Source organism: Artemia sp. Qi Xiang Cuo, chromosome 15, assembly GCF_049724085.1.
Source record: "Artemia sp. Qi Xiang Cuo chromosome 15, ASM4972408v1, whole genome shotgun sequence".
Taxonomy (NCBI): domain Eukaryota; kingdom Metazoa; phylum Arthropoda; class Branchiopoda; order Anostraca; family Artemiidae; genus Artemia; species Artemia sp. Qi Xiang Cuo.
Window position 1 is genome coordinate 57,198,879 of NC_142808.1, and position 144,179 is coordinate 57,343,057.

The 144,179-nt window shown below is 35.2% G+C and overlaps 2 protein-coding genes across 2 annotated transcripts in view; one reads left to right on the plus strand and one right to left on the minus strand.

The window, feature by feature from the left end:
• Window positions 1-23,798: 23,798 nt before the first annotated feature.
• LOC148943899 (proclotting enzyme-like) lies at window positions 23,799-99,279 on the minus strand. The gene is made up of 6 exons (XM_089101275.1): window positions 99,229-99,279; window positions 67,924-68,097; window positions 59,021-59,124; window positions 50,206-50,330; window positions 34,848-34,928; window positions 23,799-23,977 (listed from the first exon to the last, which is right to left on the minus strand). Exons 1-6 carry the CDS (start codon window positions 99,277-99,279, stop codon window positions 23,799-23,801), a joined length of 714 nt encoding a protein of 237 aa, XP_088957401.1.
• Window positions 99,280-140,116: 40,837 nt separating this feature from the next.
• The window catches only part of LOC148943900 (protein trapped in endoderm-1-like), a 118,133-nt gene continuing 114,070 nt past the window's right edge, over window positions 140,117-144,179 (plus strand). Inside the window, exon 1 of the mRNA XM_089101847.1 lies at window positions 140,117-140,246. The gene's annotated coding sequence lies outside the window, so the exon portion shown is untranslated. The remainder of the gene's footprint in view (window positions 140,247-144,179) is intronic.

The window sequence follows — 144,179 nt, forward strand, 5'->3', positions numbered from 1 at the left end:
ATCACGTATCTAGCATGCATAGTGTTCCATTCAAGACATAGTCTACAGCCAGCAGTTATTTCCACAGCTACATTAGGTACACGTATATCGTTGCTGCTGCTTCTGTCGTTTCCATTATTAATCTCCAATCGTGTAAATGCACCACTAATTTTTTTTTCTCCAATAATATCCATACATATAAAAACTATTCTCTTTGAATTCAATGCTCTTACTAATATGAATTGTAAAGAAAACTATTCCTTTTATTCAAATCCTAATCACCAATCAAGTTATACTCGTTCCTCTCGGCAAAGGTGTAATGACATGTTTTACCTACCAGAAAAACCTGTTTGGTACGGGGGCCCCTTAGAAATAGTACCTTGGACTATATTCCGTAATCTTTCTTCTGGCAAAAAATGGAAAATTCCACATTTTTGTAGATAGGAGCTTGAAACCTCTACAGTAGGATTCTCTGATACGCTGAATATGATGGTGTGATTTTCATTAAGGTTCTATAGCTTTTAGGGGGTCTTTTCCCCTTATTTTGAAAATCAGCCAAATTTTCTAATTTGCAAATTAAAAAAAAGAAAGTTGTTGAAAAACTCAGCTGAAAACGCAATTTTATTAGAGTTTTGCTGCCAAACTATAAAGAAAGTCATTGAAAAACTCAGCTAACAACGCGTTTTATCAGTGTCGCTGACAAATTAAAAAGAAAGTTGTTGAAAAACTCAGCTAAAAACGCATTTTATCAGAGTGTTGCAGTCAAACTAAAGAAAAACTCGTTGAAAAAAGTCGTTGAAAAACTCATTTAAAAATGCACTTTATCAGAGTGTCGCTGCCAAACTAAAAAGAAAATTGTTGAAAAACCCAGCTGAGAAAGCATTTTATCAGTGTCGCTGCCAAACTAAAAAGAAAGTCATTGAAAAAAGCAGCTAACAACGCGTTTTATCAGTGTCGCTGCCAAATTAAAAAGAGAGTTGTTGAAAAACTCAGCTAAAAACGCATTTTATCAGAGTGTTGCTGTCAAACTAAAAAGAAAGTCTGAAAAACTCAGCTAAAAACTCAATTTCATTAGATTTTCGCTGCCAAACTATAAAGAAAGTCCTTGGAAAATTCAGCTGAAAACGCATTTTATTAGAGTGTCATTACCGAATTAAATAGAAAGTCGTTGTAAAACTCAGCTAAAAACGCATTTTATTAGAGTCTCGCTGCCGAATTAAAAATAAAGTCGTTGAAAAACTCAGCTAAAAACTCATTTTATCAGTGTCGCTGCCAAATTAAAAAGAAAGTTGCTGAAAAACTCCGCTAAAAACGCATTGATTTGAGTGTCGCTGCCAAACTAAAAAGAAAGTCATTTAAAAACTCAGTAATAAACGCATTTTATCAGTGTCGCTGCCAAATTAAAAAGAAAGTTTTGAAAAACTAAGCTAAAAACGTATTTTATCAGAGTGTTGCTGTCAAACTAAAAAGAAAGTCTGAAAAACTCAGCTAAAAACGCAATTTTGTTAGAGTTTCGCAGCCAAACTATAAAGAAAGTCGTTGAAAAACTCAGCTGAAAACGCATTTTATTAGAGTGTCGCTGCCGAATTAAATAGAAAGTCATTGTAAAACTCAGCTAAAAACGCATTTTATTAGAGTCTCGCTGCCGAATTAAAAATAAAGTCGTTGAAAAACTCAGCTAAAAATGCATTTTATCAGTGTCGCTGCCAAATTAAAACGAAAGTTGTTGAAAAACTCAGCTAAACACGCATTTATTAGAGTGTCGTTGCAAAATTAAAAAGAAAGTCGTTGAAAAACTCAGCTAACGCATTTTATCATAAAACTTAAGCTTTCCTTTGAAGATGTAGGTTTTTCTTGAGCCGAATGGCTGTGCGAACACCACTTTTTCACTGGCTGTTTTTTTCTATTAGGTAATGGGCTGATGGAAATAAATGATGTAAAATAAATGGGGAAGAAGATCTGTCTCAGTCTGTAAGAACAAGCTTGTCAATATTCGAATTTTCATTGACAAAAAGTTTTGTGAAATGTAATTATTAGTTTTGCTCAAATATTTTCATGGTTCCGCGTTGAAACCCTGACCAAATTGTGGTACTACCGTAATAATTTCATAATTTTGAAAATGGGTCAAGGGGAAAGAAATATTTTGTATAGTTTTATATCCTCGGTACTTAAGGCCTATTGAAGACACTTTTGGTCTCTACATAGCCTCTATTTGAGTAAAAATAAGTAGAGAAGCCCTAATAACTCCCGTACAAACAAATGTGCTGCCATCTATAATTGAGTCTAACGCTGACGGGACATAATTTATTCAAGGATTATTGATCGAGTCTAATGGGGTCAATGCCCCCTTTTTCAAGGTCGATCTATTTGTTGTTGCTAGGTGTAATGACTCCGGGACGAAGTTTGCACATGCGCATTGACGGGACAATGTATTGACCGACTCGAGGGGAACTAGATTTCTGAGAAATTGATTACATAATTGACTAGGACAAGAGGGGAAGTAGATTTCTGAGAAGTTAGTTACATAATCGACTAGGACAAGAGGGGAAGTAGATTTATGAGAAATTGATTACATAATCGGCGGGGAATTATTGATCCACAAGGGGGACAGATTTCTGAGAACTAGATGTCTGGGAAATTGATTTGCATAATCGGCGGGGAATTATTGATCTAAGAAAGGGGAATTAAGATACATTATGGCTTCTTTGATCTTTAGGTCTAAGATATTTCAGGTCTTTAGTGACAGAGATAAGTTGATATTCTATTTTTAAATATGGCTTCTCAGGTCATTAGACTTAGCGATAAATTAATTTTCTATCGACGCCTTAATAGAGTAACCAATAACACCTTAGAGATGAAGAGATTAATGCGGGAATTTTTTCCTGGGAATTTCAAATGTGACAGCTCAGAGATGCCAAAACAAAAGGAACACGCAGAAATTACGTTTAGGGATTATTTGGGCGAAACCGTTTGATACATTTTAGAAGATGATTTAGGCGAAACAGTTTGAGACATTTTAGAAAATGATTTGGGCGAAACAGTTTGAGACACTTTAGAAGATGATTTTAGAAGATAATGTAGAAGATGATTTGGGTTGAAACTCTGTGGTCGTTATAATACACAAGTTCCATTTGAACAATTTTGTGAGGTCCCCTACCCCAACCCCAAGGACCCCCCTCAGGGCCCCCAAAGTCCCCCGGACCCCCAAAGTCCCCTGGACCCCCAAAGGCCCCCGGGGCCCCCGAAGGCCTCCCCCATTTTTTGCCCCCCATTTTAATACTTTTGTTTGCACACTTGAGACACAGAAGAACCCCTCCCCCCAACTTTTTGGCTCCCCCCGAATATATCTTTTCAGAACAAGTTCTTTACGTAATGTCCCTCCTAAACCCATTTTATAAGTTGAAGTATCCCATCCTTTTCGCACACAACTCAACTTTACAGCTTTTTGAATACCCCAACACCAAGCAATACTTTTCAAAAGGCATTTCAGAACAAGTTCTTTTTCTTAATGTCCCTCCTAAACCCATTTTACAAGTTGAAGTACCCATCCTTTTCACCCACAACTTTACTTTACAGCATTTTGAATACCCCGACACCAAGCAATACTTTTCAAAAGGCACTTCAGAACAAGTTCTTTTCTTAATGTCCCACCTAAACCCATTTTGCAAGTTGAAGTACCCATCACCCACAACTATACTTTACAGCTTTTTGAATACCCCAACACCAAGCAATACTTTCAAAAAACATTTCAGAACAAGTTCTTTTCCTAATGTCCCTCCTAAAAGCATTTTACAAGTTGAAGTACCCATCCTTTTCACCCACAACTTTACTTTACAGCTTTTTGAATACCACAACACCCAGCAATACTTTTCAAAAGACATTTCAGAACAAGTTCTTTTCTTGATGTCCCACCTAAATGCATTTAACAAATTGAAGCACCCATCCTTTTCATCCACAACTTTACTTTACAGCTTTTTGAATACCACAACACCAAGTAATACTTTTCAAAAGACATTTCAGAACAAGTTCTTTTCTGAATGTCCCTCCTAAACCCATTTTACAAGTTGAACTACCCATCCTTTTCACCCACAACTTTACTTTACAGCTTTTTGAATACCACAGCACAAAGGAATACTTTTCAAAAGACATTTCAGAACAAGTTCTTTTCTTAATGTCCGACCTAAACCCATTTTACAAGTTGAGATACCCATCCTTTTCACCCACAACTTTAATTTACAGCTTTTTGAATACCACAACACCAAGCAATACTTTTCAAAAGACATTTCAGAACAAGTTCTTTTCTTAATCTCCCACCTAAACCCATTTTACAAGTTGAAGTACCCATCCTTTTCACCCCCAACTTTACTTTCGAGCTTTTTGAATACCACAACACCAAGCAATACTTTTCAAAAGACATTTCAGAACAAGTTCTTTTCTTAATGTCCCACCTAAACCCATTTTACAAGTTGAAGTACCCATCCTTTTCACCCACAAATTTATTTTACAGCTTTTTGAATTCCACAACACCAAGAATTACATTTAAAAATACAGTTCAGAACAAGTTATTCTCTTAATGTCCCACCTAAACCCATTTTACAAGTTGAACTACCAATCCTTTTCACCCATAACTTTACTTTACAGCTTTTTGAATACCACAACACCAAGCAAAACTTTTAAAAAAACATTTCAGAACAAGTTCCTTTCTTAATATCCCTCTTAAACCCATTTTACAAGTTGAACTACCAATCCTTTTCACCCACAACTTTACTTTACAGCTTTTTGAATACCACAAAACCAAGCAATACTTTTCAAAAGACTTTTCAGAACAAGTTCATTACGTAATGTCCCACATAAACCCATTTTACAAGTTGAAGTACCCATCCTTTTCACCCACAACTTTACTTTACAGCTTTTTGAATACCCCAACACCAAGCAATACTTTTCAAAAGACATTTCAGAACAAGTTCTTTTCTTAATTTCCCACCTAAACCCATTTTACAAGTTGAACTACCCATGCTTTTCACCCACAACTTTACTTTACAGCTTTTTGAATACCACAAAACCAACCAATACTTTTCAAAAGACATTTCAGAACAAGTACTTTTCTTAATGTCACACCTAAACCCATTTTACAAGTTTAAGTACCCATCCTTTTCACTCACAACTTTACTTAATTGCTTTTTGAATACCACAACACCCAGCAATACTTTTCAAAAGACATTCCAGAATAAGATCTTTTCTTAATGTCCCATCTAAACCCATTTTAAAAGTTGAAGTACCCATCCTTTTCACCAACAACTTTACAGCTTTTTGAATACCACAACACCAAGCAATACTTTTCAAAACCCATTTCAGAACAAGTTCTTTTCTTAATGTCCCACCTAAACCCATTTTACAAGTTGAACTACCAATCCTTTTCACCCACAACTTTACTTTACAGCTTTTTGAATACCACAACACGAGGCAATACTTTTCAAAAGACATTTCAGAACAAGTTCTTTTCTTAATGTCGCACCTAAACCCATTTTACAAGTTGAAGTACCCATCCTTTTCACCCACAACTTTACTTTACAGCCTTTTGAATACCACAACACAAAGCAATACCTTTCAAAAGACATTTCAGAACAAGTTCTTTTATTAATGTCCCACCTAAACCCATTTTACAAGTTGAAGTACCCATCCTTTTCACCCACAACTATACTTTACAGCTATTTGAATACAACGTTTCAAAAGAAATTTCAGAACAAGTTCTTTTCTTAATGTCCCACCTAAACCCATTTTACAAGTTGAAGTACCCATCTATTTGACCCACAACTTTACTTTACAGCTTTTTGAATACCACAACACCAAGCAATACTTTTCAAAAGACATTTCAGAACAAGTTCTTTTCTTAATGTCCCACCTAAACCAATTTCACAAGTTGAAGTACCCATCCTTTTCATCCACAACTTTACTCTACAGCTTTTTGAATACCACAACACCAAGCAATACTTTTCAAAAGACATTTCAGAACAAGTTCTTTTCTTAAGGTCCCACCTAAACCCATTTTAGAAGTTGAACTACCAATCCTTTTCACCCAAAACTTTACTTTGCAGCTTTTTCAATACCACAACACCAAGCAATACTTTTAAAAAAAAATTTCAGAACAAGTTCCTTTCTTAATATCCCTCTTAAACCCATTTTACAAGTTGAACTACCAATCCTTTTCAACCAAAACTTTACTTTACAGCTTTTTGAATACCACAAAACCAAGCAATACTTTTCAAAAGACTTTTCAGAACAAGTTCATTACGTAATGTCCCACATAAACCCATTTTACAAGTTGAAGTACCCATCCTTTTCACCCACAACTTTACTTTACAGCTTTTTGAATACCCCAACACCAAGCAATACTTTTCAAAAGACATTTCAGAACAAGTTCTTTTCTTAATGTCCCACCTAAACCGATTTTAAAAGTTGAACTAACCATCCTTTTCACCCACAACCTTACTTTGCAGCTTTTTGAATACCACAACACCAAGCAATACTTTTCAAAAGACATTTCAGAACAAGTTCTTTTCTTAATGTCCCACCTAAACCCATTTTACAATTTGAAGTACCCATTCTTTTCACTCACAACTTTACTTAATAGCTTTTCGAATACCAAAACCCCCAGCAATACTTTTCAAAAGACATTTAAGAACAAGTTCTTTTCCTATTATCCCACCTAAACCCATTTTACAAGTTGAAGTACCCATCCTTTTCACCCACAACTTTACTTTACAGCTTTTTGCATACCACAGCAACAAGCAATACTTTTCAAAAGACATTTCAGAACAAGATCTTTTCTTAATGTCCCACCTAAACCCATTTTAAAAGTTGAAGTACCCATTCTTTTCACCAACAGCTTTACTTTACAGCTTTTTGAATATCACAACACCAAGTAATACTTTTCAAAAGACATTTCAGAACAAGTTCCTTTCTTAATATCCCTCTTAAACCCATTTTACAAGTTGAACTACCAATCCTTTTCAACCACAACTTTACTTTACAGCTTTTTGAATACCACAAAACCAAGCAATACTTTTCAAAAGACTTTTCAGAACAAGTTCATCACGTAATGTCCCACATAAACCCATTTTACAAGTTGAAGTACCCATTCTTTTCACCCACAACTTTATTATACAGCTTTTTGAATACAACAACACCAAGCAATACTTTTCAAAAGACATTTCAGAAAATATTCCTTTCTTAATGTCCCACCTAAACCAATTTTACAAGTTGAAGTACCCATCCTTTTCACCCACAACTTTACTTTACAGCTTTTTGAATACCACAACACCAAGCATCTTAGCATCTTTGAATACCAAGCATCTTAATGTCGCACCTAAACCCATTTTACAAGTTGAAGTACCCATCCTTTTCACCCACAACTTTACTTTACAGCTTTTTGAATACAACAACACCAAGCAAAACTTTTCAAAAGACATTTCAGAAGAAGTTCTTTTCTTAATATCTCACCTAAACCCATTTTACAAGTTGAAGTACCCATTTTTTTCACCCACAATTATACTTTACAGCTTTTTGAATACAACAACACCAAGCAAAACTTTTCAAAAGACATTTCAGAACAACTTCTTTTCTTAATGTCCCACCTAAACCCATTTTAAAAGTTGAAGTACCCATCCATTTGACCCAGAACTTTACTTTACAGCTTTTTGAATACCATAAGACCAAGCAATACTTTTCTAAAGACATTTCAGAACAAGTTCTTTTCCTAATATCCCACCTAAACCCACTTTACAAGTTGAAGTACCCATCCTTTTCACCCACAACTTTACTTCGCAGCTTTTTGAATACCACAACACCAAGCAATACTTTACAAACGACATTTCAGGACAAGTTCTTTTCTTAATATCCCTCCTAAACCCATTTTACAAGTTGAACTACCCATCCTTTTCACCCACAACTTTACTTTACAGCTTTTTGAATACCACAACACCAAGCAATACTTTTCAAAAGACATTTCAGAACAAGTTCTTTTCTTAATGTCCAACCTAAACCCATTTTACAAGTTGAAGTACCCATCCCTTTCACCCACAACTTTACTTTACAGCTTTTTGAATACCACAGCACCAAGCAATACTTTTAAAAAGACATTTCAGAACAAGTTCTTTTCTTAATGTCCCACCTAACGCATTTTACAAGTTGAAGTACCCATCCTTTTCACCCACAACTTTACTTTACAGCTTTTTGACTACCACAACACCAAGCAATTCTTTTCAAAAGACATTTCAGAACAAGTTCTTTTCTTAATGTCCCACCTAAACCCATTTTACAAGTTGAAGTACCCATCCTTTTCACCCCCAACTTTACTTTACAGCTTTTTACATACCACAGCACCAAGCAATACTTTTCAAAAGACATTTCAGAACAAGTTTTTTTCTTAATGTCCCACCTAAGCCCATTTTACAAGTTGAAGTACCCCTCCTTTTCACCCACAACTTTACTTTACAGCTGCTTGAATCCCACAACACCAAGCAATAATTTTCAAAAGACAATTCAGAACAAGTTCTTTTCTTAATGTCCCACCTAAACCCATTTGACAAGTTGAACTACCAATCCTTTTCACCCATAACTTTACTTTACAGCTTTTTGATTACCACAACACCAAGCAATACTTTTCAAAAGACATTTCAAAACAAGTTCCTTTCTTAATATCCCTCTTAAACCCATTTTACAAGTTGAACTACCAATCCTTTTCACCCACAACTTTACTTTACAGCTTTTTGAATACCACAACACCAAGCAATACTTTTCAAAAGACATTTCAGAACAAGATCTTTTCTTAATGTCCCACCTAAACCCATTTTACAAGTTGAACTACCCATCCTTTTCACCCACAACTTTACTCTACAGCTTTTTGAATACCACAACACCAAGCAATACTTTTCAAAAGACATTTCAGAACAAGTTCTTTTCTTAATGTCCCACCTAAACCCATTTTACAAGTTGAACTACCAATCCTTTTCACCCACAACTTTACTTTGCAGCTTTTTCAATACCACAACACCAAGCAATACTTTTCAAAAGACATTTCAAAACAAGTTCCTTTCTTAATATCCCTCTTAAACCCATTTTACAAGTTGAACTACCAATCCTTTTCACCCACAACTTTACTTTACAGCTTTTTGAATACCACAAAACCAAGCAATACTTTTCAAAAGACTTTTCAGATCAAGTTAATTACTTAATGTCCCACCTAAACACATTTTACAACTTGAAGTAGCCATCCTTTTCACCCAAAACTTTACTTTACAGCTTTTTGAATACCCCAACACCAAGCAATACTTTTCAAAAGGCATTTCAGAGCAAGGTCTTTTCTTAATGTCCCTCCTAAACCCATTTTACAAGTTGAACTACCCATCATTTTCACCCACAACCTTACTTTACAGCTTTTTGAATGCCACAACACCAAGCAATACTTTTCAAAAGATATTTCAGAACAAGTTCTTTTCTTAATGTCCCACCTAAACCCATTTTACAATTTGAAGTACCCATCCTTTTTACTCACAACTTTACTTAATAGCTTTTTGAATACCAAAACCCCAAGCAATACTTTTCAAAAGACATTTCAGAACAAGTTCTTTTCCTAATATCCCACCTAAACCCATTTTACAAGTTGAAGTACCCATCCTTTTCACCCACAACTTTACTTTACAGCTTTTTGCATACCACAGCACCAAGCAATACTTTTCAAAAGACATTTCAGAACAAGATCTTTTCTTAATTTCCCACCTAAACCCATTTTAAAAGTTGAAGTACCCATTCTTTTCACCCACAACTTTACTTTACATCTTTTTGAATACCACAACACCAAGCAAAACTTTTAAAAAAACATTTCAGAACAAGTTCCTTTCTTAATATCCCTCTTAAACCCATTTTACAAGTTGAACTACCAATCCTTTTCACCCAGAACTTTACTTTACCGCTTTTTGAATACCACAACACCAAGCAATACTTTTCAAAAGACATTTCAGAACAAGTTCTTTTCTTAATGTCCCACCTAAACCCATTTTACAAGTTGCAGTACCCATCCTTTTCACCCCCAACTTTACTTTACAGCTTTTTGCATACCACAGCACCAAGCAATACTTTTCAAAAGACATTTCAGAAAAAGTTCCTTTCTTAATGTCCCACCTAAACCAATTTTACAAGTTGAAGTACCCATCCTTTTCACCCACAACTTTACTTTACTTTACAGCTTTTTGAATACCACAACACCAAGCATCTTAGCATCTTTGAATACCAAGCATCTTAATGTCGCACCTAAACCCATTTTACAAGTTGAAGTACCCATCCTTTTCACCCACAACTTTACTTTACAGCTTTTTGAATACAACAACACAAAGCAATACCTTTCAAAAGACATTTCAGAAGAAGTTCTTTTCTTAATATCCCACCTAAACCCATTTTAAAAGTTGAAGTACCCATCCTTTTCACCCACAACTATACTTTACAGCTTTTTGAATACAACAACACCAAGCAAAACTTTTCAAAAGACATTTCAGAACAACTTCTTTTCTTAATGTCCCACCTAAACCCATTTTACAAGTTGAAGTACCCATCCATTTGACCCAAAACTTTACTTTACAGCTTTTTGAATACCATAACACCAAGCAATACTTTTCAAAAGACATTTCAGAACAAGTTCTTTTTTTTAATGTCCCACCTAAACCCACTTTACAAGTTGAAGTACCCATCCTTTTCACCCACAACTTTACTTCGCAGCTTTTTGAATACCACAACACCAAGAAATACTTTTCAAACGACATTTCAGGAAAAGTTCTTTTCTTAATGTCCCTCCCAAACCCAGTTTACAAGTTGAACTACCCATCCTTTTCACCCACAACTTTACTTTACAGCTTTTTGAATACCACAGCACCAAGCAATACTTTTCACAATGCATTTCAGAACAGGTTCTTTTCTTAATGTCCGACCTAATCCCATTTTACAAGTTGAAGTACCCATCCTTTTCACCAAAAACTTTACTTTACAGCTTTTTGAATACCATAACACCAAGCAATACTTTTCAAAAGACATTTGAGAACAAGTTCTTTTCTTAATGTCCCACCTAAACCCATTTTACCAGTTGAAGCACCCATCCTTTTCACCCCCAACATTACTTTACAGCGATTTGAACACCCCAGCACCATGCAATACTTTTCAAAAGACATTTCAGAACAAGTTCTTTTCTTAATGTCCCACCTAAACCCATTTTACAAGTTGAAGTACCCATCCTTTTCACCCACAACTTTACTTTACAGCTTTTTGAATCCCCCAACACCAAGCAATACTTTTCAAAAGACATTTCAGAACAAGTTCTTTTCTTAATGTCCCACCTAAACCCATGTGACAAGTTGAAGTACCCATCCTTTTCACCCACAACTTTACTTTACAGCTTTTTGAATACCACAACACCAAGCAATACTTTTCAAAAGACCTTTCAAAACAAGTTCCTTTCTTAATATCCCTCTTAAACACATTTTACAAGTTGAACTACCAATCCTTTTCACCCACAACTTTACTTTACAGCTTTTTGAATATCACAACACCAAGCAATACTTTTCAAAAGACATTTCAAAACAAGTCCTTTTCTTAATGTCCCACCTAAACTCATTTTACAAGTTAAACTACCCATCCTTTTCACCACAACTTTACTTCACAGCTTTTTGAATACCACAACGCCAACCAATACTTTTCAAAAGACATTTCAGAACAAGTTCTTTTCTTAATGTCACACCTAAACCCATTTTACAAGTTGAAGTACCCATCCTTTTCACCCACAACTTTACTTTACAGCTTTTTGAATACCACAAAACCAAGCAATACTTTTCAAAAGACTTTTCAGAACAAGTTCATTACGTAATGTCCCACCTAAACCCATTTTACAAGTTGAAGTACCCATCCTTTTCACCCACAACTATACTTTACAGCTATTTGAATACCACAACACCAAGCAAAACGTTTCAAAAGACATTTCAGAACAACTTCTTTTCTTAATGTCCCACCTAAACCCATTTTACAAGTTGAAGTACCCATCTATTTGACCCACAACTTTACTTTACAGCTTTTTGAATACCACAACACCAAGCAATACTTTTCAAAAGACATTTCAGAACAAGTTCTTTTCTTAATGTCCCACCTAAACCCACTTTACAAGTTGAAGTACCCATCCTTTTCACCCACAACTTTACTTCGCAGCTTTTTGAATACCACAACACCAAGAAATACTTTTCAAACGACATTTCAGGAAAAGTTCTTTTCTTAATGTCCCTCCCAAACCCAGTTTACAAGTTGAACTACCCATCCTTTTCACCCACAACTTTACTTTACAGCTTTTTGAATACCACAGCACCAAGCAATACTTTTCACAATGCATTTCAGAACAGGTTCTTTTCTTAATGTCCGACCTAATCCCATTTTACAAGTTGAAGTACCCATCCTTTTCACCAACAACTTTACTTTACAGCTTTTTGAATACCATAACACCAAGCAATACTTTTCAAAAGACATTTCAGAACAAGTTCTTTTCTTAATGTCCCACCTAAACCCATTTTACAAGTTGAAGTACCCATCCTTTTCACCCCCAACTTTACTTTACAGCTTTTTACATACCACAGCACCAAGCAATACTTTTCAAAAGACATTTCAGAACAAGTTCTTTTCTTAATGTCCCACCTAAACCCATTTTACAAGTTGAAGTACCCATCCTTTTCACCTAAAACTTTACTTTACAGCTTTTTGAATCCCACAACACCAAGCAATACTTTTCAAAAGACATTTCAGAACAAGTTCTTTTCTTAATGTCCCTCCTAAACCCATTTGACAAGTTGAACTACCAATCCTTTTCACCCACAACTTTACTTTACAGCTTTTTGAATACCACAACACCAAGCAATACTTTTAAAAAGACATTTCAGAACAAGTTCCTTTCTTAATATCCCTCATAAACACATTTTACAAGTTGAACTACCAATCCTTTTCACCCACAACTTTACTTTACAGCTTTTTGAATACCACAACACCAAGCAATACTTTTCAAAAGACATTTCATAACAAGTCCTTTTCTTTATGTCCCACCTAAACTCGTTTTACAAGTTAAACTACCCATCCTTTTCACCACAACTTTACTTCACAGCTTTTTGAATACCACAACGCCAACCAATACTTTTCAAAAGACATTTTAGAATAAGTTCTTTTCTTAATGTCACACCTAAACCCATTTTACAAGTTGAAGTACCCACCCTTTTCACCCGCAACTTTACTTTACAGCTTTTTGAATATCACAACACCAAGCAATACTTTTCAAATGACTTTTCAGAACAAGTTCATTACGTAATGTCCCACATAAACCCATTTTACAAGTTGAAGTACCCATCCTTTTTACCCACAACTTTACTTTACAGCTTTTTGCATACCACAGCACCAAGCAATACTTTTCAAAAGACATTTCAGAACAAGATCTTTTCTTAATTTCCCACCTAAACCCATTTTAAAAGTTTAACTACCAATCCTTTTCTCCCACAAATTTACTTTACGGCTTTTTGAATACCACAACACCAAGCAATACTTTTCAAAAGACAATTCAGAACAAGTTCATTACGTAATGTCCCACCTAAATCCATTTTACAAGTTGAACTACCCATCCTTTTCACCCCCAACTTTACTTTACAGCTTTTTGCATACCACAGCACCAAGCAATACTTTTCAAAAGACATTTCAGAACAACTTCCTTTCTTAAAGTCCCACCTAAACCGATTTTACAAGTTGAAGTACCCATCCTTTTCACCCACAACTTTACTTTACAGCTTTTTGAATACTACAACACCAAGCAATACTTTTCAAAAGACATTTCAGAACAAGTTCTTTTATTAATGTTGCACCTAAGCCCATTTTAAGAGTTGAAGTACCCATCCTTTTCACCCACAACTTTACTTTACAGCTTTTTGAATACCACAAAACCAAGCAATACCTTTCAATAGACATTTCAGAACAAGTTCTTTTCTTAATGTCCCACCTAAGCCCATTATATAAGATGAAGTACTCATCCTTTTCACTCACAACTTTACTTAATAGCTTTTTGAATACCACAACACCAAATAATACTTTTCAAAAGACTTTTCAGAACAAGTTCATTACGTAATGTCCCACCTAAACCCATTTTACAAGTTGGAGTACCCATCCTTTTCACCCACAACTTTACTTTACAGCTTTTTGAATACCACAACACCAAACAATACTTTTCAAAAGACATTTCAGAACAAGTTCTTTTCTTAATTTCACACCTAAACCCATTTTACAAGTTGAAGTACCCATCTTTTTCACACACAACTTTACTTTAAATCTTTTTGAATACCACAACACCAAGCAATACCTTTCAAAAGACATTTCAGAACAGGTTCTTTTCTTAATGTCCCACCTAAACCCATTTTACAAGTTGAAGTACCCATCCTTTCCACTCACAACTTTACTTAATAGCTTTTTGAATACCACAACACAAAGCAATACTTTTCATAAGACGCTTAAGAACAAGTTCTTTTCCTAATGTCCCACCTAGACCCATTTTACAAGTTGAAGTACCCATCCTTTTCACCCACAACTATACTTTACAGCTTTTTGAATACAACAACACCAAGCAAAACTTTTCAAAAAACATTTCAGAACAAGTTCTTTTCTTCATGTCCCACCTAAACCCATTTTACAAGTTGAAGTACCCATCCATTTTACCAACAACTTTACTTTACATATTTTTGAACCCAGGGAGCCTAGTGAGAGAGACATGCAAAAAGCTCGGTTCATTTTTTTTTTACTAAAGCAAGGGCTCCCTGGGTTCAAAAAGCTGTAAAGTAAAGTTGTGGGTCAAATGGATGGGTACTTCAACTTGTAAAATGGGTTTAGGTGGGACATTAAGAAAAGAACTTGTTCTGAAATGTTTTTTGAAAAGTTTTGCTTGGTGTTGTTGTATTCAAAAAGCTGTAAAGTATAGTTGTGGGTGAAAAGGATGGGTACTTCAACTTGTAAAATGGGTCTAGGTGGGACATTAGGAAAAGAACTTGTTCTTAAGCGTCTTATGAAAAGTATTGCTTTGTGTTGTGGTATTCAAAAAGCTATTAAGTAAAGTTGTGAGTGGAAAGGATGGGTACTTCAACTTGTAAAATGGGTTTAGGTGGGACATTAAGAAAAGAACATGTTCTGAAATGTCTTTTGAAAGGTATTGCTTGGTGTTGTGGTATTCAAAAAGCTGTAAAGTAAAGTTGTGGGTGAAAAAGATGGGTACTTCAACTTGTAAAATGGGTTTAGGTGTGAAATTAATAAAAGAACTTGTTCTGAAATGTCTTTTGAAGATTATTGCTTGGTGTTGTGGTATTCAAAAAGCTGTAAAGTAAAGTTTTGGGTGAAAAGGATGGGCACTTCAACTTGTAATATGGGTTTAGGAGGGACATTACGTGATGAACTTGTTCTGAAAAGTCTTTTGAAAAGTATTGCTTGGTGTTGTGGTATGCAAAAATCTGTAAAGTAAAGTTATGGGTGAAAAGGATTGGTACTTAAACTTGTAAAATGGGTTTAGGTGGGACATTAAGAAAGGAACTTGTTCTGAAATGTCTTTTTAAAAGTATTGCTTGGTGTTGTTGTATTCAAAAAGCTGTATAGTAAAGTTGTGGGTGAAAAGGATGGGTAATTCAACTTGTAAAATGGGTTTAGGTGGGACATTACGCAATGAACTTGTTCTGCAAAGTCTTTTGAAAAGTATTGCTTGGTGTTGTGGTATGCAAAAAGCTGTAAAGTAAAGTTGTGGGCGAAAAGGATTGGTATTTCAACTTATAAAATGGGTTTAGGTGGGATATTAAGAAAGGAACTTGTTCTGAAATGTCTTTTGAAAAGTATTGCTTGGTGTTGTGGTATTCAAAAAGGTGTAAAGTAAAGTTTTGGGTGAAAAGGATGCGTACTTCATTTTTTAAAATGGGTTTAGGTGGGAAATTAAGAAAAGAATATGTTCTGAAATGTCTTTTTAAAAGTATTGCTTGGTGCTGTGGTATGCAAAAAGCTATAAAGTAAACTAGGGAGTGAAAAGGATGGGTACTTCAACTTGTAAAATGGGTTTAGGTGGGACATTAAGAAAAGAACTTGTTCTCAAATGTCTTTTGATAAGTATTGCTTGGTGTTGTGGTATTCAAAAAGCTGTAAAGTAAAGTTTTGGGTGAAAAGGATGGGTACTTCAACTTGTAAAATGGGTTTAGGTGGGACATTAAGAAAAGAACTTGTTCTGAAATGCCTTTTGAAAAGTATTGCTTGGTGTTGGGGTATTCAAAAAGCTGTAAAGTAAAGTTGTGGGTGAAAAGGATGGGTACTTCAACTTGTAAAATGGGTTTAGGGAGGCATTAAGAAAAGAACTTGTTATGAAATGTCTTTTGAAAAGTATTGTTTGGTGTTGTGGTATTCAAAAAGCTGTAAAGTAAAGTTTTGGTTGAAAAGGATGCGTACTTCAACTTTTAAAATGGGTTTAGGTGGGAAATTAATAAAAGAACTTGTTTTGAAATGTCTTTTTAAAAGTATTGCTTGATGCTGTGGTATGCAAAAAGCTATAAAGTAAAGTTGGGGGTGGAAAGGATGGGTACTTCAACTTGTAAAATGGGTTTAGGTGGGATATTAAGAAAAGAACTTGTTCTGAATGTCTTTTGATAAGTATTGCTTGGTGTTGTGGTATTCAAAAAGCTGAAAAGTAAAGTTGTGGGTGAAAAGGATGGGTACTTCAACTTGTAAAATGCGTTTAGGTGGGACATTAAGAAAAGAACTTGTTCTGAAATGTCTTTTGAAAAGTATTGCTTGATGTGGTGGTATTCAAAAAGCTGTAAAGTAAAGTTGTGGGTGAAAAGGATGGGTACTTCAACTTGTAAAATGGGTTTAGGTGGGACATTAAGAAAAGAACTTGTTCTGAAATGTCTTTTGAAAAGTATTGCTTGGTGTTGGGGTATTCAAAAAGCTTTAAAGTATAGTTTTGGGTGTAAAGGATGGGTACTTCAATTTGTAAAATGGGTTTAGGTGGGATATTAAGAAAAGAAATTGTTCTGAAATGCCTTTTGAAAAGTATTGCTTGGTATTGGGGCATTCAAAAAAGCTGTAAAGTAAAGTTGGGGGTGAAAAGGATGGATACTTCAATTTGTAAAAGGGGTTTAGGAGGGACATTAAGAAAAATAACTTGTTCTGCAATGCCTTTTGAAAAGTATTGCTTGGTGTTGGGGTATTAAAAAAGCTGTGAAGTAAAGTTTTGTGTGAAAAGGATGGGATACTTCAACTTATAAAATGGGTTTAGGAGGGACATTACGTAAAGAACTTGTTCTGAAAAGATATATTCGGGAGGGGGAGCCATAAAGTTGAAGGGGGAGGGGTTCTTCTGTGTCTCAAGTGTGCAAAAAAAAGTATTAAAAAATGGGGGGCAAAAAAGTCGGAGGGGGGGCTTTGGAGGCCCTGGGGGCCTTTGGGGGCCTGGGGGCCTTTGGGGGCCTGGGGGCCTTTGGGGGCCCGGGGGTCCTTTGAGGTTGGGGTAGGGGACCTCACAACATTGTTCAAATGGAACTTGTGTATTATAACGACCACAGAGTTTCACCCAAATCATCTTCTAAATCATCTTCTAAAATCATCTTCTAAAATGTCTCAAACTTTTTCGCCTAAATCATCTTCTAAAATGTCTCAAATTGTTCCGCCTAAATCGTCTTCTATAATGTCTCAAACGGTTTCGCCCAAATAATCCCTAAACGTAATTTCTGCGTGTTCCTTTTGTTGTGGCTTCCCTGCGCTGGCACATTTGAAATTCCTAGGAAACAATTCTCACGTTAATCTCATCATCTCTAAGGTGTTCTTGGTTACTCTATTAAGGCTTCGATAGAATATTAATTTATCGCTAAGTCTAATGACCTGAGAAGCCATATTTAAAAAAAGAATATCAATTTATCTCTGTCACTAAGGACCTGAAATCTCTTAGACCTAAAGATCAAAGAAGCCATAATGTTTCTTAATTCCTCTTTTGTGGATCAATAAGTCCCCACCGATTATGCAAATCAATTTCCCAGAAATCTAGTTCTCAGAAATCTGTCCCCCTTCGTGGATCAATAATTTCTGCCGATTATGTAATCAATTTCTCAGAAATCTACTTCGCCTCTTATCCTAGTTGATTATGTAATCAATTTCTCAGAAATCTACTTCCCCTCTTGTCCTAGTCGATTATGTAATCAATTTGTCAGAAATCCACTTCACCTCTAGTGCATCAATTTATTGTCCCCTTAGTGCGCATGTGCAAACTTCGCCCCGGAGTCATTACACCTAGCAACAACAAATAGATCGACCTTGAAAAAGGGGGCATTGACCCCATTAGACTCGATCAATAATCCTTGAATAAATTATGTCCCGTCAGCGTTAGACTCAATTATAGATGGTAGCACATTTTTTTGTACGGGAGTTATTAGGGCTTCTCTACTAAAATATTAGTTTAATTTAATTTATGACTAAGTATCTTATATTATACAAGGTCAAGGGTCCACATAAGAGGGTAGAATGTCTCGGATGGCTGACTTACTTACCTGCTTCGTATAGCTAAAGGGAATCTTAACCTTGTGTAGATTGATATCAGGGTCTGTTGGAGGTTAAAGGTTGCTTTATTGTGACTGAATTGCTTCGGGACGTTTTCCGGTCCTCGATACTTGATTAAATGGATTTTATCCGGACAAATCGATAAGATCGGTTTGTTGATGCTCAATTTGATTCTCAGATTGGGATATAAAATTATGTTAGCAGCTTGCTTCCTCCAGTACCCAAGAAGATGTGATAAATAGGATTTTAGTATTGACAATTTTTTAAATCGAGTTCTGATATGTTCTGATGCAATCATTTTCCATATTTTTCCTCGGTTGGAGCGAAATCTTTGTAGCACACATAAATGTTATGTTTTATGAAGATATTTCTGGCTCTTAGGAAAAGGGGAAGTTATAAGTTAAACAGTGTTTGTTTCCGGTTTTCTTCAATCTATATTATTGACAGATATTTTCCTAGAAAAAAGTTTTTGCAAGTAACAATTCCATCAGTGTTGATTGTATGTAGGCTACTATCATGTTATCTGCATTACTCTAAAGATTTTCTTGAATACCCAAATTAGCAGCCAGCGCATTCAATTTTAGACACCTTAAGACACTTGGGCTCCGAAAGCAGCAAACTGCTGTCCAGACTTATTAATGGTTCCTAACCTATTTGGAGCCATGTCCCACCTAGGTATTTTTAAAATCCTGATGCCCCCTCGTTATATTTAAATTTTGCTGAATAGCCTGAAAGAAGCTTAAACGGCCATTAACTTCTTATCTCTTTCGGTTGTTCTCTAGGCACATTTTAAACTAATGAATAAACAAACTAATGAAGAAACGAATAAACAAACTAACCTTTTAAGAAAACGAATAAAGAAAACGTTAAAAAAGAAAACGAAAAAGTTTTAACCTTTAAAGAAAACAAATAAACAAACTAACCTTTTAAGAAAACGAATAAAGAAAACGTTAAAAAAGAAAACGAAAAAGTTTTAACCTTTAAAGAAAACAAATAAACAAACTAACCTTTTAAGAAAACGAATAAAGAAAACGTTAAAAAAGAAAACGAAAAAGTTTTAACCTTTAAAGAAAACGAATAAACAAACTAACCTTTTAACGATCCATTAAGTCATTGCAATGCCATCATGTAAATTTTTCGCTCTTTAAATGAATTTTTATGTGACGTCATTTACATGGATCTTATTTTTTTTAACTTAAGGCTCTAAAATATAGTCAGCCGATGGATGCACGTCCTGCCCATGACCCACAAAAATATTGCCATGCCTTACCAGTGGTGCCTACGCCCCACGCTGGGAATCACCGCTTTGTATCCATAAGGACCTGACCGGGGTACCGAATTACCAACTTGGGTTTTATCGCTTAAAGTACATTTAGGCCCAGCTTTTCCATTTAGATCGACTTTTTGGAATTCTACAGAATTTCTAACACATCTACGGGCAAAAAAGATATACCAAAACTATTTTCGGTAAAAACTTATGATGTTTTTAATGTTTAATGTTTAGCTGTAAAAATATAAATGTTTTTACTTTTATAACTTTAATAAATCAAATAATATTAACATTTTGATTACTAAATATCAGTATATCTATGTTAAACTGACAATGCACATTCATTTCTATTTTTTTCAGTAAAGTACAAATTATGTTCTGGCCTTGGGAAGGCATAGGGGTTTTGAGCCCAACTTACGTTAATTTCTGCTCATTTTGAGTTTGACTCGGTTAGTTATTGTAATTTCTGTTCGTTTTGGGTTTCGTTTATTTATCGATGCTGATTTGTGTAAGTTTCACGCTTGGTAGATTATTTGATTTTATTTTTGCTCATTTTTTGTTTAATAGAGTTCTTTGCTTCCCTTTGAAAAACTTATTTTGTGGAATTTTTTTAGTTAATTTCTGTTTGTTTTATATTGACATAGTCTTTTCAGGGAAAAAGAAAATAATAGTTTAAATCTTTTCGTTTTTTAAGAATTTATAGTTTGGCCTGCTATTTGCATGCTGGAGAAAAGTTTTCAGCAATTTTTAACAACATACACCCTTTAAAAAATCTGGACACAAATAGTAGTGTTTAATTTAGTTTCATACCTCCTCTAGTTGAACTGAAATGGAAAACTTGATACGATTCGCAAAAAAATCTGTTTACTTTCTTAGATAGCTTGGATACACTTACGCTATTTTGATTTGGTTAAATTTTAAGAGCGGAAGTAGAACCAAAAGTTTGAACATAATACCCTTAGTCGTTCTTGGGATACTACTGAGATGCCTTATTGGGAATTAGTATTAACACAGTGCATTTTGATTTAATCGTATGGCAAGATTTAGTTTTTAAACATAAAGGCAAAGGGAGGGGGGGGCATGGGAGGGGGATTAGTTTCCCTTCAATCACTTTCGACTATTAAAAAGGGCATCAGCCCTTTGTATTTTTAATCGAATGAGCCCTTTTTGAAGTTCCTACGACAACTCCTTCGATACGAAGTGCCCTGGTCTAAACAACAACAACAACAACAAATAATACATTATACCCACCTTAATCTTTACTATAAAAATGTCAATCCTTCCAATCAATTTTGACTATTAAAAAGGGCACTGGGCCTTTCGATTTCCAATCAAATGAGCCCTTTTTGAGTTTCTAAGACAACACTTTCTGTAAACACCTTATATGCCCCCAAATCAAAAGGCCTAGGAAATCAAAAGGCCTAGTGCCCCTTTTAATGGTCGAAAGCGATTGGAAGGCTTGCTATTTTTATAGTAACGATCGATGTGGGTATAATGTATTATTTGTTGTTGTTGTTGTTTAGACCAGGGCACTTCGTATCGAAGGAGTTTCGGAACTAGGAACTTCGGAACTAGGAACTTCGAAAAGGGCTCATTCGATTGAAAATAGAAAGGGTTGATGCCCTTTTTAATAGTCAAAAGTAATTGGAGGGCAACTAAAACCCCCTCCCACGCCCACTCACCCGTTTGTCCATTATGTCTAAAAACTAAATGTTGCCTTAAGATTAAATCAAAATGCAGAGTGTTAATGTTAATTCCCAATAAGGCATCTCAGCAGTATCCCAAGAACAAATCAACTACGCTGAACAAAATGGCTCTCTCAAAATTTCGATTGGATGTGTTTCGGGAAATGGTGGGCGTGGAAGGGGTGTTAGTTGCCTTCCAATCACTTTCGACTATTAAAAAGGACACAAGCCACCAACTCCCAATGGGACAAGCTCCGACTTCCAATTGAATGAACCCTTTTCAAAGTTTCTACGACAACTTCTTCGATACGAAGTGCCCCGCTCTAAAGGAAGAAAATAATAAATAATAAATTGTGCCAACATCATTCTTATATGCCCTCAGGGCATAACTTAAAACTTTTGTCCTGAGGGTTTGTTGGGAGTGTCCTCCTCAAAAACATATTTTCCATCTGGAAATCAACTACCCTGAACAAAATGGCTATCTCAAAATTTTGATTGGATGCGTTTGGGAGAATGATGGGCATGGGGAGGGGCTAGTTGCCCTCCAATAACTTTTGACTATTAAAAAGGGAACTAACCCTTTGAATTTGCATTCGAATGAGCCATTTTTGAAGTTTCTACGACAACGCCTTCTATAAAAACCTTATATGCACCCAGGGCATAACTTACAACCCTTGCCCTGAAGGCTGTGGGGGAGTGTCCTCCTCAAAAACATAATTTCTATCTGGAAATCAGCTATGCTGAACAAAATGGCTCTCTCAAAATTTTGATTGGCTGTGCCTTAAGATTAGATGCCTTAAGATTAAGGCACATTTGATTGGATGTGCCTTAAGATTAAATCAAAATGCACTGTGTTAATGTTAATTCCCAGCAGTATCCCAAGAACAAATCAACTACGCCGAACAAAATAGCTCTCTTAAAATTTCGATTGGATGTGTTTCGGGAAATGGTGGGCGTGGAAGGGGTGTTAGTTGTCTTCCAATCACTTTTGACTATTAAAAAGGGACAAGCCACTCCAATTTCCAATGGAATGAGCCCTTTTCGAAGTTTCTACGACAACTTCTTCGATAAGAAGTGCCCTACTCTAAAGAAAAAAAAAATACATTGTGCCAACATCGTTCTTATATGCCCTCAAGGCATAACTTAAAACCCTTGCACCGAGGGTTGTGGGGGAGTGTCCTCCTCAAAAACATATTTTCTATCTGGAAATCAACTACGTTGAACAAAATGGCTATCTCAAAATTTTGATTGGATATGTTTGGGGGAATGATGGGAGTTCGGAGGGGGGAGGGGCTAGTTGCCCTCCAAAGACTTTTGACTATTAAAAAGGCCACTAGCCCTTTGAATTTCTAATCGAATGAGCCTTTTTTGAAGTTTATACGACAACTTCTTCGATACAAAGTGCCCTGCTCTAAAGGAAAAAAATAATAAATAATACATTGTGCAGACATCGTTCTTATATGCCCTCAGGGCATAACTTAAACCCTTGCCCCAAGGATTTTGGGGGAGTGTTCTCTTCAAAAATATATTTTCTTTCTGGAAATCAACTATGCTGAACAAAATTACTATCTCAAAATTTTGATTGGATGTGTTTGGGGGAATGATGGGCACGGGGGGGACTAGTTGCCCTAAAATCAATTTCTACTATTCAAAAGGCACTAGGCGTTCCAATTTCCAATCGAATGAGCCCTTTTTGAAGTTTCTACGACAACTCCTTCGATACGAAGTGCCCGGGTATGGAAACACAAAAGAATAACACATTGCGCCAACATCGTTCTTTGCTTAAGCAGCTCTATTGCCCTGCCTATGATATTCAGTCAAAACTTTTAAACAACTTCTCACTGCAGTAATTTACGATGTAAGTACCACTGTTGCTGAACTTGAAAAATTTAAGTTTCAAGTTTATTGTTCTGAAGAAACTTATTTAAACTTTAAAGTCGATTTCCCTAGTGACTTTTGACTATTTTAATTGTCACAGCTAAAACCTTAATCTTTCAGGAAAAGTTACTTCCTTTTTACAAAGTGTTTCATCAAGAAAATAAAGGTTTTCAGCACCAGCCTGGTGCTCCATCATCAGCACCATCTGGCAGCAACATTCAACTACGTGGTAGAAGAACAGGAAGCATGCAACAGCACATATATTTAAGTACTTACCTCATATATTTAAGTACTTTTAAGTACACTATATTTTAAGTATATTTAAGTATATATTAAATATATTTAAGTACATTAAGAACTTACCCCATAATACAGTGTGCAGCAGTAACAGCATATCTGTCATTAAGAAGACTTGCACCGCAAAAGGGTCTTGTTCCAGTTCTAAAAATAAGCGCCGCCATCCATGGATACTTCCCTATTGGAGCTTCACTGCCGCCAACAATCCTTCCTTCTGAGTCATCCAGTGAGTAGCCACATGCTAAAGCAGCAAGAGTTTCTTTATTATTAATGTTAATAGAAGCAGCTCACTCTAGGGAGAGCTGTTGTGGTCCTTGACCTCTTTTTGGAGAATTCTCCAGTTTTGATAGGCTAAATATATCAGTTTTGATTAGGTGCAGTTCGTACTAGCGCTTCAAGCATTACTGCCTAAAATACTGTTTAAGTGCAAAAATGGTGTGCTTGTAAGGAGGCCTTATTTTTGCGTAATTGGGTAACTCAATTTTAGTAAAGCTTGGAATTCCCTTTCTCGTCAATAGATCAGAAACATAGCGACAATTTCAAATTAGCTTGAATTTGAAAAAATTTTCACTTTGCGTAACTAGTCATAAATCTTGTAGTGACACTTCTTTGTCGAAGAATCGAACGAATTTTAAACCCGTGAAAATATTTGAAGACCTAATTTAGACCAGTTTTGGCTATAAAACAAATAGGAATGCAAGGCCTTGAAATACTGGGAAAAAACTACCTTTTAACAAAAAGTTGTTGATTGGCTGAAAGAGCAAGGGAAGGTCACTAAACGAATCAAGTAACAAACGAATAAAACGTACGGGGGAGAGAAAATAGGGGTATTCTTGTCAGGAGAGGGGACTAGAAAGGAACTCTTGGTAAGTAACCTTTTTAACGAATTATGGTAAGTATCTGCCTTGGTTCAATTTCTTTAAACGTATAAGTTAAAATAATAATATTAAAACTTTTCGTCACTTTAGACTATACCGACAAAATCCTATATCCGTGTTGAATTGACTTATCAATTGAATTCTGAATTCCTCTTTGAGAATAAAATTGAGATAAAAAATAAAACTTCTGAAAGATTTCTGTCACCTCGATAAACCAGGCTAAGTAATAAATTTAATACCTATATAAGAGACATAGAAACCAGTGCTGAAGTCAAAGCACGACATTTCACTATAATTTGGTGATTTGGGGTATATTTGATTAGAAAGAATTGGGGACCCTAGGTGAAATACAGCATTTTTTAAGGATTGAAATAGACACACGCAGAGAAATGACACACACACACAGATGACACGCGCACAGTGAAGACATAAACACAGAGATGAAACACATAGAGACAACACAGATGGAAAGACGACACACTTACAGATACGATACAAACCCAGAGACGATACATACACAAACAGATGACACACACACAGAGACGAAACACACACAGAGATGACAAACAAACAGAGACTAGTAAAATTAGTTCGTCTTAGAAACTGGAACTTGGGAATAACCTAAGGTTTAAGTACAATATAAACTCCTTAACGTTAAAGAATAAATTAAAGCGAATTCTCTGACGTTATACGAAAGAGGGACCTATTCCTCTTTTCAGCCACGTTTGCATTTCCCAACCCGTGCTAATATTATATAGAGGCAGTCCTGATGTTTTACAGAAGGGCTCGGGAAGAAAGAGGAATTAAATTGCTAGATTAAAATTTCCAATCTCTTCCGTCCAAAGATCCAATTTTCTCTAGAAAGTTGTAGTTGATCAAAGTCCCAAAGAACACTAACTTCCTTTTCAGGATATAAACCTGAAACTTGGTTTAATTGATACAACTAAGGTGAGACCTAATAAAAAGGTTATTCTTAGGTTCCAAGGAACAATAATTTGATGTAGAGAATTTTAATTACACTGGTAACCAAGGCTGTCTGATTATTCAAGTGTAGCTATTTCAATTAGAAGCATTCGATAGCATAGATTAATGTAATCCTTTTTTTTAGTAAACATTCGTGGATTGAACAAGCAGAACCACACAATATAAAACAATATACCTAGGAGATGCTTAGAAGTATTTAAAATATTTAGGTTTAAAATATTTTCCTTTTATTTCCTTTTATAATAAATATTAGTTGTCACTGGAATCTGAGTACTGTTCTTACCCAAGCCTCAGTTATAACACGCTACCAAATTTTATCCCTGATTAAGTAGGGGCAACCTTACAACTTGTGTCAGCGGTACTCAAGTTCAGTGTAACTGTCGTTTAAGGGGGGATTGAGGAAAATTTTAAATTTTGGTAGAATTTTGTCCTAGGTTCCTCCCAAGAAGGTAGGTGTCTTCGGTTGCCTGGAGGTTGTTTTCTGGTCTAGCAGTGACGGAAAGGTTTTAAACAGTGTTAATTTAAGTAGTAATACTGATAGTGTTTATTAGTATAGATTTTTTTCCTTTTCTTAACGAGTTTTTTCTGTAGCTTAAGGTTTTTAGTGCGCTAGGTATTTTGGGAGCAGGCTCGAAGGCTGTTGCTGAGCAAAAATCGGTCTATTAATCTTGACGAGTTGAAAGTGGAGTAAATAACACTATTGGGGAATAATGTCTCAATTGATTTCTTTGGGATAGATAAAGAAGAGATGAGGAGATTTCAATTAGAAGACCCTGAAATTAGGACGGCAATAAACGAAATAATAGAAGAAAATACACTCTTAAGCTTAAAATCTCCCCAAGATACATATAAAAATAATGAAAAGTTTAAGGAGGGTATAAATAAAGAGTTGAGCCAAACTGGTTCGGCCAGGTCCTATGAGACGTGTAAGTCAGATATTGTTAGCTCAAACATTCTCGGAGCGCTGAAAACATCAAAAGGGAGTGAATTCAATAGTAATACTGAAAAGGAGTTTGCTTCTATGAGAGGGAATAAGCCTGGGTACAGGGATAGATGCTTGACCTCTGGGTCTATCCATGGTAAGCTGAAAGGGGTAAAAGTAAAGGGCAGTACACATGCGTGTGTTACTGACAGCAGGTAAATTTTAGAGGAGAGTGAAATTGAATCCTGTGAAGGGCAAGTTCTGGCGGCGGAACTTGCAAAGACCAGAACTATTGAAGGAGTTGCTGGCACCATGAGTAATCGGGATGGGTCCGAAACGTCCACGGATCCGGACTTGTAGAGGGACGAGCCGCTATGGATACGACAAGCTCGCGCGGTGGAGCTTGCGAAGACTAGGACTATGAATGGAGTCACTAGCACGGAAAAGACTAGGACTATGAAAGGAGTCACTAACACGGATAATTAGGATTTGTATGGAATACCTGCAGACGTAGGCGCCAAGAGGGGTAAGCCACATGAACAATTTCCAAAATTTGACGTTTCGGGCAGAGCTCAAATTAACAACATACCAGAAATTTCAAATTTGGGGGAAGCGAATCCTTTTCTTGTAAAATGGTTGAGAGATCTCCAGTTGGTCCTAGTCGAAGGGTTATTGCACGCAATAGACGATTCAGAAAAAAGGCCTTGCATTCCTTTTTGTTTTATACCCAAAACTGGTCTTAATTAGGTCTTCAAATATTTATTACGGGTTCAAAAGTCGTTCGATTCTTGGAAAAAGAAGTGGCACTACAAGATTTATGACTAGTTATGCAAAGCGAAATTATTTTCAAATTCAAGCTAATTTGAAATTGTCGCTATATTTCCGATCTTTTGAAGAGAAAGGGAATTCCAAGCTTTACTAAAATTGAGTTACCCAATTACACAAAAATAAGGCCTCCTTACAATCTCCCCCACTTAAAATCTTAGTATAGTTTTCTTTTAAAAGGAATAAACGAAAGGAAACACAAATTTACTAAGATCCATTGTAACTCAATTTCTCCTTATACTACTTCTAAATATAACCCCTGAGACTTTTGTTCCCGATAACCTGTATATAAAATTCTCATTTTTCTGAATATCAGTCCTACTGAAAGAAATCATTTTCTTAGGACTTTCTAAGTATTGGCATTTTCTAAGGGTTTTACAGAATTTTCTAAGGATTGAAATAGAAACAAAATTAGTTCGTCTTAGAAAATGGAACTTGGGAATAACCTAAGGTTTAAGTACAATATAAACTCCTTAACCTTAAAGAATAAATTAAAGAGCCTTTTGCCTCCTCCTTCCAGCTTAGTTACCTTTTGTAACTTACATAGCGTTTATTAAAAACTTATATATACATATAAGAAGATTGGAACTAGAGAACAATTCAATATTCCTCCCCTAGCGAATTCTCTGACGTTATACGAAAGGGGGACCTATTCCTCTTTTAGCCCCCTTTGCATTTCTCAACCCGTGCTAATATTATATAGGGACAGTCCTGATGTTTTACAGAAGGGCTCTGGAAGAAAGAGGAATTAAATTGCTAGATTAAGATTTCCAATTTCTTCCGTCCAAAGATCCACTTTTCTCTAGAAAGTTGAAGTTTATCAAAGTTCCAAAGAATACTAACTTCCATTTCAGGATATAAACCTGAAACTTGGTTTAATTTATACAACCAGTGAGACCTGATAAAACAGTTATTCATGGGAACAATAATTTGATGCAAAGAATTTTAATTACACTGGTACCCAAATCTGTCTGATTGTTCAAGTTTAGCTATTTCAATTAAAAATATTCAATAGCCTAGAATTAACTTAATCCTTTTTTCGGTAAACATTTGTGGATTGAACAAGCAGACCCATACAATATTAAACAACACACCTAGAAGAAGTTTAGAAGTCTTCAAAATAATTAGAGTTAGTAACCGGTCCAAATATCAATCATAATTTGCAATGCAGGAATAAGCAAATAAATTTGGGAAGTACATATCAAACGATCACTCTTGCACAACGTGTTTATATATTACTTATATACTTTTATATGCTTAATATAATAGTTTAAACTACTCTATTAAGCAGTTTATGATATTTAATAGTTTCTGGTGATAAACTCATTTCAGTTTGTATGAAAGTGACCTTAAATCACTATATAGAAGTTCTAGGACAAATTTTGAGTAAAAACTAAAACTCTCATTCATTTATTGAATTCAAAACGTACTTGAAGTAGTACTTAAAAAGCTGTTAAAAATTACTTAAATCACTGTAAAGAAGTTCTCATTTATTGACAGATCTTATTCTGGGACAAATTTTTAGTAAAAACTAAAACTCTTATTCATTTATTGAATTCAGAAAGTACTTAAAAGTAGTATTTAAAAAGTACTTAAAAAGTACTTAAATAACTGTATAGAAGTTCCTATTTATTGACAGATCTTATTCTTATTCTGGACAAATTTTTAGTAAAAACTAAAACTCTTATTCATTTATTGAATTCAGAAAGTACTTAACAGTAGTACTTAAAAAGTACGTAAATCACTGTATAGAAGTTCCCATTTATTGACAGATCTTATTCTAGGACAAATTTTTAGTAAAAACTAAAACTCTTATTCATTTATTGAATTCCGAAAGTACTTAAAATAGTACTTAAAAAGCTCTTAAAAAGTACTTAAGTTACTGTATAGATGTTCCTATTTATTGACAGTTCTTATTCTAGGACAAATTTTTAGTAAAAACTATAACTCTTATTCATTTATTGAATTCAGAAAGTACTTAAAGTTGTACTTAAAAAGTACTTAAATTACTGTATAGAAGTTCCCGTTTATTGACAGATCTTATACTGGGATATTTTTTTTGTAAAAACTAAAACTCTTATTCATTTACTGAATTCAGAAAGTACTTAAAAGTAGTACTTAAAAAGTACTTAAATCACTGTATAGAAGTTCCTATATATTGACAGATCTTATTCTAGGATAAATTCTTAGTAAAAACTAAAACTCTTATTCATTTATTAAATTCAGAAAGTACTTAATGTAGTACTTAAAAAGTACTTAAAAAGTACTTTAATCACTGTATAGAAGCTCCCATTTATTGACAGATCTTATTCTAGGACATATTTTTAGTAAAATCTAAAACTCTTATTCATTTAATGAATTCAGAAAGTACTTAAAGTAGTACTTCAAAAGTTCATAAAAAGTACTTAAATCACTGTATAGAAGTTCCAATTTATTGACAGATCTTATTCTAGGACAGATTTTAGTAAAAACTAAAACTCTTATTCATTTATTGAATTCGGAAAGAACTTAAAGTAGTACTTAGAAAGTACTTAAATCACTATATAGAAGTTCCCATTTATTGACAGACCTTATTCTAGGACAAATTTTTAGTAAAACCTAAAACTTTTATTCTTTTATTGAATTCCGAAAGTACTTAAAGTAGTACTTAAAAAGCACATAAAGTACTTAAATTACTGTATAGAAGTTCCTATTTATTGACAGTTCTTATTCTAGGACAAATTTTTAGTAAAAGCTATATCTCTTATTCATTTATTGAATTCAGATAGTACTTAAAATTGTACTTAAAAAGTACTTAAATTACTGTATAGAAGTTCCCAATTATTGACAGATCTTATTCTAGGAAAAATTTTAGTAAAATCTAAAACTCTTCTTCATTTATTGAATTCAGAAAGCACTTAAATAGTACTTAAAAAGTAATTAAATCCCAGTATAGATGTTCCCATTTATTGACAGATCTTATTCTAGGACAAATTTTTGAGTAAAAACTTAATCTCTTACCTTATTGAATTTAGAAATTCCTTGAAGTAGTACTTATAAGCAGATCATGTACAAATTCATGTTAATCATGCATATTTATGCTCATGTACTTATTATTTGGCAGAAAAATTTAGAATTATCTAATTTTTAAAATCTGAATAAAATCTTAAGTACCTGTTGGCACTTTCTGATTTCTAGACCATTTTTCGCCATACGCAAATCTGGCCAAACTTTTTAAAAATGGTATTGGTATTGGATATTTATTTTATATGTCCCAAGAGCCTCCCCTCCTCACACTTACAATAAAAGTCTTAAGAAAAATGAACAAACCAGCTCGCAATAAATACATTTGGGTTTAAAAATATACCTTACTAAATATACTCCTCCCTAAGGAGTGTTGATCTTCGTAGGATGTCGAAAAATAATGATTGAAAATTCTGAGCTTTACAGCTCTTTTAATGGCAAAAACTGTGTAAGAGAAACCAGACACACCTTAACCGCTCCATGTGCCAAATGAGCATCTTACAGCTATTCAAATAAGAATCATATAAAGATTTTTGATCGATATAATTGAGAGTGTACTTGTATGATATGGGTCCTACGTAATGTTCTTCTAATTTGTCTCTCTGACACTCAATCCTAACAAAATGTACCAAAGTAAGATAACAACATAATACTTTAGAAACAAACTTCGACTATATATTTGCACATTAAGGGGGAGGGGGTTAAGTATAGCGGGTCTGCATGCCTAATGTGTGAAGTACAATTATTCTGCATATTATGTAGTAAGAATTGTTTTCTAACTGCACAGTGTCGAAAAACTTTACCCCCCCCCCCCTAATGTGCTAATATATAGCCTAAATTATATATTTTCCATCTATTTTGTCACTTCTCTTTGTCTTGTCTCGTGCTAAGCTTAAAGAAACCAACGAAAAAACTGGTTTCTATAGTGCGTCAATGAATGAACAGCTTGAGCGGTAGGGCGTTTATCATACAAGGACCTTTGAGAGTTTCAAAGTGTGGTCCTTGAGTCACTGCCACCTTCATATATTTTTTTTTCCTCCTTCATTCACTTTCGAAGCAAAAAATAACTTGCAAAGAAATGCCGGAATATTTGCCATTGATATCACAATGTGAGGCCCTTGGACTTATTTCTCCCATGGAGATTTTTAAATTAAACACATTAAGTACTCCTTTTAAAAATGGAATAGCATCACATCTTGCTGAAATCAGAGTCATGAAAATATTATTAATCTTCATGAATTGCATACACCAAGGTCGTAACCATCCCTAACAGTGGCGTAATTCCTTCAAATTCTAGAGGGAGGGTAAAGTTGGAGCCGATTTTCCCAAATGAAGTGTTGATGACAGTGGAAACTGAAAAATGAACCATATAGTATACTAAAAGAAACTGATCTTGTCTGTGGATGCTTGTATTATGGAGTTCTCACAATATTTTTGAAGAAACTAATTTCATCGGGGGGGGGGGGGCGGGTAAACTTGGGTATTGACTTACTTACTTATGTCTCCTGCCGGGCGCTGCTTGGCGTAGAGTCTGCCTCCTCCGTCCACTTCGGTCCATGGCAAGGGTTTGCACATTGCTCAACCTGATATTTTCCATCGCCAGGAACTCGGATAGGCTGTCAGACCATCGTTTCTTCGGTCGGCCGCGAGGTCGCTTCAAACCGGCTTTGGCAGGGTCGAAGTCATGGATCGTTTTCGCAGGTATGTGTAGAGGCATTCGAAGTAGGTGTCCGAACCATCGTAGTGTTCGCTCGGCTGCTTGGGTCGAAAACCGAGACTGCTTGGTGAGCTGCAGCAGCTTCTCATTGCTGACAAAGTCGAACCATCGTAGACCTTCGATCCTCCTCAGGCTCTTCGACTGAAAGACATCAATTGTCTTGAGGGTTGCGGCTGAAGCTTGCCACGTCTCAGCTCCATAGAGCATCACAGAGCCGACGAGGGCGTTGAAAATCCGCAGCTTCGTTGTGCGACTGAGTTTTGGTTTTCGCCAGAGGTAACGGTTCAGTCTGCCCATGGCAGAAGACGCTTTGGATATTCTTGCTTGTAGTTCAGAAAGAAGCGAGCCATCTGAAGAAATTATGGAGCCCAGGTAGGTGAACCTTTGGACAACTTTGATGCTAGTGGTGCTATCCAGGCTAACTGAAGGATTGGCAGCAGGAGAGGATGGGTCTATGGCCATAATTTTCGTTTTAGTCCAGTTTATCTGCAGTCCTACTTTTGCGGCCTCTTCTCGTAGGATTCGAAGCGCTTCCAGCAATTGCTCCATGGAGTCCGCCAGAATGGCTAAGTCATCGGCAAAATCAGCATCTGTAATGACACGATCTCCAAACTTGAGTCCAAAGCTGAGACGGGAAGTAGTCCTAGTCATAACGTAGTCTATGATGACATTGAAGAGCTCTGGGGCCACTGCACATCCTTGGCACACTTCTGTCGGGATTTGGAAGAACGGGCTGCGCCGACCGTTCACTTGAACACAGCTCTCCGTCCCATGGTGTAGAGCTTTGAAGAGTCTGCAGTATTTCTTAGGGAGGCCTGTCGATTCTAGGATCCGCCAAAGAGCTTCTCGGTCCACTGAGTCGAACGCAGCACGGAAGTCGACGAAGGTAAAAAAAGCTTTTTGTCGGAACTCCGTGGCTTTTTCTATGATTTGTCGGATCGTAAAAATCTGCTCGATGGTTGAACGGTCCGACATGAAACCAGCTTGCTCCGGTCGCCGGATTTTACGAATGATATTTCAACATCGATCTAGCAGGACCATTGAGAAAAGTTTTCCTGGGACAGACAGTAGGGTTATTCCACGGTAGTTCAAGCAGTCGCTTCTAGAACCTTTACTCTTCCATAAAGAGATAATGACACCCTTCCGCCATTCTTCGGGAATTATCTAGGTTTGCCAGATTGTAGAGAACAGGGTGTGGAGAAACAGGAGCATAACAGGACCTGCATATTTTAGCAGCTCTGCACTCAGGCCACAGATACCGGCAGCTTTATTGTTCTTGAGCCTTTTTACTGCATTTCCAATTTCTGAGGGGCTGAAAGGCTCGTCTGGAGGAGCATCTGTTTCGGATCTTGGACTGCCAGGTTGGCTGGGACTATCAGTAGGAGGCATAGACGGGTTAGTGTTGTTCAGGAGTGAGCAGAAGTGGTCCTTCCACCGCTCGAGACAAGAACCCTCATCAGAGAGAAGTGTTCCATCCCTGGATAGGACAGGTCCCAATGCTGGTGTTTTATTTTCTGTGAGATCGCGGAGGTGCTTGAACAGGCTACCCATGTCTTTCTTTTTTGCTGCTAGTTCGATTTCATCGGCTTTCCTTGCAACAAACTGAGTTCGGTCTCGGTGAATAAGTCTGTTCCGCACTCCATTGAGCCTTCGATAGGTGGCCATGTCCCCAAGAAGTCTTGCCCTCCGCCTTTGCTCTATGACCTGCAGTGTTTCGTCAGTTAGCCACGATTTCTTTGGGAAACTCCGCTTGCCAAGCACCAGCTGTGCTGCTTCGCTGGTCTGTGATTTAAAATACTTCCAGGCGTCTTCGCTGTTGTTGAGTGTGCCCAGGAGCTCAAAGCGATTTGATATCTCAACACTATACTTCTGGCGAGTATATGGCTCCTTTAGTTTCCCAATATCCGCTGCTACTGGTTTTTTTTTCCGATCGCTGTGCATGGAGGCGAAGCTGGACATCAGCACATACAAGCCTGTGATCTGCATTTCCGAGCTCTGCTGATCTGTAAGTTCTGTAAACTTGGGTATGGGGGGAAGTAAACTTGGGTATGGGGGGAAGGGTCTATATAATTATATAGATGAGAAGTCCAGCACCTTTATTGGTGTATTCAAAAATATTACTGATGTACATTCCCCTGGTACAGGGTTGATGAATAAAGCGTTTGTTAATAATTTGGCTCTGCATAGGTCGAGGAATCCTATGGCTTATAGTGGGGCCAAAATATGGAATTCGCTGGGTTGGAATATCAAAAATAGTTCTGGTGCAATTGAATTTATAAGGTTGTGAAAATTAAATATTTTCTATATATGGTTTGAAAATTAATTTCATTGGTTTAGGAATTGGTAGAAGGGTGATCAACTTATGATTTTAATTCTTCTTCTGTCTTCTAATACTGTTTAGTGTATTTAAGGAAAGGAGTTAAGAGATCGAGTAGGCCTATTTTGTTACTGATAGTTTGGTATATGCTGTTTTTACTAGGTTGTTTTAAAGACTCGTTCTGAGGTGACAACGAAAATTTTCTTTGTTATTTTTGTGAATTTATTTGACCATCAGTTCTCGGTATAAATTATATTTAGTTTATATTTATATATATACATAATTTATAATTTATATTTTATTTAACTTATATTTAATAATTTTCTATAATTTGATTTTCCCGCATCTCGGGGGGAGGGGGTGTGACTTGTGTTAAATTCTTAGAATTTAATAAATGACACCTATTAAAATTGAAAACCCCTGATCGGAATAATAATAATAATAATAAAAATAGAAAAGACTTACAGCAATTCAAGTAGTTATCTGAAGAACCAGCAAGTCGGGTTGTTAGTGATTCCTCAGTTGTTATTACGTGAGCTATTGAAGCTGAAAAAAAGCAAAGACATTTAAAGATAAAGAATATAGAGACAAATGTTAGAAACTTCACTATAGAGACATAAAAACGGTGAGAATGTTGAAAGAAGTGGACACAAAAAAACGCTTTGTTAGGAAATCGGAATAGTTTCCATTTTGTCTTGGGGTTTGTATAGTTTGAGCTGTCGTAAAAAAACTGGTTATTCAATATAAGAGTTTAGAAACCTATTTCCAATATTCTAGTTCCGCAGAGGCAAAAAAACGAGTTATTTTTCTCAGATTATGTTTATTAGAAACATGATCGATATTCTATATCTGATTCTGAGTGTCGCCAGGAAATTTTCCCAGGGGTCACATGAGTAGTATCCCCACTCTGCTTTCAATGATCCTAATAGCAGAGTAATTTGGGTTTTCCATGTGAACAATAGGAGGTGTATAAGTGGAGATCCTAACACTTCGCACCTGGGAAATGTGGTCACCTGTTTCCAGCTGGCAAGATTCCCAGAATTCCAGATGACGCAGTATTTCTTATATGATTAATGGGAGCGTGGTCGGTATAGTACACAAGTGCCAATAATAGGAGTTACTTGACCATATGCAATACGGTTACCGGTTCTATTAAAGAGAACACAGCTAGCGACATACAATCGCACTTTAAATAAGTCCATAGGAAATAGCATGGGCTTTTAAACGCACAGAGAGGAAAATAGCATAGGATTCCTGTGACACAGATAGGAAAATATCATAGGATTCCCATGCAATCCATAGGAAATTAAGATAGGATTTCAAGCGCATGCCCTCCCCGGGTTTCAAGTGCAGTACTATCCCTTTACACGTAATTCCTGTGAGATCCCGAGGAAAATAGCATAGGATTCCTGTGACATAGATAGGAAAAAAGCATAGGATTCATAAGACATCCCTAGGAAATTAACATTGGATTTCAAGTGCAGGCCCTCCCCGTATTAAAAGTGAAGCCCTAGCTCTTCTGCCTTATGATTCTGAGTGCATACCCTGTTTCCGACAACATGCCCTGGCATGATTCCCAGGGTTCCTGGTGTCCCATTATTTCCTCAGTATTAAAAAAGAGTTCAGCGTGTCAACATCAAAATGGATGTCTATACATTATTGGATATTGGAAGGTTAGCGAAATGAAACCTAGACTGCCTAATGTAGCAATAGATATTACGAGGGGTTACCTACTAACCTTAGAATTGGACAAGATGTATGCAGGATATGTTATGCCATTAAAGAAATTCAAGTCGGAAGAACAACTATGCTTTGTGGCTAAAATGAATATAGTGCATATACAGATACTACGGGACAGATTAAATGCGTTAGCAAAATATATTGAAGAAAACAATCTATAAAAAATGGTTTGTTACTAGTGTGACTTTTTATTTGGTAGTGAGAGTGCAAAAATGGACGGATTTGAGAACCAGTAAATCTTACGTAATCTAGTAAAATTGGAAAAATGTTTTTCTAGAATTATCTCTTCAAAGAAACAAAATTACAAGGAGTTGCCCACTAAGCCTTCTTTGGGGATTTCCTATGTAACCCCAGACAAATTTCGAATCAGTTTGAAAAAGTCTGCAGTGCGTTAACATGGATGAATATGTTGAGTTAGAAATATCTTTTTATTGCGACTGTTCGATATGTAAAGAACATTATCATGATCTCAGCAATTCTTATGAGCCTACTGCATTATGTTTAGATATTGTGGACTCTAGAAGAGACGATAAGAACCTGGAGGAAATGAGGAGAAGAATCTTGACTGATATGAACAAGAATTTACACAGCGTACAAGTAAGGACGTATAAAACGAGATTTTATAAGGCAGAAAAGGAAGAGGAAGATCGAAAGAAAAGAGATAGAAAAGAGGGCTATCTCTGCAGAGATAGCTCAAAACATACAATGAAAGACACTGATGAAACCTCAATGAAAAATTTCTATAATGCAAGACGTAACACTGAATATTGCGATGATTATGGTCTAAGAGAAGAGAAAAAGTGTCCCTTCAAGAGAGAACCTAAGGAAGTATTCTGTGGAATGGATTTTAAACATCGATAATCACTCTGGAAGAGCTCTCATATACCATTTTACTATAAATCTCATTATTTATATTCTTGATAAGTTTTGCACAATAATCTTACAATAAATTATTTTTTACATATTAACTCTGTCTTGCTCAATAAGCCAAGGATACATGTTGGGATTGCTCTACGAGAACATTTTGGGATCGAAAAGACCAAAGCCTTGCGGTGTTAACCCCCTGGCATCCACAACTCACGGTGAGATGCCTATCGGTCCAAATGGTTCTCTAATTTGTTGGTGGGGAGCTGCAGGGGAGTCCGGTCAGTGTCTACTCGTTCCGGGAGAGAATCTGGGCTCCGGCTAGGCGACAAAGGAGGTTAAAAATGGTCTTCTTCGGGATATTTAACAAGTAGCAATAATAGGGAATTGACATGGGAAGTCAGATAAGTGGAGCTCCTAGTCCCTCGCACCTGTGCAATGCGGTCCCTGTTTCTAGGTGTTATGACGAAATTGTGTTTCAGTATTTTTATATTATTAATCGGAGTCGAGTAACTCTAATACACAAGTAGTAATAAATGGAATTACTAGTCCATGTGTTATGCGGTCCCTGTTTCTACCGGTTGGCTGGGAAGATTCCCACGACACACCCACGCGCTTTAAATAAGTCCGTAGGAAAATAGCATGGGATTTCAAGCGCAGGCCTGTGACATCACGACAGCCCTGGCAAGATCCTCGAGATTCCTGCTGTTCCAATATTTCCCCTAGCAACCACCATGTCGATTCGTATTCATTTTTGGCACATTGTTTTTCCAGAAGACACCCAGGATTTCCGTGACCAGGTGTAATACGAATGACGCCATCGTATGTAACAAGCTAGACTTAAGAAACCCATGAGGAATATCCAATTTTAACCGAGCACGGTAGACACGTGGTTGCTTCGTAATGACTGCGCTAATCTTACGCAACGATAGCGCGCATATTATTGTCACATACTACTTTTTTTGCCGAAACGTTCAAAGCGTTTTTTATTTCTTTTAACTTAATGGTGACCCACACTTTATATAATGGGAGCATACGCTGCGTAATGATGGTGCACATGTTGACTAATGGCAGCACAGCCATCACTGTCACATAGCACTTCACTGGTATTTTATTTCTCGCCGAAACATTCAGAGAGTTTTGATCTTTCTTTCAAATCGTTTCTTTAGTTCATTGTCCTGGCTGGGACTCGAAAGTTCAATTATATTCCAATGGAATAGTGCCCCCCAAGTATCAGGACTAGCCTGCTATCCATTGTCTTATGTCTTAGTTATTATATTTTAGAAATAACCTATTGCGTGCAGGGAGATTCCCCCGTTTTTAAAGCATAATAGAACGACGTGTTTACTGCAATAATTTGGCACGCAGTTAGAGAATATCTATTTCTGAACTTTATTGTCCCCATTGCTTTCTTTGAGAACGATACTAGATAATATTCTGAACTGTTCTTAAAGTGTTTTTGTTATAAAGGCGAAAAGAAACTACAAAACATATGATTTAATTCCATATTTTATTGATTTTTTTCTTGATATTATATTCTCTCAGTTTCACGCCAATGACATACTTTAGAAACGAACGCGGCTCATATGGCACTGCCACCCCTGGAACAGGAATTTCAATATGGCTATAGATTTTCCAATGGATTAACTATCTCAGAATTCACGCAACAGCTTTTTGAGCTTTTTTTTGGCTAGAATTGTTGTTTTGTACCACAAATCACCTGAAAACACAGCTTTACTGAGGGACAAACTTTTTCGCTAAAAAATAAATGTATATGTTAACCATTATTTTATAGGACTACCTGCACTTTTAGAAACGAACGCGCCTCATACGGCCTTGCCACGTCTGAAACAGGAGGCAATGTTTTCTACGGTTTTTTAATGATGTCTCTGGATTTGTCTGGATTCTTTGGGACAATCTTGATTTTTACAAATTTGTGAGGATTTCAACACAACACTTATGATTTGTATTTATTTTTCCTTATTTCTAGGTATTGGCTATGATTCTTATGAATTTGTAAGGATTTCTATGTATTAGTCGGGATTTTATAGATATTGGCCTTAATTTTTAAAGTTTGCTACTAATTTTTACACTTTGGTCCTGCTTTCTATGGTTTGGTCTAGATTTCTAGGGTCGGGCCTTATTTCTACAGTTTGCACTTGATTTTTATGAATTTGTCGGGGTTTCTTTGTTTTGGTAATGATTTTTTAGAGGTTGACCATGATTTCTACAGTTTGCCCATGATTTCAACGTTGGTCTTGATTTCTAGGGTTGCCACTAATTTCTACAGTTTGCTCTTAATTTTTATGAATTTGTTAGGGTTTCTTTGTCTTGGTAATGATTTTTTAGTGGTCGTCCATGATTTTTGCACTTTGGTCATGATTTCTATGGTATGCTCTTGATTTCTATGGTTTACCCGGAGTTCTAGAGTTGATCCTGTCTTGTAGATAAGCAACTTATGATAATTCTTGGGACAAACTACCTTTATTGGCTTTAATATTTCATGGTGACAAGGCATAATTGGAGGTAAAAGAAAACTAAAACTTATATTCTACACAAGAGACATCTTTGTCTCTTCTTGCTTTTTAAGAACGTCAGGGATTAAAATTTTCTGCTTACGTTAACAACTTTTTCTATTAGAACTAACAAGTTTTTTTTAACAGTAAGTAATTTTCTCTTCGAAGTAACAACTTTTTCCTTAATACTAGCAAAGTTTTACTTCATACTATCAAATTTCTCTGCGAAGTAACTGTTTTTCTTAATAGTAAGAAAGTTTTTCCAATAACACCAAGCTTAGCATCAAAGATAGCAAATTTTTCTTAGAAGTAACAATTTTCTGCTTATACTAACAAGTTTTCTGCTAGAAGTAGCAAGTGTTTCTTAACACTAAAAGTTTTCTCTTCGAAGTAACAAGTTTTTTCTTAATACTAATAAAGTTTTTTTTTAATACTATCAAATTTCCCTTCAAAGTAACAGGTTTTTCTTAATAGTAACAAAGTTTTTCTAATAATAGCAAGTTTACTGTCAAAGATAAAAAAATTCTATTAGGAGTTAAAATTTTCTGTTTATGCTAACTAGTTTTCTCTTAGTACTACCAAATTTTTTCTTAACACTAACAAATCTTCTCTTCTAAGTAAAAACTTTTTCTTTAATTCTAACAAAGTTTTACTTAATACTATCAAGTTTTTCTTGGAAGTAACAGGTTTTTTCTTAATAGTAAGAAAGTTTTTCGAATGATAGCAACTTTACCATCAAAGATAACATATTTCTCTGAGAAGTAACAATTTTCTGTTTATGCTAACAAGTTTTCTGTTTGAACTACCAAGTTTTTCTTGACACTAACCAATTTTCTCTTCGAAGTAACAACTTATTCCTTAATATTAACAAAGTTTTACTTAATGCTATTAAATTTATCTTGGAAGTAACAAGTTTTTTTATTAATAGTAAGACAGTTTTTCTAATAACAGAAATTTTACCATCAAAGATAACAAATTTCACTTAGAAGTAATAATTTTCGGTTTATGCTAACAAGTTTTCTGCAAGAAGTACCAAGTTTTTTTTGCACTAACAAATTTTCTCTTCAAAGCAACAACTTTTTCCTTAATACTAACAAAGTTTTACTTAGTACTATCAAATTGTATTTGGAAGTAACAGGTTTGTCTTAATAGTTACAAAATTTTTCTAATAACAGCAAGTTTACCGTCAAAGGTAACAAATTTCTCTTAGAAGAAACTATTATCTGTCTATGGTAGCAAGTTTTCTGCTAGAACTGACAAGTTTTTTCCTTAACACTAACAGCTTTTTTCTTTAATCCTAACTAAGTTTTACTTAAATACTATCGAATTTTTCTTGGAAATAACAGGTTGTTTCTTAACAGCAACAATTTTTTTCTAATAAAAGAAAGTTTACAATCAAAAATAAAAAAATTCTCTTAGAAGTAAAAATTATCTGTTTATGCTAACATATTTTCTGTTAGAAGTAGCAAGTTTTTCTTAACAGTTTAAAATTTCTCTCCGACAAAATAAAAGTTCAAAATAGGAATGAAATCCTTTTTAATAGACAGTGTATAGAAATTCATCCGAAATTATCTAAAATTTCTCTTCGAAGTAACCCCTTTTTCCTTAATACTAACAAAGTTTTACTTAATACTATCAAATTTCTCTTGGAAGTAACAGACTTTTCTTAATAGTAAGAAGGTTTTTCTAATGACAGCAAGTTTTCCGTCAAATATAAGATATTTTTCTTAAAAGTAACAATTTTCCGTTTATACTAACAAGTTTTCTGCTAGAACTAGCAAGTTTTTCTTAACACTAGCAAATTTTCTCTTCAAGTAACAACTGTTTTCCTTATTACAAACAAAGTTTTACTTAACATGTCAAATTTCTCTTGGAAGTAACAAGGGTTTTCCTTAATAGTAACAAATTCTGTCTAATAGCAGCAAGTTTTCCGTCAAAGATAACAAATTTCTCTCTGAAAAAATAGTTTTCTGTTTATGTTAACATGTTTTCTGTTAGAAGTAGCAAACTTTTTCTTGGCACTAGCAAATTTTCTCTTCGAAGTAACAACTTTTTTCTTAATGCTAACAAAGTTTTACTTAATACTATCATATTTCTATGGAAGTAACAGTTTTTTTAATAGTAAGAAAGTTTTTCAATTATCTGTTCATGCTAACAAGTTTTCTGCTAGAAGTAGCAAGTTTTTTTATTAACACTAAAACTTTTCTCTTCAAAGTAACAGCTTTTTCCTTAATACTAACAAAATGGTAATTAATACTATCAAATTTCTCTTGGAAGTAACAGGTTTTTCTTAATCGTAAGAAAGTTTATCTAATCACAACACGTTTTCTGTCAACAATAGGGTATTTCTCTTAGAGGTAACAACTATCTGTTTATGCTAACAAGTTTTTCTGATAGAAGTAGTGAGTTTTTCTTAACACTAACAAAGTTTCTCTTTGAAGTAACAACTTTCTCCTTAATACTAACAAAGTTTTACTTAATACTATCAAATTTCTCAGGGCAGTAACAAGTTTTTTTATTAATAGTAAGACAGTTTTTGTAATAACAGCAAATTTACTATCAAAAATAACAAATTTTTCTTAGAAGTAATACTTTTCTGTTTATGCTAACAAGTTTTCTGCTAGAAGTACCTAGTTTTTTTCAAAACAACAACTCTTTCCTTACTACTAAAACTTAGTTTTACTTAAAACTATCAAATTTTATTTGGAAGTAACAGGTTTGTCTTAATGGTAACAAAATTGTTCTAATAACAGCAAGTTTTACCGTCATAGATAACAAATTTCTCTTAGAAATAACAAATTTCTGTTTATGGTAACAAGTTTTTTGCTAGAACTGGCAAGTTTTTTCTTAATACTAACAGCTTTTTCTTTAAGATTAACAAAGTTTCATTTAATACTTTGAAATTTCTCTTAGAAGTATCAGGATTTTTTAATAGTAACAATTTTTTCTAATAACAGCAAGTTTACAATCAAAGATAAAAAATTTATCTTAGAAGTAACAATTTTCTGTTTATGCTAACATGTTTTCTGTTACAATTAGCAAGTTTTTCTTAACACTAACAAACTTCTCTTCGAAGTAAAAACTTTTTCCTTAATATTAACAAAGTTTAACTTAATACTATCAAATTTCTCTTGGAAGTAACAGATTTTCTTAATCGTAGGAAAGTTTATCTAATAACAACACGTTTTCCGTAAACGATAGGATATTTCTCTTAGAAATAACTATTATCTGTTTATGCTAACAAGTTTTCTGCTAGAAGTAGCGAGTTTTTCGTAACACTAACAAATTTACTCTTCGAAGTAACAACTTTTTCCTTAGTACTAACACAGTTTTACTTATATTATCAAATTTCTCTTGGCAGTAACAAGTTTTTTTTTATTAAAAGTAAGACATTTTTTCTAATAACAACACATTTACAATCAAAAATAAAAAAATTTCTTAGAAGTAATAATTTTCTTTTTATGCTAACAAGTTTTCTGCTAGACGTACCAATTTTTTTTTAACACTAACAAATTTTCTCTTCGAAGCAACAACTTTTTTCTTAGTACTAACAAAGTTTTACTTAAAGCTGTCAAATTTTATTTGGAAGTAACAGGTTCGTCTTAATAGTAACAAAATTGTTCTAATAACAGTAAGTTTACCATCAAAGATAACAAATTTCTCTTAGAAGTAACAAATTTATTTTTATGGTAACAAGTTTTTTGCTAGAACTGGCAAGTTTTTTCTTAAAACTAACAGCTTTTTCTTTAAGACTAACAAAGTTTTATTTAATACTTTCAAATTTCTCTTATAAGTAACAGGTTTTTTTAATAGTAACAATTTTTTTCCAATAACAGCAAGTTTACAATCAAAGATAAAAAATTTATCTTAGAAGCAACAATTATCTGTTTATGCTAACATGTTTTCTATTAGAATTAGCAAGTTTTTCTTAAAACTAGCAAATTTGTCTTCGAATTAACGACTTTTTCTTTAACATAAAGAAAGTTTTCCTTAATACTCTTGAATTTCTCTTGAAGGTAATTGCTTTTCCTTAATAGAAACAAAGTTTTTCTAATAACAGCAAGTTTTCGGTCAAAGATAACAAATTTATCTTAGAAGTAATAATTTTTGTTTGTACTGACAAGTCTTCTGCTAGAACTAGCAAGTTTTTTTTTACACCAGCAAATTTTCTTTTCAAGTAACAACTGTTTCCTTAATACTAACAAAGTTTAACTTTATACTATCAAATTTCTGTGGAAAGTAACAGTTTTTTCTTAATAGTAAAACATTTGTTCTAATAGCAGCAAGTTTTTCGTCAAAGATAAGAAATTTTTCTTAGAAGTAACAATTTTCTGTTTATGCTAGTATGTTTTCTGTTAGAAGTAGGAAGCTTTTTCGTGACACTAACAGATCTTTTCTTTGGAGTAACAACTTTTTCCTTAACGCTAAAAAAGTTTTACTTATTGCTATCAAATTTCTATTGGAAATAACAATTTTTTAATAGTAAGTAAGTTTTTCTAATAAAAGCAAGTTTTCCGTCAAAGATAAGATATTTCTCTTTGAAGTAACAATTTTCCGTTTAAGCTAACAAGTTTTCTGCTAGAAGTACCAAGTTTTTCTTAACACTAACAAAGTTTCTCTTCGAAATTACAACGTTTTCTTTAATACTAACACAATTTTACTTATTACTATCAAATTTCTACTGGAAGTGACAAGTAATTTCCTTTATAGTAACACATTTTTGTAATACCATCAAGTCTTCCATCAAAGACAATAAATTTTTCTTTGAAGCAACAATTATCTGTCAATGCAACCAAGTTTTCTGCTAGAAGTAACAAGTTTAGATTCGTCGTGGCATTCAATAAGATCCAAGAAATCTAATTAAAAGGGAGCAAACACAAGAGCCAAATTAGGCCAGTAGCCTATTAGAAATCTAAAAATACCCAAGACAATGAAAAAGTCCCAATGGGGGCTCTAGGTCTATCAGAATATTTCTATGGTTTCCCAGGAAATTTGATATCATTTTCCTCCGCCTCCATTTTGAATGAAAAATGTAAGTAGCGTTTTGGCATTCCTGCTTTCAATAAAAAAAACTGAGGTATAATCATTTAAAAATAATAGCTCCTATTATAAGTTACATTTTTTACAAATCATATTTTTGGGGTCACTTCCGTTTCAGTGTTCAATTCCCAAACCTTGTGCATAGTCTGTAACTAAATTTTTTCTCAATCGAAGGTTTTTTTTCGGGGGGAAGGGTAAAAATTATTCAGAAAGAAGATTGTATTTTTTTTAATCTATCAGGCCTTCGATGATTGTGTATTGAACATTAAGAAAATGTATCTAAAAATAGCAAAAGAAAACAAAATTATACAAACATACGATTCAGCTGTTGCAAAAATCTGTTGACTATTAATTTCAAAATCTAACTGAACCTGTATAGCGTATTCGTTACGTTCAACTTAAAAATAAAATTCTTGACTACGAATGATGTAAGAATCTTATAGCAATTTAGAAGCTGCATTCGGCATGGTTTAATCGCATCAAACAATTTGTGGTAATGAACTGTATGTAAGGAGTGACCTGGCTCAATAGTAACCCATGCTCTAAAAAACGGATACTAATTTTGAACCCAATAGATACATCAAGAGAATTGGATTTTAATGCTGATTTCAATTATATAATAGTTTGACTCTTTTTTTACCATTCTTTTTCTTAAACAATAAAAAAATTAGCATAAGAGCGAGGGGTTCAGGAGGGGACAGCCCCTTTCATATCCTGAATAATTGCTGTTCGTTTTAAGTTTTAGTTTCGCTCCTTACTTTCAGTAAAAAAAAAATCTTTCTTTTTATTTTATTTCATAAAGACGATACGTTTGTCAACATATGAAGAACCGAGTATATTGCAATTGTATTTGTCAGCTCTATATACAAAGTGAAAATTAGTGAAAATTAGTGAGTAGTGAAAATTATGGTATATAAAGTAATATTTGGCAGGGATAGTCATTAGTGACACATAACTAAAGGGGGCACCATGATTGGGGGGTTTTTGGGGATTTAGGGAACCCATTTTTTGTTTTGAGTGACACATAGATTTTCGGGGAAATCCCCGAAAATTCGGGTATAGTGCAAGCCCTGCTTGATCAAGAAAATTGAAATACTTTACCACACGAGAAAGTAAAAGCTCCAACTTTGCGGTTGACACAATAAAGTATAGCCGTAAAATTAATTCAAGTCAGATGAACGCCACTACCTCTGCGGTGATGGTGCATTAGCGGCGTGCCGGTGGCGTTGCGACACTTCGGTGGCGGTCAACCGGGCCGCTCGTTGACTTCGTTCGGTTGATGCACCGAATTGGCACCGGGGTCTTGTTATGTGACAGTTATGGTTACGCTGCCATTACACAACATGTGCACCGTCATTATGTAACGCGTGCTGCCATTACATAATGTGTGTGCCTCCATTAAGTTAAAAGAAAAAAAAAACACTTTGAACATTTAGGCAAAAAAAACTATTATGTGAAAGATGAGCCCCGTTATTGCGCAGCATCCACGTGTGTACCACGCTCGGTTACAATCCGGGATTCCCCATGGGTTCCTGAAGTCTACCTTGTCATATACGATTGCTTCATCCATATTACACCTGGTCACGGAACTCTTTGGTGTCTTCCAGGAAAACAATGTGTCAAAAATAGCTATGAATCGAGACAAAGAACGGTTCTTAGGGGAAATATTGGAACAGCTGGAATCCCGGAGATCTTGCCAGGGCTGTCGTGATGTCAATGGTCTGCGCTTGAAATCCCATGCTATTTTCTTATGGACCTATTTAAAGTGCGAGGGTTTGTCGTCGGAATCTTGCCAGCGGCCCGGTAGAAACAGAGACCGCATTACACATGGGCTAGTAATTCCATTTACTACTACTTGTGTATTTTAGCAACCAGACTCTATATTTTAGCGACTAGACACTATTATAGCGACTAGACTTATAGCTACCATAACACCTAGAAATAGGAACCGCATTGCAAAGGTGCAAGGTACTAAGAGTTCCACTTATCTGACTTCCCATGTTAATTCCCTATTATTGCTACTTGTTAAATATTCCGAGCAAGACCATTTTTAACCTCCTTCATCGCCTAGCCGAAGCCTGGATCCCCTTCCAAGAATGAGTACACACTGAACAAACTCCCCTGCAGTGCCCCACCCACAGCTTGGAGAACCCTTCTGACCGATTGGGATCTCACCGCGATTTATGCACTACAGGGGGGGGGGGGCAGAACCGCAAGGGGTGGTCTGTTTGATCCCAAACTATGTAAGTAGAGAAATCCCTACTTATATCCTTACTCTAGGCTTATCGAGTAAGACAAAATTAATATGTAAAAAAAAATTTATGTAAGATTATTGTGCAAAACTTATCAAGCATATCAATAATGAGATTTATAGTAAAATGACATACGAGAGTTCTTCCAAAATGATTTTCAATGTTTAAGATGCCTTCCATAGAATAATTCCTGAGGTTTTCTCTTGAACGGGCACTTTTTCTTTTCTCTTAGATTGCTTTCATCACAATAGTTACTGTCAAGTATTGCATTATAGACATTTTTCATTGAGGTTTCATCACTGTCTTTCATTGTATGTTTTGAGCTATCTCTTTGGAGATAGCTCTATTTTCTATGTCTTTGATTTCGATCTTCCTCTTCTTTTTCTGCTTTATCGAACCTCGTTTTGTACATCCTTACTTGTAACCTGTACAAATTTCCGTTCATATCAATCAAGATTCTTCTCCTCATTTCTTCGAGATTCTTCTCGTCTATTCTAGAGTTCATAATATCTAAACATGATGTAGTAAGCTCATAAGAAAACTGAAATCATGATAATGGCCTTTACATATAGAGCAGTCGAAATAAAAAATATTTCTAACTCAACATGTTCATCCATGTTAACGCACTGCAGACTTTCTTCAAACTGATTATAAATTTGTACAGGGCTACATAGGAAATTCCCAAAGAAGGGTTAGTGTGTAGTCCCTTGTAATTTCCTTTCTTTGAACAGATAATTCTTGGTATTCATCATCTTAAATTAACCCCTTTTCCAATTTTACTAGATTACGTAAGATTTTCTGGTTCTCAAATCCGTCCGTTTTTAATACTCTCACTACAAAATAAAAAATCACGCTAGTAACGAACTGTTTTTATAGATTTTTTTTCTTCAGTATGTTTCGCTAACGCATTTAATCCTTCTTGTAGTCTCTGTATATGCAATATATTCACTTTAGCCGCAAAGCATATTTGTTTTTCCGACTTGAATTTGCTTAATGATATAACATATCATGCATACATCTTGTCCCCTTCTAAGGTTAGTCGGCACCCCCTTGTAAATTCCGCTGCTCCTTTAGACACTCTAGGTTCCATTTCACTAACACTTTCAATATGCAATGATGTATAAGCATCTATTTTGATGTTGTCTCTCTGAACTCTTTTTTGATACTGAGGAAATAATGGGGCACATGGAATCCTGGGAATCATGCCAGGGCATGTTGTCGGAATCTTGCCATGGCATATTGTCGGATGAGGGCATGCGCTTGAAATCCTATGGGAAAAGGGATAGGGCTGCGCTTGAAATCCGGGGACGGTATGCACTTGAAATCTTATGTTAATTTTCTTAGGACGTCATATAAATTCTATGCTATTTTCCTATGTGTGTCACTAGAATCCTATGCTGTTTTCCGAAGGATGTCACAGGAATCCCATGGAAAAGGGATAGGGCTACGCTTGAAATCTGGGGAGGGCATGCGCTTGAAATCCTATGTTACTTTCCTAGGGATGTTATATGCATTTTAGGCTATTTTCCTATCTGTATCACAGAAATCCTATGCTATTTTCCTATCCGTGCGTTTAAAAGCTCAAGCTATTTTCCTATGTGTGTCACTGGAATCCTATGCTGTTTTCCTAGGGATGTCACAGAAATCCCATGGAACAGGGATAGGGATGTGCTTGAAATCCGGGAAGGACATGCGCTTGAAATCCTATGTTAATTTCCTAGAGATATCATATGAATCCAATGCTATTTTCCTATCTGTGTCACAGGAATCCTATGCTATTTTCCTATCAGTGCGTTTAAAAGCTCAAGCTATTTTCCTATGGACCTATTTAAAGCAAGGGTGTGTCGTTAGCTGTGTTCCCTTTAATAGAACCGGTGACCGTATTGCACATGGGCTAGTAACTCATTTTATTGGTACTTGTACATTGTACCGACCACACTCCAATTAAACATATAAAAAATATTGCGTCATCTGGAATTTCAGGAACCTTGCCAGCTGGAAACATCTGACCCAATTGTCCAGGTGTGAGAAGATAGGAGCTCAACTTATACACCCCCTATTGGGCTCATGGAAATCCCATGTTGATCTACTATTGGGCACATGAAAAGCAGAGTGGGGATACTACTCGCGAGTAGTACCAGTTGTGTGGTTTTTACCAGGAGATAAATAGAACTATTCCTTATTTTCATCTTTGGATACATTTTTTAAATATCTTGTTTTCCAAGGGGGTCATTACCAGTCCTTGTCCCATATTCTGATTAAATAATTACATTTCACATTTTCAGTAGGAGAGGTCTACAATAATCATTCTAATAGGGAATCACTTAATTGGAATCATAATAACGATTTGTAGAAATTTATCCCACATATAAATGGACAAATGCCGTTCTGCCGCCTTCACTTCTTTACCTCACGTTTATGCAGAGATCGGATATAAGGAAAGATGACAGGCTGTTTTCAAAGATCACAATCTTTCAAGGATCGTGAGAAATGAAATTATAAGAAAGCCAGATTAGAAGCCCTGGAGTGAAAAAAAATATATTGTGGCTCTGTTCCTTAAAATATGAAGTACTCAACCGTCAGACCAAATATATTTTCTTCAAAAGACAATCCCTGTTATAACTTGACTACCCTCTAGTGTTTCTTCTGCTTTTATCCCGTTCTCAATGTGTTGATTTGCCTCAATACATGAAAAAAGAATTCTTCCCCCCCCCTAATTTTAGTGAATTGGCATAACTGTTTTTATCTCTTAATACTGCTTAACTGTTTTTAGTCTCATTTATGTTAGCTGTCTGTTTTTAAAGCGTCTGCTTGTGCGTTCTTTATGACTACAAACGTGAAATTTAGGGCTCGTGATACCCTTTACACAACCCTTTAGGGCTTGTGATAGTTGTATTCCACGGAATAAAATAATCAAACAGTTCGTGGACACGATCTGTAAGTAAGGAGCGACACGCCTCAATAGTAACCGAAACTCTAAAAAACTGAATTTCGATGTAAATAGACATATCAAAAGGATCTGCTTATTATGCTAATTCCAAATAAATAAGATTCATTAAGTTTAGTAAGTTTAAGATTTTTTCCTCAATACTTCGCTCTTTACGCTAAAGTTTGACTTTTTGTCCTAATTCTTTAGCAACGGCTCCTGAAACACAAGGGCCGTTTGATTAGAATTATAAGCTTAAAGAGCTTTAAATATTAGCGTAAAGAGTGACGTAATGATGCGGACAACTCCCTCATAGACGTAGTAATTTCCGGTTCTTTTAAGTTGATATGTCGCTCCTTACTTTCGATTGAAAAACTTACTGTTTTTCATATAGACAATAAGAGACTAAAATATACATTGCACCATTCGATAGGGCATAGACGAATAGAAATTTGTAAGACGCAAAATAAATTTTTGCTACTTACCTTTGCAGGTAACTGAACAAGAAGAGCCTTGTATAAGATTCAAGCTTTTCCTTGTCTGAAGAATTAATTCCATATCGCCTGTGTCTGAAGTTACCATAGATGGCATCGTCTTATTTCCACAATACCTACAAATCAAAATTTTTTGACTGGAATATCAAGAAACTGTCTCAGCCAAGGGAAAAAGAATCGGAGTAGATCTCATTAAAATACAAATAGGTTATAAACTATGAAAGAATAAAAAAAAACTTTGGAATAAAGAAAAAAGAACTGTAAAAGAAGAAAAAATATAGAAAAAAGAGAAAAGAACTATGAAAAAAGAAAAAAAACAATTGAAAAAAGCAAAAAGAACTATGAAAGAGGAAAAAACTATGGAAAACAGAAAAAAGAACTATGATGGAAGAAAAAAATGGAAAGATGAAAGGCACATGAGTTGTCTGTGGTGTTTCATTTTCTTATTGGGATTCAACTTTTATGGGACGAAGACATTTTGAACAGTGAAAAAAATTAACCGTCATAACCGTTCGCCAAACTCATTTAAATAATTTCTTAGACCACACTGATTTTCCATTTATAAAAAATTAAGAAAGAAAAAACAGGTTTAATTTAAACAAAGCAATGGAATAAAGCTAAAGATAAAAAAAAACTGAAATTTAAATAATAAAAACATCTGGATACATATACTCCACGGTCGGTAGCCTTTTCCAACGGAAATAAAAAATTGAGGTAAAAGAAACAATTTAAAAAAAAAAAATCATCTAAGGAGGACGACATCTAACATGCAAGAGAAAAAAAAAGAAAAAAGAACAAACAACAAAAAACAAACACATCAATACAACTCATGTTTTAAACACTTTCTGAGTTGTAAATACTGTAATTGTCTGACTAATCACCAACTTTCTCTTGTGCGTTACTTGTCGTTTTCTTTAGATGATTTTATTTTTTTTTTAATTGTGTCCTTTTCCTTAAATTATTTTTTCCATTGAAAAAGGCTCCCAGACGTGGAGACGTGAAGTTTTATTATTTAGAGTTTTATTATTTCCTATCATTTAATTTTTTATATAAGATGAAATATTTATTTCAAAAAATGACTATCACAAGCCCCGAAGGGCCGAATTTACATTTCGGAGTCATAAAAAAAAATATCATAAACACAGCACAACAATTAAAAAAATGGCTAAACAATGCCAAAAACAACGATATCAGAAAGGCAGAGCCATTCATCAGTCATAAAAGAAAAAAAAATTAAGTGGTCAAAATGCAAAAAATTTAAAAAAGGTAAAAACTAAAACAAAACTAAAAAAAGTGAGATAAAATTGGCGTTAAAAGGTTTAAAAGAGAACATAAAAAGGGGGAGGTAATAAGCGGAAAGCTAGTGGCTTATTTGATCAGTAATGAAGGGGAAAATGGTTCTTTCATACCTGGAGGTTAAGCAACCGATGGGGGACAAGATAGGAATGGGTTCAGAAACAGTACATTGCGGCCGATGTCTTGATGGGGAGTGTCTTCTGGGGAAAATGTTTTCCGTGCGAAGGTTTATTATTGTATTTTTTTTTTTTTGCAAAACGGAGGCACAATGTTCCTCTCCTGTGCTCAAGAGTTTCGAGCTTGGCTTTTTTAGAAGGAGCGAGCAAGGCCGTACCCAGAATTTTTTTTCGGAGGGGGTTTTACTCAATAAAAATTTTCGGGGGTGGGGCTTACGCAAAAAACGTCTACAAAATTTGTTTATATCCATTTTTGTTACGTTTTTACGAGTCAGACAAACATTTCAGGGGGGGGGGGCGCTTGACCCCTTCTATTCCCCCTATGGGTACGGCCTTGGGAGCGAGTATGGTATCTTAGCTTTTTAAATAATTATTCTAAGGGCTCTTTTTTGAATAGATTCAATTTTTTCTCATTCATCACAGGAGATGCCAGGATGCTAAACTGGAACAAGCATATGCAAGATGCGGGCGGACAAAGGAAGTATAGATCTTTAAAGAATGGAATGGGGGGGGGGACGTTAAATTTATTCAATAACTTAAGGAGAGCTGTAAAGATGTCATAAAGAAAGAAAAAAACATAGGGCCACAGAATAAAGCTAAGGATATAGGATAGAAAAATGTTTCTGCAATGTTCTGAACACTTGGCAATTTCTCTTCACTGTTGAATGAAATTTCCATGAGAGCCCCTTGATAAATTAACGTTGTGAAAAAAATATGGCACTAAAATCATTTCAAAAAATGTCAAAAATTGTTTTAACATGGTATTAAAATTATTTACAATGTATTAGCCCACATAGTTTTTCTTTAAGGTCAGAAAGAAAGCACCTTAGATTATCTTTTTTATCTTATTTTTTATCTCTTTTATCTTTTTTTTCTTCTTTGCTATCTCTTTTATCTTTTTTATGTCTCTTTTTTTATGTACAAAAGATAGCAAAGATATAATGTGATTGTTGGGATTGGTTAAGTGGAAACTTGTACAATCATATATATCTTAAAGAATTAGAAAAATTGGAAATTTAATTTTTTTACAAAACCGCCAAAATATATAGCTACGCATTTTTTTTATAGTAGCAGGCTTAGCAGGCAGTAGCAGGCTATGGTAGCAGGCTTCAAATAAAACCAAAAGGAAACCTAGGTGAGAAAATGTAGCTTTTCTTTGAAGGCGTAGCTGTCATAGGGAATCAAAAGATTTTTGCTGTTTTAATTTTTCGAAAGAACGCCGTGGTCAAATTTAACTAATCAGTTTTAAGATGGAAACACTGATGAAAATCTGACACTGCCCTAACAACTTCATAATCTTGAAACAACTACTAACAGTTCACCGCAGCACCAAACCACCAGGGACCAACACAGCTACGCACGCTCCTTCTCCATCCCAATCTCTTCAAAGCCTCCCTCTTTACAGCTTCCCAGGAAGTTCTCATTTCCCTTTAATCTTTACTTACAACTTCCTCCACCCCAACCGAGGACGACCTGCTTTCCATTTAGCCCTAGAGGATTGACCGAAAAGGACAATCTTTCATCCACAGAAAGTGCCCTAGTCATCTCAGCCTTTCTCTCATTATAGCCCAAGACAGAAGAATTGGACTACACCTTTCGTGGTTCCTACTATTTGAAATACTGTCAGTCAGTCGGGTACCAAAAACAACCCGTAGGCAATTTCCCTGGAAAACATCTAGCAAATCTTCATCCGCTTATCGAAGCGTCCGTGCTTAAGAACCATATTTTGAAACAACCAGTCGGATAATTTATAAAATCGAGATTTTTATGTGTGAATAGATCTAATTGTCCTGTGGTAAGTATGCTATGTGAGTGTTCAGTAATGATTACCTTAGAATAGTCAAAATGCTTCTTAAAGGAGGCCAAATGTGACCATATTACAACTAAATCTCATGTGACACTACTTCACAAGGATACTAACTATATGAAATATTCTGATCGACACCACTGTCAGTAAGTTGCCAGAGAAGGTCAGCAGCATGTACTTTGACGTTACTCTGTGACATAACTGTTATGACGAGTTACTCTCGCGATTGAAGAGGAAGGGTAAAGCATGTGCCTGCAGAATACCTGCATAGTTACGAAGTCCAAACGCTTTTAAGTACTTCAGATATTCTTCAGGAATACAGTCAGAAGGTGAGGTCCTAACAGCTCAATTTTAATCAAAAGCTCTTCTGTCAGAGATCTTATAGTTCATTTTAACTATAATTTACCATTTTCTTATGTTTTATATAGATAAAGGATTTCTTTTTGAAAATTAGCCCCACATTCAATTTTGAGTCAGTGGTGAACACGTGGTGTCACCCTTCTTTCTTTTAATTCTGTTGTTTCACCAGGTTTGTTGAGTGCCATATCAGCTGATTTGGATTCATTGTCGGTTCATCGTCGGTCTCCTTTTTAATTACTTTTTTATTGGTCTTTCCCTGTTTCTCGGGCCATGGATCCTAATGAAGGAATTTATCATTGTGTTCTTTTTTGTTGTAATTATATTTCTAACAAACAAAATTTGAAATAGTATTATTGTCCCGGTTACTTCCCAGAGTGATTTATATTAACTTTTAGTGATTTTTCTCATTTTTTAAGGCAAGGCTCATAGCACCATCTATACTACTCAATTGTCCATTTGTTTATTTGGTGGCTATGGCTTGATCTGAGCCTTTTTATCTTTTCGTTGTAACTGAAGAAAATTCATAAAGAATTTTACCTCTTATATTAGTACATGGATCTTCGGACCATTGACGTATGCGTTTTGACTTACCTTTTTAAGACAAGCCTCATAGCACATCTATAGTATTAAATAGTCAAGTTATTTATTGGGTGGCTATAGCTTGATCTGAGCTTTTTTATCTTCCCGTTATAACTGATGATAAATTATAAAGAATTTTACTACTTATGCTAGAATATTGATCGTTGGGCTATTGATGTTTGCGGTTTGACTTACCTTTTTAAGGCAAGGGTCATAGCACATTTGTAGTATTAAACAGTCAATTTATTTATTGGGTGGCTATGGCTTAATCTGAGCCTTTTTGTCTTCCCGTTATAACTGATGAAAAGTTATAAGGAATTTTACTACTTATGCTAGTATATTGATCGTTGGGCCATTGATGTTTGCGGTTTGGCTTACCTTTTTTTAATCAAGACTCATAGCACATCTCTAGCATTAAATAGTCAATTTATTTATTGGGTGGCTATGGCTTTATCTGAGCCTTTTTGTCTTCCCGTTATAACTGATGAAAAGTTTTAAGGAATTTTACTACTTATGCTAGTATATTGATCGTTGTGCCATTGATGTTTGCGGTTTGGCTTACTTTTTATAATAAAGACACAAATCACATATCTGGTATTAAATAGTCAATTTATTTATTGGGTGGCTATGGCTTGATCTGAGCATTTTTGTCTTCCCGTTATAACTGATGAAAAGTTGTAAGGAATTTTACTACTTATGCTAGTATATTGATCGTTGGGCCATTGATGTTTGCGGTTTGGCTTACTTTTTATAATCAAGACTCATAGCACATCTCTAGTATTAAATAGTAAATTTATTTATTGGGTGGCTATGGCTTGATCTGAGCATTTTTCTCTTCCCGTTATAACTGATGAAAAATTATAAAGAATTTTACTACTTATGCTAGTATATTGATCGTTGGGCTATTGATGTTTGCGGTTTGACTTACCTTTTTAAGGCAAGGGTCATAGCACATTTGTAGTATTAAACAGTCAATTTATTTATTGGGTGGCTATGGCTTAATCTGAGCCTTTTTGTCTTCCCGTTATAACTGATGAAAAGTTATAAGGAATTTTACTACTTATGCTAGTATATTGATCGTTGGGCAATTGATGTTTGCGGTTTGGCTTACCTTTTTTAATCAAGCCTCATAGCACATCTATAGTATTAAATAGTGAATTTATTTATTGTGTGACTATGGCTTGATCTGAGCTTTTTTTATATTCCCGTTGTAACTGAAGAAACGTCATAAGGAATTTTACTACTTATGCTAGTATATTGATCGTTGGGCCATTGATGTTTGCGGTTTGGCTTACCTTTTTTAATAAAGACTCAAAGCACATCTCTAGTATTAAATAGTCAATTTATTTATTGGGTGGCTATGGCTTGATCTGAGCATTTTTGTCTTCCCGTTATAACTGATGAAAAGTTGTAAGGAATTTTACTACTTATGCTAGTATATTGATCGTTGGGCCATTGATGTTTGCGGTTTGGCTTACTTTTTTTAATCAAGACACATAGCACATATCTGGTATTAAATAGTCAATTTATTTATTGGGTGGCTATGGCTTGATCTGAGCTTTTTTATCTTCCCGTTATAACTGATGAAAAATTATAAAGAATTTTACTACTTATGCTAGTATATTGATCGTTCAGCCATTGATGTTTGCGGTTTGGCTTACTTTTTTAAGGCAAGGCTCATATCACATCTATAGTATTAAACAGTCAATTTATTTATTGGGTGGCTATGGCTTGATCTGAGCTTTTTTGTCTTCCCGTTATAACTGATGATAAATTGTAAAGAATTTTACTACTTATACTAGTATATTGATCGTTCGGCCATTGATGTTTGCGGTTTGGCTTACCTTTTTAAGCCAAGGGTCATAGAACCTCTATAGTATTAAACAGTCAATTTATTTATTGGGTGGCTATGGCTTGATCTGAGCTTTTTTATCTTCCCGTTATAACTGATGAAAAATTATAAAGAATTTTACTACTTATGCTAGTATATTGATCGTTCGGCCATTGATGTTTGCGGTTTGGCTTACTTTTTTAAGGCAAGGCTCATAGCACATCTATAGTATTAAACAGTCAATTTATTTATTGGGTGGCTATGGCTTGATCTGAGCTTTTTTATCTTCCCGTTATAACTGATAATAAATTGTAAAGAATTTTTACTACTTATACTAGTATATTGATCGTTCGGCCATTGATGTTTTCGGTTTGGCTTACGTTTTTAAGGCAAGGGTCAAAGAATATCTATAGTATTAAACAGTCAATTTATTTATTGGGTGGCTATGGCTTGATCTGAGCTTTTTTATCTTCCCGTTATAACTGATGAAAAATTATAAAGAATTTTACTACTTATGCTAGTATATTGATCGTTCGGCCATTGATGTTTGCGGTTTGGCTTACTTTTTTAAGGCAAGGCTCATAGCACATCTATAGTATTAAACAGTCAATTTATTTATTGGGTGGCTATGGCTTGGTCTGAGCTTTTTTATCTTACCGTTATAACTGAAGAAAAATTATAAAGAATTTTACTACTTATACTAGTATATTGATCGCTCGGCCACTGATGTTTGCGGTTTGGCTTACCTTTTTAAGGCAAGGGTTATAGCACATCTATAGTATTAAATACTCAATTTATTTATTGGGTGGCTATGGCTTGATCTGAACTTTTTTATCTTCCCGTTATAACTGATGAAACATTATAAAGAATTTTACTACTTATACTAGTATATTGATCGTTCGGCCATTGATGTTTGCAGTTTGCCTTACCTTTTTAAGGCAAGGGTCATAGCACATCTATAGTATAAAACAGTCAATTTATTTATTGGGTGGCTATGGCTTGATCTGATCCTTTTTGTCTTCCCGTTATAACTGAAGAAAAATTATAAAGAATTTTACTACTTATACTAGTATATTGATCTTTCGGCCATTGATGTTTGCGGTTTGGCTTACCTTTTTAAGGCAAGGGTTATAGCACATCTATAGCATTAAATACTCAATTTATTTATTGGGTGGCTATGGCTTGATCTGAACTTTTGTATCTTCCCTTTTAACTGATGAAAAATTATAAAGAATTTTACTACTTATACTAGTATATTGATCGTTCGGCCATTGATGTTTGCATTTTGGCTTACCTTTTTAAGGCAAGCGTCATAGCACATCTATAGTATTAAACAGTCAATTTATTTATTGGGTGGCTATGGCTTGATCTGAGCCTTTTTGTCTTCCCGTTATAACTAATGAAAAGTTATAAAGAATTTTACTACTTATGCTAGTATATTGATCGTTGGGCCATTGATGTTTGCGGTTTGGCTTACCTTTTTTAATTAAGACTCATAGCAAATCTATAGTATTAAATAGTCAATTTATTTATTGGGTGGCTATGGCTTGATCTGAGCTTTTTTATGTTCCCGTTATAACTGATGAAAAATTAAAAAGAATTTTACAACTTATGCTAGTATATTGATCGGTCGACCATTGATGTTTGCGGTTTGGCCTACCTTTTTAAGGCAAGGCTCATAGCACATCTATAGTATTAAACAGTCAATTTATTTATTGGGTGGCTATGGCTTGATCTGAGCTTTTTTATCTTACCGTTATAACTGATGATAAATTATAAAGAATTTTACTACTTATACTACTTTATTGACCGTTCGGCCATTGATGTTTGCGGTTTGGCTTACCTTTTTAAGGCAAGGCTCATAGAACATCTATAGTATTAAATAGTCAATTTATTTATTGGGTGGCTATGGCTTGATCTAAACTTTTTTGTCTTCCCGTTATAACTGATGAAAAATTATAAAGAGTTTTACTACTTATTATAGTATATTGATCGTTCGGCCATTGGTTTTGCGGTTTGGCTTACCTTTTTAAGGCAAGGGTCATAGCACATCTATAGTATTTAATAGTCAAATTATTTATTGGGTGGCTGTGGTTTGATCTGTACTTTTTTATCTTTCTGTTATAACTGATGAAAAATTATAAAGAATTTTACTACTTATACTAGTATATTGATCGTGGGGCCATTGATGTTTGCGGTTTAGCTTACCTTTTTAAGCAGTGCTCATAGAACATCTATATTGTTAAATAGTCAATTTATTTGTTGGGTGGCTATTGCTTGATCTGACCTTTTTGTCTTCCCGATATAACTGAAGAAAAATAATAAAGAATTTTACTACTTATGCTAGTATATTGATCTTTGGGCCATTGATATTTGCGGTTTGGCTTACCTTTTTAAGGCAAGTCTCATAGCACATCTATAGTATGAAATAGTCAATTTATTTATTGGGTGGCTATGGCTTGATCTGAGCCTTTTTATCTTCCCGTTATAATTGAAGAAAAATTGTAAAGAATTTTACTATTTGTCGTTTGTGTTTTGGCTTACCTTTTTAAGGCAGGACTCATAACACCATTTATAATATCCAATAGCCCATTTATTTGTTGGACGAGTATATTGATCTTTTGGCCATTTGCTATTGCTCTTTGACTTACCTTTTAAGGCAAGACTTATAGCACCATCTATAATATCCAATAGCTCATTTATTTGTTGGACGAGTATATTGATCTTTGGTCCATTCACGTTTTTGTTTTGACTTACCTTTCTTTCTGAAAATGAAAATCTGAGACTTGCACAAATCTTTCATCGCAGTGTTGAGTTATATTCAGATGAAGGCAGCTTATTTCTAAAACGCAGTCTTCGCCCTAGAAAACAGTCAAAATTGTGTCAGAAATCACAATGTCTGAACTGGTTAAGTGGGAACCTTACGCAAGCATATGTTTATCTTAATAAATTCTGAAGAAACGAGAATTCGACATTAATTAAAAAAAAACTCCAAATGAAATTTGTGGGTTTTTGAACTACGTACATGAAACGCAAAATTGGGAAAAAAAGGAAACATGGGTGATGAATCAGAAAAAAAAAGAAAAGAACAAAAAAACTAATAAAATATAGCACTAAACATCTTAAAAGACGTAGCTTTTCTTTGAATGAGTAGTTTTCTTTCAGAAACAAACATATTGTTAATATTTGAGTTTTCGCAACTGAAAAGATTGGCCAAATCAGGTTTGCTTATTTAAAATCCCACTTCAATATGGTAACACTGGCGAAAATGTATTGCTGCCCTAAAAACTTCATAATTTTGGAAAAGCTGGAAGAAAAATCTTAAGAACTCTGAGTTTTAAGGTATGAATAGACCAATGATGGGTCCAGGGGAGAAACACTTTAATTTTGATGTCCTTCGTACTCTAGTATGTAAAGGTATTTGTATTAAAGCAACTTTTGTATCATTCTTATTTATTGTTATTTTATAACATAAGTGATGTATAATATCTTTATTAATTAAATAATTTCAACTAATTCATAACAAGGCCGTATCCAGGGGAGGGGCGCTACCCGGTTTGAACCCCCCCCCCCCCCCGATATTTTTGACCGAGTCGAAAATAAGTCGAAAATTAGTAAAACCTAGGTAAAAATCAGTATAATTAGTCGAAAACTGAGTCAAAAATTAGTAATGCCCCCCCAGAAAAAGTCAAAAATTAGTAAACCCCCCCCCCCCCGAAAAAAAATCCTGGATCCGCCCTTGATTCATAATGCCTAATAATGCATAGTTTACTAATCCATGAAACTTAATTAAGTAAATAATCACTAATGCTCAAATAATTATATTAAATTACGTTATTTCAAAACGACCTAGTTAAACATGATCAATAGGTAACAACCCAAGGGAAGGCATAAATGCACTGGGACTGGGCGGTTACCACAAACTATTTCAAGTTACTTAAAAATAGCTTTTAAATTTTTAAATAAAGTTTAAATTTCTTTTAAACACGTACTAATGAACATTCTAATAAAACACAGAAAAAATAGGAAAGAAAAGTAAAGAAAAAAAAGGAAAAATTGAGAAGAAGACTATAAGAAAAGAAAATACACGATAACATATATCTTCAATCTCTGAATCATGGCTCCTCACCCCCTTAACAAAAAAATCTTTACTCTTTTTTTAAACAAATGCTGATGTTCAGCCGCCTTAACACTATCTGGGAGGGAGTTCAATATCCCCTGGCTCACATGTTTCATTTGAAATTCAGTTTGACTTTTCCTCCTATACTTTGTCACCAGATTATTAGCATTTTTTGTATAATAATCATGCAAATCATTATTTTGTCGAGAAAAATCTAAAAACACCGATGGACACACTTCATGCAAACACTGGTAAAAATTAATAATAGTTATATTAATTATTTAATAATAATTAATTATATCCAAGCAACTGTTTTTTACGGAAAAAAAGAACACATGCCTATACAATATCGAATATGGAAAGGTTATGGAAAGGAATATCTAAAGAGCAGAAGAGATTCAGAAAACAGGCTAGTTATTTGAAAAATTAGAGGGGTTATTATTGAATTGAAGTTATCAAGTATTTTGCAATAGGTTGCATAGGTTGCATCAAGACTGGGCTGGGTAATTGTAGACAGAGAAAAGCCAAGACAGATAGTCCAAGTAATTGAGAGGCAAATAGTTATTTGAACAAATATCTATGCACTTGCCTGTGTATGGTTATGGGTTTTAGTACAGAGTATACCTTAGATGTACGAAGGGGGCCCCAGCTTCCCACATAATTCTAATTATCCTAACTTTCTGGGCACTTTTTATTCATGTTTTTGAAATGATCTTTTTTTTTTATTATTGCCTTCTAATAATGCCTTCTATTATTGCCTTCTAATAATGCCTTCTATTATTGCCTTCTAATAATGCCTTCTATTATTGCCTTCTAATAATGCCTTCTAATAAAAATAGGCAACATGAAGCTTAAACTGTTTTCCTGAAAGAAATATTTTAGCCAAATGTTTAAACGTCCTGGAATTTTTTTTTTAAGACCAAGATACAACGAGAATTACCTGCAGCCTAATCTAGCTTGGCCCTTCTTGTCTGGCCCAGGAAGAGGTTCTAAGATTTAGGAGGACGTGCACTTATGTCGGGAGCTGGTGAACAGTAATATAAAAAATGAGAAAGATATGTTATATCCTCTATACAATTAACAAAACGTCCGTTTCAGGTGTTTTTATTCATTTTGCTTCACGGAGGGGGGCGGGAATACTTGCTATCCCCCTTCGATTGCCACCCTGATGTTTGTAAAAATAGTTGTTTCTACAAGATTTGGAGGTGAGCAAGTGAATTGACAATACTTTTATACTAAATTGATAAACCAAAAGAGGATTCTGTATCGAGGAAACCATCTCTTTGGATGCATCTCCTGTTTTTCGGTGGGAGATATACCCATAAACTTACGGCCAAACGTCTACTTCATTTTATACCCAACGGGTTTAAGAAGCTGCAGGATTGACAAAGCAAGGTCTCTTCATTTAAATTATTCAAAACAAACTATTCAATTATTCAAATTATTAATTAAATTATTCAATTATTCAATTAAACTATTCAATTATTCAAACTATTCAATTATTCAATTATTCAATTAAACAAATTATTCAATTCAAAACAAAACTAAGTGAATTCTCTTGAAGGTTTCCGAAAAAGGAGAAAATAACAAGGAAACCCACTGCCGATACCGGAAGCATCTACCGTCAGCAAGCACCAAAAAGAAAAGGCACACGTATAATTTTTTGACAATAGAATGCTGAAGAAGTTCTTCCCAAGCAGCAATTAGACATATTGAGTCACTGGCAAAAATATACCATATATTGTTATAAAAAGGAGATATTTTGTCTGGGTTACATTTTAGTGTCTTGTCCTCAGTTGCAAAAGAGCTTGTCTAACATTTCGATGGGCTCACTTTGAATCCATCATTCTGAGATGGAATAGAATCTTTTGTTACCCGAAGACGAAGCTGTTGTATTCCAATAACTTTTCTTGTTTCAATGTTTGGCCTCATGTCGTGATAACTTTCTTAATATTCACCTTCACTGATGTTATCTTGCCTTTACTCCAAAACAGAAATTATGTTTGTTTGTGATGGTGCAGTACTTGATTACATTCTTCCAACATCACACACCCTACTGAATACTTGAAGAACAGCTTCGTACGACACAACCCCTCTATTTTGAATAGATTTTCTAGGGAATTTATCCCTCAAACCAATTTGTTGATTCCCTTAAAATTAGATCCAACTAACATGACTTCTAAAAAGAGAGTCAAGATAAATGGTTCGCGCCCTGGGCTTAGGGGTAAGGCAGGATAAACTTGTCTATAAAAACAATATGCGCAGAAGCCCAGCGTGCGCAGAAGCATCTGAAATGAGAAATGTGGACAGCAAAGTAAAATGAACAAGCTAACTCATATGATATTTCTTTTCCCATTATCAAGCAGTTCTTAGTAACGAACTTAAGGAGCGACGCGGCTCAATAGTAACTGAAACTCTAAAAAACAGAGTTCTGACTACAATGGATACATAAAAAGAATTAGATTTTGAGGCTTATTCAGAAAATACAAAATTCATCAATTTTAGTGTTACCCATCAAAAGCTACGAGCCTGAAAAAAATTACCTAATCTTTGAAAAAGGAGAAAAACCCTTAAAACATCAAGTGATCTTAATGAAAATCAAACCATAAGATTCAGCATATCAGCGAAATCCTACTGTAGAGGCTTCAAGCTCCTATATACATAAACGTGGAATTTCGCATTTTTGCCAGTCGTGTTTGTTTGTTGTTTTTTTTTTACAAGGGGTGATCCCATCGAACCAGTGATCCTAGAAGATCGGGAGAGGGCTCTTTTAATTGGAAATCAAAAGTTTTAATGTCTTTTTTCAGTGGCGAAAAACAATGTAGGGCAGCTAGCCCCCTCTCCCGCCTTTCTTCCCCAAAGTCATCCGATCCAAATTTTGAGCTAGCCATTTTGTTCTGCATAGTTTAAGGATCTAATAACTATGTCTTTGAGAATGACTTGACCCCCCACAACCCCGGGGGAAGGGCTGCAAGCTATGGACTTTGCCCATGCTTACATATAATATTGGTTATTGGGAAATATGCAAACTTTGTTTTTTTTTTTTTGGGGGGGGGGGGGGGGTTACGTTGGACGATCCTTCCATGGAGGAATGTTTGTGGGGAAAGAGAACTTTCCCTGGAGGGAGAGCTGGATTTTCTGGCATTATTTAAAAAACGATCAGAAATCAAATTAAGAAAAACAAATTTTTTCAACTAAAAAGTAAGGAGAAACATTAAAACTTAAGACGAACAGATATTATTACGTATAAGGCGGGTGTTACCACCTCCTGGATACCTCGCTCTTTATGCTAAAGCTCTTTTCAGAAATTTTAAAAAAGCTTATTCTTTTCAGAAATATATATATATATATATATATATATATATATATATATATATATATATATATATATATATATATATATATATATATATATATATATATATATATATATATATATATATATATATATATATATATATATATATATATATATATATATATATATATATGTATATATATAGATATATATATATATATATATATATATATATATATATATATATATATATATATATATATATATATATATATATATATATATATATATATATATATATATATATATATATATATATATATATATATATATATATATATATATATATATATATATATATATATATATATATATATATATATATATATATATATATATATATATATATATATATATATATATATATATATATATATATATATATATATATATATATATATATATATATATATATATATATATATATATATATATATATATAAATATACATATATATTATATTATTATATTAATTATTATTCTGCATTATTATATTAATTATTATATTAATTATTATTATTATCAATATATATTGGCCCTTGTGTTTCAGTAGTCATTCTTAAATAATTGAAATAAAACGTCAAACTTTAGCGTAAACAGTGAGGTATTGAGGAGGGGGCAACCCCTCTCATATACTTAATAATTTCTGTTAGTTTTACACTTTAAAGTTGCTCCTTACTTTCAGTTGATAAAACTTGTTTTTTTAATCTGATGTTTTCAGTAAAGTTCAAATGACACTCTAACTTTTTCTAATAATTTTTGTCCGTTTTTAGGTGACATAGTTTTATTATTGGTTAATAGAATAAGTCGCAAAGTCTTTCTGAGTTGTTCTGCTTAAATAGCAAAATGTAGGATTGCAATTTAAAAAAATTGAATATTCAGTTAAACCTTACTATAAGCAGTAGTTTGGTAATGTATGTTCTTAACGGCAACTTAACATAGAATTTTGGGTGGATATGAGGAGGAATTATTATTCCTACGAATTGAAAATCAATTACAGAGAAGTGTAAGACACATTCGGCCCTCAATCAGATAATGTTTGACGGCATGCTGCATTAGTGACTTGTTTACAAAGTGGCCAAGATAATTTGTGGCCACTCATAAATTATCTTGACCACTTTACAAAGTGTCCAATAAAAAAACGTGTAGAGCCAAACCAACATTAAAACAGATAAAAAAAAGTCATGCTATACAGCAAAGCTATGCAGAACAGCACTATGCAGCGGGTGCAGGTGCATCGATCGGGTCGGGTGCAGAGAAATCTGAAGCATTATCAACCTTTCAGTATTTTCATGGCTATTGGGACAGGTACGTTCTCATTACATGATTGGCTTACAGCAACGACAGAAATATTTGTCCTGGATTATTTGGGCACCAAAAACAAAGTAATGTTAAAATTCCATTTCATTTTGTAAGTTGCTCTTTACTTTCTAGAGTTACGAGAGTAATAAAACAATCTAATTTGCACCCCTATTCCTTGTAGCAAGTCTCTCAAAAACACCATCAAGCCCTCTTTTCCATGCGAACAAGGTCAATACGTATCAAATTAGGTAACTGTATATTAGATCAGAGGCAACGTTTCCTATAGTAAAGGCCATACGGCTCCAATGTGTTATTATTATTATCATTATTATTTTTTCCCCCAGAGACACTTCATATGGAAGGGGTCGTCATAAAAACTTAAAGGGGGCTAATTTGATTGGAAATCGAGAGTTCTAGTGCCCTTTTTAAGGGTCAAAAGTGATTGGAACGCAACGAACACCCCTTCCACGCCCACCATTTCTCCAAACACACCCAATCAAAATTTGAGATAGCCATTTTGTTCTACGTAGTTGATTTCCAGAAAGAAATTATGTTTTTGAGGGGGACACTCCCCCCACAACCCTCAGGGCAAGGGTTGTGAGTTATGGCCTGGGGGTATATAAGCTTTTTATAGAAAGGTTTGTCGAAAAAACTTCAAAAAGGGCTCATTCGATTGGAAGTTCAAATGGCTTGTTCCCTTTTTAATAGTCAAAAATGACTGGAAGGCAACTAACGCCCCCTCCACGCCCACCATTTCCCCAAACACATCCAATCCAAATTTTCACATAGCCATTTTGTTCAGCGTAGTTGAAAGTTCTTAAAATTATATCTTTGAACATGACACGTTCCCCCCCCCCAGGGTTTTCAGGGCAAAGGTTATAAGTTATGCCCTGGGGCATATATGGTTCTTATGGAAGGAATGCTCGTATAAACTTCAGAGAGGACTCATTTGATTGGAAGTTGAAAGTTCTTGTTCACTTTTTAAGTTTCGAAAGATATCGGAGGGTAACCAGCTCCCCAACGCCATTTTTTCTCAAATGCATCCGATAAAAATTTTGAGATGGATGTTTTGTTAAAAATAGTTCAAAGATCATATAACAGAAACTCCGGTGTCGACACAAACCCCCAGGCCCCAGGGACAGGCGTTGTAATTTATGGGCTGGGGACATTTATTCATTTAATCAATTTATTCATTTATATTATTACTTGTTGTAGGTTTTTTCTTATGACGGTTTATTCAATTTCTGTTCGTTTTGGGTTTCATTTATTCATTAATATTAATTTCTGGTCGTTTTGAGTTTGAATTTTAACAAGTATTTGTATCTGCTTAGCTTAAGTTTAAAATGGCCCTTACTTTTCTTTGAAAAATATATTTTTCCGAAAGTTTTTTTTTAATTAATTGCAAAAAATGGCTCATAGACTAAAGTATATACGTGGTACTCATCATTTTCCTGTGGAGCTTAGCTGTTTACATGCATTTTCACACCTATTTACAAGTTCAACAAAATATTTGGGAGGAGAGGGTTCAAATCAAGTGGCCTCTTCGTAGATACGAGTCCTACCTTAATTTCTAGATCAAAACTGTAAAGTTAGGTTCTGTGTTAAATCAACCTTCCCTCTACTCCTCCCCCTCAACGTAAAATATTAAAATAATAACGAATTTCTCTCTATGTGGTGGCTAGAATAGGACCTTACTGAGTAAATATATACATGCTTCTATTTCTTGCACAGGGACATTAATTAATGCCTTTTTCATGCTCTTTCAAAATATAATTTACCCCCACCCTTGATCATCCTATTTATTGCCCTAGGCTAATTAAAATATTTCTATGTTGTTTTGTTCTTGTCGATGGTTTGTTTTCCTTGTGAATGAACTGTCAATAGTTTCTTGACCTGTCAAAACGATCAGACCTATATCTGATTGAAAAAATTTCAGATCTGTTGAATATTAAGTAGTATTTAAAAATGATTTATGTATGATAATGTAACTAATGAAAACATGAAACATATTAAACATAAATAAACATGAAATATAATGGAAACATGACGTATATTATAAAGCAAGAATTTCTGTGTTTTAAGTTTTTTTTTTGTCTTGTACAAACCTGTATTCTATAGCTAAATATAGCTATATATATATATATATATATATATATATATATATATATATATATATATATATATATATATATATATATATATATATATATATATATATATATAGCGATATGTATATATATATATATAGCTATATATTATCAGGGAGTGGGGTGCATTTACGAGTGAAACATTTATTATATTTGTAAAGAGAATAAAAAGGCATCGAGTAATGTGTTCATTTTATCCCTATGTAACTAATGAAATTACGGAACTACTATTTCTATGGTTGAATCCCCCCCCCGTCATAGGGATGGTATATAAGCTTGTTCTTCATTCAGATCTAAAAAAAGGTCAGATCAAGTGGTATATGCAATCATGTTCTGAAAATTTGGTTAATATTTGTATTAAATAATCATCCCCCCCCCCCAAATTGTCTAAAACAGGTAAGCGGTGACGAAGCATAAAGCGGCAGCTGTAGTGGTGATAATAGTGAGTTCACTTTGTACCTATGTGAGTAATGAAATCATGTATATATTTATCCAAAACTGCCTTTTCTGGGGTTGAACAATCCCCTCCTACGAGTAACTTCCAGCTATAGGGATGGTATATAAGCTTGCTCTTTGTTAAATATATATTAAAACTGGATGGATCAAGAAGTACATGAAATAATATTATAGAACTTTGGGCCACTTTGTGCTAGAAAATACTAAAAGAAATTGTCTGAAGCAACTACAGTGGTGATAAAGTAGACCTTACCTGAAAGACCTTACCATAACTTACCTGGAAAATCCAGCGTTTAAGGGTCACATTTTTCTTATCAACTAAAAAGTTTTTCTTCCATGTCTTAGCTGTTATATCTAACTTCCCAGTTTCATTTTGTTTTAGATAGTGCCAGCCTGGCGCGAAGGTTGAACCAGAATCATTTGAATCGCTTTGGGATGTTACAAGGACCACCTTAAAAGAAAGAACAAGATTAGTTTCTGTTCTGTGGGTGATTAAACGTCATGTCTGAGCCTTACCACGGAATTTTAGGCTCTCGCAAAGTTGGTAAGTTGTCTTACCACGGATAAACAAGTTTTTCTGTTGGACAGAGAAGTAAAAGTAATCATTTCGTGTAAGCAAAGTTATCTGTGTTATGAGCCTGATCTATCTTACTAAACCAGCAATGGTAATAAATATCCCTAACTTTTTTTTTCAAAAACAGCACTGTAATTTTTTCGAAAAATGGCTTACTGCCGTTTTCGGTGTTAAAAAAAGGTCTTGACTTTGGAAAAATTCGTGGTCTTGACTTTGGAAAAATAGTGGTCTTGACTTTGGAAAAATTCAATTTTCGTCCCAGCCTCCTTAGTATTTTTCCTAAATAGTCTGCTGACTGACTTTAGAAATGACTTAGGTCAAAATGATCTAGAACAGGACTTGGGAAAATTCGTTTGAAGCCTTAATTAATCTTGGATTAATATTTAATCTATATTTTATTTATATTTAATTAATATTTTAATTAACATTTAATTATTTAATATTTTTTCATATGAATGATGTCACAAACACCCCAATGTCCCTAATGGTTTTACTTTCTACAGCAAACAAAATAAAAAGAAATTAAAATTTTTTACAAAAGAAACTAAAGGTCTTTATACCGAGCGAAGCTCGGTACCCTGCTACTTTTCCTTAACGTCGTACTTTCCTCAGTGGCATCATGTGTTTGATAGTGGAACTAAATGGTGCACCAGAGGCAGCAACGTGATTCCAAGAAATAGGGTTGGTCAAAGTCTGACCAACTCCCGTTAAATATTTTAGTAGCATTTCCTATAGCTAGGAAGGGTAGCTTTCTGTTTCCTCTCAAGCGACTCTGAAAGCAAATGGGGATGCTTGATCAAGTCTGAGGTAAACACGTTTTTCCTGTGACATAAACTGGGAACAGGAGTTGGCAACCTTGTTTTTCCTGTGTGTCAAAGTCAGCCAAAATGTAAATATTCAAGGGAGGTTGGGGTCAGTGACATTTTCATCTTTAAAGCAGTCAACTAATGACTGTAGTTTTATCATCTGTAATTCTAGTTACGTCAATAGATAACGAGTAGCTTTTGACCAGTTCGTCCATATAATGCATCAGATCTTCAAGTTGACTTGAAGATCTTGGGTCAGTGACATTTTCATTTCAAAACTACCCACTGCTGACTATACTATACTGACTGTTCTGATATGACTATATGATTATGATTCTATTATATGATTAAGTATTGTATGACTACACAGTCAGTATATGAATATATTGAGTTTTCTATGCTTTATCATCTGCAACTCTAATTCCATCATTAGACAACGAGTAACTTTTGACCAGTTCGATCATATTTTGCACGAGATATTCAAAACGACTGCGAACTGTTCTAGCTTACAATGGCGTTTCTTTTATTCCCTCACTTTTTATTTATTTTATTTATGAAGACATTATAAAAACATTCTAAACAAATTATGAATGTGTTTTTTAGTAGCTTGCCATCTCTAAAAAGTTTTCTGTTATTACCAATGCTAAGAGCTGCAACAATAAATTAAAAACCCTAATCTGTTATGGAAAATGTTTGATAAGAAAGAATCAGCGGGTCCCGAGTCAGATATCCCATCTTTAACATGGATAAACTATTACCTTGATGAGTTTTCAGCCCCAAAACAGGATCTTAACATTTCTGTTCAAGAAAAGCTTTCATCCCTCCTCTCATCAATTCCAGATACAGATTTCATAGTTACCCAATCACAGGTTGCGTCCACGGTCCGACGGTTGAAAAAGAAGAAGTCGGCTGGCATCGACCGTGTGTCCGCCCTTCACCTTAGCCATTGCAGCCCAGCTTTCTTGGGACACCTAACTCTTCTCTTTCAGATGATCTTCACTACCGGACTCCTACCATCGGCATTCAGTACTGGGTCGCTTAAGCCAGTCCCGAAGAAAGGAAAAGTACTTCGGAATGTGCTTCGTTCAGACCGATCACAGTAGCACCAACGCTTTGCAAAATCTTCGAACTTTTGGTCATTGATGAAATTCGGGAAAAATGCTGGACTCCCCCTTCCCAGTTTGGGTTCCAGAGGGGTCTTGGTTGCGGCCACACCATTTCTGCTTTGGCTTCAGTCTTGATTGACGCTGATGAATCAAAGGAGTCCATTGTTATAGGTCTACATGACGTCTGCCTTCCCTAAGACTCACTTCTCCATGACCAACTCATTCTGGATATGGAAAAGAGAGGTGTACAGAAGGACATCCTATTACCCATTAAAGACATGTATGACCACCTACAGGCTGAACTCCTACTTCCTGGCTATGGTCGAGTCCTCACTGAATATACACCAGACATGATACTGTCCTACCAAGGGAATCCTGTAGTCCCAGTAAAAAAGGGTGCTCGACAAGGATCAGTCACATCTCCTTGTGCCTTTAAAAATTGTATTATTGAACCACAGTCTACTATCGAGACAACATGCATAGCTCGTGGCATAGACGTTGCAACGATAGCCTACGCTGATAACATTCTGAACCCCAGCCGCACATTCACAGGTACAGAAACCACCTTCTCCACACTACAATCAAATTAAAGTCACATTGGCCTTGAATTTAACCCGCAGAAGTCGGATATTCTTCTGTTCAACTGGCGCCAAGAAGAGGTCTCGTCTCTGAGGCTGGGAGAACTGTCCGGTAGCCCCTGTCTCGAAAATTACTTAACTTGGTTTACCAATTGGAAAGGATCTAAAAACTACCTGCTCCCTTCTCATATCCGTAAACACCTGGCTTTTGCTTACAGTAGAGCAGTCTCACCTAAAATCCGTTTCAACTGTTTAATTCTGGCTCGACTTTTTAACGCAGTATCCCTTCCTCATTTCCTGTATCTAAGCCCGTTTTGGAGAATTTTTCCCGAGCCAGAGAAAAGAAACCTCAGATCCGTGTTTTTTAAGTATGCGAAGTTCTTGTTGCGGCTCCCGCCGTGGACAAGAAATTCGCACCTTGTCAAAAATTTTAAAATTGCGGACCCAACGGCAGCTATAACTGAACAAATTAAATGGTATAACGACAAAGTCTCTTCCCACCCTTGGTACCGTTTGCTAAGGCAGTAAATCGCTGTCCATTTAATTTTATTTGCACATCTCTTGTCATATTTAATCTTTTTACCGTCTCTTGTCATATTTAGACTAGTTGTTTGAGTCCGTTGATTTTGAATTGAAGTTATCGAGTATTTTGCTGTAGGTTAGGTTAGGTTAGTTGAATTGAAGTTATCAATCATATTGCTTAAGTTTATTCAGTACTTGGGAGTTTAAAAAGTAAAATCTCTTACGTACCTGCAGTGCAGTGTATAATTGAGTTTTTGTTTCTCGTCTTTGTAATTTGTTCGATTATGTGTAATGTGTTGTAATTTGTTTTTTTTGTGTGTTTTTTTTATTTTTTTAGGGATATTCCATTTTTTTTACCTTTTTTTGACGGATAATAAATAAATAAAGTAAAGTAAATATTGGTAAATGTACCGTTGTTGTGGCTTAAGGGCGTATCCAGGATTTTTGTTGGGGAGGGGGTTATAAGAAAAAAAAACCCATCAAAATTTGTTTATATGCGTTTTTGTTATGTTTTTACGTGAATGGAAAATATTCTGGGGGTGGGGGTTTTAACCCTGAACCCCACCCCCTGGACACAGCCTTATGCAACTGGTAATAAAACTCTAAGTATCTTTGTTTTTAAAATCTAACATCGCTTAGCAACGTATTCTGGCTCATTTGTCATGTCATTTCATATTTTTTTTTTTAGAATTTAACATCATTTAGCCATGTTTTTAGATTCATTTGTCATGTCATTTCATGACATGATTCATTTCAAAATTTTATTTTTCAAACTAATATCGTTTAGCTACATATTCAGATTCATTTGTCATTTAATTTCATAGCCATATATCACGCTGTATGACTAGCAGCACACTGATTGTTTTCAACTGGCATATATTTTTTTTAATATAGTTAGAATAATCCATTAATCAATAAATGTATTTCTGAAATTTAAAAAGATTAACAGACCTCCTACTGAATTCACAGACCTCGCAAACATATGAGCAAGAAGTAAATGTAATCTGATTTATTTGTCATCTCATATACACCTTTATGTTTTGAGGAAAAATGTTGCCCACTATTGTAAATCTTGATAAGAATTACATCTGCAGATGAACTATTTGTCAATTTGTAATAACCTGACAAACCATAGGGGAGTAGTCTTTGTTCAACTGGTTGACTTTCTTCAATCCCTGGCAGACTTGGATTTTACAGATGATGTTGCCTTGCTGGAAACCACAGTCGATGGCTTATAGGACACTGTTTATCATGTCTTCAAGACTTCGAAGACCATAAGCAGTTCCAAGACAAAAGTGATGGCCATCAGCGATTCTGCTTCATATTAAAATCATCGGGGACGGCAAGGCAATTAAAGAAGTCGAGGAATTAAAGTACCATGGGTTCATTTTAATACCAGTTGGTGGAGCTGGAAAAGGCATTTCTGCCAGGAAATCAAGGGTTTAAGGAGTCTTTACAAGTCTGATAAAGGCGCTAAGGGCCAGACGTAAAGATCTGGGCAAAAACCAAAGTCAGAGTCTAAATAGCATCCGTGCGAGCTATACTACTGTCCACCTACGAGACATGGCTGGTCTAGGCTGAAGAGGCTAGAGCTCTGGACGCGTTCAATAACCGCTGCCTTTGCTATATATACCGAATCAACATGGTCTGGATTTTCCAATAGCAAAGTAAGAAGCCGCTGTGGTTATACTAAAGAGCTATCTTTTATCATCAAAAGATGTTGCCTCAAACTCCTCGGCCACATCTTGCGTCACCCAAAATGTACGTTATGTCGATACACCCTTATCTGCGAGCCAATACCATCCTGGAGATGAAATCGAGGAGAACAGAAGAAAATTCTTTGGCAAACATTCGAAGAGGACCTTGAATCACGTGGATGCGTTTGGAGGCATGGTAGGAAATGGGACAGAGACCGGCTGAAGATCACTGGGACAGCTGCAGCCGACAGATCAAAGTGGTCGTTGGAAGTAATTCCAAAGTCCATTGGTGCCATACAGGAGACGGCTTTTCGGCACAGAAGACGGCTTGGCGGGTCCTTGTCAAAATATCTGCTTTTGTCCTTTTCGCTTCTTTTCTGTCCACAAGCCCTCTATTTTCTAGCCTGTTTAATGTTTTTATTTATGGATGTTTTCTTAGATATTTTTTTTCTTGTTTGTCGTACATCAATAATCATGGAAACAGTGTCAATCTTCATATTTAGTTTCAACTTTTTATTCGTAAAATTTTCATTTATATTTTATAATTTATTTTCTTATATTGTAATATTTTTGGAACTAAAAGGGTCACTTGTTATTAGTTGATGATCCACTTGTTCACTGGTTGCTGACATCTGCGTTAGAATCTGTTATAAACTTCAGAAAAAAAAGTGTCTTCTAATGTAATGCTAATGTTTCCGTGAAAAACCGAAATCTGGTGAATGTTCACATTGTGAATACGTGTTTGTTGACCAGTCAGCTTTGTCAGTCTTATGCAAGGTTAGATGGTGACGGGTTAGCTTAGGTTATAAATCCCAGAAATGGGTTGGAAGTTAGCTTAGAATCGTAGAAACATAAAATCCAGATATGCTCAACATTCACCATTAGTGCATGGTAAATGTAACAAACACATAGTTACATGGTGTATGTCCGAAATATTTGTTAAGCATCCTTATTTCGGACTTTCACCGGTAAATGTCGACATTCACCAGATTTCGGTCTTTCACAGTAACACTAATACTGTAAAAATAGGTTGTGTGGATTTGAAGAGATTGCTTCAGTTACCCTGTATAGCCTTCTACTTCTTTGGTGTAACTATAAGAAACGTATAAGTAATATTGGATATTTTTTTTATTATTTTTTTTTCATATTTGTGCTTATTCATCTATGCCACGGATTTCATTTGGGGCACTTATACAAGGCAATGGGACCTTGGCTTCAGAAATTCCAAGATGTTATGATAATAAGTAAGTAAGTAAGTTTATTTGTAATCCGCGATATAAAATAAATGCGGAGTAAAAAAAAAAAATAAAATAAAATTCACAAGGAAATAAGAAGGAAAACACAACATAAATAACCTAACAATAACCACTAAATCACTGATCTGGAAAAAAATAAATGAGAGGATCACTGGCACATAACTTCTTTGGAGTATTGGTCCTCAGATCCTTAGCAATGTTGCCAAGCAGCATTAGAGGGTCGATAAGTCCAAAATGAGATCTCTAATGATCAGTGGCGTCCTGAGGCTCATTTTATTGGGGGGCGATCTTCATAAATTTCACCGAACCGCTACCTGATTTATGCCGAATTTTTTGCAGAAATCAAGAATCTTGCTAAATTTCTGCCGAAATTTTCGCTTTCAATGAAAATTTTACCAAATGCCAAAAAATTTGGGGGGGGGGGGGGGGTTGGCGCCCCTCCCCCCCGTGGGGACGCCCCTGCTAATGATTTCTGTACCGTCTTGGTAAATATAGGAGGAATTTACAATATTTAAAATAGCCTCTTCTTAGCTGAAGACGGTCTTTTTTCCGCAATAGAGGCTGAAAACCGAAAGGAAAAAGAATTGTAGGAAAACAAAAACTATGGTAAAGTTTACATAAGCCTCAGCGGTTGTACATTCCTCGATTAGGCGAGATTTTACTATATGAGATGCGAATACACTGCAGAGCACTAGCAACCAGGGGCAAGCATGTAGTCGAAAGTGTATCAGAAAAATTGCATCATAATGTTCCTTATTTCCCTTACTCTTCATTTAATTTGCTTGTTTTGTTTTGTTTGAATATCCCCTCCCCCTCCCTCTGAATAAATTCCTAATTGCATGACTGGACTTTACCCAAATACAACCTGACGCAGTTAAAAAAAAATTACAGCTTAAAACTATATAAATACAGAGGAATCATAGGCAGCGCGCTAGCGCTGCCTAAGTAAAGAACGATGTGGGCACAATGTGTTGTTTTTTTGTTTTTTCTCCATACCCGGGCACTTCGTATCGAAGGAGTTGTCGTAAAAAGTTCGAAAAGGGCTCATTCGATTGGAAATTGGAGTGACTAGTGCCCTTTTAATAGTCGAAAGTGATTGGAGGGCAACTAGCGCCCCCCACGCCCAAAATTCCCCAAAATACAACCAATCGAAATTTTGAGACAGCCATTTTGTTCAGCGTAGTTGATTTCTAGATAGAAAATATTTCTTTGAGGAGGAGACTCCCCCACAACCCAAGGGGCAAGGGTTTTAAGTTATGCCCTGAGGGCATATAAGGTTTTTATAGAAGGCATTATCGTAGAAACTTCAAAAAAAGCTCATTCGATTGGAAGTTCAAAGGGCTATTGCCCTTTTTAATAGTCGAAAGTGATTGGAGGGCAACTAGCCCCCACACCCATCATTCCCCCAAATACATCCAATCAAAATTTTGAGATAACAATTTTGTTCAGCGTAGTTGATTTCCAGATAGAAAATATCTTTTTGTGGAGGACACTCCCTCACAACCCTGGGGGCAAGTGTTTTAAACTATGCCCTGGGGGCATATAAGGTTTTTATAGAAGGCATTGTCGTAGAAACTTCAAAAAAGGCTCATTAGATCGTAAATTCAAAGGGCTAGTGCGTTTTTTACTAGTCGAAAGTGATTGGAGGGCATCTAGCCCCCCTACCCCCATCATTCCCCCAAACACATCCAATCGAAATTTTGATATAGCCATTTTGTTCAGCGTACTTGATTTTCAGATAGAAAATATGTTTTCTATATGTTTTCGAGGAGGAAACCCCCCCCCCCCCTAACCCTCCGGGCAAGGGTTTGAACTTATACCCTGGGGGCATATAAGGTTTTTATAGAAGCCGTTGTCGTAGAAACTTCAAAACAGGCTCATTCGATTGGAAATGCAAAGGGCTAGTACCCTTGTTAATAGTCGAAAGTGATTGAAGGGCAATTAGCCCCCCCCCACGCCCATCATTCCCCCAACTACATCCAATCAAAATTGTTAGATAGCTATTTCGTTCAGCGTAGTTGATTTCCCGATAGAAAATGTCTTTTTGAGGAGGACACTCCTTTTAAGTTATGCCCTGGGGGTATATAAGGCTTTTAAAGAAGGCGTTGTTGTAGAAACTTCAATAAAAACTCATTAGACTGGAAATTCAAAGGGCTAGTGTCCTTTTTAATAGTCGAAAGTGATTGGAGGGCAACTAGCCCCCCCCCCACACCCATCGTTCCCCAAACACATCCAATAAAAATTTTGAGATAGCCATTTTGTTCAGGGTAGTTGATTTCCAGATAGAAAACATATTTTTAAGGTGGAAACTCACCCACAGCCCTCAGGGCAAGGATTATAAGTTATGCCCAGGGGGCATATAAGGTTTTTATCGAAATCTTTGTCGTAGAAACTTGAAAAAGGGCTCATTCGATTTGAAATTCAAAGGAATAGTATCCTTTTTAATAGTCAAAAGTGATTTGAGGGCAACTAACCCGCCACCTTTTCCCAAAACAAATCCAATCAAAATTTTGCACTTTACTGAAAAAATACAAATGAAAGTGCATTGTCAGTTTAATATACATATACTGATATTTAGTAATCAAAATGTTAATATTATTTGATTTATTAAAGTTATGAAAGTAAAAAAATTTATATTTTTTCAATAAAGTGCAAATTTTGTTCTGGCCTTTTGCGCCCAACTTATGTTAATTTCTGCTCGTTTTCAGTTTGACTCAGTTAATTATTGTAATTTCTGTTCGTTTTGGGTTTCATTTGTTTACCAATGCTGATTTGTGGTAGTTTCACGCTTGGTAGATTATTTGATTTTAGTTTTGCTCATTTTTTGTTTAATGGAGTTCTTTACTTTTCTTTGAAAAACTTATTTTGTGGAAAAAGTTTTTTTTAACTAATATATATTTAGGGAGGGGTTGTTTCGGGTAAGAGGGTATTGTTTCAATAAGCAGAATATAGGCGAACTACATAATGCATTTACGATGTTAAGGTAAAAAATGTAAAAATTTGGGGGGTAGCAAGACTAAATCTGGAGTTTTGGGATTATCCTTATAATTTCATATGTTGTCCATACAATTTGCCTATTTTTGTGCTGTTTGGACTGCCGTCTTTCTCAAAGTCTTAATAAATACCTACACACATGGAAAGACTTTACCCAGCTTAAAACTGTCGTAGTTAAAAAAAAATTGAATTAGTTAAATAAAAAATAGTTAAATAAAAAATATTTCGAAGATAGGTAAACATTTAAGGCTTAAGTCATGTAAACACAGAGGAACGTATTTTGGGTCGTGCTGTTTTAGGAGAGAGAGAGAGAGGGGGGGGGGGGGAGCTGCAATACAAGAAATATGAATTGGCAAATTATATGGTGAATTTAAGATATAATAGTAAAAATATGGAAATTTGGATGATAGTAGAATTTAATCCCAAGATTAAGCTAATATTTTCATCTATTTTTACACAATTCAGGTGTTTTTTGGTTTTCCACCACCCCTTTAGAGTAAATTCCTGCATGCGTGGCTTGACATCACCCAAATCAAAATTGATTTAACAAAAAGCTTCAGTCTTAATTAAGCAGTTTGAATTTAATTAGAAATATATATCCTAGATTTAAATTATGTAAACATAGAGGAATATATTTAGGGGGGTGCTTCTTCTGGAGAAAAGGGGGATTAAAGATGAAATAGAAAATATAGACAAATTTCATGGCAGGTTGCATGTAAAATATTATGGTAAAAATATAAAATTTGGAGATAGATAGATTTTATCTTGAGATTTTGGTGTTATTCTCAGAATTTTATCTAATTTCTTATACAATTTGCCTGTCCTATGTTGTTTGAAGTTGCCCCCCTCTCACCTTCCCTTCTCAGTAAGTTCCTATATACGTGGCTAGACTTTACCTAAACAGAAACTGACGCAGTAAAAAAAACGGTAATTTGAATAAAATACTTCGAAAATAATTAGAAATCGACAGCTTTGAATTCTATAAGCGCAGAAGAAGATATCTGGGTGGTAAGGAGAGAGAGAGAGAGAGGGAGGGAGAGGTCACCCTCAGGGACTGAGGGAGAGGTCACCATTAAGCTGAGAAAAAGTAAAGCATACATTTACAAGAAGATAAAGTAATTCAAGACCAAGTAAAGGAACAACTCCTGAACGATTAGTTTCCTGAATGAGGTTTCTAGCTTTATTGAAAACCATAGAGAGTAGTTTTAAAAGAGAAGGAAAGGTTGATCCACTGCAACGTGGTTCATTGCAACGAATAGCTTAGCAACTGCCTCGAATGACCAACCTTCTTTTATCCCATCACGACCCTTCCTTGCCCCTGGACTGAGAAATGACCAGCGTTTGAATCTTCCTGACCAAGGTGGCCTCCGACTTGCCAACTGGAATTTATTAAAATTAAATTGGCCCGGAGCTAAGCCGCTTCTGGTGATGGAACTGAAGCGACTCCGCATCTCTATTGCTGGAATAACGGAAACCCACCTATTCGGGAATGGAAATGATCGCATTGGTGAGGGATACCGCCTTCTCTGGTCTGGCCAGACAACCACCAGAAGAAATGTTGTCGGACTAGTTCTTGATGACAAATCCAAGAAGTGTTTACTGTCATTCACTCCCGTCTCGGATAGAATCGCTAATGCTTGACTCAATCACAAACAAGGAAAAATGACGGTCCTTGTTTGTTATACGAAGCTGACACAGAAACAAATGACACTTTCTACTCTACCTTGACGAATGAATTGTCTAAGATATCCCTGCACGATATTGTCATTCTCCTGGGTGACCTTAATGCAGCTGTGAGCGAAAACCACAACTTATGGCGACAAGTCATTGGACCAGTTACTCCGGAATCCCTAAATGACAATGGTCTAAGGCTTTTACAACTCTGCAGCATGCACAACCTTGTGATTACGAATACCATGTTTGCAAGGAAGGACATTCACAAATATACATGGTACAGCAACGACGGCCATACCAAAAAAATGATCGACTACATCATCGTGTCACAGAGATGGAGGTCTTCGATCAGTAACTGCAGGACGTATAGGGCAGCTGAGATTGGCAACACTGACCATCGCCTCGTCGTAGCTAATGCGACTAAAGCTCAAAGCCCACCGCTCAGAACCAATACCAGTCAAGATCGATGTCTCATCACGTTTGCGATCAGAAGATACGGTCGAAATATGCCATTGATGTCTCGAACCGCTTCGACACACTCATGCCATTTGAAAGTTGTGAAAACACATGGCTCATGTTCAAAAAGAGTGTCCTGGAATCAGCGACAGCAAATGTTGGACGGAAAAAGTGTGCTAATAAAGCGTGGATTCAGTCGGATGCACTTGACGTCATAGAGCAGAGACGCAAGGCGAGGTTACTCGGTGACATGCCAACGTATATAATCCTTAATGGTGTCCACAACAAACTGATACAGAAAGACAAGAAGCTGTTTGTGGAAATGAAGGCACATGAGCTAGACGGTGCAGCCAAGAAAGGTGACATTGGCAGTCTCTATAAGCAGCTCCGTGATCTAATAGGCGACATAGCCCCCTAGGTTGCATCTGTTGTCTCTGTGGATGGCCAGCCACTCAGTAACGAAGCTGCCCAGGTCATCCGATGAAAAGACCACTTCTCGGGCCTCCTCAACGCCGAAGCCGTAGCGCAGACTGACCAGGAACTCATCAGCCTAGCCAGCATCACCCAGGAACTGCTGACAAGTGACACAGAAACTCCTTTCACGTCATCAGAAATCTATACAGCAGTTAAACGTTTGAAGAACAACAAAGTGGCAGGCGTATGTGGAATATCTTCTGAGCTCCTGAAGTATGCCGGAGCCGCCACCCCGGAACTGTTAAATTGTGTGATAGTCCATGTTATGACACGAACAACAGATCGCCTGCACTTTGGTCTGCAGTTCGGAGATTGCGTTCTGACGGACGCTGACTTCGCAGATGATCTTGGTCTCGTTGCTGACTTGATCGACCAGTTGACTGACGCTCTGGAAGTCCTGCAGGAAGAGGCAGCAAAAGTGGGGCTGAAAATAAACTGGCTAAAGACGAAGATAATGGCAATTGAGCCCCCAAGCCCAGTCTCGCCCCTTGAGAACATAACTCTGTGCGGAGCTCCTATTGAAGTTGTAAAGAACTTCACTTATCTTGGCTCCGTGCTGTCTAATGATGGCTCTATAGAGGAAGAGGTGTGCAGCCGAGTTTCAAAAGCCTCGTCTATCGTCGGAAGGCTCAAAAATCTCTGGAGAATGCCACATATATCTAAGCGCACGAACATGCGAATTTATAATGCATCCGTAAGCTCGGTCCTCCTCTATGCAGAGGAAACCTGCCCTTTCAAATCAACAATCCTCAGTATGATAGACGTCTGCCAGACGAAACAGCTCCGTCGGATTCAGGGACTTCGATGGGACAATTTTGTAAGCAACGCAAGGTTGCTCGCACTCACCTCCCAAGTGCCATTCTCCGTCCAAATAGCGCACCGTACTCTCAGATGGTTCGGACACCTCCTGCGTATGCCGACGACAACCCCAGCCCGAGTGATCTACGATTTTGACGTTAAAGGTCATAGCTAGTCTCGCCCGAGGGGCAGACCTCAGACAAGATGGAAGGATAGCCTCAAAAAATACCTTGAGATAGCTAACATTGCTGTCGACGAGGCCCCGCTAATAACAGCAGACCGGTCTGCCTGGAGGAGGGAGGGCTCATTAAAACGGAAATTAAAAGTTCCAGTGCCCTTTTTAAGTGACCAAAAAATGGAGGGCAAGTAGGGCCCCTCCCACGCTCATTTTTTTTACCAAAGTCATCCGATCAAAATTTTAAGATAGCCATTTTTTTCAACATGGTCGAAAGTATTATATCTTTGTCTTCTAGGATGCCTGAATCCCCCGGAGTCCCCGGGGGGAGGACTGGAGGTTATGAACTTTACCCAATGTTAACATCTTTCCATGAAAGTTTGACTTTCTCACAACTCTATTTCTTTTAAACAATAAAAAACTTTAGCGTAAAGAGCGAGGCATTGAGGACGTTACAGCCCCTTTCATAAACGCAATATTTCTGTTCGTTTTAAGTTTTAACGTCGTTCCTTACTTCCAGTTAAAAAAACTTGTTTTTTTTTATTTAATTACTAGACAGTAAAAACCACGAAGAGGTTCAAGCAGTGAACCTCACAAGAAACACAGAGCGGTTCAAGCAGTGAAAAACGAATTTCAAAAGTGATTCAAGAAAAGTATGCTCAAGCATGGGCGCCCATAAGCTGAATTTTAGGGGGGGGGCGTACCTAGTTTAATCGGCACTTCCAATGCTGTATAATAGAAATCTCAAAACAAAAATATAAAATAAAAGGCAGAATCATTCAGCCTGGGGGCGGGGCTGGAGTCCCTTTCTGCCCCCCCCCCATATGGACGCCCATATGCCGGCTCCTTAAAATGCCAACATTTCTGCATCATTCATTTGAATCAAGTCAATGCGACATTTTATGCTAATGGCTAATGGTTCGTTTACGCATTGCGGAAATTCATGTGGATTTAGCAATCCGTGTGGAAATTCCGTCCGTTTTCATGCTAGAAAAAATCTCTAGCTTTCCGCAACGTTTTGGTCAAATCAGGACGGAATCTTGGCATGGTTTTTAAATGAATAAAACCATGAGTATGGATTATCAAAAACTACACGATCTTATAACTTTGGTTCAAGGCTACCCTAGCTTCTATGATCCTGCGCACCCATGCTATAAGAAAACTAAGAAAAACGGTGTCATTTGGCTCTCTATTGCTCAACAACTTCCAGAAGAGGGTAAGAACATAATATTTTTTTTGATGTTTTGATGATAGCCACAGTGGACATCCACCATATGGCTACCAATAAGTCCTTTCATCCCTTTGACTCTAGGTCACGCTGTTGGAATAATTTGAAATCTTTGCCTTAAAACGCAGCGTTATTTTAGCCATAGTTCGAACAGAAACTGACGGATTTCCGCAAGGATTTCCGTAATGTATAAACGAACCATAAATGGTCAAATATCTATAACCATAGATATTATTTAACAACATTTCATTATTAAAATCCAAAAATATCATAGGCAGCGCAACAGCGCTGACTAAGTAAGGAGTGATGTGGGTACAATATATTACTTAATTTTTTTTTTTAACCACACCCCTTCGTATAGAAAGAGTTGTCGTAGAAACTTTGAAAAGAGTCTTTCGAATGGAACTTGAAAGGGCTAGTGCCATTTTTAATAATTGAAAGTGATTGGAGGGCAACCAGCCTCCCCCTACGCCCATCATTTCCCCAAACACATCCAATCAAAACTTTGAAATAACTATTTTGTTCGGCGTAGTTGAAATTCCGGAAATTTATGTCTTTGAAGATGAAAACCCCCAAAAGCCCTTAGGGTAAGGGTTAAAAGTCATGCCCCGGGGGGGCATATAAGGTTTTATAGAAAGGGTGGTCGTATAGACTTCAGAGGGGGCTGATTGGATTGGTAATCAGAAGTGCTAGTGCGCTATTTAAGAGTCAAAATAATTGAAGATCAGACACTCCCCTCCCCCAACACGTCTTATTCTCCCGAAATGCATCTGATAGAAATTTTGAGATAGCCATTTGTCAAAACCATCCAAAGATCACGTAACATGGCCTTTGGGATTGACAGAGAGTCTGGGGGCAAGGGTTTTAATTGTGATTTAAATTGCAGTTTGTTTTCAGCTTCTATCCGGGCTTATTTACTATATGGAATGTTTGGTGATGATTTTAAACTCCAACATAAATCCGCTAGGTTTACTTACATTCATTCTTCCTCTTCCACACTTAACCTTGACCATGTTGTGTCATATAACCTTTATACAATTTGTGTTGAGGTATTTTCTAAATCTCGTGTTTCAGACCACCTTCCTGTTGCTTCTAGTTTTAAATGAGAAGCTTCTCGGATTCCAGTGTTACAAGCTCATATTGTTCACTAGCATAAGTGGTATATTTGTCGCGATTGGAAAAAAAACCGACACATCTCAGTATAGTGAAACTCATGAAACTTTTGATCCGGGTTCCAATTCCTCTTCTGCAAAAGTCTTCCATTAAAGACATTAATATAGTTAGATTAACTCTCAATATCTATTCTGAAGAAATTTGCCATGCACTCTTGTGCGCTGAAAAATAGGGCTGTGCCTCTTTAAAAAATTCGTATTGGCACACAAGTTCCTGGGTGGTCAGGAAATCTAGCCCTGTCTGAAGCTTGTGACCAGGGTAAGTTTTGGTACAAATTATGAAGAGATTGCCTATGTCCCCGTCAAGGAAAAGTCAATGCATTGAGAAAAGCATCAATAGAATGTTTTGCTAAGGAACTTGCCCTTCATCGATCAAAAATGCAAACACTTTATTCCGAGAAGGTCAAGAATTCACCTGATCTACTGCGGAAGCTCTTACCTCTTACTATTCCCTCCAATTTGCCAGATCCGAATGATATCCCTTTGTTCGAATAGGTATCCCATTTTTCAATGAATTTTCTGAGCCTAATCCTATTTTTGAGTCTCAATTTTGTGACGAGCGTTACAACTTCGTTGATGAATCTCCTGACCTTGTTTTTTTTTTTATTGGTGACGCTGTCATAAAAGCCATATCTCGACTCAAAAAGAAAGCGTCTTGTGGGATTGACAAGGTGAGCACTCTATACATCATTCACGGAACTTATCAACTGGTACGTCATCTCAGCCTTCTCATATAAATGATATTTGTTACAGGTATTGTTCCTTCCTCGTTCGGCATCGATGATCTGACTCTGATTAAAAAAAAAAAAAAAACGAGCCGCAATGTTCTTCCTTCCGTCCCATCACCTTCTCCATTACGCCCTCTAAACTTTTTGAGCTCCTTTTTATGGACGAGCTAAGACTGAAATGTTACATTCCCCCAGTTATCAGTTCTTTTTTCAGGCTAATCTTGGCTGTGCTCATGCTCTTACAGCAGTTTTTACCGCCCTCGGCGACACTGAATCTTCGGGAGAAAGTCTGATCCTCGCCAGATGTGTTGTTAAACGTGCATTAGATTCCTTAATTCTCTTGTCCATGCTCCTTCATATGGCAAAGCGAGGTGTCAACCCATCAGTAGTTCGTGTTATCAGGGATATATATAGAAATTTTAGAGTGCGTTTAAAACTCCTATCCCGTTTACCCCAGCAATCGGCTCTTCATCAATCCCAATACTATTGCATGAATTCTCGTGTAAGGCCAAACTCTTCTAATCCCTCGAATATGCCTGTGATTCATCAGTACCCAATCCCCGTTAAGAAAGGGACTGGACAGGAAGCTATCACTTCCCTAACCCTGTTAAATAATAGTGTCCTGGATGCTCAGGCAAAATGTCCTCCTTCTTGCATTCTTAGGGGAATCGATGTGTCTCTTATTTGTTATGCTGATGACATCTGGAATCTCAGCCGTACGATCTAGCGCATTGAGCAGAATTCAAAATACTCAAATATGAATATTCAAAAATCGGACTGTCTTTTAATCCTGAGAAAACCGAAGCTGTCCTTTTCAATGGGCGAAATCCCTCTACTTCTCTCCTAAATATAGACGGTTCTCTTTTAAAACCTGCAGACCATACTACATACTCGGGCCTTCCAATCGGTGCATCAATCGGCCATACACGTCGTTTGCTGATATCTCACGTTGAGCGGATATTAGTATACTTTACGGTGGAATCGCAAAACGCAAACTACGCTTTAACCGTTGCCTTCTAGCATCCATCTACATCGCCGTAGCCCTTCAACATCTGCATTACATTGCTCCTTTCTGGAAGTTTTTTTAGAGTGACAAATAAAAAGCATCTACGATGAATCTTCTTCAGATTTGCTAAGAATCTTTTACATCTCTTTACAATCTTTTACAATCTTTTGCTAAGAATCTTTGCCTCCTTGGAAAAGAAACCGTAAAATTATCCATTTGTATAAGCTTGTTAAACCCAGATATTAGTATTAATAAATCTCTATCCCATTTTAAAGGTAATTTTCATCATCCTTGGTCCTCAGTTTGTTCACAATAGTGTGTTCGTGTAATGTATGTGTTGAAGAGTTTTTGTTTTTGTCATGTATTTGAATTTCAATGTGTGTTTGTATCTTTTTTTTCTTTAGTGATTACTCCGTCTATTGTACATTTTTTGACGGGCAATAAATGAATAATACTACTTATAATGATAAATATATATATATATATATATATATATATATATATATATATATATATATATATATATATATATATATATATATATATATATATATATATATATATTATATATATATATATATATATATATATATATATATATATATATATATTAAACTGACTATATACATTAAACCCTATCGTTTTTTTTTCAAACGGTGAAAACCACACCATTAGATTCAGCGTATCTGAGGATTTTCTATCTACAAAAATATGGAAGTTTGTATTTTGCAGATCACGAATGCGTGTTAGTTAGTTATTTTTTTTTTGCCAGGGTGAACGTGTAAAAACAATGGTCCTAGAAAATCGATAGAGGGCCATTCAATCGAAACTAAAAATTGTTACACCATTTTTAAGTGACGAAACAGATTGGAGGGCACCAAAGCTCCGTCCCCCGATCCATTTCCTCAAGGTCGTCTGATCAAAAAGTTGAGATAGCCATTTTTTCAGCATACTTCAAAAGTCCAATAACTATGCTTCTTAGTGCTGATAGGACTATTCATAGTCCCTGGAGAAAGGGCTTTAAATTACGCTATTATAATTATATAAGGGGATTGTATCGAATCAATTGTCCTAGTAGATCGGCAGAGGGCTCATTCGAATGGAGAGAAAAGTTCTAGTGTTCTTTTTGAGTAGCCGAAGAGATTGTGGGGCATCTCGCCCCTCTCCCCTAAAGTCGTTCGATCAAAATTTTGAGACAGCCATTTTGTTCAGAATAGCTGTTTGGTCCAATAAATATGCATTTTGGGATACACAGGACTCGCCACAGCCCCCGGAGAAAGGGCTATAAGTTGAGAAGTTTACCTATACTGTCCAAATTAGACCCCTGCACCACGCCAGCGCATCGACGGAACGCCGCCAACGAGAGGCCCGTTGACCGCCGCCGAAGTGTCGCGACGCCACCGGCGTGCCACACGCGTGTCGCCGCCAGCAGAGGTGGTGGCGTTTGGCTACTTTGAACTAATTTTGCGGAAATTCTTTGTTGAGCCAACCACCAAATTGAAGCTTTTCTTTTCTCGTGTGGTTAAGTATTTTGATTTTCCTGATTAGAAATCAAGCAGGTCTTGCACTATCCCCGAATTTTCGGGGATTTCCCTGAAAATCTATGTGTCACTCCGAAAAAAATTTGGTTCCCCGATTCCCCGAAAATCACCCAGTCACGGTGCCACCCCTAGTGATTTATCACTAGTCACTATCCCTGCCAAAAATTACTTTAGATACCACAACTATTCACTACTCTCTTGTTCGTTAATTTTCGTCTCTTGTGTTACTTCGCATATAAACAATTGCAACATACACGGTTCTTCATATTTTGACAAAAGTATCATCTTTATGAAATCAAATAAAAAAACAAGTTTGTTTAAATTAAAGCAAGGCACGACATTAAAACTTAAAACGAACATCAATTATTCCGTGTTAAACAGGCTGTCACCTCCTCAACGCCTCGCTCTTTACGCTAAAGTTTTGTATTGTTTTAAAAAGTAGAGTGGTGAAAAAGAGTTAGACTTTAGCGCAAAGAGCGAGGCGTTGAGGAGGAGATAGCCCCTTTCATATACGGAATAATTGCTGTTTGTTTTAAGTTTTAATGTCGCTCCTTACTTTTAGTTAAAAAAATTAGTTTTTTATTTAATTACTGAACGTTTTTCAACTAATGCAGGTTCGATTTCGGCTCACCGTGCATGAAAAATTAAAACAGAATTTGTATATTGCTTTTGGCAGATTTATTCCGGATATGAGGGGTCACCTTCTCCTCAATACCTTGCTCTTAGCGCTAAAGCTGTTACGACTTTTAGAAAAGCTTCCCATTTTAATTAAACCGCCACTGTAGTTCAATTTAAGTAAAGAGTCAAACTTTACCGTAAAGAATATTTTATTAAGGAGGGAGCAACCCTTCATATACGGCATAATTTCTGTTCGTTTTCTAAATAATACCGGTAAATCTGTCTCACCAATATTTTCATTGCATTAAGTCTATAATCTATAATCGGTTTCCCGATCACTCCATAAATGCCCCCTTCCGTGGAAATTATTTCCCAGAAAGCAAAACGCGCGGATAAAATTCCAGGATAATTATCCCGGAACATCTCAATACAAGAAATTTGGCCGAGAATATAAGACAATGAAAAAGAATTTCGTATGGTAATTCTGTGAAAACTCTCCAGTGTAACATTTTCCCTAGAATATTCACTCATCAGAAAAAATTTTCCTCTAAAAAAAGGAATATTCTCCCCTTAGAAATCCACCCCAAGCACACAACCCCCCGAAAATATGGATGTTTACTTCCCAAATACTATATGTAAACAATGGGCATAGTTCACAACTTGCAGCCCTTCCCCCGGGGAATGTGGCGAGTCATTTTACACCTAAAAACATAGCTATTAGATTTTTTGACTATACTGAACAAAATGGCTACCTCAAATTCAATCCGGTGACTCTGGGGGAAAACATGAGCGTAGGAGGGGGCCTAGTTGCCCTCCAATTTTTTTGGTCACTTAAAAAGGGCAGTAGAACTTTTGATTTCCGTTTGAATGAGCCCTATCTCAATATTTTAGGACCACTGGCTAGATACGATCACACCTGGGAAGAAAAAAAAACACAATTAAGCACACATCTGTGATGTTTCGTCTGGCCAAAAAAATTCCATATTTTTGCATATAGGAGCTTAAAATCCCTAGAATAGGGTTATCTGATACGCTGAATCTGATGGTGTCATTTCCATTCAGATTCTATGACTTTAGGGGGTGTTTTCCCCCTTTTTCGATAATAAGGCAAATGTTCTCAGGCTCGTAACTTTTGATGGGTAACGCTAAACTTGATGAAATTTTTATATTTGAAATTGGCATAAAAATCCAATGCTTTTGATGCATCTATTGGTATCAAAATTGGTATCCGTTATTCAGAGTTTCGGTTGCTATTGAGCCGGGTCACTCCTTACTTACAGTTCGTTACCACGAACTGTTTGATGAGATTAAATCATTTTGAATGCAGTTTCCCAATTGTTATAAGATTCTTACATCATTCGTAGCTAAGAATTTTATTTTTAAGTTGAACAGAACGCATACAATATACAGGTTCAGTTGGATTTTGATATTGATAGCCAACAGATTATTGCGACAGCAGAATCGTAAGTTTGTAGAATTTTGTTTTCTTTTGCTATTTTTAGATACATTTTCTTAATGTTTAATACACCATTATTGAATACCTGATAGATTAAAGAAAATAAAATCTTCTTTCTGAAAATTTTTACCATAAAAAAAGTTCATTGGGACTTTTTTATTGTCTTGGGTATTTTTGGATTTCTTATGGTCTACTGGCCTAATTTGTCTTTTGTGTATGCTCCCTTTTAATTAGATTCCTTGAATCTTATTGAATGCCACGGCGAATATATTATCTATTATTTCATTTATTAGGCAATGGTTCTGAAACGCCACAGCCATTTCGTTTCTACCAGATTTCTACTTCTCTTGAGGAATCACGAAGAAGACTAGCGTCCAGCCAGCGAAGTTTTTAACTCATAAATAAGCCTGAATCTTTTGTAAACTCAAGCTGAGATTTCAGAAAGACTGATGAAAACATTAATGTTTGCGATCAACATTGATTGCGCCGGTGGTACGTCACCGACATCTTACCGTGGCAGCAAGCTGGTGGCGCAATGTGGGCATTGATCGAGTTAGGCACAATGTTTTATTTTTTTTTTCCTCCATACCCGGACACTTTGTATCGAAGGAGTTGTCGTAGAAACTTCGAAAAGGGCTCATTCAATTGAAAATTGGAGTGGCTAGTGCTCTTTTTAATGGTCGAAAGTGATTGGAGGGCAGCTAGCCCCCCCATGCCCATAACTCCACCAAACACATTCAATAAAAATTTTGAGATAGCCATTTTGATCAGCGTAGTTGATTTCCAGATGGAAAATTTGTTTTTGAGAAGGACCCTGGGGCATATAAGGTTTTTATAGAAAGCGTCGTCGTAGAAACTTCAAAAAAGTCTCATTCGATTGGAAATTGAAATGGCTAGTGCCCTTTTTAATACTCGAAACTTATTGGAAGGCAACGAACACCCCTTCCACGCCCACCATTTCCCGAAACAGATCCAATATAAATTTTTTAGATAGTCATTTTGTTCCACGCAGTTTAAAGTTCAGGAAATTATACCTTTGAGCAGGACATTCCCCCCACACTCCTCAGGGCAAGGGTTTTAAGTTATATCCTGGGGGCATATAAGGTTTTTATAGAAAACGGTGTTGTAAAAATATCAAAAAGGGCTCATTCAATTGAAAATTGAAAGGGCTAGTGCCCTTTTAATAGTCGAAAGTGATTCGACTATTAAAAGGGCACTCTCACGCCTAATATTTCCCCAAACACATCCAATTAAAATTTTAAGATATACATTTTGTTCAACGTAGTCGAAATTTCTAGAAATTATGTCTTTTAGGATGATAACCCCATCAGAGCCCTCAGTGCATGGGTTGTAAATTATACCCTGGGGACATATAAGGTTTATATAGAAAAATGTTGTAGAAATTTCAGAAGGGGCTCATTTGATTAGAAATGGAAATTGCCCTTTTTAATAGTCGAAAGTGAGTGGAGAGTAATTAAACCCACTCTCACGCCCACCATTTCCCCAAACACATTCAATCAAAGTTTAGAGATAGCCATTTTGTTCAACGTAGATGAAAGTTCTGGAAATTATGTATTTAAGGGTGAAAAAACCCCCCAGAGTCCCCAAGGCAAAGGTTTTAAGTTAGGCCCTGGGGGCATATAAGGTTTTTAATGAGAGAGTTGTCGTAAAAACTTCAAAATGGGCTCATTCAATTGGAAATTGAGAGGGCTAGTACCCTTTTTAATAGTCGAAAGTGATTGGAGGGTAACTAAACCCCCTCTCACACCCACCATTCCCCAAAACACATCCAATTAAAAATTTTTATTGCTATTTTGTTCAACGTAGTTGAAAGTTCTAGAAATTAGATCTTTGAGGATGACCCCCCCCCCCCCAGCCCTCAGGGCAAGGGTTTTAAGTTATCCCCGGGGGGCAGATAAGGTTTTTATTGAAAGCGTTGTCGTAGAAACTTCAAAAGGGCTAATTTGATTGGAAATTGAAAGGGATAGTGCCTTTTTTAATAGTTGAAAGTGATTGGAGAAAGACTAACGCCCCTCTCACCCCCACTACTTTCCCAGACACATCTAATCAAAATATTGAGATAGCCATTTTATTTAACGTAGTTGAAAGTTTCGGAAATTAGGTCTTAGAGGATGATAACCCCCCTCACAGCCCTTAGGGTAAGGGTTGTAATTTTTGCCCTGGGGGCATATAAGGTGTTTATAGGAAGTGTTGTCGTAGAAACTCAAAAAGGGCTCATTCGATTGGAAGTTGAAAGGCTTAGTGCCCTTTTTTATAGTCGAAAGTTATTGGATGGCTTGCCATTTTCATAGGCAGTGCGAAAGCGCTGCCTAAGTAAAGAACGATGTGGGCACAATGTTTTTTTCCCTCCATACTCATGTTCTTCGTATCGAAGAAGTTATCGTAGAAACTTCAAAAAGGGCTCATTCAATTGGAAATTGGAGTGGCTATTGCCCTTTTTAATATTCAAAAATGATTGGAGGGCACCTAGCCCCCCCCCCCTACGCTCATCATTCCCCCAATCACATCCAATAAAAATTTGAAGATAGCCATTTTGTTCAGCGTAGTTGATTTCAAGATAGAATTTATGTTTTTAAGAAGGATACTCCCCCACATTCTTCAGGGCAAGGGTTGTACTTACAGTAAAGAGTGATGTGGGCACAATGTTTTATTTTTTTCGTCCATACCCAGGCACTTCGTATCGACGGAGTTGTCGTAGAAACTTCGAAAAGGGCTCTTTCTACTGGAAATTCTACTGGATAGCCATTTTGTTTAACATTATTGAAAGTTCTGGAAATTAGGTCTTAAAGGATGACAACCACCCTCACAGCCCTTAGGGTAAGGGTTGTAATTTATCCCCTGGGGGCATATAAGGTGTATATAGGAAGTATTGTCGTAGAAACGCAAAAAGGGCTCATTTGACTGGAAATCGAAAGACATAGTGCCCTTTTTAATAGTCAAAAGTTATTGGAAGGCCTGACATTTTCATAGGCAGCTTGATAGCGCTGCCTAAGTAAAGAACGATGTGGGCACAATGTTTTATTTTTTTTCTCCATACCCGGGCACTTCGTATCGAAGGAGTTGTCGTAGAAACTTCGAAAAAGACTCATTCGATTGGAAATTGGAATGGCTAGTGCCCTTTTAATAGTCGAAAGTGAATGGAGGGCATCTAGCCACCCCCTACCACCACCGCTAATCCCTCCCCAAACACATCGAATTAAAGTTCAGAGATAGCCATTTTGTTCAGCGTAGTTGATTTTCTGATAGAAAATATATTTTTGAGGAGGTTGCTCCCCCACAACCCTTGGGGCAAGGGTTTTAAGTTATGCCCTGAGGGAATATAAGACCGATGTTGGCAGAATGTATACTTTATTATTTTTTCCTTTAAAGCAGTGTACTTCGTATCAAAGAAGTTGTCATATAAGCTTTGAAAAGGGGTCATTTAATTATAAATTGGAGTGGCTTGTGCCCTTTTTAATAGTCGAAAGTGATTGTAAGGCAACTAACACCGCTTCCACGCCGACTATTTCCCGAAACACATCCAATCAAAATTTTGAGATAGATATTTTGTTCAGTGTAGTTGATGTCAAGATAGAAATTAAGTTTTTGAGGGGGAAGCTCCCCCACAGCCTTCAAGGCAAAGGTTCTAATTTATGCCCTGGGGGCATATAAGGCGTTGTCGTAGAAACTTCAAAAAAGGCTTAGTCGATTTAAAATTCAAAGAGCTAGTGCCCTTTTCAATAGTCGAAAGTGATTGGATGGCAACTAGCCCCCCACCACGCCCATCATTCCCCCAAACACATCCAATCAAAATTTTGAGACAGCCGTTTTGTTCAGCGTAGTTGATTTCCAGATAGAAAATATATTTTTAGGAGGACGCTCCCCCACAACCCTCGGGGCAAGGGTTTTAAGTTATGTCCTTAGGGCACGTTTCATTTACTATTTTTTCCTTTAGTGCAGGGCACTTCGTATCGAAGAAGTACTCGTAGACACTTCGAAAAGGGCTCATTCAATTGAAAGTTGGAGTGGATTGTGCCCTTTTTAATAGTCGAAAGTGATTGGAAGGCAAGTAACAAACCCCCCTCCGCACGCCCATCATTCCCCCAAACATATCCAATCAAAGTTCAGAGATAGCCATTTTGTTCAGCGTAGTTGATTTTCAGATAGAAAATATGTTTTTGAGGAGGACACTCCCCCACAACCTTCGGGGCAAGGCTTTTAAGTTATGTCCTGTGGGCATATAAGAACGATGTTGGTACAATGTATCATTTATTATTTTTTTTCCTTTAGAGCAGGGCAGTTCGTATCAAAGAAGTTGTCGTAGAAACTTCAAAAAGGGCTCATTCGATTGGAAATGGGAGTGGCTTGTGCCCTTTTTATAGTCGAAAGTTATGGGAAGGCTTGACATTTTCATAAGCAGCGCGATAGCGCTGTCCAAGTAAAGGACGATGTGGGCACATTGTTTTATTAATTTTTTTCCCTCCATACCCGGGCACTTTGTATGGAAGGAGTTGTCTTAGAAACTTCGAAAAAGACTCATTTGATTGGAAATTGGAGTGGTTAGTGCCCTTTTTAATAGTCGAAAGTGGTTGAAAGGCAACTAACACCCCGTCCACGCCCACCATTTAATAAAACACATCCAATCAAAATTTTGAAACTGCCATTTTGTTCAGCGTAGTTGATTTCCAGCTAGAAATTAAGGTTTTGAGGAGGACACTACCCCACAGCCTTCAGGGCAAGGGTTGTAAGTTATGCCCTGGGGGCATTTAAGGTTTTTTATAGAAGGTGTTGTCGTAGAAACTTCAAATAAGGCTCATTCGAAAAGAAATTTGAAGGGCTAGTTCCCCTTTTTAATAGTCGAAAGTGATTGGAGGGTAACTAACCCCATCCCCCACGCCCATCATTCCCCCAAATACATCCAATCAGAATTTTGGGATAGCTATTTTGTTCAACGTGGTTTTAAGTTCTGTAAATTAGGTATTTTAGGATAACAACCCCCTCACAGCCCTCAGGGCAAGGGTTGTAAGTTATGCCCTGAGACATATAAAGTTTTTATAGAATGCGTTGTCGTAGAAACTTGAAAAAGGACTCATTCGATTAGAAATTGAAATGGCTAGTGCCCTTTTTAATAGTCAAATGTATTTTTAAGGCAACTAACACCCCTTCCACACCCACCATTTCCCCAAACACATCCAATCAAAATTTTGAGATAGCCATTTTGTTCTACGTAGTTAAAGTTCAGGATATTATACCTTTGAGCAGGACACTCCCCCCACAGTCTTCAGGGCATGGTTTATAAGTTATGCCCTGAAGCATATAAGTTTTTTTTGGAAATATTTGTCGTAGAAACTTGAAAAACGACTCATTCGATTGGAAATTCAAAGGTCTAGTGCCCTTTTTAATAAACGAAAGGGATTTGAGGGAAACTAGCCCCCCTCTCTCGTCCATCTTTATCTCAAACACATCCAATCAAAATTTTTAGATAGCTATTTTGTTCAGTGTTGTGGATTTCCAGATAGAAACTATGTTTTTGAGGAACACTCCCCCACAGCCCATAGGGCAGGTTTTTTTAATTTATGCTCTGGGGGTATATAAGGTATTTAAAGAACGCGTTGTCGTAGATACTTCAAAAGGGGCTCATTCGATTGAAAACTGAAATGGCTAGTGCCCTTTTTAATAGTTAAAAGGGATTGGAAGGCAACTAACATCCCTTCCACGCCCACCATTTCCCCAAACATATCCAATCAAAATTCGAAAAGGGCTCACTCAATTGGAAATTGTAGTGGCTTGTGCCCTTTTTAATAGTCGAAAGTGGTTGAAAGGCAACTAACACCCCTTCCACGTCCAATAAAACACATCCAATCAAAATTTTGAGACTGCCATTTTGTTCAGCGTTGTTGATTTCCAGATAGAAAGTGTGGTTTTGAGGAGGACACTGCCCCACAGTCTTCGGGGCCAGGGTTACAAGTTATTCCCTGGGGGCATATAAGGTTTTTATTGAAATCTTTGTCAGAGAAATATGAAAAAGGGCTCATTTGATTGGAAATTCAAAGGGCTAGTGCCCTTTTTAATAGTAGAAAGTGATTTGAGGCCAACTATCCCCCCTCTAACGCCCACCTTTTCCCAAAACACATCGAATCAAAATTTTTAGATAGTCATTTTATTCAACGTAGTTGAAAGTTTTGGAAATTATGTCTTTAAGGATGAACCCCCCCCCAACAACCCTCAGGGCAAGGGTTGTAAGTCATGCCCTGAGAGCATGTAAGGTTTTAATAGAAAGCGATGTTGTAAAAACATCAAAAAGGGCTCATTCAACTGAAAATTTAAAGGGCTAGTTTTTAATAGTCGAAAGTGATTGAAGGGCAACTAAAACCCCTCTCACGCCCACCATTTTCCCAAAAACACCCAATCAAAATTTTGAAATATCCATTTTGTTCAACGTAGTCGAAAGTTCTGGAAATTTCTGGAAGAACTCCATTAAACAAAAAATGAGCAAAAATAAAATCAAATAATCTACCAATTATGAAACTACCACAAATCAGCATCGATAAATAAATGAAACCCAAAACAAACAGAAATTACAATAAATAACCAAGCCCAGCCCAAAACCAACAGAAATTAACATGAGGTGGGCGCGTAACTCTTATGCCATCCAAAAGCCACAAAATAATTTGCACTTAACTGAAAAAAAATACAAATGAATGTGCATTGTCAGTTTAATATACATATACTGATATTTAGTAATCAAAATGTAAATAATATTATTTTATAATAATATTATTTGATTTGTTAAAGTTATAAAAGTAAAAACATTTATATTTTATTCTGTAAAGTGCAAATTATGTTCTGGCCTTGGGAAGGCATAGGGGTTTTGAGCCCAAATCATGTTAATTTCTGCTCGTTTTGAGTTTGACTCGGTTATTTATTGTAATTTCTGTTCGTTTTGGGTTTCATTTATTTATCGATGCTGATTTGTAGTAGTTTCACGCTTGGTAGATTATTGATTTTATTTTTGCTCATTTTCTGTTTAATGGAGTTCTTTACTTTTCTTTGAAAAACTTATTTTGTGGAAAAAGTTTTTTTTTTATTAATTGCTAAAATAGGTCACAGCCTTGTGGTTCAGCGTTCCCCTATAAACCGAAAGGCTACCAGGACTAGAACCGGTTATACTTTTTTTTCTGAGAAAATGAAGAGCTATGACTTTAAATTTAACATAAATTTACACTGGGGGTGGTGGTATTTCCGAGAAAAACTTTTCAAGAAGGGAGATTTCCAACTTGATTTTGAAATATCCGTGAGAAATTTCACTAGAGGATTTTCAGTGAGGATAGAATTGTTCGGGTGGTATTCTCAAGGTGGGTAGGTGGGGTTATTTTACACGAGAAAAGCTTTATTTTGAGGTTTCGTATATTGGGGAGGCTGGCCCCTCCTCAATAACTCGCTCTTTCCGCTAAAATTTGACTTTTTGTCCTGATTCCTCAAAAACTACTCTTGAAACACAAAAGCGGTTTAATTAGAATAAGAAGCTCTTTTAGAAGTAATAAAAAACTTTAACGTGAAGAGCAAGCTATTGTGGAAAAGGTAATCCTCCTAAAATGTGAAATAATAAGCATACATAGGTCAGAATAGTAAAAGCAGTGATTAGGCCTATTACTTTTGAAAAAAAAAGTTGGGCATCGAACGGTATATTTCTTTAATTTCTATCTAATTTCATGCAGCTTGTGGTAACAAACTGTAAGTAAGGAGTGACACGACTCAATAGTAACCGAAATTCTTAAAAACAGAATTTTGATATCAATAATTATTTCAAAAGAATCGGTTTATAATGCTGATTCAAAATATATAAGATTCATTAAGCTTAGAGAAAATTTGCCCGATTTTACAAAAAGAAGGAAAACACCCCCTAAAAATCAAAGAATTTTAATGAAAACTACACCATCAGATTCAGCGTATTCTACTTTAGTAGATTCAGAGAATTCTACTGTAGAGTTTTCAAACAACTATCTGCAAAATATGGAATTTTGCATTTATTGTCACAAGAAAGACCATGGATGCATGTTTATTTGTTTCTTGTCATTTTTTCCCCCAGTGGTAATCGTATCAAACCAATGGTCTAAGAACATCGAGAGGGGGTACATTTGATCGGAAATTACCCTTTTATGGGGCCAAAAAGATTAGAGGGTAACTAGCCCCCTACCACGCCCCTTTTCTTCCAAAATCGTCTGATCATAATTTTGAGATAGTCATTTTGTCCAGCGAAGTTGAAAATCCAGAAGCCATACCTCTAGAGATAATATGATCCCTCCTCCCCAGACCCCTGATGATAGGTCCTTAAGTTGTAAAAGTTGTCCATTGTTTACGTTTAGTTTTTGTTACTGGGAAATATACAGACAATTTTCGGGGGGGGGGGGGGTTGTGCTCTAGGTGGCTTTCATGTGGATAATTTTCCATGTGGAGGGAAAATTCTGGTGGTGAACTTTCCAGGGTAAACCTTACAGTGGGGAGATTTGACAGAATTCTTATACGAAATTATATTTATTTGTCTTATTTTCTCTTTTTAAAACTCAATTTGTGCGTGGAAATGCTCCAGGTAAAATTTTTAGCGTGTTTGCATTTCTGAAAAATAATTTCCTCGGAAGGAGAATTTCCTGTGTGATCGGAAAACAATTAGAATTTAAATCCTTTTTTCTAATGAAATTATGCTTAGGGGAACTTTTCAGGCTGAATCTTCTGCAAAAAATTCTTATAGCGAGGGGGGGGGAGTTTCAGTGACGATGGAACTGGCCCATTGGAAATTTTGGGGAGTGTGAAACTTTTCACGGAGGAGTTTCCCGTGAGGGAAGGGAATTAACTGATATTATTTGAAGGAAAGTCAGAATTAAATAAAAAGGAAAAGTTTTGGAACTAAGATTAAGGAGTAACATTATAACTCAAAGCGAATAAAAATTAATCCCTATACGAAAGAGGCTGCCCCCTCTTCAACACTTATCTCTTTAGGCTAAAGTTTTTTATTATTTTAGAAAGTAGAGCTGTGACAAAGAGTCAAACTTTGGTGTAAAGAGCGAGGTTTGAAAGAGGAGGCAACCCCTTTCATACAAAGAATAATTTCTGTTCATATTAAGTTTTAATGTCGCTCCTTACTTTCAGTTGAAAAAATTTGTTTTTTATATTTTATTCTCTTCCTTGGAAAAACATTGTTCAGTATTCCCTCCACTCAGGACCGTATCCAGGATTTTTTCAAGGCGGGGGGAGGATACAAAAACATCAAAAAACGTATAAAAAGTTTGTTTATATTCATTTTTGTTAAGTTTTTACGAGTCGGACAAACATTTCGGGGGAGGGGATACAGATTCAAACCTCCTAACCCCTCCTTCTAGATACGGTCTTGCCTCCACCTGTACAACGTCGGTGCTAACCCGTCACAGAAGTCGATTAGTGCCACCCAAATACACAACAAAAAGACATTTGAATTTTGTTTTGTGTCTTTTATTGTCTATGTTCTTAACCAGTAATTGTTATTTTATTTGTAAAAAAAATGCCATTTAGCCTGGCCTCATCGGTGACAATAACTATCATTTTTGTTAATAAATTATTATAGTTCTAATTTTGTTTTCTCTTTGGACTTTAACTATACCCCGTGGCATCTACAAGGGTTTCATTGAGTCTGGACCATACTGAGAGGGGCAGATGCAGGATTTTTTTTAAGCGGGGGGGCGCAGAATATTTTAATCCCATAAACGTGTGAATAAAGAAATACCAGCACTTTAAAGGGAAGCTCAATGATTATACGCCGTAGGTAGGGTCGTAAATTTAATCTAAAACTTGGTGAGGGTTAAAGTTCTAATAAAAGTGTTGAAATTAAAATGATTGAAAAATATTGATACAAAAATAGTAAATTATAAAAACCACCCCGCCATGAAAAAATGAAAAGCTGTTCACCCTCTACAAAAAATATGATATTTAATATGACAATATGATATTATCTCCAAATCCACCACTACGATAGGGGGAGGGTGCCACCCGCGCCCCCACCTGGATCTGCCACTGCCTAGTGACCCTCCTTGGCTGCTGTTTTAAGGTTGTATTTTCTGCCTTCCCATAATCCTGAACGGAAGCCTCTCCCAAGAGAGGCAAAAAATCCCATCCCCATTCTGAAACCTGTATAGAATAAAACAAAAAGATATTTAGATAGCTTTATACCAACCTTCACTCAAATCCTTAACACCTCCAATACCTATTAATGAATTCTTTTTTTTTTACTCTTTTGACACTTGTTGTTTTTTTTCTTTTATGACTTATTTTATTATATGCCGTTTTATGACTAAAGTTTTACCTTTAAAGTATGACCTGTTTGATATGACCTTATTCTATGCTACTTTAATATTTTTCTTAATTGTTTAATTTCTATTTGTCTGTTTGTATTTCTTAATGTTTTGGTGTCCCTTATCCTAATTTCATTGAAGTGCTTGTGATGGTTGTTGTTTGTATGTGTATGTTGTATGTTGTTATGTGTATGTTGTTTGTATGTTGTTTGTATGTTGTTTGTATTTTGTATCTACTTAATTTTTTTTTGTATGACACGAACTTATATTCGGCGATTTATCGCTTGTGAAAAGTTTTAAGAATAAGGCCTTATTCTATTTCTATTCTATTCTATGTTAATGAAGTAGTTAACATGAGCAGAAAATTCAAATTTTCTGCTCGAATAGAAGATAAAATTTACCTTAATTAAAACAGAACTAAGAAATCCAAAAAGATGACACCTAGTTAACATCCTAAATATGAGTGTCTCTTAGTGAAGGTGATCTGATGCAATCTTTATTATCAGTTGTTAAGTTTATCTTGTCCTACTTATACGTAATATTACCCTATATTCATATTACCCGGGTAGCTCTATATTGATTGACAGGTATTTACAGATAAATATCAGAGCACTTTTTACAACAATTTGCAAATCTGCGGATGGAGGGGCTACGTGCTTAGTTTGCTCCGAGGGCAGGAGTCTAAAATCGACGTAGGCTTGGAAACACAGCAAGCGGAGCTGGGAACTAGTAGAGAAAAATAATCTCTGCCCCAACCATAGGAAGCTGCTGGGGGGGGGGCGTGGGCACTTCCTGAAATTTGCAACTATAAATTAATTGCGAGCAAACCAAACTAAAGAGAGCAGAATAGGGGAAAACCATGAAAAAATAGTGTGTGGGTCCATGGTTGGGTGCCTGCCAATAGGTTTCGACCCTTAATACGAATAATATAAGTTCTAAATTGTGAATGAGTGATCCATTTTCAGTTTTATGTAAACTTTTTTCCACGTGATTTGCTTGGAGTAAAAAAAAAAAAAAAAAAAAAAAAAAAAAAAAAAAAAAAAAATCAAATTCTTCATAGTAGGGAATGGTAAGCAAATAGCAATCCTTATCAACATAAAATATAAGAGTTTAAACATTGATAACGTTTAATCAAAGAATCAGCTTTTATGGTGATTCCAATAATGTGTTTGTTTCGAGTTTGAAGTTAAACACCCCAAGTTATTAGTACATACGAAAGTTCGCATAATTATAAAAAAGAAGAAAAACAGCTTAAAAAGGGGCAATCCCAATAATAACACGCCGTCAAAATTAGCAAAAGTTTTACTTTGAAAGAACTACTTTGAAAATGCATTACTTTTTATAATCTCTAAGTTTTACTATTACTACTACTAACAACTCACCGCAGCACCAATCCGCCCGAGGCCCACACAGTTACTCACGCTCCTCCTCCATCCCAATCCATTCAAACCCTCCCTCGATACCCTACCCCTTTTCACACCCTCCCACGAAGTTCCCATTTCCTTTAAATTTTTCTTTATGACGTCCCCCCACCCCAGACGAGGATCACCTGCTTTCCGTTTAGCTCTAGCCAGTTGGCCGAAAAGAACAATCTTCGGCAATCTCTCATCCTTCATCCGCACGTATTTAATATATCGGTGTTTGATAACCAAGTTAAAAAATAACTATATTGTTCAATAATGTCTTTCCAACACTTCATCATTGCTCAATAAAACTGAGTTCTAGGAGTTCCTATCTTATTTTTCATAATTAGGCCATTGTTTTGCCTTTTCTTGTAATTACTTGACTTTTTCCATTTTTATACACTTTAATTTTATTTGAAATATTTTTTTCATTACCTTTAAAAAGTTTGAAATATTGACCATTTTTTTGAGTTGGCAAAAGTCTTGTGTTAATAAAATATATCGTTTAATCAAATGTAATTACACAAATAAAAAATATTTTTCAACAAAAAAAAGAAGCAGCCTTAAAAATTAATTGAATTGAAGCTATTCAGTATATAAAGGGGACTAAACACATCGCTCATTAGGCTAAAGCTTTTTAGTGCTTTGAAAAACCTTCTTTTTCCAGTTCAATAGCCCTTGTGTTTCAATAAATATCCTCAAAGAATTTGGACACATTGTCAAACTTCAGATTAAAAAGCAAAGAGTTGAAGAGTAGACAACCACCTTCATATAAAGAACAATTTTTGTCCAAATAGGTTTTAAAGCTGTTCCTTAGTTTCAGTTGAAAAACCCTTTTTTTAACTTTATTTCTGATTGTTTCCCAAATCGTATCCAGGCCTAAGCAAGATATAACATGGGGCGCTGACCCCTTAAACCCCTGGTTATTTGCAGTTAAAATTTTTATATCAGTATTGGTAAATTGATTACCACCCTATAGTAAACTGATACCACCCTACGTTTTCAGCTTTTCTGCTAAATATGACAATTTTGAATTGCAATTTAAATTCTGGATAAAATTTGAATATACTTAAAAAATTTGCGATGAATAGTATTTTAGTTCAATAAGTTCCTATTAATATTTCTTTTGAAGAATTTCGGTTGGACGAAGAGGAGTATTATTGTTCATATATATGGATGTTCTGTGAGACTTTTGATCTTCTACAGGGCTGAAGCCATTACAACCTTTAAAATAGAATCCTTCGATCCATAAATACTACTGCTAGTACTACTAACAACTCACCGCAGCACAAAGCCACCTTAGGGCAACGCAGCTACGCCCGCTACTCTCCATTATCTGAATGTTCATGAGAGTAAGCAATTTTGGACATCAAAAGCAGATATATACACTTGTCTCCACCTCCGCCTACACGATGAATCCTTCGGCCTGCCCTGCAAACTTCAAAGAGATCATTAATGCTTGGAAATTTTGTGTTGATTTTCTTCGAGTTTTTGGGCTATACTTGAAAAATTGTGTTGCCATAGGCACTGATAAATGTGCTATAATGGTTTCAAAACATTGTGGCGCTGTAAAAGAAGTTCAAAAGGTACCTAAGGATGCTTTGCGTTGTCCATGCTTTGACCATGCTCTTAATCTTTCTATATCAAAAATATCTACTGTCCAGAGTGTTAGAAACTGCATCGGAGTAATAATAGATATTGTTGCTTTTTTGGTGCTTCTGAAAAGAAAAATTATGTTTTAACTAGAGTAATGAAAGCACAGCTATCTGGAATGTGTGAAACACGCTGGATTGAAAGGCACAATTCCTTAGTGCAGTTCATGGTAGGGGTCTCTAAAATCGTGGAAGCTCTTGAGATCATCAGCGGCTGGGCAGAACCCACAACTGCAGCAAAAGTAAAATCCTTATTGACTGTTGTCACATCCTCGCATCTGATAGTCACCATTTACACTCTTAGTTGCATATCTGCACTGCTTTTACCACGCAGTCGACTATTTTAGAAGAAGAGCTTGGACCTTGAGTCCGCATCAAGCCATATTTTTGAGGCAACACCTTAAATTAGGTATCCTTTTTCTTAGACCACACTGCCGTTCTATGACGCACAAATAAACGTTCAAATGGGAATAAATCAATTTATTTAGACATAGTCAGTGATCCAGGGACCGTTATCTTTCAAGGGGTGGCTCATATTCGCCGCAGTTGGGTTGAAGGTGGATTCTAGGGTAATCGGGGGCACTGATAACGAATATCAGGGTCACAGTTTATATAATTAGCAGTATGATCATTCTCTATCTCTCCCATTATAAAAACCCGGACAGGGGTGCGAGTGCTCCGGAGAACGTTTTTGCAGATAGAAACATAGGCGTTATCAGATCTTTTCGCGGGTAGACAAGTCAGATTTCTCTTGGACGCGAAACTTGGCTTCAACGTTGGAACACTAATTTTGAAGAAACTAATTTTAAATTAATTTATTCCAATACATACATGAAAATCGGTAGTTAGTAGTGTAATGTTATTCTTAGATGTTTTTAGGAATTAAAAATAGGTTTCGAAGTCTCAAGTTGGTTTCAAAGGCATTTTGAGAAAGTTTCTGCCAAAATACGTGTTCCAGGGTAATTGGACCGCTAATGGCAGATCAAATGAGAGGAGTTGTTTGTACGCGCCGATATAAATATATATTTATATTTATATATATAAATATATATATATATATACATATATATATATATATATATATATATATATATATATATATATATATATATATATATATATATATATATATATATATATATATATATATATATATATATATATATATATATATATATATATATATATATATATATATATATATATATATATATATATATATACTACGAAAACTTTACGAAAAAGAAAGTTTTTTTTAAAGAAAAGTAAAGGCCATATTAAACTTAAGATCAGTAGAAATAGAAGCCTACAATAATTCAACTCAAAACGACCAGAAATTATTATTAAAGAATAAAAAAGGAAAGGAGAATAATTGGTATGGCGGTAACACTGCATATAAATTCATATGAATGTATATATAGTGGGCTGTAATAATGCAAAAGGTAAATATAATATTGGTTTAAGAATGGAAAGAAAGGCAAGGAATAAATTTACGACGATAATCAAGTAAAAAATAAGTTTTATTTGAACATAAAGCGATGACATTTGATTATGATGTTTGGTGCTTCGCATTGATATTTCAGTTTTAAAAGTTTTATTTTAAATAAATTTTAAAAAAATTTACCCCTTTGTTCAAAAAAAGAGATAATCAAATATTTAAACTACTAAAACTAAAATAATTACTTGCTAGTTTATTTTCCTTGATAGGTACGTCTCTCTGATAGGTACGTAAAATTTAGCGGCTGAAATCTTTGAAATGTATAGCTAAAAATGTATTATTTCTTATAGTTCCCCGTTAGAAAAAAGTCTTAGAAATATTTTGAAAATTTTGCCGTAAAAGGTCTAAGATTATACAGACTCAGCAGTAGGAAAGGCCTATTATTAGTTTTCTGGTAAACAAACTGGAAGAATATTCTTTAATAAGAGCTTTTTTAGTGCAAAGCCCCGTAAAATTTTGGGTCTACGACTAAAATGAGTGATGTCTTTCAACTTTCTGGAAACTCACTAATAATTTCAAGAAAAACACATCTTAACAGACGTTTGGTATTTTCTTGGATAGGGCTATTGTGGCAACTTTTACCACAACAACCAATAATTAGAACTCAAGACCTAAAATTATTCTCAATCAGGAACCCTTATCGCTATCTAAATTCAGAAAGTGCAAAGATTTTCAAACAGAGGTGTTTATTGTTTAAAGTTCAAGAAAAGTTTTGCCCATTTCATATGAAAACATTGATTGAAAACAAAACTAGTTTTATCTAGGCTATCCGCCTAAACAGGTAACTATATTTTTCAAATATCACAGGAACTACAATCTGATAAAATAAACATCACGACGTGAAAAAAAAATGATAAACTATCCAGTTACGGATCCAGAGGGGGGGGGGCGAGGGTTACCCCCGTAAAGTAGTCTAAAGTAGTGTAATTTAACTAATTAACGAAAGTTTGAATTAATTAAACTTGCTCCTAACGTAAGTTTGTCGGATCAACCTATTTTGCGCCCCCCCCCTAAAAAAATCCTTGATCCGCCCCTGAAACCATCACACCAACCCCACCAGTTATTAGAAGAAGAAAAAATTCCTTATTTTCACAAATTTCATCAACCCCCCCGCCCCCTTTTTTATAAAATCTTACACAGGCCGATCAGTTGAGTCCACGTAAATAATAGATTAAGTCATAATTTGAATATAAATTAAGTCATACCTGTGAGATGGGACACTTGCACACCACTTGGCTGGCTCACCAAGTTTTTTTCTGCTTTCGCAATTACGAATAATGCACTTGGTAACCATTTCTCAGTGATTGACGATAACAGACTAATCCGCTAAGGCAGAAACAAGCGGGAGGAGCTTTTTGTTCGCACCGAGACCGAAGACCAGAAATTTTATGCGATAAGCTTACTGTCTATAAACTGTGATCAGGGTACACAAATTCGTACGCGTTTAGAACTTGGTCATTTTAGCCTATAAAGTTAAATTTGGCCTATAATGACGTCATAATGCTCTTGATTTTTTGGCAAGGTAAAATAAACTGAAATATATAAACCTGACATATTCTGAAGCCTAAGAACAGGTACTTTTAGGTACTTGTTTTTTAGTTAACCCCGATTTAATTTTGAAAACAAGGTTTTTGATACACTTTTTCTTAGGTTTTTTCGGTTTTTCTGAAATTTTTGCCTACATAAGTATATTTTTTCATGCTTTATTTGAATTCTGCTCGTCATTACAAGTCAAACCATGTGCTTCTTTTCAAAAAAAATCGTAATTCTTGAGCAACTATATATTTTATCTAAATAACTTCATAGCTTTCAGAAATTAGCCTACAATGACAGATTTTTTTTTTTTTTTTTAGCTATTAAAAAAAACGAAAAAACTCAAACTGCACATCATTTGAACCTTCAGAATGTCCTTTACGCTTTGTTAATAAAAACAAAGTCAAGACTTAAATCTGTAAGAATATATAAGCGTTTGCACAAGAAAATTTCCCCCTCCCCAAAAAAGAAAATTTTCTGAATATTGGCGTTTTACTCGAAATATTGTAAACACAACCTGTAATTTTTATCTCACCAAACGATAGATCTCTATTTTTGGAATCAAATCATGTATTTACATTCTATACAACTAATATTTTAACCAGGAAAAAAACTACTACTACTGTAGTAGTAGATACCATCTGGTTTACGTAGGCTCATATACGAGCCTCAAGGTGGCGAAGCCGTGTGAACGTGTGGTGCAGAGGTGACTAAGGCTGATTTAATACACTAATTTCTTTAATTCTTAGCATAGCAGGGGCCAATGATCCAATTGGTTGGATCAGGTCAACGGATATTGAGTAGTAGATGGTAACTGTCATGATCTGCTGAAAATAAGGTTTAGACGACTGCATTAGCAGTTTAATATGAAAACAAATAAAAAATCAAATACCAAAACTGAAAATGATTTGAAAAAAAATCTCTTTTTCTTCTTCATCTTTGTCTTCGGACTCGTTGTGATTCACATTGTAAAGTAGGCATTTTTGGGGGTCAGCTCTACACTTGCATGTGCTGTCACAGAAAACTATTTTGGAGCATTTGCAGCGCGAGCCGCACCTCGTCTTGTCACAGTTGAAAAAAGAAAGCAATGCTAGCCCATGCGGTATCGCAGAAACTAGGTCTGGCTTCAGTTCATGATCTTCAATTCTCCAGCCCATATCGACAGCCTGAGGTAAATCAGTACGGGGCTTGTGGCTTTGGATCCAAATCATTGACTGGAACATGCACCTTTTCAAATAAAGCAGAAACGAGATATCAGTTGGTGGCAAACCCTGCAAATCCTCCAATCTTGGGTACAAATATGCTCAAAGGTCATTCATACTATTACATTTAGTCTCACTTCCGCCATACACTATAACCACAAGCTGCTTACAGACGTTGACTAAACCATCATTTTGCACAGACGATGGCTTCTCTGCAAGGGCTCGAACTTCATCAGTTAAAGACCCCAACAAAGTTTCCAAAGACTTCGCAGTTCGAAAAAAGCGGACCTTTCCAGTTCCATTCAGAAAGCTTATGGTGTCACATCCATTCAAGCTGTACACAAGTGGCAAGGCTTGCAAAACGTTACTGGAAATATTTCCTCTAGGATATCCTCTTCTTTCTCGACAGCCAGATGCTTCTTTGAGGTTGAACGAGTAGTCATCAAACAGTTCGTGGTAACGAACTGTAAGTAAGGAGCGACCCGGCTCAATGGTAACCGAAACTCTAAAAAACAGGATTTTGATACCAATAGATACATCAAAAGAATCAGATTTTAATGCTGATTTCAAATAATTAAGTTTCATCAAGTTTAGTCCTACCCATCAAAAGTTACGCTGAGAAAATTTGGCTGATTTCCGAAAAAAGGGGGAAAGACCCCCTAACAGTTATAGAACCTTAATGAAAATCACACCATCAGATTCAGCGTATCAGAGAACCCTACTGTAGAGGTTTCAAGCTCCTATCTACAAAAATGTGGAATTTTTCATTTTTTGCCAGAAGAAAGATCACGGATGCGTTTTTTTTTGTTTTTTTATTTGTTTTTTTTTTTTTTCCCCAGGGGTGATCGTATTGACCCAGTGGTCCTAGAATATCGTGGGAGGTTTCCTTGGAATGGGAATTAAAAGTTCTAGTTCTCTTTTTAAGCGAAAAAAAAAAATGGAGGGCAACAAGGCTCCCTCCCCCGCTCATTTTTTTCCCAAAGTCACCCGATCAAAATTTTGAGATAGCCATTTTGTTCAGCATGGTCGAAAATATGATAAAAATGTCTTTTAGGATGACTTGATCCCCAAAGTCCCCAGGGGGAGGGCTGAAAGTTATGAACTTTACTCAATTTTAACATATAGTTTTGTTTATTGGGAATTATACAGACTTTTTCAGAGGCGATTTTTTCTGGGAGGGGGGGGCCGGCGAGGGGCCCCGCCTATAGGGCCCGAACGTTCCCGGACGGAAGTTTTCATGGGGGAAGGGACATTGCTATGAAGGGGGCGCCGGATTTCCCCGCATTATTAAAGAAAAAGATCAGGAATTAAATAAAAAAAAAACAAGTTTTTCAACTGATCAACTTATTTTGATTAAGAGGTCATTTTTAAAGAACTGGGAAAAAAAATCGAACTATAGTTTAAAGAGCAGGGTATTGACTAGGGGGCGAACCCCCTAATATACGTGTTAAAAATTTATGAATATAGAAGTTCGTTACGTAAGTTAATTCTAAGTTACGTATATTTATTACTAATAAAAACGTTCGTAAATAAAATTAAACAAGTTTCGAGAAAGCCATTTAACCAAATATAATATGCAAATTTTGTTTTAATTATTCATGTACGGTGAGCCAAAATCAAAACCTGCATTAATTCGAAAACGTTCAAAAATTAAATAAAAAAAACAAGTTTTTTTAACTGAAAGTAAGGAACGACGTTAAAACTTAAAACGAACAGAAATTATTCCGTATATGAAGGGCTGTCCCTCCTCAACGCCTCGCTCTTTACGCTAAAGTTTGACTTTCTCACAACTCTATTTTTTTAAACAATAAAAAAAATTTTGAGTAAATAGCGAGGCGTTGAGGAGGGGACAGCCCCCTTCATATACGGAATAATTTCTGTTCGTTTTAAGTTTTAACGTCGTTCCTTACTTTCAGTTAAAAAAACTTGTTTTTTTTATTTAATCACGGGTTATATCGTCACTAAGAACGCCATACCTGTCACCAACCAAATGGATAGACTGACAAGCTTCTGGTATGTTCCTAAGAATCCCATTGTAAAACTTATTCCTAAATCTGCTAGTGTCTCATTTTGTTCTGGTCGATAATACCTTATGACACTCATGACATCAACTATATAATCAGATCGAGGAGAGTTTTCAAAAAGTGTATGTGGAATCATTTTTAGCCATGACTGCAAGCCAGACTGTTGCAGAATGTAGTTCAAGGCTGTTGACTTTGTACCAGTACGTAGCTTAGGCTCCCTACGACTTGATGATAATGCTGCAAGTGAGGCCGGATATGGCTGTAGCTTGTACTTCAGCAGCTCACAGAGGGACGAAGTTTGTGTTCAATTTGCAAGATGCAGAGCTCGTTTAAGCAGCTCAGTTTCCACAAAATCTTTTTTTGTGGCTGTTTTTTTTTCCTTTTTTGGCAAACGAGGCAAAGTTTGCACTATGCCAACTTTTACTTTCGTGGATATCCCTTTAAGATATGAGCTCATGGCTATGAAGCCAATGTCTCGGAAGTTCAGCAGACTGTTTGCTATGGCTTTTGGAGCTGTATCCCCTGTCATAAAGTTGTGCAGCTCTGTTCTTGTCGTCTTGAATGGGTTTCCGAGCAACTTTACCAAGTCCATACCCCGATTTCTGCCTTTTATTGTCAGATTCGTAAACACAGTGGTGTCTTCATGATGCTTCATTGTCTCGTCATCCATATTCAGGTTTAATTTCTGCGTTCTGGTCACTGCTGCGAAAAAGGGGAGAGTAGACAGATATCGATCCCTGGCATTTTTATTCGGTGTCGCACCAGCGATACCAGAAACTCGTCGATATCCTTTGACGTCCAGATTCACGGTCGACTCTTAAGCCATATCGCATGCAATAAAGCAAAACGACTCGGTTGTTCTTCTAACAACAAAATTGTCACTTACAAACTCTCTTTGAATTTCTGGCGCTTTTTCAGGCAGGCGTAGAATTTCTTCTAGATTGTTAAGCGCAGCTGCGGTGTGTTTATGGTTTCCAGATGCGAAGAAAATCGGAATCATCTCTTTTGTTGCGTTTAAGTGTAATCCCCAGTCCGCAGCTCTTTCAGCATAAAGATAGTTGTTTCCAGTATAGATAAGATCTAAATAGTTGATCCAGAGGCTATGATTCCTTATGGTAGATTTGGACTCGTTGTACTCCGAGAAAAGTGCAATATGAAATATATCGATACATGAAAATATATTGAGTAAAACGCTACTATTCAGAAAATTTTCTTTTTTTTTGGGGGGGGGGGAAATTTTATTGTTCAAACGCTTGTATATTCTTGAAGATTCCATCCTAGATTTTGTTATTATTAACAACGTGTAAAAGACATTATGACGGTTCGAATCATGTGCAGTCTGACTCGTTTTAAATTTTTCAACAGCTACAAAAAATTAAAAAACTCGGTCATTGTAGGCTAGTTTCTGAAAGCTATCACGTTATTTAGAAAAATAAATAGTTGTTCAAGAATTAAGATTTTTTTGGAAAAGAGGAACATAGTTTGACTCGTAATGGTGAGAAGATTTCAAATAAAGCATAAAAAAACACAGTTATGCAGACAAAAATTTCAGAAAAACCGAAAAAAAACTAAGAAAAAGTATATTAAAAACCCTTGTTATCAAAATTGAATAGGACTTAACTAAAAAAATAAAGGTTTTGGGGAGAAAAAAATACAACGTGAAAGTACTCATTCTTAGAATTCAGAATATTCAAGTTTTAAAAAGTTTTCAGTTTATTTTACCGTGTAAAAAAAAATCAAGAGCGGTTTGACGTCGTTATAGGCCAAATTTGAGTTTATAGGCTAAATTGGCCATGTTCTACATGCGTTCGGAATTGTGCACCCCAATATTCGTTATCAGTCCCCCGATTACCCTATAATCTACCCTCTAACCAACTGCGGCTGATGTGAGCCACCCCCTTCCTTTTTTTGAGCGATTGCGAGCCTTGAATCACTAACTAACAATGAAAAACTGTCTAATTTTTTTCAGTGTCTAAATAAATGGATTTATCTCCATTTAAAAAATGTTTATTTGTTCAGCAAGCTATGTTAAGGACCTTTTTACCCACTTGGAAGTCAGGCAGGTAGCAATCGATCTATATTTAGAGATTAAATAAAAAAAACAAGTTTTTTTAACTGAAAGTAAGGAACGACGTTAAAACTTAAAACGAACAGAAATTATTCCGTATATGAAGGGGGCTGTCCCCTCCTCAACGCCTCGCTCTTTACGCTAAAGTTTTTTTATTGTTTAAAAAAATAGAGTTGTGAGAAAGTCAAACTTTAGCGTAAAGAGCGAGGCGTTGAGGAGGGGACAGCCCCTTCATATACGGAATAATTTCTGTTCGTTTTAAGTTTTAACGTCGTTCCTTACTTTCAGTTAAAAAAACTTGTTTTTTTTATTTAATTTTTGAACGTTTTTGAATTAATGCAGGTTTTGATTGTGGCTCACCGTACATGAATAATTAAAACAAAATTTCATATTATTTGGTTAAATGGCTTTCTCGAAACTTGTTTAATTTTATTTACGAACGTTTTTATTAGTAATAAATATACGTAACTTAGAATTAACTTACGTAACGAACTTCTATATTCATAAATTTTTAACACGTATATTAGGGGGTTCGCCCCCTAGTCAATACCCTGCTCTTTAAACTATAGTTCGAATTTTTTTTTCCAGTTCTTTCAAAATGACCTCTTAATCACAATCAGTTGATCAGTTGAAAAACTTGTTTTTTTTTTATTTAATTCCTGATCTTTTTCTTTAATAATGCTGGGAAATCCGGCGCCCCCTTCGTAGCACTGTCCCTTCCCCCCTGAAAACTTCCTTCATGGAAAGATGTCCCTTCCATATAGCCCCCGACCCTCTCCGTCCCCCACCTACCAGCAAAAATCTCCTCTGAAAAAGTCTGTATACTTCCCAATAACCAATACTATATGTTAACATTGAGTAAAGTTCATAACTTTCAGCCCTCCCCTGGGGACTTTGGGGGATCAAGTCATCCTAAAAGACATTTTTATCATATTTTCGACCATGCTGAACAAAATGGCTATCTCAAAATTTTGATCGGGTGACTTTAGTAAAAAAATAAGCGGAGGAGGGGGTCTATTTGGCCTACATTTTTTTTGTCATTTTAAAAAAGCACTAGAAATTTTAATTTCTGTTCGAATGAACCCTCCCAAGATATTCTAGGACCACTGGGTCGATACGATCACCCCTGGGAAAAAAACAAAAACAAAAACAAAAAAAACAAACAAAAAAACAAATAAACACGCATCCGTGAACTTTCTTGTGGCAAAAAATGCAAAAATACACATTTTTTTATAAAGGAGCTTGAAACCTATACAGTAGGGTTCTCTGATACGCTGAATATGATGGTGTGATTTTCATTAAGGTTCTATAACTTTTAGGGGGTCTTTCCCCCTTTTTTGAAAATCAGCCAAATTTTCTCAGGCGCGTAACTTTTGATGGGTAGCTCTAAACTTGATGAAAGTTATATATTTGAAATCAGCATTGAAATCTGATTCTTTTGATGTATCTATTGGTATCAAAAACCCGTTTTCTAGAGTTTCGGTTACCATTGAGCCGGGTCGCTCCTTACTTACAGTTCGTTACCACGAACTGTTTGATAACAGTCCCAAAAAGCAAATGAATTGGGTTAATGTGCCATTGAATTCACACAGTGAATATTATAAACGGTTAGTTTTTTATTCCCCTTCTGGACGCGATTATTTCAGACTTAGAAAGCTGTTTTTCTGTAGAAACGCTAGACACTTTCAAGCTCAATATTTTCTTGCCATTGAATTGTATGGAAACGAACAAACAACAATTCGTTGATGCGATGCATGGCTTATCAGCGTGATAATGTTCAACAATCGGTTTCCCCTCCCAACCGATTTGTATGGAAAGCTCCATGGGTTCATCTGAGAGAAAGCAAAGCAGGAACATGTAGAATACCTGAAAAACTATGAGAAGCCTCACAGAAACGGAACTGCGATGCTGATATTTTCCCAAATATTTCAGCGCTCTTTCAGATCTTCATTTCCCTAACTGTCAGTGTGGCATTTGTTGAAATGAATAATGCTCTTGCAGATCCTCATTTCCCTAACTGTAAGTGTGGTGTATGTTGAACGAAGTTTTTCTACCTTGAAAATATTGAAAACGTGGCAAAGAAATAAAATTCCGGAGGAAAGACTCGACGGACTTGTCCTTCTTCATGTTCACCATGATATTGTTATAAGCGTAGAAAGCATTATTGATAGACTTGCTAATCGTGGAAATAGGAGGCGAGAATTCATTATATAATATTGATAGTGTTTCTGCGGAAAGCTTTGCAGAATGTTTCTGTGGTTTTGTGTTTCTGTGGTTTTGTGGAAAGCTTTACAGAACTGACAGCTAAACAACGAAGAGAAGCAGAACTATGCAACTTTAAATATAAGTGATTATGTTGGGCTTAATTTAATATGGGGATTTTTCACAACGAGCTGCCCCCCTTCTAAAATTCTGGATCTGCTATTGCCTTAAAACCCACCAAAAGAAAAGTCCCAGTTGAACTTTACAGAAAACTATATTGATTGCTTAGATTAAAAATTAATTTTGGTAAAATTATCTTTTTTAAAATTTATACACTAAGTGGATTCAACTGAAAGAAAATATTTAAGAAATTAAGGATTTTGTAAAATACTAAAACTAAATTAGATATGACAAACAGTTTTATATCAAAGTATTCATTTTTCTTGAAGGTTCAATTTATATTTTGATTTATGTTGCTGAGCAACACTACTGCTTTTGCGACTGTTTTTTCTCTTAATCTTTGGTCTGTAGTTCCGAAGTGGTAAGAGATACAAACTAAAGATTTTTGCTGGGTATAGGAATTGTGAAAAGGCACAGAAAAGGTCCAGTAAAGATTGTAAGGTTTCCTGAAGTTTACCAGAAAAAAATTCCGTGATACTGCACATGGTGTCCAAACAAAACTATCCTGACTGGGAAAGTATTCTGTATCAGAGTAATTTTATGTCGTATTCCTGCAGAACATTAAATTATCTCTCTGAGAACCAGATTATAAAATTCCGTATCTCTTTTAGATTTCTTATAAATATTCATAGGCAGCCCAATAGCACTACCTAAGTAAAGAGCGATGTGGGCACAATGTATAATTTATTTATTTATTGTTTTCTTAGACCAGAGCACTTCGTATAGAAGGAGTTGCTGCAGAAACTTTGAAAAGGACTCATTCGATTGGTGAAAGGCCTAGTGTCTTTTTTAATAGTCAAAAGTGATTGGGGGACAAACAGCCCCCCCCACCCATTTTTCCCGAACACATCCAATCAAAATTTGAGACAGTCATTTTGTTTAGCGTAGTTGAAAGGTTCGGAATTTATGTCTTTGAGGATGACAACCCCCCATAGCCCACAGGGCTAGGGTTGTAAATTATGCCCTGGGGGAATAAGGTTCTTATAGAAAGGGTGGTCGCATGGACTTTGGAACAAACTCATTCGGTTTGAAATTGAAAGTTCTAGTGCCCTTTTTGATAGTTGAAAGCGTTTGGAGGGCAACCAGCCCCCCTCGCCCAGCATTTACCCGAACACACCCAATCGAAATTTTAAAACACCCTTGTTCATCGTAGTTGAAAGGTCCAGTAATTATGTGTTTAAGGATGACCCTCCCCCCCCTCCAAAGCCCTCAGGACAAGGCTTACAAGTTATCCCTCGGGGCTTACAAGATTTTATTGAAAGGGTGGTAGTACAAACCTTGGAAGGGATTTATTGGATTGGAAATCAGAAGTTCTAAAGCTGTTTTTAAGACTCAGAGTGATTGGAGGTCAACAAACACCCTTCCCTTACGTCCTTTTTCCCCAAAATGCTCCTGATATAAATTTTTAGATAGACATTTTATTCAAAATAGTCTCAAGATCATACAACAAGGCCTTCGGGGTTGACAGTTTTAGGGTTGTAAGTTTTACTCCAGGGGCATATGAGGTTTTTATGGAAGGGTGGCTGTATAAACTTTTAAGGAGGCTCTTTTAATTGGAAATTGAAAGTTCTAGTTCCTCTTTAAGAGTCAAAATTGATTGAGAGCAATTGTCGCCTCCCCCAATACCCTCTTTCTCCAAACGAATTTGATCAAAATTGTGAGATGACCATCTTCTTCAAAATAGCCGAAAGGATGCAGAACAATGCCTCCAGGGTTGACGTAACCCACCAGATCCCTGGGAGAAAAGTTGTAAATTATGCCCTAAGAGCATATAAGGTTTTGATGGAATTGATGGTCATATAAACTTCGGATGGGACATTTGATTGGAAGTTGGAAGTTATAATGCCCTTCTTAAGAGTCAAAAGTGATTTAATGGCGACGAGCCCCCCCCCCCCCCCCACCCACACCCATCATTTCCCCCAAAAATATCTAATCAAAATTTGAGACATCTATTTTCTTCAGCATTGTCGAAAGGTCCAGAGATTATGCTTTTGGGATACCAACCCCCCACAGCCCTAAGGGCAAGACCAGTAAGTTAGGCAATTCGTTCATTGTTGACAGGTGAGTCTTTTAGAGCCTCACCTGTCAAGACTCTTTTAGAGTCTTTTAAGGCTGGACGATATGAAAACCAAAAATTAGCTATACAGAAGAGATTTTGCTGCGCAAAAATGGGGTGGTTATCTTATCATGAATACAACCGGGTTTAGAAGGCAGTCTTTAACTTGACTCTGCAAAATTTGAATAACAGGGTTTCAAGCTCTCGCCTGATTTTAAAAGACAAAATCGCAAAAAAAGGTAAAAAGCGGACAGATGTAGAATTTTGTTTCCGTCTCAGTATTAGCCTTTAGTCAAATTGAGAAAAACTAGAAATTTAAAAAAGAGTGTTTTTGAATAGAATCCAATTACAACACCACAACCAGATAATGCAGTATAGCTATTACCATAACTTCGTGTTTAACAACTTCCATCAACTATAACACACGTATCGACTATTCCGTTGGAAACAATCTTTCATTCAGCCTTCAATGCCATTCGGCGCTCTATTTTACCGTTTTCTAGCAAATAATCGTGAAGGATTTTCTCTATGGACTCCCCGATAATATTTTCGTACTTGGTAAATGTTTTTTACGATGGGCAGTTAATTCCAATTGTAGAAAAAAGTTCTTGAATCTGGACATGAGTCGTGCTGGTGTTTATAGCAGCAACTACAACTTCTTTGTTGATATTTCTAGACCCCGTTTCTTTTTGTTGCCTCTTTTTGTCCATACCTCTAATTGACCAGTCGATTTTTTTTCAAGTTCAGGGCGAGCGGTCGTTTATTTGACAGTTCTGTTTTTTTTCCTCCTGTGTTATGTTACTGCTGCTAGCTTTCGTATCCTTTTGTAATTTCACTGGAATATCAGTGTTAAGCGTGGCTTTTTCTTGTCAAGATTCACGTTTGAAGATAAAGTCGGAGCGCAAACCAACAATGCACTCTCTGTCGAACATTATTTTTGAAATCAGATTGAAGTCTTGACACCTACAATAAAACCACAAATCATTGGTACAAGCTCCTGTAAATTGGAAGTGCCCAAGCATTCTATAGCTGATAATCATCCAAACCCAGTAAGCTCTGGGCAAAGTTTATGTAAATTTTTATATTCAAGGAAAAACACGTTTTAAGAATGATTATGATTGATAGTAATTCTTTCTGTCCACAATTACCTATCATTCCCCTTTTTCTGTTATTATCGGAGTATATGTCTCCCCCGATATATCACCCTATCCTGTGGTGAATTTCCGTACCCGTATTTAAGTTGCAACTAACTATTTTGTTCACCCCTTTTTATACTAAGGGCGAGGAAGATCCCCCGGAAAAAAATCAAAGAAAATACCCCCCACCCTCCCGCTGCTGGTTGGTTTCAAACTAATTTTGACTCATAAAAAAAAGACTAGAAATCTCAATATCGGATCAAAGGAGCACCTTCCAAAGTTTGCACAACCATTAGGCGGAGAAGGGAATGATGAATGGGCAGTTCCCTTCCTAGAAGGACGAAATTCTGCTCATTTTTGGGTTTGATATCACTCTTTACTTTCATAATAACAGCGTATACGGAGGTATCCCCAGAAATCAAGAGAGATTAAATATCAGTTTCACGTTTTTGATGTGAAAGTTTTTTTTGGGAGGGGGGGGGGAGGGAGCAACCCCCCCCCCCCCAAAAAAAAAGTAATACCCAAACAAAAGTCCTGAATACGGTACCAAGGGATTATACATCAATCTCTACCCCCCTCCTCTCGTTTCGTTCTTAAAACTAATTATGTATTTATCTGAAGGCTCAATGAGAGTTGGGATCTTTTGACTTCAAAAAACATCCTTTGAGGCATTTCCCTTCATCCCTTATTAGACAAAGTATTTTTAAGGTCCAATTTCAAATTTCAACACAAATTTCACCGTCTTAGGTAAATTCTCTGTTGTTTTAGAATTCCAGACTCTATTTTAAGGTCATACAATATCACCTCCCCCTACTTTCGATAAATAAAAGATTTATTTAACCTAGATTTAATACACTTTAAAGCTTGTTTTGACTAGCGACCTAATGAAAAATTGAAAGAATTGTAAGTTCCAGCGCTATTCCTACGTAATATTATTTGTGTGTCTTTTAAATTCTGACAAAAGAGCTGTTTTTTGTTTTAATTTTCCCGTCTCTGTTCATTTTAGCTATGTTTGTTGAAAAGGCTATCATTTGAATGAAATTAAAAGGAGAGAAATCTGTCAGAACAAAATGGTATACGAATTGTTGGTGGTTCCAACCCTTCAGCGCTCCTTGTAAGTAGTAAAGCAATAATAGATATCACGAGTGATTGCGTAATAAGACTTACCACGGGCCAGGCATCTATATATTTGAACCCTACGCCTGAAGGCATAGTTATGTGTGTAAGTCTCGAACGAATTGGACGGTTACCAGGGTCATTTGCAAAGAGGTATCATTTCTATAGAAGGTATAGTAATTTGAAATATCATATAGAATTTGCTTGAAGGTATATACTTTGCGTACGTGCCCGTAGCAAACAGGTTGGGTATAATCTGTTCTGCTTCAAGTTTTCTCTGGCACAATTAACTGAATTTATAAGTCATTATAAACAAGTTTTTTTTTTTAGGTTACATCCGTGTTGGAAAAACAGGTGTATCTTTTTAGTTTTCTTTACATTACATATTAGTAATGGAATTGAATTCAAAGAGAATAGTTTTTATTTGCAAGGAGATTAGTAGAGGAAAAAAATGAGGGGTGCATTTACATTATTGTAGATTAATGATGGTGCTAACAACAGTGATGTAATTACTTCTTTAGTTTACGAGATTTGCGAATTTTTTGCGAAGAGGTATTAGCGTAAAGGTATTGCGAAGGTTAAAAATGTAAGGTATGAAATTTGCCCATTGTTAGCATTGGAAAGTATAGCCTACGGATTTTTTTTTGTTGCGGGGCGGGAGATTTTCCGCAGGGGCGATATTTCACAGGAAGGACTTTCCGTAGGGAGGGAAGTTCCCGGGGGTAAACCTTCCAGAGGACATTTTACACAGGAGATTTCGCCAGATTTCATTGTACTTTCCAGGATTTGTCGAACTTTCTCTTTGGCGACTCAATTTTACACGTGGAGATCTCCCAGCGGAATTGTACGGGGAAATCTTCCGCAGGGTTGGCATCGTCTGGGGGGGTTTTTCTGTGGGAGAGGGGGTATGTTCTGCAGAAGAAATTCTCCGCGGGGGAATTTTTCATGGGAGAATATTTCTGTTGGGAGGGGGAGATTTCCAGGAAAAATTTTCCGTGGAGGGGGGATTTCGCCAATGATTTGAAAAACAATCACATACTAATATAAAAAACAAACCTTTCTCAAGTGAAAGTAGGCTTAGGAGAATATCCCAGGCCTAATTGTGGGCCTGAAATTTTCCTGGGGAAATTTTAAGTGAAAATAGAATTTTTTTAAGGGGAATTTCCGGGGTGGGGACTTTCAAGGGGGGGGAACTTTCCATGGAGGTATTTTTCATGGGAGTATACTTTTCGGACAATCAACTTCAGACTAACAAGAATTTTTTTTTTTAACTGAAGTGGAAAATTTTGATATTATTTTGGGAAAATATAATTTATAAATAACTTATTTAATTTTCATTAAGAAAATTCATAAACAAATTTTAACTTTTATTATTCCAGGAAAATATTTGTAAAATAACTTTAAATTTTTTCAAAAAAAAAAAGGCAACTTTTTTAAAAAAAAAGGACACTTTTTGGAAATTTTACAAAATCAAAAACAAATGGGTTTATTTTATTCTTTTTTTTGACTGCTTTTAATTTGTACTTTACTTTTAGGCTTTGGTAATACCCCTGATTTTGAAATCAAGATAGCTGTTTGGTTTTCAGACACCATAGCTAGTTGAAACTCTACATAAATATCTTAATTTTTAACCTAATTGCGTATAGTTTAAATAATTCTAGGAGGATGAAATATTTTTCTACTTAACAACTACATTAATAACTTCCAAGATGATAGGACAATATGACACAGAATTTATCAGTTACCGAGAGTTCAATAACTCCCCTCGCAGTGACTTCCAAGGGTCTTATGACTCCTCCCCACAGTGAAGTTGAAACTCTGAATATATATCTTAGTTTTTAGCCTAATTGAGTAGGTACTAAAGAAACATTGAAATATCATCATTTTTAGCCTAATTGCGTAGCTACTAACGGAAAATTTTTGTTGTATTTATTGGTATCAATATTCTATTGTTTTTTTTTAGAGTTTAGGTTACTATTGAGCCTTTCGTGCCTGAAATCATGAATTAGAATATTTAATTAGCTGTTTGGGTTTTCAGACACCATAGCTAGTTGAAACTCAACTTTTCTTCTTCCAGGAAAATATTTGGAACAGAACTTTAAATTTTTTCAAAAAAAAGGCAACTTTTTGAAAAAAGGAAACTTTTTGGACATTTTCCAAAATCAAAAACAAATGGCTTTATTTTCTTCTTTTTTTTGACTGATTTTAATTTTTACTTTACTTTTATGCTTTGGTAATAACCCTGATTTTGAAATCAAGATAGCTGTTTGGTTTTAAGACACCATAGCTAGTTGAAACTCTACATAAATATCTTAATTTTTAACCTAATTGCGTATAGTTTAAATAATTCTAGGAGGATGAAGTATTTTTCTACTTAACAACTACATTAATAACTTCCAAGATGATAGGACAATATGACACAGAATTTATCAGTTACCGAGAGTTCAATAACTCCCTCGCAATGACTTCCAAGGGTTTTATGACTCCTCCCCACAATGAAGTTGAAACTCTGAATAAATATATTAATTTTTAGCCTAATTGCTTTGTTAATACATTAAAATTTAAATATCTAAATTTTTATCATTTGGTGTTTGATAAACAATTTAATTTTTTTTTTTTTATTTTTTTTAAAATTTCCCGTTTTTTTTTTTTTAGAGTTTCGGTTAAATTTGTTACTTTATTTAATTAAAAAAATTATTATAAAATTTAATTATATTTTTTGGTTTTAATAAAAAAAAGATATTTTTAAATAAAAATTTATTATTAAAGGAAAATATTTGGAACAGAACTTTAAATTTTTTCAAAAAAAAGGCAACTTTTTTAAAAAAGGACACTTTTTGTACATTTTCCAAAATCAAAACCAAATGGCTTTATTTTCTTCTTTTTTTTGACTGCTTTTAATTTGTACTTTACTTTTAGGCTTTGGTAATACCCCTGATTTTGAAATCAAGATAGCTGTTTGGTTTTCAGACACCATAGCTAGTTGAAACTCTACATAAATATCTTAATTTTTAACCTAATTGCGTATAGTTTAAATAATTCTAGGAGGATGAAGTATTTTTCTACTTAACAACTACATTAATAACTTCCAAGATGATAGGACACTATGACACAGAATTTATCAGTTACCGAGAGTTCAATAACTCCCCTCGCAATGACTTCCAAGGGTCTTATGACTCCTCCCCACAATGAAGTTGAAACTCTGCATAAATATCTTAATTTTTAGCCTAATTGCCTAGGTACTAAAGTAACATTGAAATATCTTCATTTTTTGCCTAATTGCGTAGCTACTAAAGGAACATTTTTGATATATCTATTGGTATCAATATTCCGTTTTTTTTTTTAGAGTTTCGGTTACTATTGAGCCTTACGTGCCTGAAATCATGAATTAGAATATTTAATTAGCGGTTTGGGTCTTCAGACACCATAGCTAGTTGAAACTCTGCATAAATATATTCATTTTTAACCTAATTGCGTATAGTTTAAATAATTCCAGGAGGATGAAGTATTTTTCTACTTAACAACTACATTAATAACTTCCAAGATGACAGGACAGTATGACACAGAATTTATCAGTTACCGAGAGTTCAATAACTCCCCTCGCAATGACTTCCAAGGGTTTTATGACTCCTCCCCACACTGAATTCAGATGGTTTTAAGACTCATCTCACTAGTCATAACTCCATTCAACCTTGAGTGAAGGTATAAAAGTTTGATGAAGTATTTCTCTGCTTAACAACTACATTAATAGCCTCCAAGATGATAGGACTGTTTGACACCGAATTTATCAGTTGGAAAAAATCATCTTGCGGTGTTATATTCGAATGTTCTTTTTTATTATTTTCTATTGATATCGAAGAAATCGACTGTTATCTTTGGCTAGTGAACTATAATCTGTTTGAGTATGATAAAAGCTTGTGGAGTACTACATTACGTTTTATAAACAGATTGGGATTCTATTATAGAGTGATTACACCACTTAATAATGCTGGTCAGGAACTGAGAAATGTCCAGGAGGAAGTCAGTGAAATTTGCAGCTTTTTCGGAGTTGAAGCGCTCTATGTAAAGGGCAATGTACCTACAGATAAAGTTTTAATTCAAAAGTGTGACCCTAGGATTCCACTTTTCAATCTAGAAGAGTTTAAGTGTCCTAAATTTGAAGGGGCTATCACCGTCCTGAAGACGAGGTTAGGTTCTTCGCACAGTGGATACCTAAGAACATACCTGATCGGGATAAATCCATAGGACATGTTAAAAACTATCCTATATCATGGGACCATCGTTTGTGGATGTTTAAGAGTGAACTCTAAGTGCTATTCTTATGTAAACATTTGTTGTTGTTTTTTTTTTCTCAAAAAAAATCTGTTAATACATTTAAGCAATAAATATCTTCAAGCTTAACCCCTTCATGTTCTTTAGAATAGTTCTATTGTAAGCAAGTAACAAACTCTTTCGTGAACTCACCTCATGGATACACAATACAGAAATTACTACTATACGTTAAATGCATTCAGATATTTTCTTGATAAAACATAGTTGTGACTACATCAGATGGTTTTGTGATGCAGTGAATTGTTACTAGTAGTAGTAGTATTTTTTTTTTTTTTTGCAAGCCATTCATACTATACCTTAAATTCATTAAGATATTTTCTTGATCAAACATAGCCGTTAATAAATCATTTGTTTTTTTATTGATTTTATTTTTTAATTTTTTTTTCTCTTTAATTTTTTTTTTGCAATAAATTAAAAAAAATAAATAATATATATAATATTTTTTATTTATTAAAAATATGAGTTTAAAACTAGTTTGTTTTTGTTTTTACTGTTTATTTTTATTTTTTTTTTTTTATTTTTTTTTTGCAAGAATAGAAAAAATAAAATAAAAGTATTTACTTATTCTTATTTTTAAACATATTCCGTTAAATAAAATTTGTTTTTTTTTTTTCTTTTTTCTTTTAATTTATTTTTTTTTTTCATTTTTTTTTTTTTTTTTTTGCAAGCCAATAAAAAAATAACATAAATTAATTCAGATATTTTATTGATAAAACAAAGCCATTACAACATAAGATGGTTTTTTAGTGCAGTGAGTTGTTAATATTAGTAGTATTTTCGTGTTTTTTGCAATCCATTCATACTATACATTAAGTGCTTACAATATATGATGTATGTAAATCCTTTTCATACATCTCCTATGTTTTAATAGACATTCTAAACGTTCGATATGCTAGCCTACTCTAAAAATAATGAACACATAACAATGTAATGTATAATATATTTTTAATGAAATAATGTCATGTAGAATTGAACAACTTTGGACATTTTGAATCTGTTCCATAAAATGCTTCACCATGAACTCTCTTGATAGTATAGCTATTGTCTTCTCTCAGTTCGTAATCAGTAGAATAATCATTATTCCATTTTGACTCATACACAATTTTAATAGGTGTGTCATCGACAGGATCAATATGCTTTTCATCTTTGGTATTATTTGATTCATTGACTGTTTGATCAATGGCAGTAACGTTTGCTGGTACTTTGTTTTTCATTGATTCATCTTTATATTCCTTAGTGATATTTTCTGCCAATGCCCTTTTTATTTTTCTAGAAATTTCACTGTCTATTATCACACTATTTTTACACAGGTAACAGTTCCGACACGTAGACAGGATATGGTTTATGATATTAGTAGAAGAGTAGGCCTTTCTTTTCGTCTTTGCTTTTGTTTGAACGCTAGTACCCGAAAGCTGACGATATGGTTTAACACTGGGTAACATGTTACCACAAGCACTACAAAGAAGATGCCCCTCTTTATCAACTATTATTTTTATGTTGTCATTCTCTTTGAGTGGAATCATCTCCTGAGATCTCAATCTCGCATATCCACCATCATAAGAGTTGAATTTTTTTGGTACTCCTAAGAAATTCAAGTCCTTACTGTCATGACAACGTACACATACGTATCAGAGAGTACTACCACCTGTACTTATTTCATAGTTTAAATACTTCTCCTTGTCAGCATTCACTGCTACAATAACACTATCATGTGAACACACTTTCTTAAAATGGTTCATCTTCACTTTTTTAGAGATATTAGTTATGTGTTTATCGTTCCACTGTGTAAAAAATACTGATTTAATATATGCAATAAACTAGGTAGTGTCGATAACCGGCCATAGAGCACTAGTGGGAAAGCCACATCGTGTCTCAGGGACAAGCATAGAGTACAATTCATTCAAGAAATTATGAAAATATTTGTAAGCAAGTAATAAACACGTTTTGAAACTACATGCTATTTGCATGCCTTTCCTTGGCACCTTTCCAAAAATGAGCAGGGATCCCCCACTGGTTCCTGCACATTGCAAAAAGTGAGCAGTACGAAAAACTTGAAACCTTTCCAAACGAGCGGGGATTCCCCACTGATTCCTACACATTGCAAAAAGTGAGCACTACGAAAACTCCCCGTTTCCAACCCGACAGGTTTTTTAGGGGACCCATCAGGAGAGATGATTTATTTCATTTTTTAAGGTTCATTTAGCCGAGGGTACGTGCGCGCACGTAACCTCGTCTAAATGAACCTTAAAAAATGAAATAAAGCATCTCTCCTGATTGGTCCCTAAAAAACCAGTCTGGTTGAAAACGTGGAGTTTTCGTAGTGCTCACTTTTTGCAATGTGTAGGAATCAGTGGGGAATCCCCGCTCGTTTGGAAAGGTTTCAAGTTTTTCGTACTGCTCACTTTTTGCACTGTGCAGGAACCAGTGGGGGATCCCTGCTCATTTTTGGAAAGGTGCCAAGGAAAGGCATGCAAATAGCATGTAGTTTCAAAACGTGTTTATTACTTGCTTACAAATATTTTCATAATTTCTTGAATGAATTGTACTCTATGCTTGTCCCTGAGACACGATGTGGCTTTCCCACTATTGCTCTATGTCCGGTTATTAACACTACCTAGTTTATTTCATATATTAAATCAGTATTTTTTACACAGTGGAACGATAAACACATAACTAATATCTCTAAAAAAGTGAAGATGAACCATTTTAAGAAAGTGTGTTCACATGATAGTGTTATTGTAGCATTGAATGCTGACAAGGAGAAGTATTTAAACTATGAAATAAGTACAAGTGGTAGTACTATCGGAAACGTATGTGTGCGTTGTCATGACAGTAAGGAATTGAATTTCTTTGGAGTACCAAAAAAAATTCAACTCTTATGATTGTGGATATGCAAGATTGAGATTTCCGGAGATGATTACACTCAAATAGAATGACAACATAAAAATAATATTTGCTAAAGAGGGGCATCTTCTTGCTAGTGCTTGTGGTAACATGTTACCCAGTGTTAAACCATATCGTCAGCTTTCGGGTATTAGCATTCAAACAAAAGCAAAGACGAAAAGAAAGGCCTACTCTTCTACTAATATCATAAAACATATCCTGTCTACGTGCCGGAACTGTTACCTGTGTAAAAATAGTGTGATAATAGACAGTGAAATTTCTAGAAAAATAAAAAGGGCATTGTCAGAAAATATCACTAAGGAATATAAAGATGAATCAATGAAAAACAAAGTACCAGCAAACGTTACTGCCATTGATCAAACAGTCAATGAATCAAATAATACCAAAGATGAAAAGAATATTGATCCTGTCGATGACACACCTATTAAAATTGTGTATGAGTCAAAATGGAATAATGATTATTCTACTGATTACGAACTGAGAGAAGACAATAGCTATACTATCAAGAGAGTTCATGGTGAAGCATTTTATGGAACAGATTCAAAATGTCCAAAGTTGTTCAATTATACATTACATTATTTCATTAAAAATATATTATACATTAAATTGTTATTTGTTAATTATTTTTAGAGTAAGATAGAATATCGAACGTTTAGAATGTCTATTAAAACATCGGAGATGTAGGAAAAGGATTTACATACATCATATATTGGAAGAACTTAAGTTATAGTATGAATTGATTGCAAAAAAAACTAAAAATACTAATAATACTATTAAAAACTAAATTAAATAAAAAAAACTCTTTTTTTGTATTTGCTTTTTTTTATAATTAAAATTTATTAATTAATTTATTTTTTTTTTTTATTTTCTTTCAAAAAAAAAAAAAAAAAAATGAAAATACTACTACAATTAAAAAAAAAAATAAAAAAAAAAAAAAATTTGTTTTTATCGTCTTTTTTTTAAAAATAAAAATAATTAAATAATTTTTTTTTATTTTTTAATTGATATCAAAAAAAAAAAAAAAAAATACTACTACAAAAATTAAAAGCAAAAATCAAAAAAAAAAAAAAATTTTAATTAAAGCAATTTTTTTATAAATAAAAAATATTAAATAAATTATTTTTTATTTTTACTTTATTTCAAAAAAAAAAAAAAATGAAAATACTACTAAAATTAAAAAAAAAATTAAAAAAAAACAAAAATTTTTTTTTAACGTATTGTTTTTATAAATAAAAATTAATAAATAAATTTTTTTTATTTTATATGTTCTTGCAAAAAAAAAAAAAAAAATACTACTACTAAAATTAAAAATTAAAAGCAAAAAAAAAAAAAATTATTTATTAAAAAATATTTTTTATAAATAAAAAATATTAAATCATTTATGGTATATTATTAATTTCTGTATTGTGTATCCAAGAGGTGACTTCACGAAAGAGTTTGTTACTTGCTTACAATAGAACTATTCTAAAGAACATGAAGGGGTTAAGCTTAAATATATTTATTTATTAAATTTATTAACATATTTTTTTTGAGAAAAAAAAAACAACAACCACAACTGTTTACATAAAAATAGTACTTGGAGGTCACTCTTAAACATCCAAAAACGATGGTCCCATACTATAGGATAGTTTTTAAAATGTCTTATTGATTTATCCCGATCAGGTATGTTCTTAGGTATCCACTGTGCGAAGAACCTAACCTCGTCTTCAGGACGGTGATAGCCCCCTTCAAATTTAGGACACTTAAACTCTTCTAGATTGAAAAGTGGAATCCTAGGGTCACACTTTTGAATTAAAACTTTATCTGTAGGTACATTGCCCTTTACATAGAGCGCTTCAGCTCCGAAAAAGCTGCAAATTTCACTGACTTCCTCCTGGACATTTCTCAGTTCCTGACCAGTATTATTAAGTGGTGTAATCACTCTATCATAGAATCCCAGTCTGTTTATGTAATGTAATGTAGTACTCCACAAGCTTTTAGCATACTCAAACAGATTATAGTTCACTATCCAATGATAACAGTCAATTTCTTCGAGATCCATAGACAATAATAAAAAAGCACATTCGAATATAACACCACAAGATGATTTTTTCAAACTGATAAATTCAGTGTCAAACAGTCCTATCATCTTGGAGGCTATTAATGTAGTTGTTAAGCAGAGAAATACTTCATCAAACTTTTATACCTTCACTCAAGGTTGAATGGAGTTATGACTATTGAGATGAGTCTTAAAACCATCTGAATTCATTGTGGGGAGGAGTCATAAAACCCCTTGAAGTTATTGCGTGGTGGGCTATTAAACTCTCGGTAATGATAAATTCTTTGTCATACTGTATTATCATCTTGTAATTTATTTATGTAGCTGATAATTTGAAAAATATTTCATACTACTGTATTAATATAAACTACATGAACTTATTTTAAAAATGAATATATTTATGTATATCTTAACATATCTTCTGTTTCTTAAGAAACAAACCGATAATTCAATATCATAATAAATTTTTTAAGTCACGTTAGTCTAACTATTAAACTAAACTATAAAAAAAAAAAAACGGAATATTTATACAAATATATACATAAAAAATTTTACTTTAGTAGCTACGCAATTAGGCAAAAAATGAAGATATTTCAATGTTCCTTTAGTACCTACGCAATTAGGCTAAAAATTAAGATATTTATGCAGAGTTTCAACTTCATTGTGGGGAGGAGTCATAAGACCCTTGGAAGTCATTGCGAGGGGAGTTATTGAACTCTCGGTAACTGATAAATTCTGTGTCATATTGTCCTATCATCTTGGAAGGTATTAATGTAGTTGTTAAGTAGAAAAATACTTCATCCTCCTAGAATTATTTAAACTATACGCAATTAGGTTAAAAATTAAGATATTTATGTAGAGTTTCAACTAGCTATGGTGTCTGAAAACCAAACAGCTATCTTGATTTCAAAATCAGGGGTATTACCAAAGCCTAAAAGTAAAGTACAAATTAAAAGAAGTCAAAAAAAAGAAGAAAATAAATCCATTTGGTTTTGATTTTTGAAAATGTGCAAAAAGTTTCCTTTTTTCAAAAAGTTGCATTTTTTTTGAAAAAATTTAAAGTTCTGTTCCAAATATTTTCCTGGAAGAATAAAATTTGAGTTTCAAATAGCTATGGTGTCTTAAAACCCAAACATCTAATTAAATATTCTAATTCATTATTTCAGGCACGTAAGGCTAAATAGTAACCTAAAATATAAAAAAAAAAAAAAAACGGGATATTGATACCAATAGATACAACAAAAATGTTCCTTTAGTAGCTACGCAATTAGGCAAAAAATGAAGATATTTCAATGTTCCTTTAGTACCTAGGCAATTAGGCTAAAAATTAAGATATTTATGCAGAGTTTCAACTTCATTGTGGGGAGGAGTCATAAAACCCTTGGAAGTCATTGCGAGGGGAGTTATTGAACTCTCGGTAACTGATAAATTCTGTGTCATATTGTCCTATCATCTTCGAAGTTATTAATGTAGTTGTTAAGTAGAAAAATATTTCATCCGCCTAGAATTATTTAAACTATACGCAATTAGGTTAAAAATTAAGATATTTATGTAGAGTTTCAACTAGCTATGGTGTCTGAAAACCAAACAGCTATCTTGATTTCAAAATCATGGGTATTACCAAAGCATAAAATTAAAGTACAAATTAAAAGCAGTCAAAAAAAAGAAGAAAATAAAGCCATTTGTTTTTGATTTTGGAAAATGTCCAAAAAGTGTCCTTTTTTTCAAAAAGTTGCCTTTTTTTTTGAAAAATTTAAAGTTATGTTACAAATATTTTCATGGTAGTAGAAAAGTTGAGTTTAAAATATTTATGGTGTCTGAAAACCCAAACAGCTAATTAAATATTCTAATTCATGATTTCAAGCACGAAAGGCTCAATAGTAACCGAAACTCTAAAAAAAAAAAATAGAATATTGATACCAATAAATACAACAAAAATGTTCCTTTAGTAGCTACGCAATTAGGCTAAAAATGATGATATTTCAATGTTTCTTTAGTACCTACGCAATTAGGCTAAAAATTAAGATATATATGCAGAGTTTCAACTTCACTGTGGGGAGGAGTCATAAGACCCTTGGAAGTCACTGCGAGGGGAGTTATTGAACTCTCGGTAACTGATAAATTCTGTGTCATACTGTCCTATCATCTTGGAAGTTATTAATGTAGTTGTTAAGTAGAAAAATACTTCATCCTCCTAGAATTATTTAAACTATACGCAATTAGGTTAAAAATTAAGATATTTATGTAGAGTTTCAACTAGCTATGGTGTCTGAAAACCAAACAGCTATCTTGATTTCAAAATCAGGGGTATTACCAAAGCCTAAAAGTAAAGTACAAATTAAAAGCATTCAAAAAAAGAAGAAAATAAAGCCATTTGGTTTTTATTTTTTAAAATGTCAAAAAATTGTCCTTTTTTTTCAAAAAGTTTCCTTTTTTTTTTTGAAAAAATTTAAAGTTCTTTTCCAAATATTTTCCTGTAAGAAGAAAAGTTCAACTTTGATTATGAATTTTCTTAATGAAAATGAAATAAGTTATTGATCAATTATATTTTCCCAAAATAATATCAAAATTTTACAATTAAGTTAAAAAAAAAAATTCTTGTTAGTCTGAAGTTGATTGTCCGAAAAGTATACTCCCATGAAAAATACCTCCATGGAAAGTTCCCCCCCCGTTGAAAGTCCCCACCCCCGGAAATTCCCCTTAAAACAATTCTATTTTCACTTAAAATTTCCCCAGGAAAATTTCAGGCGCACACTTAGGCCTTGGATAGTCTCCGAAGCCGACGTTCACTTGAGAAAGTTTTGTTTTTTAGATTAGTATGTGATTGTTTTTCAAATCATTGGCGATAGCCCGCCTCCATAGACCCGTTGTCGGGGACCTCTCGCCCGCGCCCCCGTCCTAGTCGCACATGCCCACTTCTCCCGCGGCGAAGTTGTTCTGCAGCCCCTACCCCCGCTCCCACAGACCATCCCCCCCCAGGCGAGGCCAACCCTGCGGAAGATTTCCCCGTACAATTCCGCTGGGAGATCTCCACGTGTAAAATTGAGTCGCCAAAGAGAAAGTTCGACAAATCCTGGAAAGTACAATGAAATCTGGCGAACTCTCCTGTGTAAAATGTCCTCTGGAAGGTTTACCCCCGGGAACGTCCCTCCCTACGGACAGTCCTTCCTGTTAAATATCGCCCCGGCGGAAAATCTCCCGCCCCGCACCAAAAAAAAAAATCCGTAGGATCTACTTTCAAATGCTAACAATGGGCAAATTTCATACCTTACATTTTTAACATTCGCAATACCTTTACGCTAATACCTCTTCGCAAAAAATTCGCAAATCTCGTAAACTAAAGAAGTAATTACATCACTGTTGTTAGCTCCATCATTAATCTCCAATAATGTAAATGCACCCCTCATTTTTTTCCTCTACTAATATCCTTGCAAATAAAAACTATTCTCTTTGAATTCAATTCCATTACTAATATGTAATGTAAAGAAAACTAAAAAGATCCACCGGTTTTTCCAACACGGATGTAACCTAAAAAAAAAACTTGTATGTGATGAAATAGAAATTCAGTTAATTGTGTCAGAAAAAACTTGAACCAGAACAGATTATAACCAACCTGTTTGGTATGGGCGCGCACGCAAAGTATATACCTTCAAGCAAATTCCATATGATATTTCAAATTACTATACCATCTATAGAAACGGTACCTCTTTGCAAATGACCCTGGTAACCCCAATTCATTCGAAACTTACATACATATCTATGCCTCAGGCGTAGGGTTCAAATATATAGATGCCTGGCCCGTGGTAAGGCTTATTACGCAATCACTCGTGATATCTATTAATGCTTTACTACTCTTGTAACTTTGATCTAGAAAAGTTCACTAGAAAATCCATCAAAATGTATCTATAAACCTACTTTACGAATCTTCGACCAGTCATACATTTTTTATTTTAAACTCCCCATAAAAAAAAAAAAAAAAAGCTATGCATTATAACATATGTGGCAAAAAAACGTGACGGAAATTGTGAGCCAATTTTTTAATAAGATTTTATTTTTTATTATAAGAAAGAACGTATCCAGTATTTCTGTTTGGAGGTGGGAGGTAACAAAAACTTCAAAAAATATACCAAAAAATTTTTTTGCGCTTTTATGCTACAATTTTTGGAGGGGGTGGGGGATTAAAACCCGGTATATAACCCTTCCCTGGATACGGCCTTGCTTATATAAGAATCGATTTTATGCTGTTACGACTAAAAGAAGTGTAAGGCCTTAAAAGTAGAAAAAATAATGTGTCAAAACGACACTACAAAACTAATTAAGCAACACCTATGAAATACTACCATCGCTTTCGTCACTTCTTGTTATGACATTTACTTTTTATTTACCAGATTAAATAGGTCTACACATAACAATTTTCTTTGACCTCTCTACATTTACAATTAAACAAAAAAGAAATAAAAACCCTTTTTAAATTTATTTTCGTTTAATTTTATTGTACATTTTTTTTTTTTTTTTTTTTTTTTTTTTTTTTTTTTTTTACAAGGGATATGAATTGAAGAAACTAAATTTGCTGCTCTTATTTTAGAACTATCTGCTGAACTTTACGACAAAAAGTCGACGACATGAACTGCTTCTCAAAATAAGAATGAAAATTATCGCCTAGAAACCTAGTTTTTGTAGCTTTAACCCTCCCCCCTCCGCCCATAGACACGCATTAATTTTACTTCCCCGTCAAAATACTATGTGAAGCTATGCATATTCCGGTAAAATATTATATAAAACAATACATTAAAATATATAAGGCAAAAGAAAAAAAACTACATGGCATAAGTCGCTAATATCACTAAGCAGAAGGTCATAAATCAAGGTCTAGTTTTTGTTTTAAATTTACACTACAAAATAAAATGAATGATAGTTATATGCCTAGAAAAAGTGTTATTTGTTAGGAGGCTGCAATCCCCTATCCCTCTTCTTGCAACAAATAATATTTTACTTCCAATCTTTATCCCGTATTATCAAAAGAAATTTCTACTAGGACTAGGTGGGATAGATATTAAAGAGTTATAAGTTTTGACGCTTCAATAACCTCCCCTCCCCCCTCATTTTTTAAAACTTTCTTGTCAAAAGATCATAGTATTATGCGTATCCTGGTAAAATAATTCGTAAAATTATGCGCTTAAACATGTAAATCAAAAATAAAAAAAACTACAGGCAATAAATCGGTATTAAGTACTTCATTTGCCCCCACAATCGTGGGCCCGTCCCTTGATCTTCCAGTGACTAAATAGAAGGTCATATATTATAGTCTATTTTTTAAGATTTACGCTACAGAATAGAATGAATTATAGTTGTATGCCTAGAAATTGCGCTATTTGTTAGGGGGCTACAATCCCCTACATTTCCCCTTGCGACAAAAATTTGTATCTTCCTTGATTTATCCTGCATTTCTAAACATTTTTTCTACTAGGGACAAAGTGCGATAAAAATTGAAGGGTCATAAGTCACATGCTTTTTCAGTGTGTTTTAATTTGAAAGTCTCTAGGTGAATAGAATTAAAAAAGAAAGAAAACCATTAAATAAGCTTAAACACAAAATGTGTATCCGCCCTCTCCTCCGTTGCCCGTGTTGGTTTGTTTATCAGTCTGAATCTATTAATTCATCCGAACAACTTCCTAAGAGACGTATGAGAATTTGGATCTAAGCCCCTGAAAGCACACAAACCTATAATAAGTATAAGGTCTTTGAAAGGTTCATGCTACAAAATTTATCAAGTAGTACTTACATATGTTTGATTACCAATTCTTCGTAGCTCTTTAGAAAATAGGGCACATTAACCATCCAGGGAGAATTTTTTTAAAATAATCGATTCTAAATTAAGACCCGCAGTTATAACTTTCAGTCTTGGGATTTCTGCTGCAGGCTCTTCTTGAAGAGATGTTTCGTTTAAGTCGAGTAAATGTTTTGGAAGTCATGGTCTTCCAAGCTTTAGTTTTTCCCTGTGCTTCTGTACAGTAACCAAGCCAATGTCTCTTTTATTACGCTTCTTTACCATCTTTCACAAAGCACTTTTGTGAACTAACAAGGCCAATTTCTTTAATTGCCTTTCTCTTCTTTCGAAATCTTTGATCGCAACCAAATTTGACGGAGCATCCCTGTTTGTATAATATGTTGAAATATTCAGCTTTGATGTCAGTCGATACAAGTTGAAACCCTGAAACTGTATAACCTGACCACCGGTAATCATGCCTACCCACTGAAACTAAATGTGCTACCGCCTAGGAGGTACTAATATAAAACCGCTGGCAATACCATCCGAATAAATTAGTGAAAATATATTTTTTGAATTAATTAGGAAAAACAATCGAAAGTAAAGTTGTTCCTTTCCAAATCCTCCGCAAGTCCGTGTTAAATTTATTAAACTCGTGTTTACCGTTTCCTCATACAAGTTGAAATAGAATTTGCACGAAAAGGTCTAATTTAGAAAGCCAAGTAAAAAATATTAAAAAAATAGCCAACTCAGATTATACTGCTAGATCAGGGGAACAGATAGAAACCAATATCGATGCCTTAATGCGACTGTTGTCGCCATACAAGCTAAAAATATTTAACATGGAAGAGATATTCGGGATTGTTTCTATTCCGTTCCTCCTTAAAGACTCGTTCATTGTTGATCAGGTGAGTCTTTTGGAGAATGTTGAAGGGAGTGTTGAACTAAATCAAAACACGTTATGTGTATACGGGTTGTCCTAATGGCTTATCTCAGGAATGACTGAGTACATTAACTTCAAACTTTCAGGAAATGATAGGGGAGATGACCAATTGACCAAAAAAGGTAAAATGTGCATGCTACTGCTTCTACTACAACTACCACCACTACTACTGATAATGCTACTACTGTTACTGCTACACTACTATATTTAAAATATTGAGGGGGAATGTGAACTAAATCAAATCAAACTAAGGGCATGCAGATTGTAAAAGAGCGTAACTCAAGAATGGATTTGGGTATTAAGTTAGAACTTTCAGAGAATACTTAAAGGGAAAGAACAATTGACCAAAAGTCAATATGTATACTCTACTACTAATATTACTACCAATACCACTGCTACATTTACTAATACTACTACTACTTCAAATACAACTTCTATAACAGCTACTTGTAAGGCTAAGACCATTAAGATGAAAATTTCAAGAATTATATAAATATACAGGTTATCAAAAGGAGATATCAGCAATGTCATAGCAACGGCTAATTGTATTAAGTTGAAACTTCCAACACATGATGAGGGGATTTTCAATTGACCAAAAGGCAATAAGTTAACACTGTTGCTGCTACTAGTACTAGTGCTATTACTATTAATACTGCTACTATTAATACTAATACTGTGACTACTATTACAGCTATGTCTAAGGGCATGAAGGTAAAATTTTCAGAAAAATTTAAGGGGGAAGGTGAAATGAATCACAAAACGCCGACTGTATGCAGGTTGTCAAAAGGGTGTATCAGCAATATCTTAGGAACAGCTTTGTGTGTGAAGTTGAAACTTACAGGGCTTGTTATGGGGGATGTTGAACTAACCAAAAGACAATATTTGTATCCCATTGCAACTGCTTCTACTCATACTAGTACTACTTCAACTACTACTGCTACCATTATTACTACTGCTACTACTACTACTGCCACTAAATTTAAGGCTACTGCTCATAATTTTATTGAGGATACTACTGCTGCTACTAAAGCTAAGGGTATAAGGTGAAAATTTGGGAAATATTGAAACTGTATTGAATTAAATGGGAACACACTATACCCACAGTGTACCCACAATATCAGAAATGCCTCAGAACCACATATCAGGAATGCCTTAGAACCACTTGATGTTATTAAATTCAAACTTTCAGCGTGTGTTAAAAGGGATATTGAAGGTACCAAATGCGCTATGCTCATACTGCTACTACAACTGTTGCTATGGCGCAAGTTAAGGGCATTAAGGTAAAGCTTTGGGGGAATATCTAGGCAGATGCTGATCTAAGTCAAAATGAACTATAAGTATGATGATTTTCAAAAAGGTAACAAAGCAATATCTCAAGAACGGCTTACATAATTAAGTTCGACCTTTTAGAGTAAGTTGTCACGGATTTTGGACTAACCAGAAGGTACTACGTGTATACTATTAATACTACAAGTACAGTTACTGTAACTAGTAACGCTAAAGGTAATAAAGTGAAACTCTTAGGGAGCGATTAGGGGGAATTTCAATTAATTGAAAAAAACTATATATGCAGGTATTCAAAAAGGCATGTAAGCAATATCATAGGCAGCGCCACTCTATAATAGCTATCAATATCATTGCAACTCTTAAAGAAGTGAAATCGACCGAAAATCCAAAGTTCTAGTGCCGTTTTTAAGAGTAAAAAGTGATTGGAGGGCAAGCCGCCCTCTTCCCAGCCCATTCATTTCCCAAACTCATTCAAACAAATTTTGAGACAACCATTTTTTTCAGCAATGTTGAACGGTCCAGTAACTATGTCTAAAGGAATATTGGGTATATTAACCATCTACAGTTTATGCAATTTGCAAAATTATGATTTAAAAAGTAAACCTTGCTGTAAAAATAAACCAAAAGGCACTTTGTTTATGGTTGTCAATAAGAAAACTCAGCAATATCTCGAGAACGACTGTCACAATGTAAATAAATCAAGCGTGTAATGCCCGTGCCACATTATAGTCACACTTGTCGATAAAATCAAAATTATGCACGACTATAGCGCCAATAACGTTTGCCGTTCGTAATTTCTCGAGTTGAATATTGTTCAATTTTCAAACACAAATTTCTGGACTGACCAATCAGAGCCAAGGTTTAAGGCATAATTTTTAAAACTAGAAAAGATGAAAACTTAGAACAGCAGTTTTTCTATCTGGGAGAGGAATCTGACAAAAGTTAAGAAGGCTTAGTATTAATAGAGAACAGTTGGACACAAATTACTGTTGGCGCAAACTCTTTAAACTAATTTCTTGCAATTTTAATTTTTTTTGCTTTTTAAATACAAGCGTGACACTAAAATCAAGAAAATTGCCTTGCCATTCATGATTTTCGGCCTTCTTTATCAATAGATATGACTGTGATGTGGCATGGATATAAGTGTATCCAGGATGTCAAAGAGCATAGATAGAATTTCATGGGAATGGTAAGTTTCAGGTCAACTTGAGGAGTTATAAAACTAAACTAAACAGTACTATTTGTGTTAGGATTGAACATTGTTGAAAAGTTTCTTAACGTACAAATAACAAGCCAAACTATGGATTCTTAAAAAGAACAGAAAACAATTGAAAAAACACTTTCCACAAAGAAAAGTTTTTCAATTAAAAGTAAGGAACTTCATTAAACCAAAATTTAGCAGAAATAAATTCAAATAATCGTCCAAACGTAAAACTACCACAAATCACTACCAATAAATAACCCTACTCATGTTAATTTTTTCTTATTTTGAGTTTGACTTGGGTATTTATTTATTTATTATCCGTCAAAAAAAGGTACAAAAGATGGAGTATCCCTAAAAAAGAAAAAACACACACAAAAAAACAAATTACAAGACATTACACATAATCGAACAAATTACAAAGACGAGAAACAAAAATTCAATTATACACTGCACTGCAGGTACGTAAGAAATTTAACTTTTTAAACTCCCAACTACTGAAGAAACATAAGCAATATGATTGATAACTTCAATTCAACTAATCTAACCTACAGCAAAATACTTGATAACTTCAATTCAAAATCAAAGGACTCAATCAACTAGTCTAAATATGACAAGAGACGGTAAAAAGACTAAATATGACAAGAGATGTGCAAATAAAATTAAATGAACAGCGATTTACTGCCTTAGCAAACGGTACCAAGGGTGGGAAGAAACTTTCTCGTTGTACCGTTAATTTGTTCAATTATAGCTGCCGTTGGGTCCGCAATTTAAAAAATTTTGACAAGGTGCGAATTTCTTGTCCACGGCGGGAGCCGCAACAAGAACTTCGCATACTTAAAAAACACGGATCTGAGCTTTCTTTTCTCTGGCTCGGGAAAAATTCTCCAAAACGGGCTTAGATACAGGAAATGGGGAAGGGATACTGCGTTATAAAGTCGAGCCAGAATTAAACGGTTGAAAGGGATTTTAGATGAGACTACTCTACTGTAAGCAAAAGCCAGGCGGTTACGGAGATGATCAATAAGAAGGAAGCGGGTAGTTTTTAGATCCTTTCCAATTGGTAAACCAAGGTAAATAATTTTCGAGACAGGGGCTACAGACAGTTCTCCCAGCCTCACAGACGAGACCTCTTCTTGGGGCCAGTTGAACAGAAGAATATCTGACTTCTGCGGGTTAAATTCAAGGCCAATTTATTGTAATTTCTGTTCGTTTTGGGTTTTATTTATTTATTGATAGTGCTTTGTGGTAGTTATACGTTTGGGCGATTATTCAACTTTATTTTTGCTCATTTTTAGTTTAATATTGCACTTTGCTTTTAATTTAAAAACTTGTTTGCTGGAAAAAAGTTTTTTAAATTAATTTTAGAAAGTTAGGCTCGAATTCCAGATTCCGATTTTTTCGGGTGTTTTCTAATTTTTTTTTTAGTAAGTACCTATTTTACTTTAATCGAGTGATGCTATAAAAAGTATGCACGATGAGACGAACTTTATTATATGCAAAATTGTTTCGCTCACTTACAAATAATTTCCAAAGTTGTCATGACACATCAAACCTTTTGGCATAAAACATTTGTTAAAGACGAGGTCAATTTTGTTTACAACATGGATAGAAAGATGTCCATATTCTAAGAACGAATAGAAAGATGTCCATATTCGACAGAAAGATGTCCATATTCTAAGAATGAATAGAAAGATGCTCATATTTGACAGAAAGATGTCCATATTCTAAGAACGAATATAAAGATGTCCATATTCGATAGAAAGATGTCCATATTCTAAGAACGAATATAAAGATGTCCATATTCGATAGAAAGATGTCCATATTCTAAGAACGAATAGAAAGATGTCCATATTCGATAGAAAGATGTCCATATTCTAAGAACGAATAGAAAGTTGTCCATATTCGATAGAAAGATGTCCTTATTCTAAGAACGAATAGAAAGATGTCCATATTCGATAGAAAGATGTCCATATTCTAAGAACGAATAGAAAGATGTCCATATTTGATAGAAAGATGTCCGTATTCTAAGAACGAATAGAAATATGTCCATATTCAATAGAAAGATGTTCATATTCTAAGAATTGTACCTGACCCATGTTTTCCAAAATTCTAAGATCTGGAGCTGACTGTGACTTTTTCTGTTTTGAAGTTTTGATTTTGTGACTTTCCTACATTTTTTCTAAGTAAACCGTCTCAGCTTCGATGCTATTTTTTTTAAATTACCTTGAATAATGATAGAACTATACCTTATCATTCGGAAAACCTAGTCAGAATATTCATATCTCGGAAAAATCTAGGGACACAATGCCCTAATCATGATTTTGAAACACAGGCATTCTGAGTATTTATTTCTGTAATTTAATAGTTTACACAATGTACTGTTTCACGAATGTTCATTAACCGCGGCAAAACTACACAGTCTCAATACAGGTAAAAAAAAAGCAGATAGAGAGACTGATAGAACTTAAACGAACGGGTACTATTGAGTATGTGAAGAGGGCCTCTTCTCGACTCTCGCTCTTTAAGTTAAGGAGTCTTAGAGTTCTGTAAGGACACATTTCTTTCAAAAGGAGACCGAAACCGGAACCCGATTTAGGGTATAGAGTAAATACTCTCAAGGGCATTCTTATGCCCTAGCAATAGTACGACAAGCTTGATAAAGCTTAGCCTACCGTATTTTCAACGGCTCTTGTGTTTGAGCAGTCTGTCGTAAGAAATTATGACAAAATTCTTTGAGATATATAATTGAAATACAGGTATTGGACCTTTCAACTATCTTTAACCAAATAGCTATATGAAAATTTTGGAAATCAGAAGTGTGTAAGGGGTTAGCTGACCATCCAATCTTTTGAGCCGCTTCAAAGGGGCGCCAGAGCTAATGTCTGTCCAAAGGAAATCTCTTCCTATCTTCTAGTACCATTGGCTTGATACGAGCACTCCTAGAAAAATAACCAAACAAATAAGAACGCATCCCTAACCTTTCTTCTGGCAAAAAATACAGAATTTCATATTTTTGTAGATAAGAACTTGGAACACCTACAATTTGGTTCTCCTAGATTTTAAATATATATTGTGTGATTTCCATTAAGATCGCTTGACTTTTTGTGAGAATTTTCCCCCTTTTTCGGAGTCAAATTTTTTAGACTCGATAGGTCATAGAGCCTGATGGGTCATATTAAACTTAGTAAATTTGATATATTTGGGATCATCATGCAAAGTAAACTCTTTTTATGATTAAACAACGAACTGTTTGATAACTTACACTAACCGTAAGGTATTTGCAAGCATACACATGGGAGCATGCACATTTTATTACCTGTGAAACATATTTGCAAGTGTTGCTCCAAGACTAGTACGGATCCTAGTATGTGCAACAACTCAAAGAGCTTTGACACCGGAGGCCTAGTTTTCTTTTCTTATTTTGGGTACAGGACGTACAGTACAAAATTCCAATAAGTGAATAAATTAAGGTGCAGTTACAGGGGGGGGGCCAGCGAGGGGCATACAATTTGTCTAAAAATGGGGGAAGATAAAAACTAAAATAAACCATTTTCCACAGTCCCCCCCCCCTAAAAAAAAGCACTTGAATTGCTTCTAACAGCTATGCTAAAAATGAGCTGCCTTAAGAAACACCGTTTCGTTCATATATTACTTTGGTCATTCAAGTTTATGCATAAATCTATTTTCAGGCAAGGATACATCGGCGCCGATTCACAAAAATGTTGAGCTCCAAGATTAAAAAAAAAAAAAATCATAGATTTTTAAAATTCATTTTTATTAAAGAAGACTCGAAAAGCCATCTTGTAAAACCTGGAATGATATTTTTTCCTATTTCCTCCTTACACATACAAAAAAGGTATTTATCAAAATGTAGGATAGTAATTACCCCCTTGTATCAACCCTTCTCCCTAATCCGTGCTCCTGGAAGGCAAAGGATACATTTTTGAGAGGGAGCAATTGAAAACTAAAATATATGTTTAAATTTTTTATTTACCGATTACTGAGATACCAAAGAAATACACATACCTGTAGAATCAGAATTTCATCCTGAACCCAAATATAACATTCAATTCTTTTTATAATTTTTTTTTAGTAACCTCTACCCCCTAATGGTCAAATATGTGCTCTGAAATATATATGATATGAATTTCGATAAATTGATAAATCATAAAATTATTTTGCAAAAAAGATAGACCTATGAAAAATTCCTTGTATGTATACATTTCAGGGAATATATTTGACCATTAGGGGAGGGGGGTAAAATAATTTTTTGAATTAAATGAATATTATAGTTGGATTCAGGATTTAATTCTAAAGGTAAGTCTATTTCTTAGCTATTTCAATAGTCTGCGAATCGAAAAATTTTCCGAAATAAGGGGGCATCTTGAAAATGTATTGGAGAGGCTAAGCCTGAATGACAATCACTGGGTGACATATCTCCTTTCTTTCCTATGCTAACACAACTACGCCAACACATCAAGTCATTTGTATTTCTCCCTTTTGGACTTCCAACCATTTAACTTCTGACTCCATAAAACCCTTCAATGACTTCCATGTCAAGCAAATATTACAATACCTTCTGATCCCTTCTAATTTAGGGGGGGTATCATTTTACAGTCATTTCAAGGGCCCGCATCGTCAGCAAAGCAAATGATCATTTCCTTATGAGCGAGAAACCCTAAACCTCACGCAAGCCCCGCCTACTCCATCCTGGAAATTCCAGATAAGAAACTTTAGTAGCGTGACAGAATCCAATTCTCTTTTTTAGGATTTGTGAATTGTTCTACTTCATTTGTGCGAATTTTTTAACAAGTGAGTCTTATAAGACCAATTTTGACTTGTGACATAAATTACAATATTCTCGAATTTATATGGTAAGATGCTCTGATATGCATGGATATTTAAATATCTAGCTAATGATATTAAAATAATGTTTTGAATTATTTAGGTGCTACTACATTAGAGAAGATTAGTTGTAAATAACTTTTCGTCATATTATATCTAGGACCACTATATTTTAATCCATTGTTGTAAAAGGGCAGTTTTTTTTTTCTAATATTGATTTTAACGCTAAAATAAAAAGATTACATCATTATTTCATTTATTCCTTCATTATTGTATAAATACTACTTGTAAGTTCATTTTTATTAGATTATCAGAGTTGCGTCCAGTTTAACTGAATTCCAACCCCCCATTCTTAATACGTAGATATAGCCCTAAGCCATATTCAAAGGTTTGCTGACTTTATGTTTTTGCTCTATTTTCTGTACTTATTTGTCATCAGTAGTTGATTCATAAAACCTTATTATGATAATTCAAAAAACCTAAAAATATTTAGGCTACTGTTAGGGGCCTGGAAATGCACCGAAAAACATTCGATCTTTGAAAATTTTAAAATTACAGTCGTGAATTCTGGGGTCAAGATGAACATAATGTAAAAATTTTAGATTTATGGCACGCCCATCCCCCCTGAAAAAATGGGTCCCAGAAAGTGTAGTTTATTCCTTATATCGATTTGAATGTTATAATAAAAAGATTATAACATTACTTTATTACAGCATAAATACTATTTACAATCTTTTTTATTGAACACTCAGAGTTACTTCCAGTTTAACCGAATGCCACCCCCCCCCCCCTTAATACGTTGATGTAGCCCTAAGCTATACCCAAAGGTTTGCTGATATTATTATTTTGCGCATTTTTTGTAGCCTACTAATTCGTAATCAATAATTGGTTCATAATGCCTTACAACCACGATTTAATAAAAAATCTGAAAACATAAAATTTTAGGGAGCCCAAAAATTCGCCAAAAATCTTTTAGAGAACTTTTTAAAACTTTAAAACTTTTTTAGCACCTTTAAAAAGCTTCCTATTCTAATTAAACGGCCCTTGTGATCATTGAGGAGGGGGGCAACCTCTTCATACACGGAATAATTTCTGTTTATTTTGAGAAAAATTCCCTCCATTGACGGGAAACTCCTACGTGAAAAGTTCCTCCCACAAAAATACACCCACCCCGTGAAATTCCTTGCGGAAAATTTCATCCTCGCTGAAAATCCCTGTCCGTAGAAACGATTCAACCTGAAAAACTATCCTTAGGACTCTTTCATTTGAAAAAAAGACTTCCAGCTCTAATCGTTTTTGTGATCACTCCGGAAATCCTGCCTTCCGTGGGAATTTTTTCCCTGATACCAAAACACGCTTAAAATTTCCCCGGGACTATTCCCCCGGGACATCTGCACATGTAAAATTGAGCTGGCAAAGAGGAAGCAAGATATATAAAAATAATTTCGTATAGAAATTGCGTCAAATCCTCCTAGTATAAAATTTGCCCTGGAAAGTTTACCCTCTGAAATATCGTACCCAAGGAGAATTTTCACCATGGGAGCCCACCTCAAGCACACATTCCTCTCCAAGTTGTTTGAACGCTTCCCAACAAAAAATACCAGTAGTAAACGATCGGCAAACTTTATAGCTTAAAGGCTTATCCACAGGGTCTGTGGGGGTTCAAGTTTTTACCAAAGTCATAGCGTTAGGACCTTTCAACTATGCCGAACAAAATAGCTATTCCAAAATTATGATAAAATTTCCCAAAACGTTTGGGAAAAAAGGGACGTGGGAGAGTCCTAGCTACCCTCCAATTTTTTTGGTCACTTGTAAAGGGCACTATAACTTCTAGTTTCCGCTCAAATGAGCCCTCTCCCGGTGCTGCAGGACAATTGGTTCGACACGATCACCCTTGGAAAAAAAAAATAAGCACGGATCCGTGTTCTCTTTTCTGTCAAAACATACAAAATTATATGTTTTTGCAAATGGGAACTTGAAACCTTTCCAGTAGGGTTCTCTGATCCGCTGGATCTGATGGTGTGACTTTCTTGAAAATTATTTGACTTCTAGGTGTTGTTTTACTACTTTTTTTGAAAATCAGACAATTTTTCTCAGGATCGTGGGCTTTTATGGGTAGTACTAAGCTTAAAGAATCTTGTATATTTTGAATCAGCATAATAAACCGATTCGTTTGATATATTTCTATATATATATATATATATATATATATATATATATATATATATATATATATATATATATATATATATATATATATATATATATATATATATATATATATATATATATATATATATATATATATATATAAAAATATATATATATATATATATATATATATATATATATATATATATATATATATATATATATATATATATATATATATATATATATATATATATATATATATATATATACATATATTGATAAAAATTCCGTTATTTAGAGTTTCGGTTACTATTGAGCCGAATTGCTCCTTAATTACAGTTAGTTGACGGTTTGTTCCCATGAACTGTTTGGTAATATTACTAGTAATACCAACACTACTACTGTGACAAGCAATATCATACGTAGCACCGCTCTATAATAGCTAGAAATGTCATTGAAACTTTGAAAGGAGCTAATTGAATTTAAAATTAAAAGTTCTAGTACCCATTTTAAGAGTCAAAAGAGTTTGGGGGGGGGGGGCAAGAAACCCTCCTCCCAATCCCACTGATTTTCCAAAGACATCCAGTCAAAATTTTTAGACAACCATTTTGTTGAGCATTGTAGAATGGACCAGTAACTATGTCTCTAGGGATATCGGGTATGTCAACCCCCACAATTATGCAATTGACCCATTATCATTGAAAATGAATGTTGTGTTAAAACTAAATCAAAAGCCACTGTGCGCATAGTTGCCAATAAGACACCTCAGTAATATATCGAGCACGACCGGGTGTTTTAAATTGAAACTTTTGGGGGTATTACTATTACTACTTTTGCTCTTACAATTTAAATAAATTAAACGACCGTAAGTGTATACAGGTTGTCAAAGAGCAGAATATAATTTTTGAGAATGGTAATAAATTTTATTTTTCAGGCCAACTGGAGGTGGTATAAAATGAAACTAAACAGTACTATTTGAGCCAGGATTAGAAATTGCTGAAAAATATTCTTCAACACACTACGGATTCTTATAGAGAAAAATTGGAAAGATATGAAGTAGATAATTTCGGAGACCACACCGCCTTTCTATGACAACAGGGATAGGGATATAATAATTCCCCTGGAAAGTTCATCCCCAGAAGCTTCCTTCCCCGTGGAAAATTCTCCTTGGTAAATATCCCCCAGCAGAAAATCCCCCCGAAAAATGTCTGTATACTTCCCAATGATAAATACTATACTTAAGTAATAGGCAAATTTCGTAACAGCCGATTCCCCAGGGTTTTTGAGGGGTCATGTTATCCAAAAGACATGGCTATTGGACCTTAAATTATCCTGAACAAAATGTCTATCTCAAAATTTTGGTTAGAAGACTTTGGGAAAAATGGTGCGGGAGGGGGGCTAGTAAATAATTCACGGTTTTATGTTTTATTACGGGGGCTAGTCGTCTATAGTCTTTTTTTCTGACCTAAAAAGGGTATTAGAAAAGGGTAAAAGGGTATTAGAATTTTCAATTTCCGTTCAAATAACAACTCTTCCGATATTCTAGGACCACTTGTTTGATACAATCAACCCTGAAAAAAAAACAAGAAACAAACAAGCATCCATGGTCTTTCTTCTAGAAAAAAATTCACATTATTACAGATGGGAGTTTGAGACCTCTGCATTGGGGTTCTCTGATACACTGAATCTGATGGTGTGATTTTCATATTTTGTAACTTTTTGGGGATATTTCCCCCCTTTTTTGAACATCCTCCAATTCCCTCAGGATCGTAGTTTTGAGGGGTAACACCAAACCTAATGAATCTTAT

Bases quoted from the DNA above. Each gene is read 5' to 3' on its own strand.
- LOC148943899 (XM_089101275.1), bottom strand. From the start codon at position 99,279: ATGTTAACTAGGTGTCATCTTTTTGGATTTCTTAGTTCTGTTTTAATT. The intron at 50,331-59,020 runs GTAAGTCAAAAC...TTTGATTTGTAG, and splicing joins TTTCATTTTCAGAAAGAAAG to GTATTGTGGAAATAAGACGA. The intron at 34,929-50,205 runs GTAAGTAGCAAA...GCTTTTTTTCAG, and splicing joins TTGTTCAGTTACCTGCAAAG to CTTCAATAGCTCACGTAATA.